Source organism: Tursiops truncatus, chromosome X (assembly GCF_011762595.2).
Source record: "Tursiops truncatus isolate mTurTru1 chromosome X, mTurTru1.mat.Y, whole genome shotgun sequence".
In the NCBI taxonomy this organism is placed as follows: Eukaryota; Metazoa; Chordata; class Mammalia; order Artiodactyla; family Delphinidae; genus Tursiops; species Tursiops truncatus.
In genome coordinates this window covers 86,853,949-86,994,757 of record NC_047055.1, presented here as the reverse complement: position 1 = coordinate 86,994,757, position 140,809 = coordinate 86,853,949, and the positions used below count along the sequence as shown (strand labels likewise).

The following is a 140,809-nucleotide window of genomic DNA, read 5'->3' as shown; positions in this document are numbered from 1 at the left end:
TGTACACGCAAAGTGGAGAGAGACACACATTCTGGAATACTCACCCACAAAGAGATTAGAGACCTCAAACACTGGGACATTCGCCCACAAGCAGATCAGAGACCACACAACCTGGGACACATACCAACAAACAGTTTGGGATTTCACATCCTGGAATAAACAGCAAGAAACAAATCAGAGACCTCAAAAGCTTGACAATACACATGAAGATATCAGGGCTATCACATACTGGGACATATAGCGACAAAATGTTCACAGACCTCACATACTGGGAAATACACACAGAAACAGATCAGAGGGAATCCCCTGATGGTCCAGTGGTTAGGACTTGGCACTTTCACTGCCGGGGCCCAGGTTCAATCCCCGGTTGGGGAACTAAGATCCTGCAAGCTGCGTAGCGTGGCCAAAAAAAATAAAAATGAAACAAAGAAAGAAAGAAAGAAACAGATCAGAAACCTTGCATCCTAGGACACACACCCTCAAATAGATCACAGACATGAAATCCTGCAAAACACCCACAAACCATTTACAAACCTTGCATCCTGGAACATACAACAAATCAGAGACCTCACATCTGGCGACTACACCCAAAGAGAATACAGATAACACATCCTCAGACAGACACCCAGAAGCATATCAGTGACCTGAGGTTCTGGGAAGACAACAGCAAACAGATCAGAGACCTCGCATCAGCAAAATAAACACGCAAAGTGGAGAGAGACACACATTCTGGAATACTCATCCACAAACAGCTCCCCCAAAAATCACATATTGGGAAATACACCCACAAACACCTCAGAGACTTCACATCCTTGGACATTCACCAACAGACCAGACACATCAAAACCTACAAATCAGGCTTCCCTGGTGGTGCAGTGGTTGAGAGTCCGCCTGCCAATGCAGGGGACACGGGTTCGTGCCCCGGTCCGGGAAGATCCCACATGCCACGGAGCGGCTGGGCCCGTGAGCCATGGCCGCTGAGCCTGCGCGTCCGGAGCCCGTGCTCCGCAACGGGAGAGGCCACAACAGTGAGAGGCCCGCGTACCGCAAAAAAAAAAAAAAAAAAAAAAAAACCCTACAAATCACACATGGAAATCAGTCCTCATATATAGGGGGATACACCCACAAATAGATCAGAGGGCTCAAGTCCTGGGATGTACATTGACAAAAAGATTAGAGACATCACAACCTGGATACAAAACAAACAAACAAAGACTTCAAAGCCTGCAACATCCATCCACAATCAAGTTAGATACTCCATGAGCTGCAAAATACACCCAGAAAATACACCGGATGGCAGACGGGACATCTTGTGGTATAGCCCACAAACAGGTCAGAGGATCCAAGCACTGTAACTTCAAATCTTTCTCTCTGACCTCACAACATCTGCCATCACATCACCTTTTGTGACTTTACTTATGTCACCACATAGTCCTCCCTGTCTTGACACACACAGTCACTTGGTCTTCTCTGATCCTGAAGGTTCTGCCTCTGTCATATAAAGATTATACTGTGACCATACTGGACCCTCCTAAGTACTCCAGGATAACTGCCCCAATCTCAGGATGCTTACTAATACATATCTGCTAAGTCCCCTTTTCCAGGTAAGACAACACATTAACAAGTTCCAGGAATGGGGTGAGGACATATTTGATGATCCATTATTTGAGCAAACAGAATATACATGCACAAACAAAAAGAAACCTCACATCCTGGGACATACATCCATGAAGTGCTCAAAAAATTCACATCTGGAACCACTCACCTCCAAAGAAATCAGAGACCTTCCACCCAGGGACATACATGCAAAAGATGAGAGAGCCGCACATTCTTGGTGCTGTAACAAATCACCATAATCTTATTGTCATAAAACAACACAAATATGTTATCTTACATTTCTGCAGATCAGAAGACTGGCAAGGAGTCTTACAAAGTAAAAGTCAAGGTGTCGGCAGAGCTGGCCTCCTTCTAGAGTTCCTAAGCGAGAATCCAGTTCCTATAGGCCGCCTGCATTCCCGAGCTCATGGCCCCTTCCTCCATCTTCAAAGTCAGCAGTGTTTCATCTTCAAATGTCTCTCTCTTTGTATTCATCTATCTCTATCTCCATCTCTCTTTGATCTCTGCTTATGTCATCACGTCACCTTTTCTGACTCCACTTCTGTCACGACATTGTGTTCTCTGACTCTTGCCTTCATGCTTCCCTCATATAAGGACACTTGTGATTACACTGGGCCTACCCAGGTAATCTGGGATAACCTCCTCATCTCAGGATGTCTAAATTAATCATACCTGCAAAGTCCCCTTTTCCATGTAAATTAACATAATCATAGTTTCCAGGGATTAGGAAGTGGACCTCTTGGCGGGGGGCTGTTATTCAGACACCAAAGACATACATGCACAAACAGCTCACAGAGCTCACGCTCTGAGTCATACACTTCCAAATAGATGAGACACCTCCCACCCTGTCATATTCCTCCAAAAAGAACAGAGAGACATACGTTTTGGAACACATACCCCAAAAGTGCTCAGAGTCCTCAATCACTTGGAATTAAACTCACCATCTGGGACATACACACACAAATTGCAGAGAGAAACACATTCTTAGACATAAACCCACAAAGAGCAGCAAACTGAACAGACCTCACACCTTGGATAAACCCACACAAAGAGATCAGGCACTCACATACTGTGATAAACACTCACAAACAGATCAGGGACCTCACAACCTGAGATAGATACCAACAACCAAATCAGAGATCTCAAATCCTGCAATATACACCCACCATCAAGTCAGAGACCTCATATGCTAGGAAAAAAAGGACTAGAAACCAATCATAGACCTGAGATCTTACAACATATGCCCATTAAAAGGTCAGAGAGCTTGTATTTTGGGACATCCTCCCAAACAGGTCAGAGGTTTCAAAACAAGGGAAATGACCCACCGGGAGCTCAGTAACCTCACAGCCTGGACATACACACCTTCAGATCAGGTAAGTATATAGATATAGACATAGATATAGATATATAGACACAGACTCACACATATATCAGCAAACAAACCAGAAATCTCATAAGCTTGGAAGTATCCTCCCCAAATATCAGAGATCTGACAACCTGGAACGTGCACACCCCAAGAGCTCAGAGAACTCACATCCTTGGGATGAACATTCATAAAGAGTTCAGAGACCGAACACTTCCTAGGACAAGCCAAAAGCAAATGGACTAGAGAACTCAGGTCCTGGGAGAACACCCTCCTACAGGTTGGAGACTTCACACTCTGGTTCACTGGCCAGTGAACACATCAGACATTTCACACCATCAGATGCTACCCACAAACAGATCAGGGCATTCACATCCTGGGACACAGACCAACAAAGGGATTACAGACCTCACCACCCGGACATGTAGCCACAAACAGATCAGAGACCTCAAACAAATAGTTCAGAGGCCTCACACCATGTGATATACACCATCAAACAGATCAGGGAGCTGAAATCCTGGGATATGCATCCACACACAGATTAGAGACCTCACAACCTGCACATGAAGTCACAAAAAGACCACAGACTTCAAACTCTGCAACGCATACCCACAAATAGATCAGAAACCTCAAGCCTTGGGTCATATATAACAAACAAATCAGAAAGTTCACATCCTGGGATATATTCCACAATGTTGAGGTCATAGATACCTGAGACCCACAAATGGATCAGAGACCTCAAGTCCTGCAACCCACAATCACAATCAAGTCAGAGATCTTTCAGGGTAAGAAAACACCAGAAACAGATCAGAGACCTCACATACTGGAATGTGCTCCCCAGATCAGCTCAGACACCTCACATCCTAGGACACGCACACACAAAGAATGTGTGGAGACCTCACATTCTGAGACATATCCCCACAAACAGCTACAAGACCACAAGTTCTGGGACACACATCCTCAAACATTCAAAGACCTTTCAATATGGTTCACACACCCGCACACAGATCAGAGACCTCCCACCATCAGACACACACTCACAAACAGATCATGGAGTTCACATCCTGGCATGTGCACCGACAACCAGATAGAGACATCACAACCCGGCACACTGTTTATTTCCTATCGCTGTTGTAACAAGTCACAATCTTAGTATCATAAAACAACACCAGTTCATTACCTTACGTTTCCACAGGTCAGAAGCCAAAAAATGGGTTTCAATGGGCTAAACTCAAGTTGTGGGCAGAGCTTCATTTCTCCTGGAGGCTCTCTGGGAGAAGCTGTTTCCTTGCCTTTTCCAGTACCTGAAGCTGCCTGCGTTTGTTAGCTCGTGGCCCCTTCCTCCAACTTTAAAGCCAGCAGCGTTTTCATCTTCAAATCTCTCTCTCTGATTTCTATTTGTGTCATCACATCTGCTTCTCTGACTGACCGCTCTGTCTCTCTCCTATAAGCACCCTTGTGATGACACTGTGCTCACCTGGAAAATTCAGGATAATCTCCTCCATCTCAAGATGATTACTTAATCACACCTACAAAGGACTTTTTAACTTGTTCCAGAGATTAGGACATGGACAGCTTTCAGGGACCTTTATTCCACCAACCCCAGATATACTTCCACAAGCAATTAAAAACACCCCATCCTGAGATGTATGCGCATAAGTAGCTCAAAGACCTCACATTCCATGCCATACAATTCCAAGTAGGTCAGACACCTCCCAACCTTGGCCATACATCCAAAAAAGAAGTGAGGCACACGTTCTGTGTCATCTACCCACAAACAGGGTAGGGACCTCACAAACTGGTACATATAACCACAAATAGAAGACATCTCACATCCTTGACAAACACACACAAAGAGATCAGAAACAAATACTGAGATAGAAAGGCAAAAACAGAACAGAGACCTCATCTGAGAAATGCGCCCACACACAGAAGAGAGACCTTGTATCCCAAGGCATACACCCACGAACAGATCAGAGATCTCAAGTCCTGCAACACACACCCACAATCAAAGAAGAAACCTCACATTCTAGGAAAAACACCTCGAGGCTGACTGTATACCTGACATCTTCACAGAACACCCACAAAGAGTTCCGAGGGTTCATGTCTTGGGACACAGACCCACAGAAAGATCAGAGACCTCAAGCCCTATGAAATACAGCCATAATGAGCTTCAAACCTCACACCTGGATATACACAGCGAAACAGATCAGAGACCGCTCATCCTGGTATGTATATATGCATATACATATGTATTTTTATATATGTATATGTATATATGTGTATCTATATATGTATATACATACATCACCAAATGAATCAGAAATCTCCTATTTCAGAAATACCTGTGAAACATCCAAGACCTACCAACCTAGACATAACTCACAGACATCTCAGAGACCTCATATACGTACACACAAAAACAGTGCAGACAGACTTAGAGAGCAAACTTATGGTTACCAGGGGGGAAGGGTGGGGGGGGTGGGATAGTTAGTGAGTGTGGGATTGACATGTACACACTACTGTGTTTAAAATGGATAAACAACAAAGACCTACTGTGTAGCACAGGGAACTCTGCTCAATATTATGGAACAACCTAAATGGGAAAAGAATTTGGAAAATAATAGGTACATATATATGTATAATTGAATCACTTTGCTGTACATCTGAAACTAACACAACACTGTTCATCAACTATACTCCAATATAAAAGAAAAAGTTAAAAAATAATCAGTGCAGAGACCTCATATCCTGGGACATGCACTCACAAACAGACCAGAGCCCGCATGTCCTGGGATGTACACCCACAGAAATCTCAGAGCCCACAATTTTAGGGGGACACACACTCTCAAACAGGTCAGAGATCTCTCGCCCTGGTTCACACAGCCACACACAGTTCAGAGACCTCCACCATCAGACACACACTCACAAACACTGTGGAGTTCACATCCTCAGACAGCCAGATAGAGACACTGCAACCCGGGACACCGTATTCGTTTCTTATTGCTGTTCTAACAAATCACCACAATCTTAGTATCATGAAAAAACACAAATTTACTTATTATATTACATTTGTGTAGGTCAGAAACCCCAAAATGGGTCTTACAGTCCTAAAGTAAGGTGCAAACACAGCTGTTTTCCTTCTGGAGACTCTAGGGAGAATCCATTTTCTTGCCTTTTCCAGTTTCCAGAACTGCCTGCATTCTTGGTCCCTGGCCCCTTCCTACACCTGCAAAGCCATAATCACTTCATCTTCAAATCTCACTGATCTCTGACTCTGCTTCCATCATCATATCTCCTCCCCGATTAGGGCTCCCTGGTCACATGCCCTTTGCTGGGACCTATTATTTGCCCAACTACAGACATATGTGCACAAACAATTAGAAATGTCACATCCTAGAATATACTCCCAACAACAGCTCAAGGACTTCACAAGCTGGGACACATACCCACAAACATCTCCATCATGAGATCACTGTATCTGACCTGGCCCATGTCATTACTTTGTGTTCCTGACAATAACCATCCTGTCGCCCTCATTTCATTGGATTACATTGGACCCACCTAGAAAACCTAAGAAAATCTCCCCATCTCAATATGCTTAATTTAATCACATCTGCAAAGTACCTTTTAACACATAAGGTCACATCTTCACAGTTTCCAAGGATGAGAACATGAGACAAGGATTACGACATCTTTAGGAGGCCTTAAGTCAGCAGAGCAGAGACATACACACACAATTAGAGACCTCACATCACAAAACACACACCTCCAAAAAGCTCAAAAAGCTAAAATCCTGGGGCATGCACCAGAAATAGCTCACATCCCTCATCCGGAGTCACACATCTAGAAAGTAATCAGAGACCTTCTACCCTCAGACATATATCTGAAGAGAGCAGAGAGATGTACATTGTGGGACACATACCCACAAACAGACAGACCTCACACCCTTGACTAACACGCCAAAGAGACCAGAAAAAAAAACTTTACATACTGTGATACACACACAAATGGATCAAAGACCTCATCTGAGAAATACAACCAAAAATGGCTCAGAGACCTCAAATCCAGCAATAAGAACCTACAACATGTTAGAGAGCTCATATAAAGTAATGAGCTCATATAAGTAATTAAAGATACTTGACATCTTGGAGAATATACCGACAAGGAGATGAGAGAGATCAAATCCTAGGGCACATACCTGCAAACAGATCAGAGACCTCAACCCTGAGATATACATCCAAAAAGAGCTTGGAAACCTCATACCTTGGATATACACACTTTAACACATAATAAACCTCTCATCCTGTTATATGTTTGAGCATATAAATCAGAAATCTCATACGCTTGCAAATAACACCAAAAGCATCAGAGATCTAACACCCTGCGGTATACAACCTCCAACAGCTCAGGGAACTCACGCCTGGGATGTACATCCACAAAGGGCTCCGAGACCTCACATCCTAGGACCTGTATTCAGAAACAGATCAGAGAACTCACATCCTGGGAAAACATCCTCAAACACATCAGAGTCGTTCTAACCTGGTTCATTTACCAGAAAACAGATCTGAATCTTCACACCATTAGACATATACCACCCCGCCCCCTCCTGACACACACACAAAGATCAGAGAGTTCACATCCTGGGATACACCTCAACAAACAGATTAGAAACCTCACAACCTGGACATGTAACACAAAGAGACCACAGACCTCAAACCCTGCAACCTATGCCTTCAAAAAGATCAGAGAGCGGCTTCCCTGGTGGCACAGTGGTTGCCGATGCAGGGGACACGGGTTCGTGCCCCGGTCCAGGAAGATCCCACGTGCCGCGGAGCGGCTGGGCCCGTGAGCCATGGCCGCTGAGCCTGCGCGTCCGGAGCCTGTGCTCCGCAGCGGGAGAGGCCACAACAGTGGGAGGCCCACGTACCGCAAAAAAAAAAAAAAAAAAAATGAGAGATCTCAAACTCTGAGAAATATACCAACAAAGAGAACAGGGGACATCACGGGATATACTCCAGAACACATCAGAGACCATATACAACCAGACACCCACAACTAGATCAGAGATCTCAAATCCTGCAACGTACACTCACACAAGTACGTCAGAGACCAGACATGCTATGAAAAAGAGCCAGAAATAGATCACAGAACGAATATCTTGTGACATATACCTGCAAAGAGATCAGAGAGCTCATAGACAAGGACAAGTATTCACAAGAGATCAGAGGATTCGGGCCAAGGGACATACACTCACAGCGAGCTCTTTGAAACCTCACAACTTGGATATTCATAACTAAACAGATTAGAGACCTCATATTCTGGTAGATGTACCACCAAGGAAAGCAGAAAGTTCACTATCATCAGAAATACCTCCAAAACACACCAGAAACCTAATAACCTGGAATGCAAACCACAGACATCTTAAAGACCTCATATACTATGGGAGTTCCCCAGCAGTCCAGTGGTTAGGTCTCAGTGCTTTCACTGCCATGGACCTGGGTTCAATCCCTGATCTGGGGAACTAAGATCCCACAAGCCACAAGGCCAAAAAAAGACCTCATATACTGGACATACACCCTGAATCAGCTCAGAGACCTAGCATCCTAGGACACATACAGATTAGAGACCTCACATTCTGAGACGTAAACCAACAAACAGCTCAGAGACCACAAATTTGGGGACACACACCCTCACACCATCAGACGCACATTCACAGATGATGGAGTTATCATCCTGGGATGTGCACTTACAACCAGATAGAGACATCACAACCCGGGACACTGTGCTCATTTCCTATCACTGCTGTAACAAATTACTACAATCTTAGTGTTGTAAAACAACACTAATTTATTATCTTACATTTCTATAGGTCAGAGACCCAAAACTGAGTCTTACAGAGGTAAAATCAAGTTGTTGGCAGAGCTACCTTCCTCCAGGAGGCTCCAAGAGAGAATGCACTTCCTTGCATTTTCCAGTTTTAGAGGCTGTCTGCAGTCTTTGGCTCATGGCCCCTTCCTCCATCTTCAAAGCCAGCAGTGTTTCATCTTCAAATGTCTCTCTTATCTCTTTGCTCTCTGCTTCAGGTGTCATATCTCCTTCTCTGACTCTGCTTCCATCATGACATCACCTTCTTTGACAGCTCGCATTGTCACAGTGTTATTTCTGACTCTCACCATCCTGCCTCCCACACGTAAGGACCTTAGTGATTACACTGGGCCCACCTGGATAATCCAGGATAAACTCCCAGCATTAAAGTGATTAACGTAACTGCATCTGCAAAGTCCCTTCTGCCAGAAAGTTAACACAGTCACAGGCTCCAGGGATTGAGACATGGATATCGCTGAGGGCCAGTCTTCAACTGAACAGAGACATACGTGCATAGACACATATCTTGGGATACACACATCCACAAACTAATCAGGGAGCTCACACCTGAAATACACACCCACAAACAGATCAGGGACCTAAAAACCTGGAAAATATAGGCATAAAGAAATTACAGGGACTTCCCTGGTGGCGCAGTGGTTAAGAATCTGCCTGCCAATGCAGGGGACACGGGTTCGAGCCCTGGTCCGGGAAGATCCCACGTGCCGTGGAACAAGTAAGCCTGTGCACCGCAACTACTGAGCCTGCGCTCTAGAGCCCATGCGCCGCAACTACTGAGCCCACGTGCTGCAACTACTGAAGCCCATGCACTACAGCCCGTGCTCTGCAACAAGAGAAGCCACCGCAATGAGAAACCCACACACCACAACGAAGAGTAGCCCCTGCTCACTGCAACTAGAGAAAGCCCACGTGCAGCAACGAAGACCCAATGCAGCCAAAAATAATAAATAAATAAGAAATCACAGACCTCAAATCCTGCAACATAAGCCTAAAAACAGTTCAGAGACCTCACGTGCGGGGTAGTACACCCAGAAATAGATTAGCATTCTCACACCAGCACATATACTAACAAACATGTGAGAGTCCTCAAAGCCTGGTACATACACTCATAAAGAGTTCAGATATATCACTTGCTGGAATTCACTTCTAAACAGATCAGAAACCTCACAATATATACCCACAAACCCATCACGGCCCTCCCTCCCTGGGACATACACACACAAAGAGCTCAGACACCTCACTCTGGGACATTCACCACCAAGCAGATGAGAGACTTCAAGTCCTGGAATATAAAACAAACAGATCAGAACACCCACAACCCCGAAAAAATTCGTGAGCAGACATCACATACTGGAACATAGGAATGAACAGAGAAGGAACTTCATACCATGAAACACAACCACAGAGAGGTCACAAACCTTACACTCTCTGGACATACACACCCTAAGAGATCTAAGACTTCATATGCTATGGTATGTACCCAAAAACAGATCAGAAATCTCAAATCTTGGGAAATAATCCTCCTAGCAGATCAGAGAACTCACAGCGTGAGATGTACACCCATTAAAAAACAGAGAGGGCTTCCCTGGTGGCGCAGTGGTTGAGAGTCCGCCTGCCAATGCAGGGGACACGGGTTCGTGCCCCGGTCCGGGAAGATCCCACATGCCGCGGAGCGGCTGGGCCCGTGAGCCATGGCCGCTGAGCCTGCGCGTCCGGAGCCTGTGCTCCGCAACAGGAGAGGCCACAACAGTGAGAGGCCTGCGTACCGCAAAAAAAAAAAAAAAAAAAAGTAGAGAAACACACAAATGATCAGAGACCTTAAATCCTGGGAATTAGGCCCACAATGAGATCTGAGACCTTACATCCTGGGATATGTACCCTAAAACAGATTAGAAATCTCACCCCTGGACAAACATACCCAAACAGATCAGAGACCTCACATCCTGGGACAAATGCCTACAAACAGCTGGGGTTCTTACATCCTGGGACATAAATGCACAATCAGATCAGGCCTTACACCCTTGATAAACACACACAAACAATCAGAGACCCCCATTCTGTGATGTACACCCACAAAGAGATTAGGAACCTCACAACCTGGGACATACATACATAATATACCAGAGAACTCAAATCCTGCAGTATCCACCAAAAACAGATCAGAGACCCCACATACTGGGAAAAACATTCAGAAACGAAGCAGAGTCCTCTCAAATTGGAATATATCACTCAAAAGAGAGGAGACAGCTCATATCCTGGAAATACACCTACAAATAAATTAGGGGCCTCACATCACAGGACATACACCCTTACACAGGTAAGAGACCTTACCTCTCTCATTGGGGAAATACATTGAGGAATAGATGACAGCCTCACGTCAAGGGATATACACCCCTGAAAAGATAAGAGACATCACATGATGGGACATATGCTTGCGAACAAGTTGGCAATGTCAAACTCTAGGAATTAAACCCATAAATCAGCATCCTTACACCCAAGGACTCACAACCACAGATAGGTCAAAGACAACATTTTTTTACACACACCCATGTAAGAGACCTCACATATAGGAACATACAATGACAAACAGTCACAGACCTCACATCCTGGAACATACAATGACAAAAAAGGTCATAACCCTCAAAAGGTCATAAACTAGTAAATAATCCCCCAAACTGATCAGAGACCTCACACCATGGGACCTATACCCAAAAAGACCTCATAAGCCTCACACACTGAGACATAACCCACAAGAAAAAGAAACCTTACAACCAGGTTCATTCAACCCACAAACATATCAGAGGACTTACATTTTTGACATACACCCATGAACAATACCTCACATACTGGTAATTATAGTGACAAGAAGATCACAGATCTCAGATCCCAGGGCCTATATGCACAAACAAATCAGTGACCTCTCACTCTGCGACAGACATCCACAAACATATCAGAGCTCTCCCATTCTGATGAATATACCCACAAATAGATCAGGACCTCACAACTGAGACCTATACACACAAAGAGATTGGAGACCTCACATCCTGGGATATTGCAGAAACAACCCAGATACCTAAAATTCCAAGACATAAAGCCACAAACACAACACAGACATCACACCTCGGAATTATAACCATAAGAGATGAAAGACTTCAAACTCTTGATACGGCTATGAAAAGATCAGAGACCTTACATACAGAGACTTATATGGACAAACAGATCAGGGACTTCTTACTGTGGGACATACACCCAGAAACAGATCAGAGTCCTCATGCTCTGGGAAATACACCCACCAACAGACCTTGACATACACCAAGGAAGACAGACTTACACAGTAGTGTACAGCAACAAAACAGATCAGAGACCTTACATTCTAGGAAATATACCACCCAACAGACCAGAGAACTCACACCTTGGGATATATACCAACAAGGAGCTCAGAGACTTTTCACCATGGGACACACATGCCCAAAGAGGTCAGACACCTACATCATAGGTCATACAGCCACAAACATACTTGAGAACTCACATTATGCAACCCTCCCAAAAAAAAACACAGGTCAGAGACCTCATTCCCTGGGACATATGAACACAAAAGTATCAGAGAGCTCATATCCTTGACATATACCCATGAAGAGGGACCTCACATACTGAGACATATACAGGGACAGAGAGATCTGAGACCTCATTCTGGGACATATACCCAGAAATAGATGACAGATTTCACATTGTGGGACATACACCCACAAAGAGTTCAAGGAACTTACATACGGGGAACTATACCCACAAACACTTTAGAGACCTCACACCCACACCCACAAACACAGCAGAGACCTCACACTCTGGGACATACACCCTCAGATAGAATAGTCCTCATATCCTGCAACACACACTTAACCAACAGATCAGAGTACTTATACCCCCAGAAAACCACAACCAAAAAAGCTCAGAAATATAACAACCAGGGAAATATATCCACAAAGAGCTCAGAGACCTCATATCTTGGGACATATACCACAAACAGATCAGAGAGCTCACACACAGGCACATATACCCACAAAGAGATCAGAGCTCTAACATCCAAGGGCATAAACCCCAAAAACAGATCAGAGACTTTATACATTTGACATACACCCAAGAAGAGAGATCTCACATCCTGTGACATACAATGACAAACAGATCAGAGGTCTCATACCCTGAGATATATACCCTCAAGCAGATCAGAAACCTTATACCATTGGACATATACCCACAACAGAGCAAAAACCTCATGCCCTGGACATATACATCCAAATAGATCAGAGAACTCACATCCTGGAATATACACCCACAACCAAATCAGAAATCTCTCATCCTGGGAAACAAACACCCAAACAGATCAGAGAGACATCATAACCTGAGACACACACTCAAAGAGCTCAGATACCTCACACCCCGGTATATATACCCATGAACAGAGACGTCATATACTGCAACATTCAGTCACAGTCATGTCCGGGATCCCACACATTTGGGACGTACATCCACAAACAGCATAGGAACCTTATAACACCCATAAACCGTTTAGAGAGCTGAAGCCCTAGGACACAGATTCCCCCTGCCCTCAAAATCAGTAATATCAATTCTGGACACAGACCCTCAAACACCACAGAAACTTCATATCCAGGAACTCAGTGGCCCAAACAGCTCTGACACCCAGTGCCCTGGATGCAGCCTCTAGTCACCTTGGTGATATCGCTTTCTAGGACATAAAAATCCATATAACTCAAAGAAGAAACAAAACCTGTACACAGTCCTTCAAAGAGTTCAAGGCTGTGAAACCTGAGACACAGACTCCCAAACACCTCAGTGCCCTCATATCCAGAACAGACTGCTAGAGGGCTCAGAGACTTCAAATCCTGGACCCAAGTACAAAGTATTTTAGAGATGTCATACCCTGGGATTAAGGATCCCAAATAGTTATGATCACATTCTAGACATGAACAGAAAAACAGCCCAGAACTCCCTTAATTTTGGACCTAGATCCTCAAATAGTTCAGAGATCTAAAACACAGAGAGAGAACCCAAAGAGATCAGAGACCTAAAAATGTGAAACACAGAATGCTTAAAACATGCAGATATGGATACAGGTTACAAAAAACTCAGGAAACTGGAACCCTGAACAGAGACTCTCAAAGAGCTCAGAAACACCACAAATTACCCCAAAATTTAGCAACTTAAAACAATGGTAAGCATTAATTATCTCACACAGTTCTGGGGAGTCAGGAACTCAGAGCAGCTTAGCTGCATCATTCTGGCTTTGGTCTCTTGGGCTACAGTCATCTGAAGGCTGGAGTGGGGCCAGAAGCTCCACTTCCATGTTGGATCACTCACATGGCTGGTGAGTTAGTGCTGGCTTTTGGCTGAGGTACTTCAGTTTTGTGGTACAGGTGTCTCCCCAAGGGGCTGCTTGAGTGTCCTCACAACATGGTGGCTGGCTTCCACTAGAGCAAGAGATCCAAGAAAGAGCCAGGCAGAAGCCAAAATGCCTTTTAAACTTCCCTCTAAGTAAACACTGCTCTGCTGCATCCACAAATTGGTAAATTTTATTATCATTTTCATTTCATTCAAACTATTTTTAAAATTTCTCTTCAGGCTTCTTTGACTCACTGAGCCTCTGCACCCTCCCCCTCAGCCCCTGCCTCTTGAATAAATGCACAAACCTGTCTCTCTTATAATCAGACTTACAGTTTTCACAAAAGGAACAATGTTTTTTCCTCACTGTGTACCCTTGCCTCATGGTATACAGCCTATTATGTCTGTTCTCAAGAGAACAGCTGAAGTAAAATTGTGGATTTCGTAGAGATGGAGACACAATTCTGGAGAGTGTCTACTCTTTCTTGAACCCAACATACATTTATAGTAAATGATATGTGCACGTTACTCCTACATTCCAACTGAGACAATCTCAGACCCACACTGACCCCTGGCCAGAGAGGGCACTTACCTGGATTGCATCCCTCCCCTGACCCCTGAATTCTGCTTTCAGAAGTCAGGGGACTGTAGGTGCGTGGATTGTACATTGTCCTATTGACTCAGAGAAGTCTTGTAAAACCTCAGCAAATTAAGGTTTAGAAAGATGATCCAAAAAATTAGACTCTCCTACCATCCAACCAGGACTTGGGGGTTCCAGACTCTGAAATAAGGTCTACCAGGCTCCAAAACCTATGTGTACTGGGTGTGAACTGGTAGTACTAGGTGTGAACAAGGCCTGAGGGGAGATGGACCCCAACATCCATATGAGCAATGCCCATCCTGAGAGACAGGGGTCTCCACTCTGGAGCTGATGTCAGGAGACACAACAAATACCTCCCTATAATACGATCTCCACAAAGAGTGTCAAAGGAGACCCTGTGACCTCCAGAACAAAGGGCAAGACAGGTTCTGAAGGAAGCCGACCACCTATACTTCATGATCCAGACGAGGAAGCTGGGCTTGCTATGAATCCATGTGAAGGAGTTCACAACCAATCACGTGACCCCCACCTCTCACTGCCTTCATGAAATGGCCAGGGATGGTGGGGGTGCCACAAACACCTCATGTCTGGATTTTGGTACATGATGAGGTCACTCATTCCTGACACAGCACCCCAAAAAGCTCAGAGCTTTCAAACATTGGGGCAGAGACCCTGAGACAGACCAGAGACTTCCCATCCTGAGACACAGATCCAAACATCTCTCAGAGAACACAAACCTCAGAAAAAGACCCCTAACTGCTCAAACACGTCACACCCTAGCCCCCAGGGAATATGTGGCAATATCTAGGCACAGTTTTGGTTGTCAAGGCTGGGAGGGCAGAGGTGCTATTGGCATCTAGTGAGTGGAGATCAGGGGTGATGCTTGTCGGTGCTCTTTAGCCAAAGACCCCCACCCCCAGGAACATACCTGTAGTTAAACAAGTTGGGCTTATTACTCATTGCAGTGAAGAAGAACGTGGGGAACCATGGGACATCTTGGTAAGAGGGTGTTCGAAAGAACGGATCACAGAATCTGGGCTTCAGTTGAGTGGTTTGGGGGAGGGTCTAAGGAAGTGGGGGCTCACTCTAGATTGGAGGCTGTCAGAAAGTGAGGGAAATTTTGATTGGGTATCTCAGTAAACCTTTAAATCTATGGGGAGGGAAAACTAGAGTAAGGATAAAGCTGAAATTGATAGAGGAGTAGCAGTCACTCATTTTAACCAAAAGAGGGAAATATTTGGTATCTTGTGGGTGGCAGAGTGAACTTGTTTTTGTCTGTGCTTAGATAACATTATAAAGTGGCTTTGCTTTGTCTCATTTTAGCATGGTCTCAGAATAACCTTGTCTGAGGTTAGTATTCTGTGAGATTGTTTATGTCTAATAAGAGAATAACATAGCCTAGCTGTGAGTGCCAGGATAGCTTCTGAATGTTGGGGGCTGCTCCCTCTACCTCTCCCTCCTTTCCTTTCTTTCTCATGCTAAACATCTGTTACGGGTTGAATTGTGTCCCCTCAAAATTCACATGTCGAAGTCCTAATCCCTAGGACCTCAGAACGTGATCTTATTTGGAAATAGGGTCATTGCAGATGTAAGACGACGTCATACCGGAGTGGGGTGAGCCCCTAATGCAGTATGACTGGTGTCTTTATAAAAAGGGAAATTTGGGCACAGAGACACACACAGGGAGAACGCCATGTGAAGATTAAGGCAGAGATCAGAGTGATGCAGCAAAAGCCAAGGAATATCAGACTGCCAGCAAACCACCAGAAGCTAGGAGAAAGGCATGGAACAGATTCTCAGCCCTCAGAAGGAACCAACGCGACTGACGCCTTGATCTCGGACTTCCAGCCTTCAGACTGTGAGAAAATAAATTTCTGTTGTTTGAGATACCTAGTTTGCGGTACTATTTTTTACAGCAGCCCTAGCAAATGAATACAACATCCTACAATGCCCTCCGTAAAGAATTTTCCAATTCAAAATGTCAGTAGTGCGTGGTGATCATTTTGTAATGTATAGAAATATCAAATCATTATGCTGTACACCTGGAACTAACATAGTGTTGTAGGTCAATTATACTTCAATTTAAAAATGTATTACTTAACCGCTTATTCTTTTTTTTTAGTGTATTCGTCTTTTTTTTGTTGTTTTTAAGTTTAACGGTTGTTTTAATTCTGCTTTTAATAACAGAAATCTATTCACACTGGCTTAAAACACAGAGGTTTTTTCTTATTCTTTCACACATCTTAGTTTTTTAATTTAATTTTTTATTTTATATTGGAGTACAGTTGATTTACAATGTTGTGTTAGTTTCAGGTGTACAGCAAAGTGATTCAGTTATACATATACATATATCCATTCTTTTTCAGATTCTTTTCCCATATAGGTTATTACAGAATACTGAGAAGAGTTCCCTGTGCTATACATATCCACTTATTCTTGATTTGGGGAAAATTCATCTAGAATACCATAATCCAAACATTCAAGGTCTGAGTTTTCACTTACATAATAAATTTCAGCAATATCCAAAAAAGAAAAACACAAAATTGTCAATAGTGCGGAGGTTGAGAAACCCTGCCTTAGATACAGAACCCGAAAGTACTTACTAACCTCAGAATCTCTGATAAAGACCAATAAAAAGTAACTGAGAGTACACACAGCTTTGGACATAGACCCCCAAAGTGCTCAAAGACCTCACATCCTGAATACAGAAGCCTAAACAGCTCAGAGAAGACATGCCCTCAAGAGACCCCTAACAAGTCAAAGACAACATTCTCTGGGGCAGAAACCACCAAGAAGATGAAAAACCTAGCATCTAGAAACAGACACCAAATGCTCAGAGATATCACAGCATGGGACACAGATCCCAAGAGAGCTCTGGGTCTAAAGAGCTCAGATATTTCACACCTTGGACACACAGCAAATAGGTGAACAACACCTCATGAACAATAGTATCATTCATTTCCTGCTTTTAAAATTGTATTATGGTTATGTAAGTTCTTTACATTAGGGGAAGCTGGGCAAAGGGTATACAAGAACTCTGCACTATTTTTGCAATTTTTCTCTAAGTCTAAAATGATTTTAAAATAAATTTTTAAAGAAAAAAAAGATCAAAGAACATAAAAGGGAATTTATAAAACTTAAATACATCGTTCCACAAGCTCAGAAAACAATATTAAGCCCCTTTAGTAGTCAGAGAAATGCCAAAAACAAAAATGAAATTCAACTTTAAGGAAAAAAAAAAACCCGGCATACCCAAGGACAAAGACCCTCAAAGAGCTTAGAGACTTCACACCCTGGGACAGAGATCCACAAACGTCTGGAAGACCTAAACCCCTGTGATGCAGACCCCCAAAACAGCTGAGAGAAATTTCGCAGTCTGCTCATAGATGTCATGCCCTGAACTGAGATTCCAAAAAATGAGATTTCACATTCTGGACACGGTCCTCCAAACTGCACACAGCATATAATAACCACCTTATGAGTTGACTGAATTGAGAACCACTCTCCTCCTACTCACACTCAGCCAAACACCTCCCCTGCCTGATGCTTAAAATCCCATCATTAAAAAGTTTACTCCTTTGACTTAAGACTTGCCTCCCTTCAAAATTCTCCTTTAACTGCCACACACCCCTCTATCCTAGAGCATGAAATCACGCATTGCTCTCTAGTCATTTATGGCCCAACCCCTCACCCTACTACACACACACCACCATCACACACCCCAGTCAGGCCTGGTCCAGAGGGGGCAGGAAACCTCCAAGTCATCCTCTCTGCGGGGAGGAGGGGATGGCTTGAAGAAGGATCATGAGATCGCCTTGAACCTTCGCTGCAGGGCTCAGACCTACAGAGGCAGCCTGATACAACGATGTCATGAACCCTGGAGAAGAATTTTTCTCAGTGCTGTTGTGAATGGTGAATGGATCCTCTAATCAATATAATGGGACGTAATAAGCATTGTTTTAAAAAGAGAAAGAACAGGTAGAAGAGAATAGAAAAGATTACCCGACACATTCTGTGCCAGCCAATAATGCCAGCTTCTTTTACAGGTGCGCAAACTGAAGTTCCTAGATAGGATTCGAACCTATAGTCTCCAGTAGCCAAAGCCCTGCCTCAGCAACCCCGAACTCCAACCCGGGAACCATAGCGCCTGCGCCGAACCAGCAGCCAATGGCAGCCCGGAGCCGGAGGACCCAGCTCGCAGCCTATACGTGATTCCGGAAAACCTCGGTACCCTGGAAGAGCTTGGGTAAACAATCTAGCGGCGGCCAGTCAGAGCCTCAGAGCAGGACTTGATCCCGTCCTACTCATTCAGGAGCCAATCACCGCTCCGCACCCTTCCACCCACTCCACACCCCCGCTGTTGATTAGAATCGGTAGAGCCAACGCAGGCGGGACCAGACGGCGGCTTCCAGATAGGTGGGGGCTCTATGCTGAGGGTGGGGTTATCCCCACCCTGGCCCCCGGGGCCAAGGCCAGTCAGGGCATCGCCATTCTCTCCGTCTGGGGTAGGGGCCGATCCACGCGTGGGATCTTTCGTGTCCCCAAACATACAGTGGTTTCTTCCAAAATACACGACCCCTCACCCCCGTGGTACCTCCCAGAGCAGACTGTTCCATCTTCGCATCACGCAATAGTGTGTCCCGGAGCTGCAAAGTCTCATCCTTAACTCTTCATTCCCAACCCTCATGCCCTTCGTGTATGCGATCTAAGAAGGGCTGTTTCATGTCAATGTCCTGAGGGTCATTCAAACTTCGGTTCATGCCAAAACAACTAGACTCTCTCTCTTTTTCATATCTTCCTCCCCCGGCCCATGTTCCATCCCCGTCTCCCTCTTACACATCCCTCGATAGACTGTTCCAGCCCCATAATCTGATGATCTTGTTGAGAGCCATGCCAAGGGATCCGACCCCTTGCTGCAGAGCAGTGGCCTGTAAGAAGGCATTCGTTCCCCTGATGCCACTGATGGAAGTGTGAATTTGTGTGCCAGTATCTATCAAAATAAAAAAATGACACCCCCTTCCCACTAGAATGACAGTACCAGCAGGGTGTATATGGATTTCTAGTTCCCCTGTGTCTCTGCAGCACCTAAAACTGTGCCCTGTACACAGTAGTTGCTCAAAGGGGGGGGGGGGGTTGTTGAATAAGTGACTCCTTTGACCCGGCAGTTCCACTTCTAAATATGTGTTCTAAGGAAATACACATGCACAGGTCTGTGTGCACAAGAATGGGAGGAGCACACAACTGGCGGGGAAGGGTGATTCATCTTATGCCATGGAGTACGGGCTGGCTGTGAGACAGAATAAGACCCCAACACTGGAAACATACCCCAAATCGCTCAGGGTTGTCACATCTTTGAACACAGAGCACAGAAGAGCTTGGAGAACTCACACGATGAGGCATAGATAACCAGTTAGTTCATAGATCTTATCCTCCAGTCACAGACTCCTACAAACATCTCAGAGACTTCACTCCCTGGGACACCAAAACACCTCAGGGACCCTCCACACCGGGACGTGAACCCCAAATAGTTCACATACCTCATACCACGGACACAGGCCCCAAAACAGCTCAGACACCTTGCCACCTGAGATTTACATTAAAAATCTGGACAGGACTTCCCTGGTGGCGCAGTGGTTTAAGAATCCGTCTGCCAATGCAGGGGACACGGGTTCGATCCCTGGTCTGCGAAGATCCCACGTGCTGCGGAGCAACTAAGCCCACAAGCCACAACTACTGAGCCTGCGTGCCACAACTACTGAAGCCCGCGTGCCTGAGCCCGTGCTCCACAACAATAGAAGCCACTGCAGTAAGAAGTCTGTGCACTGCAACGAAGAGTAGCCCCACTCGCTGCAACTAGAGAAAGCCCACGTGCAGCAGTAAAGACCCAACACAGCCAAAAATAAATAAATAATAAATAAATAATTTTTTTTTAAGAATCTGGACAAAGACCTCACGCTCTTGCCATACACCACAAAACAATGCAGAGGCCTGGACACAAACAGAATGAGGGTGCCACACATGTACCTGCAGGAAGGACTGTCTAAAGGACATAATGTTAATGGGCGAGCAAGTGGGAAAAAAACGCTCAAAGATATAAGATGAGCACGGCCCTGCAAAGTGCTCTGAGACCTCACACCCAAACAGCTCAGAGAGCCGTGACACAAACTTTGTGCCCCAAATCATAATCACTTCAGTGATCCCACTTGCTGTGATATTGACCCCAAACATCTCAGAAAGGTGACATCCTGCACATAAGTTCCTAAGCAACTCAGGAGCCTCACACCCTGGGACAAGACACAGAACCAAAAATAGTACAGCGACCTGAGACTCTGGAAACAGAGCTCTGAACAGCTAATGAGACTTTATACTCAGGAACACAGACATCCAAACACTCAGAGACCCCACACCCTGGAAGAAAGTTTCCAAAACAGTGCAGAGACTTAATACCCTCTAACAAAGGCCCCTAAACATCTCAGATACCCCAAAACCCTGAGACACAAAGTTTACAACAATGTAAAGACCTCATACCTTGGACGCAGACCTGGAAACATTTCAGAGACCTTACAACTTGGCACACAAGTTAGATAAATAAATAGATCAAAGATTTCAGACCCTAGAAACAAACCCCAAATAGCCTATGAGACTTTATACTTAAGCACTCAGACACTCAAAAAACACAGACACCTCACACCTGGGAAAAGGGACACTGATACAACTCAGTGACCTCACTGCCTGGACACAGACCCTAATAGATCAGACATATCACTCTCTGCAACCGAGACCACCAAAAAGTTCAGAAACCTCATGCCTGGAAACAAAACCCAAATTACTCAAAAACGCTACATCATGGAACTCAGGATGCACATGAGCTTGGAAAACTTGCACACGAAGACCAAGAATCCCAAACCACTCACAGATCTCCAGACACAGGTGCCCAGAACCTGATAGACTTTATACACTAGACACAGGCCTCTAAAACATTTCCCAGATCACACATTCTGGGAAAAAGACCTGCTGAGAGAATAGAGATGCCCTACCTAGCATGACACATCCCCATAAATAATTTTGGAAACTAACCCCAAATAGGGCAGGGATATCACAATCAAGAAAGTAATCCCTACCCTCCTACACTGTTGGTGGGAATGCAAATTGGTGCAGCCACCATGGAAAACAGTATGGAGGTTCCTCCAAAAACTAAAAGTAGAGTTGCCATATGATCCAGCAATCCCATTCCTGGGCATATATCTGGAGAAAACTCTAATTCGAAAAGATACATGCACCCTGTGTTCATAGCAGCACTATTTACAATAGCCAAGACATAGAAACAACCTAAATGTCCACTGACACGTGAATGGATAAAGAAGATGTGGAGGGAGACGCAAGAGGGAGGAGATATGAGGATATATGTATATGTATAGCTGATTCACTTTGTTATAAAGCAGAAACTAACACACCATTGTAAAGCAATTATACTCCAATAAAGATGTTAAAAAAAAGATGTGGTATATATATACAATGGAATATTACTCAGCCATAAAAAAGAATGAAATAATGCCATTTGCAGCAACATAGATGGACCTAGAGATTATCATACTAAGTGAAGTAAGTCAGAAAGAGAAAGACAAATACCATATGATATCACTTATATGTGGAACCTAAAACTTATCTACGAAACAGAAACAGACTCACAGACACAGAGAAGAGATTTGTGGTTGCCAATGTGGGGGTGGGGGAGGGGTGGATTGGGAGTTTGGGATTAGCAGATGCAAACTATTATATAGAGAATGGATAAACAAGGTCCTACTGTATAGCACAGAGAAATATATTCAATATCCTTAATAAACCATAATGGAAAAGAATATGAAAAAGAATATATATATATATATATATATATATAAAACTGAAACTGAATCATTTTGTTGTGAAGCAGAAATTAACACTGAGAATAAACTATACTTTAATAAAATAAATTATTTTTTTAAAAAAGGAAGTAATCCCTAATAGGACAGAGAAACCACGCCCTGAGACTGACATCTCTGAAAGGAAAAGAAATTTCACATCCCAAACGAGCTCAGAATCCAAAGACCTTGGACACCTCACACCCTGGAACACAAAGGCTGAAACAGCTCTGGGGACTCACACCTTGAACACAGACCCCAAACAGCTCAGAGACCTCACACGTCAGGACACAGACCCTGAAACACCTTAAAGGCATCACACCATGGCATGACACACTCAACAAAAATACCTCAGAAACCCCAGGCTCTGGAAATATACCAGAAATAAATACAAGACCTCATTCTTGTAATTGAGACCCACACAAACATCAAAGACCTCACACGTGGAAACATCTGCCAAAAGGCTCAAAGATTTCACATGATGGGATTTAGATCCATAAGAGTTATGAGGTCTCATATCCTTGACAGAGACTTCCACAAAGTTCAGAAACCTTAAACTCTGAACCCACATCCCCCCAAAACCCAAATCCTCACATGCATGGGGAAAAATACATCCCAACAGCTCATAAAACTTACACTGAGACAAAAAGAAATATAAACACCTCAGCAATCTCATTCTGTGGTACTAGGCTCCCAGACCACAAAGAACTCACACACTTGGACACAGAACATAAAACAATTCCAAGTCCTTGTACACTGATTCCCAAGAAGCTCAGAGATTTCATAGGCTGGGACAATGACTCAGAAACACTGCAGGGAACTCACACCCTGAGACACAGCGTCCCAAAGAGCGCAGAGATCTCACACTCAGGGCATAGCAGAAAACATTTCTGAGGCCTTAAGCTTTGGACCTGGACTCTCTCCACCCCCTACTCCCACCCAACCTCACAGACCTCGCGAGTTCACAGAAAATCCAGAACAGAGATCTCACATCTTGTCACACAGAATACTAATACCTCAGAGACCTTCAGACCTGAACACATACCCCAAAAAGGTTTGACAACTCTTACCCTAGGATACACAACCCCCCAAGGGCTCAAACAATTCACTCTGGGGCATAGATGGAAAGTACCTCAGTGATCTCATCTCCTTGAGATTCAGCTAACCCAAACAGCTCAGAGGACATGACACAAAACCCCAAACAGCTCAGAGATCTCATGCTCTGGAACCCCAATCCATGAACAGACAGTGATCCCACACAGTCACACAGATGGCTAAATAGACCCCATCCCTTGGAAACAGAATAGAGGTCAGAGACATCACACCCTTGACAGTGACTGTCAATAGGAACAGACTCTTCACACCTGGAAACATCCCAAATGGCTCAGAATTCCCATCATGTGACACAGAACCCCAAAGAACACAGAGACTTCATAGCCTGAACTCAGATCCCCAAATATTAGAAAGTTCACATCCTGGGACCCAGACCCCAAACAGCTCAGAGAACTCACACCCTTGGACACAGGCCACAAAACAATTCAGAGACCTCAGGCCATGAACACAGATGCCCATGAGTTCACAGACCTCATGTGTTGGGACCAGGATCCAAAATTTCCCAGAGATTTCACACTATGGGGTACATGCCCCCTAGAGAGTCTTTGCAGCCTAGACATAGTCACCAGTCACCCAAAGTGTTCAGACATCTCACACCTTGGACACAGACCACAAAAAAACCCACAACAAACAAACCTATTCAGAAACCTCCTACCTTTGTAACAGATTTCAAACAGGCTCCTAAATAACTCGCAAACTTCATGGAAACCAATTGGCAAAGAAATCTCCAACTTGAGACATAAACCTGATCAAATTCTAACAGACCACTTAGTAGTCAGAGGCATCACACCCTTACACAGAAACCACCAAAAATGTGAGAGACCTCACACTTTGGAACATACACCAAGTGACACAGGGATTTCATGGCATGGTACACAGACCCAAAGGAACTCAGACACCTCATGCCCTTCAGACAGTTCAGATCCCCAAACAGCTAAAAGACCTCATTTCTTGGACCCTGACTAAAAAATAATTCATAATCATCATAACATTAACAAACAACCCAGAGAAACTCAGAGACCTCATGTGTTGGGACACAGATATGCAACCACTTCCAAGACAGCACACTGTGGAACACACCCAGGGACACAGTAATTCAAACAGCTCAGAGAGCTCATATCTTGGGACAGAGTCCTCCACCCCAACGACTCAGTGGCCTCATGCTATTGGACAAAATCCTACACATGCTGTAGTTCAGAGACCTCAAACTCTTAAGAAAAAATGCACAAAATTTCATATATCTCATACTCTGGACACACATTCCAAAAGAGTTCAGATACAACATACCATAAGGCACAGAGCATCAGCCTTGGAATTAAGATTTTCCAAAAGGAACAGAAACATCATGCCTAAAAGCATACCCCAAATGGTTCAGGAAACTCACACTATGCAAGACAGATGCCAAAGGAGTTCTGAGAATTTACATTCTAAGATCTGGACACCAAAATAGCTCAAAGACCTCACACCCAAGTATACAAATTACAAACACCTTAGAGCTGTCATTCCTTGGGATTCTGGCTCATAAATGGCTTAGAGACTTCAGTCACTAGAAACAGTACTTTAGTAACATCACACCCTGGGACTGATACCCCGAAATGGAAAAGAAACTTAACACCTGGAAATATACCCCAAACAACTTAGGGAACTCACGTCATGGGATACAGAAACCAAAGGTTCTCAGAGACCTCACCCACTGGACAGACACACACACATAGTTCAGAGTTCTCAAATTCTTTGCCACAGGTGCCCAAATAGTTGAAATAAATCCTAATTCAGATAGAAACCCCAAAAGAGTTGAGAGATCACATATTCTGGAAAATGATCTTCAAACAGTATAAGGATCTTCCACCTAGAACCATGATACCCAGAACCACAATACCCAACTGTAATCTGAAGAGTGTGGGGAGGAGTTGGGGTGGGAATCTCTGGGGACTTGTTTTTCTTTTTTCTCTCCTGGCTTTCCCCCAGTGGTGGCCCCAGTCCAGAACCATATGGCAGTAGTGTAGGCAGCTAAATCTCCAAGAGAAATGACATCATTCTGGCCAGAGGACCAGGAAAACAGGCCCCTGAAAGCTGGAGAATGTGGAGGGCAATGCCATAGAAGAGAGAGCTGGAGAAAGGAATCCCCTAATTCTGTGCATAAACTTACACAAGTCTCCAGCTTGCTCCTGAGCTGTACATGCATGAGCAGACCCAAACAGGATAGCAAAGCTTTGAAAATGGAACTGACATCAGAACTACTGTCCACAAAAGGCGAGACAAAACTTGTGGTTTGAACCCAAACAAGGGGATTGTCTGGTAAAAGAAATAAATCATTACTTTAAGGAACTTAAGAAGACCTAGGGACTACCCTCATGGTCCAGTGGTTAAGAATCCACCTTCCAATGCAGGGGACATGGGTTCGATCCCTGGTCTGGGAACGAAGATCCCACATGCAGCGGGGCAACTAAGCCCACGCGCCGCCACTACTAAGACAGCGCGCCACGACTAAGACCCAATGCAGCCAAATAAATAAAAAAAATTTTTTTAAAGTGACTTCCCTAGTGGCACAGTGGTTAAGAATCTGCCTGCCAAGGTAGGGGTCATGGGTTCGATCCCTGGCCTGGGAAGATGCCACGGAGCAACTAAGCCCGTGTACCACAACTACTGAGCCTGCACTCTAGAGCCCGCGAGCCACAGCTACTGAGTCCGCGCACCTAGAGCCCGTGCTCCACAACAAGAGAAACCACCGCAATGAGAAGATAGAAGAGTAGCCCCCACTCGCCGCAACTAGAGAAATCCCGCGCACAGCAACAAAGACCCAGTGCAGGCAAAAATAAATAATATAATAATAATAAAATAATTAAATTTTTGAAAAAGATTATGAAAAACCTTTATCAGATAAGATGTTTTTATCTGCAAGTAACAGAAACCAACTTGAACCAGCTTGACCAATAAGAGTCAATAAGATCAGCTCACAAAAGAGCAAGTGGGCTTTGGGCTCACTTAATGCTGACCTAGAGGCCCCAGATTCCTCCTACCTCTCTCCCCTGAAATATCCCGAGGCTAACAAGACTTCTTGGCGTCCATAATTACTAACATTAGCAAAGTACCTACTACCTTGAGTGCAGGAAAGGGAGGAGGGGACTCCAGAGTGGCTAAGCAAATTGCCCGAGGTCATCCTGCCAGGGTGTGGCAGAGCTGCGATCCCAGCCCAGGCCATCCAACGTTAGAAGCCAGGCTCTTAACCACTGTCAGTCCACACTGACCTGTGCTGGTGGGGGCACCCCGGTCCAGAGACCTGCCTTCCTGAGTGAGTGAGTGGGGGCTGGCGGACCAAGTTTCCCGGTCTGGTGAGGGGCTGCGTCTCTCAGGCACAAGCCAGCCCTCAGCCTGTCCATCACACACGACTTTGGAGCTGCACTGGGATATTGTCAGGCTGCCCATTTCCTTATCTTGCCTCTGCCTGGCTGGGCTAATCTGAGCCTCTGCAACCCGCCTATTGCTCTACGGTCCAGTCTGCTACCCTCAACTCCTTGGTTTTCCCACGTTAAAATTTTTCATTCTCATCTCCAAGAGCTTTACACATGCCACTGGCACATTCTGTCTCCCGGTCTTCTGTTCGGTTAACTCCTTATCCTTCAGATTTCAACTGAGATGTTACCTACCCAAGGACTCCTTCCTGGCGTCCCCAACTGTAGGAGGTTAACTAATAGCCCTACAAAGTTATCCACCTCCTAATCCCTGGAACCTGTGAATGTTCACTTATACGGCAAAAAAAAAAAGACTTTGCAGATGTGATTATGTGAGGGATCTGGACACAGGGAGATTATCTTGATTATCTGGTGGGCTCTAAATGTAACCACAAGTGTCCTTATAAGAGGGAGGCTGAGGGAGATTTGACATAGACAGAAGAGGAGAAGATGCACACACAGAGGAGGCGGCAGTGTGACCATGGAGGCAGAGATTGGAGTGATGGGGCCACAAGCCAAGGAATGCCAGCAGCCACCGAAAGCTAAAAGAAGCAACAAATAGATTCTCCCCTAGAGCCTCTGGAGGGAGTGCAGCCCTGCCCATACCTTGACTTAGGACTTCTGGCCTCCAGAGCTATGAGTGAATAAATTTTTATGTTTAAGCCACCATGTTTGTGGTACCTTGTTACAACATCCCTTGGACACCAGTATACCCTCTTTGGCTCTGTTGGTTGCCCCCCTTTAGAACATTCCTGATGAGGAATATTTTTTTTTTTTTTTTCTGATGAGGAATATTAATGCTTAGCTGCAGACTCATCCAGCAGATTCTGAGCTCCAGGAGAACAGAAGCGGGTCTGCCAAGTTCCCTGTTGTATCCCCAGCACCCAGCACCAGTGCACCCAATAAATAATAAAAAGGGAAGAAAGGAAGGAAGGGGGGCAGGCCATCCACAAAAGTTCTGGTTTTACTGAGAGGGAAGCTGTGGGGACAAAACCTCAAGACGAGAAGAACAGCTTTGACTGAGCCCTGCTTTCAGGTGGCAGTGAAATAGTGGACAGAGGGAGGCTGGAAGGGGCACCAGAGAATCTGCCCTTCCCGCAAGAACTCTGAGGCATGAGTAGGGACACTGAGTGGGCATCAGCTTCAAAGCTTCAGCTGCAATCACTGGAGGTTCCTAACTCCCCCATCCCTGCCTCCAAGGGCCTCCCAAGGTCCCAGGAATGCAGACCTCATCTTTCTCTTCTGTCTTTCTTGAGCCCACTTAGCCTCAGCAGTTTAGGGCTGTAAAGTCCAGCAGAGGCCATCCTATCTAAACTCCTCACTGAACAACTGGGGAAAATGAGGGACAGAGAGGGCCAGGGACCTTTCAAGGTCACCTAGTGTGACATCAGTAACAGAACTGAAGCTGGAAGCTGAAAACTGGACCCAGATGTGAGCCCCTGCTCTGCCCCAGGAGTCCCTTGTACACACTCAGAATGACCTCTTCAAGGACAACCAAAATGACCTTGATCCCAGAAGGATGAGAGATCCTTGCCCCTGCCAGGTGGAAGGAGACAAGAGCCAAGTAGCTTCTGGACCTTCCCCAATGAAGGAGTCAGTGGACCTTCGCTGTCATGTAGTGAATTCCAGAGCCCAGCCCCCATGTCCAGGTCAAGTCTACAGGGCGATCAACCCATGGTGTGCCCTTTGAAACCTTTGACCTCAACTCCCTCTGGTACAGAAGAGAAACCAAGGCCCAGAGATTGCAAGGGACAAAACAAGCCACACAGCAACTCCAATGCAGAACTAGGGCTAGAACTCGACTCACCTTGCCTCCCACTCTGTGGTTCTATGGTAGATGCTTCCCACCGCGTCCCCTACTGTCCTTACCCCATTCCCTCCCTCTCTACTACCTCGTTCCCACTCTTTTCAGATGGTAGATGGAGATCCCCAGTCCTTAAAGAGGATAAGTTCCTCCCCCAGACCAAGTGAATAGATTATGATTGATCTAAATCAGTCATAGTTATTTTGCCTCCTTTGGAGAGTTATAAATTGGGGGAGGGGGACATTTGATGCTGCTTTGGCCAATGAGATATGAAGGATAATCTATAGGGAGGGTTGTCCATCTCAAATAAAAAGACAATGCGTCATTAAGAGAAAGCCTTTGTCCAGATCCCTTTTTCCTGCATTGGATACAGATGTCAGGGCTGGAAGTGCAGCGGCCATCTTGTGACCACAAGGCAATAAGCATGAAGACAAAAGTCAGCATGCTTAAAGACGGTCAAGATGAAAGAGGGAAGGAAAAATTTGACGCTGCTTACAATATCATTGAGCCTGGGACTGCCCACCTCAAATTTTCTGGTAATGGGAGGACATAAACCCCTCTCACTTGAAGGCAATCTAATAGGGCTTTCTGTTACTTGCAGGGAGAATAATGCTTTACTGAGAAAGACACTTTTCACATAATCTCTTTTTTTTTTTTAACATCTTTATTGGAGTATAATTGCTTTACAATGGTGTGTTAGTTTCTGCTTTATAACAAAGTGAATCAGTTATACATATACATATGTTCCCATATCTCTTCCCTCTTGTGTCTCCCTCCCTCCCACCCTCCCTATCCCACCCCTCTAGGTGGTCACAAAGCACCGAGCTGATCTCCCTGTGCTCTGTGGCTGCTTCCCACTAGCTAGCTATTTTACGTTTGGTAGTGTATATATGTCCATGCTACTCTCTCACCTTGTCACAGCTTACCCTTCCCCCTCCCCATATCCTCAAGTCCATGCTCTAGTAGGTCTGTGTCTTTATTCCCGTCTTACCCCTAGGTTCTTCATGACTTTTTTCTTAGATTCCATATATATGTATTAGCATACAGTATTTGTTTTTCTCCTGACTTACTTCACTCTGTATGACAGACTCTAGGTCCATCCACCTCACTACAAATAACTCAATTTCGTTTCTTTTTATGGCTGAGTAATATTCCATTGCATATATGTGCCACATCTTCTTTATCCATTCTTCTGTTGATGGACACTTAGGCTGCTTCCATGTCCTGGCTATTGTAAATAGAGCTGCAATGAACATTTTGGTACATGACTCCTTCTGAATTATGGTTTTCTCAGGGTATATGCCCAGTAGTGGGATTGCTGGGTCATATGGTAGTTCTATTTGTAGTTTTTTAAGGAACCTCCATACTGTTCTCCATAGTGGCTGTATCAGTTCACATTCCCACAAGCAGTGCAAGAGTGTTCCCTTTTCTCCACACCCTCTCCAGCATTTATTGTTTCTAGATTTTTTGATGATGGCCATTCTGACTGGTGTGAGATGATATCTCATTGTAGTTTTGATTTGCATTTCTCTAATGATTAATGATGTTGAGCATTCTTTCATGTGTTTGTTGGCAATCTGTATATCTTCTTTGGAGAAATGTCTATTTACGTCTTCTGCCCATTTTTGGATTGGGTTGTTTGTTTTTTTGTTAGTGAGCTGCACGAGCTGCTTGTAAATTTTGGAGACTAATCCTTTGTCAGTTGCTTCATTTGAAAATATTTTCTCCCATTCTGAGGGTCATTTTTTGGTCTTGCTTATGGTTTCCTATGCTGTGCAAAAGCTTATAAGTTTAATTAGGTCCCATTTGTTTATTTTTGTTTTTATTTCCATTTCTCTAGGAGGTGGGTCAAAGAGGATCTTGCTGTGATTTATGTCATAGAGCGTTCTGCCTATGTTTTCCTCTAAGAGTTTGATAGTGTCTGGCCTTACATTTAGGTCTTTAATGCATTTTGAGTTTATTTTTGTGTATGGTGCTAGGAAGTGTTCTAATTTCATACTGTTACACATACCTGTCCAGTTTTCTAAGCACCACTTATTGAAGAGGCTGTCTTTTCTCCATTGTGTATTCTTGCCTCCTTTATCAAAGATAAGGTGACCATATGTGCATGGGTTTATCTCTGGTCTTCCTATCCTGTTCCATTGATCTATATTTCTGTTTCTGTGCCAGGACCATACTGTCTTGATTACTGTAGCTTTGTAGTATAGTCTGAAGTCAGGGAGCCTGCTTCCTCCAGCTCCATTTTTCGTTCTCAAGATTGATTTGGGGCTTCCCTGGTGGTGCAGTGGTTGAGAGTCCGCCTGCCAATGCAGGGGACACGGGTTCGTGCCCCGGTCCAGGAAGATCCCACATGGTGCAGAGCGGCTGGGCCCGTGAGCCATGGCCGCTGAGCCTGCGTGTCTGGAGCCTGTGCTCCGCAAAGGGAGAGGCCACAACAGTGAGAGGCCCGCGTACCGCAAAAAAATTTTTTTAAAAATTAAAAAAAAAAGATTGCTTTGGCTATTCGGGGTCTTTTGTGTTTCCATGCAAATTGTGAAATTTTTTGTTCTAGTTCTGTGAAAAATGCCAGTGGTAGTTTGACAGTGATTGCATTGAATCTGTAGATTGCTTTGGGTAGTAGAGTCATTTTCTCAATGTCGATTCTTCCAATCCAAGAACATGGTATATCTCTCCATCTATTTGTATCATCTTTAATTTCTTTCATCAGTGTCTTATAATTTTCTGCATACAGGTCTTTTGTCTCCTTAGGTAGGTTTATTCCTAGATATTTTATTCTTTTTGTTGCAATGGTAAATGGGAGTGTTTTCTTAATTTCACTTTCAGATTTTTCATCATTAGTGTATAAGAATGCCAGGGATTTCTGTGCATTAATTTGGTATCTTGCTACTTTACCAAATTAATTGATTAGCTCTAGTAGTTTTCTGGTAGCATCTTTAGGATTCTCTATGTATAGTATCATGTCATCTGCAAACACCCCACTTTCACCAATGGACAGATCATCCAAAAAAAAATAAATAAGGAAACACAAGCTTTAAATAATACATTAAACAAGATGGACCTAATTGATATTTACAGGACATTCCATCCAAAAACAACAGAATACATATTTTTCTCAAGTGCTCATGGAACACTCTCCAGGATAAATCATATCTTGGGTCACAAATCTAGTCTTGGTAAATTTAAAAAAATTGAAATCGTATCAAGTATCTTTTCCGACCACAACGCTATGAGACTAGATATCAATTACAGGAAAAGATCTGTAAAAAATACAAACACATGGAGGCTAAACAATACACTACTTAATAACGAAGTGATAACTGAAGAAATCAAAGAGGAAATAAAAAATACCTATAAACAAATGACAATGGAGACACGATGACCCAAAACCTATTTTGGGTTCTAAAAAGCAGTTCTAAGAGGGAAGTTTATAGCAATACAATCCTACCTTAAGAAACAGGAAGTATCTCAAATAAACAACTTAACCTTGCACCTAAAGCAATTAGAGAAAGAAGAACAAAAACCCCCAAATTTAGCAGAAGGAAAGAAATCATAAAGATCAGATCAGAAATAAATGAAAAAGAAATGAAGGAAACGATAGCAAAGATCAATAAAACTAAAAGCTGGTTCTTTGAGAAGATAAACAAAATTGATAAACCATTAGCCGGACTCATCAAGAAAAAAAGGGAGAAGACTCAAATCAATAGCATTAGAAATGAAAAAGGAGAAGTAACAACTGACACTGCAGAAATAAAAAAGATCATGAGAGATTACTACAAGCAACTCTATGCCAATAAAATGGACAACCTAGAAGAAATGGACGAATTCTTAGAAATGCACAACCTGCCGAGACTGAACCAGGAAGAAATAGAAAATATGAACAGACCAATCACAAGCACTGAAATTGAAACTGTGATTAAAAATCTTCCAACAAACAAAAGCCCAGGACCAGATGGCTTCACAGGCAAATTCTATCAAACATTTAGAGAAGAGCTAAGACCTATCCTTCTCAAACTCTTCCAAAATATAGCAGAGGGAGGAACACTCCCAAACTCATTCTACGAGGCCACCATCACGCTGATACCAAAACCAGACAAAGATGTCACAAAGAAAGAAAACCAGAGGCCAAGATCACTGATGAACATAGATGCAAAAATCCTCAACAAAATACTAGGAAACAGAATCCAACAGCACATTAAAAGGATCATACACCATGATCAAGTGCGGTTTATCCCAGGAATGCAAGGATCCTTCAATATACGCAAATCTATCAACGTGATACACCATATCAACAAATTGAAGGAGAAAAACCATATGATCATCTCAATAGATGCAGAGAAAGCTTTCGACAAAATTCAACACCCATTTATGATAAAAACCCTGCAGAAAGTAGGCATAGAGGGAACTTTCCTCAACATAATAAAGGCCATATATGACAAACCCACAGCCAACATCGTCCTCAATGGTGAAAAACTGAAACCATTTCCACTAAGATCAGGAACAAGACAAGGTTGCCCACTCTCACCACTCTTATTCAACATAGTTTTGGAAGTTCTAGCCATAGCAGTCAGAGGAAAAAGAAATAAAAGGAATCCAAATCACATAATCTCTTAACTACCCTTTGAGATGGCCAGGCTAGGTTCTAGCATGTCCTTTTTATGGACAAGGAAACTGAGCTACAGAGTGTATGTGGTTTAAATGTCTGGATCTGGTGGAAAGGCAGGCATTTTCTTTTCTTTTTTTTTTTTTGTCCGTGCCACACTGCTTGCAGGGTCTTATTTCCCCAACCAGGGACTGAACCCGTGCCCTTGGCAGTGAAAGCGCAGAGCCCTAACCACTGGACAGCTGGGGAATTCAGGCAGGCATTTTCTTTGGGGTAGAAATAACATTCCTTAAACAAGCACTGTCCCAGCACACTGTGTGGGCCTGTGTCATAGGAACATCAAATGGCCCTGAAAGTTGCATGGTTTGGAAAACCCTGGCTGCTGCCCCACTAGCCCCGGAGGCTTTGTCCAAGAAGAAGCACTGGGGCCAGCACTGGGGGGGAAGAGCATGGTAGGTCTCGGTTACAACAGCAGAAAGTGCCTTCATTCTAAGGAGAAGAAGAAATCCACTGTTGGAGACATTTAGTGAAATCAAAAAGCTGTCTTTAATCCATCTATAGAAGGTTGTGGCTGAATTCTACCAACTCTAGATGTACCCCGAAGCCCATTATTAAAGCCAAACCAAGCTTCGGAGCACCAGCACTTCATTCACCTCTGGGCCTCTGAAGAACAGGGTCCCATGTCCAGGGTCCCCCCAACCCCGGCAGGGGAGCCAGTGTCCAGCTTGGAGGTTCAAATGCCCTCCCAGCCCCTCACCCTGGCCAGAGTTCTGCCTGCTGTAAAGGAAGGACAAGCAGCTCCTAGAAGCCAGTAGGACCTCCCAGAAGAAGCCTCTCCTGTCCATGGACTCCTCAGCTTGCAGAGCCCATTTCCACAGAGGATTCGATCCACACAACACTGTGTATGTGTTCAGGAATTAATTCTCTTGCAGTAACAAACCAACATCACAATGTCAATGGTTTCACACAATAATAAACATCACAGACTACTGTGAGTGTTCCTGGTTGATAGGTGGACTTCCATGTGGTGGCTGAGAACCCCGGGGTCCTTGTACACTGTGGCTTCACTCTCTGCTGGGGCTCTAGACCTCCAAAAGATGGACAAATGCAAATGGAGAAAACACCACTGTTTGTTAAGGACACATGTCATTTTAGCTCAAGTTCCATTCAGCAGGACTGGTCATATGACCCCATCCAGGTGCAAGTCGGGGTGGGAAATGTAATTTCTGGCTGGGCAGCTGCTTTGCAACAGCTCAACATTAGGGAAGATGAAGTATGACTTTGGGGGACAGCCAACTGTCACTGTGATACCCTGTCAGATGGGTATTATCCCCAGGAATCTCAGGCTGGTGCAAGCAAGTGACTTGTTCAAGGTCACACAGTTAGATCCGTGATTACAAACTTGGTGTCCACTCTCCCAGCTCCTTGCCCCATGCCACTGGACCAGCCAGTTCACTGCTTTGAATTTTAGGAAAAGTCTTAGGCCTGGTGCTTTATTTTACAAAGCAGTTTTAACTTGAGAACTTCACTTCACCCTCAAAATGTCTTGGCAAAGGAGGTGGGAAATAAGTGATCCCCATTTCACAGATAAAGAAACAGTAAGATAGGGGACTTCCCTAGTGGCACAGTGGTTAAGAATCTGCCTGCTAATGCAGGGGACATGGGTTCGAGCCCTGGTCCGGGAAGATCTCACATGCTGCAGAGCAACTAAGCCCATGCGCCACAACTACTGAGGCTGCGCTCTAGACCCCGTGAGCCACAACTACTGAAGCCCATGTGCCACAACTACTGAAGCCCACATGCTCTATAGCCCGTGCTCCGCAACGAGAGAAGCCACCGCAATGAGAAGCCCACGCACCACAACGAAGAGTAGTCCCAGCTCGCTGCAACTAGAGAAAGCCCGCGCGCAGCAACGAAGACCCAACACAGCACCCCCCCTGCAAAAGAAGTATATGTTACATTCAAAAGTCCTAAATACAGTAGATTTCAGTGTCCTTGCTCTCCTAATCTCAGTGGTGGTGTAAGACTGTACAATGAAATAAAAACATAAAAAAAAAGAAACAGTAAGATAAACTCTGAAGATAAGTGAGAAGCCCCAGGTCACAGGCACTACAGACCTTCCAAGCCATAGATTATAGATGTTTCCTTTCCTCAGGCATCACCAATATGGACCAAAAGAGGCAGTCTGTGGGTCTTACGTGGTGATTAAAAGTGAAGCACACATTCTAGAGCCTGTCATGTGTGTGGCTTACGTGTGTTAAAAGATAAACTGAGGCACATTTAAATTTTCAGGAGTTTATTTGAGCAAACATTGGAACTGGGCAGTGCTTGGAAGTGGTTAGGAGTGCTCCACGACAGGAGCTCCAGGCAAGGCTTTTTTTTTTTTTTTTTTTGGTACACGGGCCTCTCACTGTTGTGGCCTCTCCCGTTGCAGAGCACAGGCTCTGGACGCACAGGCTCAGCGGCCGTGGCTCACGGGCCCAGCCGCTCCGCACCATGTGGGATCTTCCCGGACCGGGGCACGAACCCGTGTCCCCTGCATTGGCAGGCGGACTCTCAACCACTGCACCACCAGGGAAGCCCCAGGCAAGGCTTTTATGGGGCAGATGTAGAAGCAAAGTGAGATTATTCGATTGGCTAGAGCTGAAGAGGGTGTTTATTTGGGAAAACCCAGTTGGCTGTTTGTGATTGGTTTTTCTTAAATTTCAATTTCTCGGATACAAGTGCATTGACTCTGGCTCATGTTGGCTGCAAGGCATCAGAGCCGCCTCAATCTAACGGGCTCCTTGTTTAACTACTTGAGCAGGTGGTATTTGAACTTTCCCTTCTTCATCAGTGGTCCCCGAATGCACACCTTCAGCATCATTCTCTCCCCAGCCTGGACCCCAGGAGAGTCCTCTCCCTATTCTGTGACACCATGAGTGTGCACACTACTGTGTGTGAGGCCAGAGGTGTCCCCACCCCAGTGTGTGACCCCAGGGTTATCCAAATGCCAATCTGTGTGACCACACTTGTGTCCAAATATCATTATGTGTGACCCCAGGAGTGCCCACCCCCCAAGCTGTGTCACACTAGCAGTATCCACACCCCAGTCCCAGTGATCATGAGTGTTCAAACCCCCTTATGAGTGACCCCGGGAGTGTTGACTCCCCAATGTGTGTAACTCCACGAATGTCCATTCTCCAATATGTGTGACCCCCATGACAGTCCAAATACCCATGTGTGTGACCCCAGAGCCACCCACACCACAGCCTGTCACCTCAGCAGTGTCTGCTCCCCAGTCTATACCGAGGAGTGTCCATCAACTACTCTGTGTGACCGCAGGAGTGTCCACACCTCAGTCTCTAGCCCCAGGGGTGCCGACTCATCATTTCTTTGACCACAAGAATGTCCACATCCCTTTCACTGAGATTATAGTGGTGTCTACAACACAGCCTATATGACTGTAGGACTGTCCCCGCGTCAGTCACTATGACCCCAGGAGTGTCCCGTCCTCTGTGGAACACCATGGATATTCATACCCCAGTCTGTGCAACACAAGGAGTGTCCAGTCCACAACATGTGTGATTTCAGGAGTGTCCACTTCCCAGTGTGTTTAACTTCCAGAGTGTCCCAAACTCCCTCTGTGTGACCCTGGGAATGTTTACTCTCCAGCACGTGTGACCCTTGGAGTGTTCACGCCTCTGAGTGACCTCACATCTGTCTACACTCCAACCTGAGTGACTCCAGGAGTGTCCAAACCCCCATCTTTGTAGCCCCACATCTGTCCACACCCACTCTATGTGACCTCACTGCTGCCCACACCTCAGGCTGTCTGACCCCAGAAGCACACATCCCAGTCTGAGTGACCCAAGAGGTTCTATTCTACAATCTGTGTCCATGCCCCAGGCTAACTGAGCCCTGGGGTGTCCACACCCCAGTATGTGTGACCCTACGAATATCCACTAACCACTCTGGGTGACTCAGAAGTATCCACCCCCTAGTGTGTGTGAGCCCAGAAGTGTCCACATACAGATCTGTTTGACCCCAGGACCATCCACACCCTAGTTTGTTTGATTGTAACAGTGTTGACAACACTAACCAATCTGACCCCGGAAGCATCTACACTCCACTCTGTGTGATCCCAAGAGTGTGCCGTGTCCAGTGTGTGTGACTCCAGGAGTGTCCACGCCCCAATGTGTGTGACTTCTGGAAAGCCCGACCCCCATTGTCCACTGTGTATTCTGCCTCATGTGGACGTCACACTCCTGTCTATGTGGCCCCAGGAGTGTTCACACCCCACCCTGTGTGACTCCAGGATTATCCACACCCCTGTCTCTGTGACCCCAAGGGTGTCCACAAACCAGTCTGTGTGGCCCTAGGATTGTCCACACAGCAACCACCCAATGGTATGTTCTGAGACGGTACTAGATTCCTCAGCGCTGCCATTCCTGCACACCCTGTGGGTGTGACCTGGGGGATTGCTGCTCAGGCCTGATTCAGGGGATCGCTCTGTCCCTAGCTCCCTCCAACACCATAAAGTGGTCTCTTCTATCCCTATTTCCCCTCACGCTCTCCAGGGGACCATTCGGTTTCCATATCCCCCTCCCCAGCCACACGCACACGTGCACACCCACATCCCCAAATAGAGAGTCCCAGCCTCAGCCCCTGCAGGTCTTGTAGAGAGCAAAGGCCAAAGCAGCCAGCCTCCTGCTGCAGACCCTGCCCCACAGAAAGCAGTGGAGAAAAAGCCAGTAAAGGCACCACTGATGAGAGCGAAACCTTCCAGGACCTTGTGAAACATCTAAAATTGGACACCCTCCTCTGCAACTAGAATGTCAGCTCCACGTGGGCAGGGACATTTGTCTTTCTTGTTCTCTGATGTCTCCCCAGCACCTAGAACAGTGCTTGGTACACAGACCTCGCTCACTAGGTGTCTGTTGAACGAATGAACCCTTTGACCCAGCAACCCCACTTCTAACTTGAAAATGTACACACATGCACAGAACTGTGTGGGCAAGGCTGGTAGGAGCAAACAACTGGGAGAACCTTGTAAATGTCCATTTCTAGCCAATGACTGTTGCAGAGTGAAATGAATGGTGGGGGTTTACGATGTACCACAGAGCCCCGCCCGATGTGCCGCAGAATGAGTGGGCATTCTCTCACCCTGTGTGTGCCTCTGGGGTGGGGGTGCCTTCCACAGGACATGCTGTTGACAAGGAAAAGTAGTGGGTGGGAGATGGTTATGGTGACACTGCATGCGCGTGTGTGTCTGTGTGTGTGTGCATGTGTGCGGGCCTGTGTTTGGAAAGGAAACACCAGAAACTGACAGCAGTGGTCATTTTTGGAGAGTGGAGTGGGGATCACCTGTGTAGTCCATATACTTGATGTGTTGTTGGAACCTTTTATACAAACCTCTATTCACATATTATTTGTGTAACTCTTCATAAAGGAAAATCTTATGCAAAAAACAATATGCATAGCACAGAGCATTTGTGTGTCTGTCTGAGTGAGTATCTGGGGTGTGTCTAGGTACAAGAATCTGAAACTCACATGCCCCAGGGGCTGGACAGGTCATCCTCAAAAGAGAGGGCGCTCAGCTCAAGGTAAGGCGAACAGCAATGGGGCTGATGAATGTTCCCTCTTAGCAGTGAAGGCTGAGGGTGGGGTTGAGAGAGAGGTGGGGACGGGGAGGACTCCAGGGCTCACACCCCAAAAGGATTCAGAAACACTGCACCCTGGGACAGAGAACACTTAATAGCTTCGCAATCCTGGCTTGGAAACAGACCCATTATAAGTTAGAGTGGTTATACTCTAACTTGGACTGTTCCTAACTTCATACCCTGGACACAGACTCCCAAACAGATCAAAGATCTCACATTCTGCAGACACAATCTAAATAGATCAGAGGCCTCACACCCTAGAATAAAGGTCCCCCACAAAACTTTGGGATGGGTGGGTTTTCTATGTTATTACAAAGTAATCCCTTATTATGGATTGAATGTTTGCGCCCTGCCCCCCAAATCCATGCCTTGACGACCTAACCCCCAATGTGACGATACTAGGGGTCTTTGGGAGGTAATTAGGGTTAGATGAGGTCATTAGGGTTAGATGAGTCATTAGTGCTCTTATAAGAAGACACCAGAAAGTTTCTTCTTTTTCTCTGCCATGTGAGGACATGGCAAGAAGGTGGCCATCTGCAAGCCAGGAAGAGAGATGTCACCAGAACCCAACCATGCTGGCACTCTGATCTTGGACTTCTGGCCTCCAGAATGGTAAGAAAATAAATTTCTGTTGTTTTGGCCACCCTGTCTATAGTGCTACATTATGGTGGCCTGAGCTGGCTAAAACACACCTTAAGCTTTTACTTTCGAGGCGCTGAGTTTTATGTCAGAGTCCTTATACTTGCCCCATCTACCTCGGTCAACACCAGCAGTCCCCGGTCCGTGGCCCTCCCATTCCTGCCCCTTGATCTCCAGGCACTGAGCCAGAGGGTTGTCCAGAGGCCGGGGGCAAGGAAGCCTACCATGCTGCGCCATCTGCCCTGCAGGCTGCCAGCCAGGATGTGGAGCAGGATTTCGGAGAAGCAGGTGAACAGCGTGGCCCATGGGGGTCTGGGGCACTGGTATTGGCACCAAGGCTGGGCGTTCCCAGCCGGGCCTGGTAACCTGCTTCCCTTTCATGCGGGCTATCCCGGTGTGCTTTCATCCATTTTCCCGTCCTCTCTTCCTTCCTCTTTCTAAGACAAGCAGAGGGCAGCAGAGGGACACGGAAAGTCCCTGTTCTAACACACAGTCTGCCATCAGCACGTCTGCCAGGAGTGGGCTGCTGCTTCACTCGGCTCCCGGCTCCCTCGGGGCGGTTCCGGGGAGCCAGTTCAGCCAGGGCCATCTGGATGGGGTGAGTTGAGGCGGGGAGGGGCCAGGAAACAGCGCTGACCTTGAGGTTTGCTAGAAGAATTCCAGGGGTCCCTGGCACCCTGAAGGAGACTTTGAAGAGGACTTTGTTGAAAGATAGAAGCCTTCCCTGTGGAGGAGGCAGGAGGGAGAGAATCATATTTTGGATACTCTAGCTTATATATATTTACATATATAATATACGTATATACACATACAGTTGTTGTGAGGAATAAAGTGGATTATATTTTGTGTAGTGCTTAGAACAAGGTTTGGCACACTGTAAGCTTAAGTGATTACTATGTCTTGCTGTGGAAAGGGAAGCTGCCTGCCATTCCAGTAAACAATGAATGTTGCCTGCCCTCAAGCCATCAGCCACTGTACCCGCAGCAGTGCGCCCTGGAGGAACTTAGGACAGAGAAAAACAGGATACTGGCCCTAGATAGTTAACATGCATATCTGAGAAATGATTTCAATGAGCCCAGACTCTTGCATCTTCTCATACATAAAGCACTAAAATCATTAACTTGGAATGTCTGCTTTTTGTGATTAGCAGCAATCTTTTGATGTTTGACTACATGGTTGTTTTGGGGTTTTTTTCCAGCAAAAATTCTTACATATCCAGGCTCCTCTCTTACCTCTTTGGGGCAGTTCCTGAGAGCTATCTGCGAGGCTGTCTCCTGGGCTACAGTCCTGAGTCCTCAGTAAGGTCCTGAGATAAAGCATAACCCGCAACTTTTAGGCTGTGCATTTTTCTTCAGTCATCTTTTTCAAAACCAGCCTCCCTAACCTCGCCTTGAAAACCTTGCATGATCTGGCCCTGTCTTCCCCTTCTCCTCCTGTCTCACTCTTGGATTCTAAGCCACATGGGCCTTCTTCCAGTTCCTTAAGAGAGCCAGCTTTGCTTACCCTTGAACTTGCAAGGATGGAGCTCTGCATCTGCAAACCAGAATCCGGGGAGTGAATGAGCTAGCAGGGCATTGAATAATGGGAGGAGTAGGTTGAGCTGATTTCCAAAAATTGATCAAAGTTGGGGGATGTGGCTAAAGCAGTGCTTAGGGGAAATCTGTAGCTCTAAATGCCTATAGATCAGAAAAGTTGAAAATCAAGTACCTAAGATTTCATATCAGAGTCTGGAAAATAACAGCAAATTGAACCTGAGAAAGTGGAAGGAAGGAAATTATAAAGATAAGAGCAGAAACTGGTAAATTGGAAAACAAACATACAACAGAGAAAATCAATAAAGTCAAAAATTGGTTCCTTGAACAGATTAATAACCTATTAGTAATTTCTGTTTTTTCCTCTTAATAAATTAAGAGAAAAAGTATAGAATACCAATATCAGGACTGAAAAGGGAGTGCTATTACGAATCCTACAGACATTAAAAGGTTAATAAGACTTTTTTAAACATACGACTTTATTTTCAATGAAGCCCAAACATCAGTCATTTTCTCATTCTACTGCTTCTGTGTTCATATGTATCCTCTATATCCATGAGGACAGCAGAACTCAGGAATTTTGCTAATGCCTCCTTCACTCATGAAAATAGAAAAGCACAGTACTTTTTTAAAGCTGGGGCTCAAGTGAAATCAACTATTTAAAATGTAATGGTTTGAAATGGAATTGAACACAGTAGAATAGAACAGGATAAAATAGCATAGGGTGGAATGGTATAGCATGGTGGAATGGAATAGAATAGAATAGAATAGAAGTCAGATTTGTGCCAGGCACGGGGCCTAATTATTGTAGTAGATATTCATTAACTGAACAAATATTATTGAACATCTGCTAGTTGTCTGGGATTCAGTGGGGAACAAAACAGAAATCTCTGCTCTTACGAAGCTGATATTCTAATCAGGGAGACAGATATTAGCATGCGCAAAAGGCTTTGAGGCCCACACTGGTCAGAATGGCCATCATCAAAAAATCCACAAACAATAAATGACGGAGAGGATGTGGAGAAAAGGGAACCCTCCTACACTGTTGGTGGGAATGTAAATTGGTACAGCTACTATGGAGAACAGTATGAAGGTTCCTTAAAAAACTAAAAATAGAGTTACCATATGACCTAGCAATCCCACTCTTGGACATATTCCTGGAGAAAACCATAATTCAAAAAGATACATGCACCCCAATGTTCATTGCAGCACTATTTACAACAGCCAGGACACGGAAGCAACCTAAATGTCCATCAACAGATGAATGGATAAAGAAGTGTGGTACAGGTATACAATGGAATATTACTCAGCCATAAAATGGAACGAAATTGTGCCATTTGCAGAGACATGGATGGACCTAGAGACTGTTATACAGAGTGAAGTAAGTCACAAAGAGAAAAACAAATATCATATAATATTGTTTATATGTGGGGTCTAGGAAAATGGTACAGATGAACTTACTTGCAAAGCAGAAATAGAGACACAGATGTAGAGAACAAACGTATGGATACCAAGGGGGAAAGGGAGGGTGGAATGAACTGGGAGATTGGGATTGACATATATACACTACTATGTATAAAATAGATAACTAATGGGAACCTACTGTATAGCACAGGGAACTCTATTCAGTGTTCTGTGGTGACCTAAATGGGAAGGAAATCCAAAAAAGAAGGGATATATGTGTACATATAGCTGATTAACTTTGCTGTACAGCAGAAACTAACACAACATTGTAAAGCAACTATACTCCAATAAAAATTAATTTAAAAATAAGGGCCTGGGGGCTTCCCTCGTGGCGCAGTGGTTGAGAGTCTGCCTACCGATGCAGGGGACATGGGTTCGTGTCCCGGTCCGGGAAGATCCCACATGCCGCGGAGCGTCTGGGCCCATGAGCCATGGCCGCTGAGCCTGCGCGTCCAGAGCCTGTGCTCCACAACAGGAGAGGCCACAACAGTGAGAGGCCCACGTACCGCAAAAAAATAAAAATAAAATAAGGGCCTGGGACTTCCCTGGTGGCGCAGTGGTTAAGAATCCGCTTGCCAATGCAGGGGACATGGGTTCGAGGCCTGGTCCGGGAAGATCCCACATGCCGCGGAGCAACTAAGCCCATGCACCACAACTACTGAGCCTGCGCTCTAGAGCCCGCGTGCCACAACTACTGAAGCCCGCGTGCCTAGAGCCTGTGCTCTGCAACAAGAGAAGCCACCACAATGAGAAGGCTGCGCACCGCAACGAAGAGTAGCCCCCGCTCACCGCAACTAGAGAAAGCCCGCGCACAGCAACGAAGACCCAGTGCAGCCAAAAATAAATAAATAAAATAAATAAAAAATAAGGGCCTGAGGGCTAAAGGTACAAGGATGGCCTTTATGAGGAACAGGCAAAAGAACAATGTGGCTTGGAGTTCAAGAGCAATGGATGAGGCCGTAGAGATTGGGGGTCATGGTAGAGAGTCTGGAAATTTAACAAGATGACCATGACATCATCATCGTCATTGTTAACTCTTACAGCACTTGCTATGTCAGGCATTGTCCTAAGCCCCCCCTTTTTTTTGGTCACCCCCCTCACACACACACACACACACACACACACACACACACACACACACACACCAGCCTGTGGGATCTTAGTTCCCCGACCAGGGATCGAACCTGGGTCCCTGGCAGTGAGAGCTGAATCCTAACCACTGGACCACCAGGGAATTCCCCCCAACTCGTTTTTTTAAAATTGTTCACAGCAGTCCTATAAAACACATATAAAATCATGCCCACTTTCCAGAAGGGGAAACCAAGGCACAGAGAGTAAAATGTCAGTCTGGCTCCAGAATCTGTTATTTTAACCACTATACTCTGCAACTTATAGTGCACAGGCATCTTATAATCCTGTAGCAGATGAAATGTAAATATACAAATTACTAAAGAATGCGAATCAAGAGAAAGATCTGGTGGGAGGTGTGCTGAAGGCAGGAAGTGAGGGGTGGGGCGGTGTGCCCTCCCACTGGGTGTCAAGGTTGATCTGTAGGCACACATGCCCAGAAACATTTATTGCATCTGAGATGCTCCCTTCTTGTCCTGTCCTCTGTTATCGTAACTGTAGAGTGAGAAAGGAGGGGACTGGGTTAAATTGGCCAATAAAGGGCTTGTACTCATGGGGTTGGGCCTCCTCTGTGTCTTATCATTTCTTACAAAAGAGATCAATTCCAGCTCAGGGAAAACAAGGGAGAGTTTGGTTTCGGTCTCCACTCCCCTATCTTCACCTCTATCCCTCTGGAAGGAGGAAAAGAACAAGAAAACAGTGGAGAGTGGTCATGGCAGACACATGGACTCTTATGAATCTACACATGAGCAATAAGTACTGAAGATTCCTCCCAGGACTTTCCCCTTGAAATGGGGGTAGAAGGAAGTATAGTCACCGAGGAGGTGAGAGGAGGTGGGGAGAAGGAAACACAGGAAACATGGGTGTGACTAGTGGCAGTGTGGTCTCTTCTCTTTTTTCTCTTTTTTTAGTCATGGAGGGACAACAGTCAGACCCCTTCCCTGTGTCTTATCCATAAACTTGACCACATTGTGATGACAGTAAAGAGCATCAAAGACACCTCTATGTTTTATTCTAAGATCCTGGGCATGGAGGTCATGATTTTCAAGGTAATCACTTCCCCAAATGCCAAATTGCAGGTGGGGTAAAACTTGATTATACTATTTTAAAAAGTAACTTAAAACTCCAAAGCGCACACACACACACACACGTGCGCACACACACACACGCGTGTGCACACACACACATGCGCGCGCGCGCGCACACACACACACACACACACACACACACAAGAATCTGTGAGAAAAATTTAAAGGATCAATGGAGGAGATTCCAAACTCTGAATAGTAGGACTTCCAGAGAGAGAATGGAGAAAAAAGGAAGGGAAGAAATTACCATAGAATAATGCAAGAGAACTTTCCAGTCTTTATATGGAAAGGGTTAACTGAGTATCTGGCACACTGACACCTAGATATGTTCCTATGAAATTACAGAACATCAAAATAAAAACAAATCTCCTAGAAGCTTTCAGAGAGGTTAAAAAGTAGTTCAACTACAAAGGAAAAGGAAATATGCAGATTTCAGATTTCCCAAGAGTCAGAGACCAGAAGACAATTGAAGAACAACTTCAAGATTCTGAGGGAAAACATTTCAACCTAGAATTCTGTGACGAAGCTATTAATCAAGGTGAGTATAGAATGAAACATTCTTAGACATAAAAAGATGCAGAAACTTTGTCTACTTGCTTTGAAAATTACTTGAGAATATGCTATATCAAAATGAGTGCTTAATCCAGGAAAAAGAAAGACATAAAAGTCAGGACACCGTGGATCCCAAGAGGAAGATCCAGAAAGATACCTAGAAAACAATCAGTCCAGTCTGGATCAGAAGGAAAGGTCTCAAGAAAAAGAGCTTCAAGGTAAAAAGGAGGTTTCCAAAGATTGACTACAATCCTTGAGAATTTGGAACATCAAAAGTGGGAGGTGCACAGACACTGAATGTGTCTTAAACTGAAGGGGCCCATGGAATGGCAAACAGGGTAAAAAATGTAAAACTAACACAGAATGCTATGCATAAAAATAGAATTATGCAATATCAGACTGGATATATACATAGCAAGACAGACAGCTCTTAAAAGATCATGCTGAATGAAAAATGAAGAAGCCAAATCAGGTCTATAGCATGGTACCATTTATAACATACACACATAAAAAAATACACTTTTTACAATAACTTATGAAAAACCAAAGGATGAACATCAAACACATTAAAATCATTGCCCAGGGTGGGGACAGGAATGAAGAATGGAGATAAAAAGATTAAACATACAAATAAAACTAGAGAAGGGTCTTGCGTGGCCCAACAATGATAGTGAGGCATATGAAGCCTCAACCCCCGTTATTTGGACACACTTGAGTGAAATTTCAGTATATCTAGGATCAAGAAAAGTCCTAAGAGCTGCAGTAGTGGAGGGTGGGTGCATCATCTATAAAAAGAATGAAAAACAGATTAACATCAGACTTCTTATCAGCAATACCAGATTCAGGAAGACAACGAAGCCACATATTTAAAAGGCTGTGAGGGGACTTCCCTGGTGGTCCAGCAGTTAAGACTCTGCACTCCCAATGCAGAGGGCCCGGGTTTGATCCCTGGTCAGGGAACTAGATCTCACATGCATGCCGCAACTAAGAGCCTGTATGCCACAACTGAAAAAAAAGATCCTGCACACTGCAGCTAAGACCTGGCACAGCCAAATAAATAAATATTTTTTTAAAAAATAAAAAAATAGGGACTTCCCTGGTGGCGCAGTGGTTAAGAATCCATCTGCCAATGAAGGCAACATGGGTTCGATCCCTGGTCCAGGAAGATCCCACGTGCCGCGGAGCAACTAAGCCCGTGCACCACAACTACTGAGCTTGCGCTCTAGAGCCCGTGAGCCACAACTACTGAGCCCGAGTGCTGCAACTACTGAAGCCTGCGTGCTGCAACTACTGCGCGTGCCTAGAGCCTGCGCACTGCATAGAAGAGTTGACCCCACTCACCACAACTAGAGAAAGCCCCAACACAGCAATGAAGACCCAAAATAAATAAATAAAATACATTTATTTTAAAAAGTAAAATATTAAAATTTTTAAATAGAAAATAAAAGGCTGCAGGAAAATAACCTACAACCTCAAATTCTATACTCAGCCGAACTATCATTCAAGTGAAATAAAGTCATTTTCTGATAGAATGGATGTAGTATCCATCATGGTGAGATGAAAGGGACATAAAATGATTTTTTAAAAAATGGCAGAAGTTGAGAGGCACAGGAGAGGGAGGCAGGATGAAGAGGATAGTCGGGCCAATGAGATACTATGTTCGTCCATCAAAACATAAAGACGAAAGTGGGTTATTTTAAAATTGTAAAGGAACCAAAAGACGAGCTAAAACCGATGACAGAATTTCGTTGGGAGGGGTAGTAATGTGGATGAGCTAAATTCTCATTTATCTTAACAGGGAAAGGATAGAAAATGTCTGAAGTTGCTAAATCAAGACATAGTGGCACATCAGTTAGGGATTGTTTGGAGGCATGTGGGAGAAAATTTAACTACCAGCGGGTTAAATAAAATAGAGTTTTCTTTTTCTCTCATTCAACAATCAGTCCAGAGGTAGACAGGAAGGGCTCGGGCAGTGGCTGGAAGGAGGAAGTGAGTGGGCAAAAAGCATCAGCTTAGTGGGGTGGGGAGGTTCCCAGACGCATTGCTCACAGCCTCTGCGGACATCTCATCGTCTCGTCTTACATGGTCACCCAGCAAGGAATGCTGGGAAATGCAGGTTTTTAAAGCTGGGTGTACAATAAACCCCACTGAAACTTGGGTTGTGTTTAAAAGAAAAGGGGAGAAATGTATATTAAGTAGACAGATTGCAGTCTCTGCCATGGGTAGTATAAACATATTATTTGGAGGTATGGAAATAATTTCCAAAAGAAACATATACACACGTTGAAAGCAGTTTGCCTCTAGGGAATGAGACAAGTGTGGGACAACGGGCTGCTGTTTTTCATCAAAAACCTTGTTCTACTTTTTATTTTTTAACCTTGTTGGGGTAGGTAGGGGGCTTTGCCTCACACTCATCTTGGAGGTTTAGTTCCAGGTTGTTTTCTCTCCCCAAATAGGGAGACCGGAAAGCATTGTGTTTTGGAGACCAGAAATTTAACCTCCATGAGGCGGGAAAGGAATTTGAACCCAAAGCCGCTCACCCAGTCCCTGGCTCCCTGGATATATGCTTGATCACAGCCTTTGAAGGAAATGGTCCAGCACCTCGCGGTGAGTCAGACTTCCATCCTCTTTTGAGAAAGCTGCTGCAGATGCAGTGAAAACAGAAGCATGACTCAAACTTCAGACATAACAGGTTTCATCACATCCAGATAAGATCTATGCACAATTGTTTATTCACTATTTTTATTGACATCATTTTTCCCTGTAAGCAAATGTATTCTTTTTTAAATAAACTTATTTATTTTTGGCTGTGTTGGGTCTTCGTTGCAGCGTGCGGGCTTCTCATTGTGGTGGCTTCTCTTGTTGCGGAGCACGGGCTCTAGGCATGCAGGCTTCAGTAGTTGCAGCATGCGGGCTCAGTCGTTGTGGCTCGTGGACTCTAGAGCACAGCCTCAGTAGTTGTGGAGCACAGGCTTAGGAGGATCTTCCCAGACCAGAGGTCGAACCCATGTCCCCTGCATTGGCAGGCGGATTCTCAACCACTGCGACACCAGGGAAGCCCACAAATGTATTTTAAAAGAAAACTTTACATCACCCTTGTGAAAAAAATTATACCTAAACTCTATTTATATAAATACATTTATGTAAAAAGAAAATGTTCAACCAAGTCAATGAAAACCCATTATATCTTGGCATAAAGGGGAGGTAACTGTAAAAACAAACAGCTATAAAAGCATCACAATGCCATTAGATTATAGCCACTTCCATTGCCCCACTCTCTGGGCCTGACAAATTTAGATGTGGCAAGTGGTTAAGGACTTCGCATCCACCAGAGACTTTCCTCTTTGTATAATCAGAGGACTGAAAGAGGATTGAAGAGGGAATAATTTCTGACTCACTGTTATTTAATTTAGTGTCCTTGTAATACTTAAAATGATTTCATTTGAAGGGGTCATTTGTTCTCCTTTTGGGGAACACAGATTGAGGTATTAAATACACTTCATGCAAATTGACCTGGACTGCTTTGGAAAATATCAGTGAAAAAGTCTGGTTTGGAAGGAAAGTGGGTAAAGCATTGGGATTAAGGGTATGGACTTTGGCCCAGACTTGCCTGGGTTTGAATTCTGACTCTGCCACTTACTAGATAACACTAGGTACATTATCATCCCCATTTGACAGATGAGGAAACTGAGGTACAGAGCAGTTAGGTACTCTTCTTGAGGTCATAAAGCTAGTAAGTAGCTGGAGCAGGGTGAGGGAGGGAAGAATGGTAGGAGATGAAGTGAGAAAGATACAGGGGTCTTCTAGGCCACTGTAAAGAATGAAATTTTGGTCCCACACATGGACTGTGATGAATGACTTTTGTTCTCTCCTCCCATTTCAGGCTTGTGATGTCCCCATTGAGGAGGGTCCAGTCCCCAGCATGGGGGAAAAAGGGGGCAAAAGTATGTCCATCTACTTCCAAGACCCTGACAGAAACCTCACTGAGGTGTCCAACTACATCTCCTTGTGATGGAGGCTAGCTCTCTGCCATCTTGTCCCCTGCTATGTCGCCCTTTCCCTTCCTTCCTGCAAACCCTCGCCCAGGCCCAGAAACCTCTAAGAACTGAGGACTTAGGCACTTCACACATCCTGCTGGAAGATCTGAGGCAGGTTTGGGACCAACATGTCTGAGTGTCCTCCATCCAAGCTGCCCCAATAAATTAATAACTTTCAATTAATATGAACTCTTCATTAATTACTGTTTCAGCTTTATGTATGGGTGTTTGTCTAGGACGTGAGGTCTCTGAGCTGTTTGGGGGTCAGTGACCAGGGTATGACATCGTTGAGGACCAAATTTAGGGTCATCGCCTTCGGATTCAAGGCCCCTGACAGATTTCTCCTTGTCAGTGAGCCCATCCTTTTTCACCCTTTTTGATTCATCTCACTCCTTCCAAGTGCTGCCTGCTGTTTCCTCCACCACATTGGCTTGACTGAACCCCAAGATCTCTGTGATTCCCATGGGGCCTTCACAGCCCAGATGATACTACCTTGTCCTGGAGCGCCTTAGCTGGTCTCATCCCCGGGGAATGTGGCACTTTCTACCTTTGGATCTGGTACATTCAGACTCATCTCAACTGAGGCTCAGCTCCTGACAGAGTAGACAGATGGGACAAGAAAAAATTTCCTCTGTTTCTGTTCCCTTCCCCCACCATTTACTCAGTCAACCAACCAATAAACATACATTGAGCACCTACTGCGTGCTTGGCCCTGTTCCAGGCATTGGAGACACAGTGTTGAACAGAAGAGATAAGCACATCTATGTTTGTGGAGCTGCCATTCTAGTGGGAGAGACAGAAAAGAAATAATATTAAGTAAGGAAAATATCAAGGGTGTTAGAGGATAAGTGCTTTGGAGAAAAAGAAAATATGGAAAAGTGGTGACACAGATAAAAATCACTGGGGCAGTTTCCAATGTGTAATGGGATGGTCAGGGGAAACCTCACTAAGGAGACATTTGAGCACAGACCTGAAGAGATGAGGGAGGGAGCCGCGCCAATAGCTGGAGGAAGAGCATACCAGGCAGAGAGTACAGCCAGTACAAAGGCCCTGAGGCATGAAGGGGCCGTGGCTAATATGTGTGAGGAACAGAGAGGAGGAGGCTGTGCAGCGGGGCAGAGTGAGTGAGGGGGAGCGGCAGGAGGTGAGGTGGGAGAAGTGGAGGCACAGATCACGTGGGGCCTCACGGGCCATGGAGAGGACTCTGGGTTTTACTCTGAATGACAGGGGAGCCGCAGGAGGGTCTTGAGCAGAGGAGGTCCATGATCTGACTTAGGATTTAACAGGCTTCCTCTGGCTGCTGTGAGGAAAATAGACTGCAGGGTTGAGGGTGGAAGCTGGGGGACCCTGAGGAGGAGGCCACTGCAGTTGTCCAGGTGAGTGATCCTGGTGCTGGCAGGGGAGGTGATAAAAAAAATGGTTAGATTCTGGAGATACTCTGAAGACGGAGACTGGATGAGTTCACCAAGAGAGAAAATGTCAACTAGAGAAGAGGCCCAGGGACATTTAGAGTTCTGGAACAAGAGGAGGAAACAGCAAATGAGGCCGGAAAAGAGGAAAGGGGAGAGTACGGTCCCTGAGCAAATAAGAGATGGATGAAGGAGTACATATGAGGATCTCCTGGAGGTGAGGGAGCCCCTAGTCCTGTGGACTCTGGTCTCTAAACAGTCTCCAGGTGGTAGTTCAGCCATGCCCTCTGAGTAAACTCCCCCCAGGGAGCCCCCAAAATGTTGGGAATAGAGGATGGTTAAGGATGTGAGTTTCAGCACACGAAAGGCTTTGCCAAAGGCTGTAGCAGGTTTCCTGCCTATTTTTACAAAACAGCTTGTCTTGGACCCAGATGTTATATGCCTAGAGATAGATGATTTATGGAAGGAAGGAAGGAAAGAATGGAAGGGAGGAAAGAAGGAAGGAAGGACAGCAAATGGGTGGATAAATGAATGGGTAGGTGGATGGGTGGATGGATAAATGGTTGGGTAGGTGGATGGATGGATAGACTGGTATCCCCTGCCCCAGGAAAAAACTCTTCCACGTGTGTGTACACAGAGAAAGACATATGAGTTTGTAAGTTACAGGTTTGCTGTAATAAGAAAAAGACTGAAAACAACCCAGATGTCCATCAGCAGATGAATGGTTAACCAGACTATAGTATATCGATTCCATGGACTATTACTTGGCAATAAAAGGGAATGAACTTATGAGGCCATCATTACTTCATACCAAAACCAAAGACATAATTAGAAAAGACAACTATAGACCAGTATCTCTTTTGAATATAGATACAAAAATCTTCAACAAAATACTAGTAAATAGAATTCAGTAACATATAAAAGGATTATACACCATGACCAAGTAGGATTTAGACAAGAATAATCCAAATGCCATGGGCTTGGACCAAGCTCTGGAGCCCCAGAAGATGCCAGGAGGGAGGGAACAAGTCAGGGAAGGCTTCCGGGAAGAGAGGGGAAGAAAGGCCGTTGGGGCTGAGTCTCAAATGGAGGCCTGATGGAAAGGATGCTTGGCCCAAACACCCACCCCCACCCCTGCCCCCACCCTCGTCGGTCTCCCCCAAAGCCTGGCCTGGCCCTGCCGATTCCCTTATCTGCCCACTCCCAGCTGCCTCCCTGCTGGCTGAACTGCCGCCACAGGCTTCTGGGCCTATGCCCCCTCCACAGGGATGGGGGAGGGAATGGGGTGAGGCCTGGCCTCAGAGCCACAGGGTTTTGGCCCTTGATGGAGGCAGAGCCCTGAGGCCCCCACTCCCCACCCTTTACTTCCCTTCCTGAGCCCTTTCTCTGCTCCAGTTATGAAGAAATGGACTGTAGGTCCAGCAGCCAAACCCTTGTCTGAGACATGCCTCCAGCCTGCCCTTCCCAAGGGGGGGCAGCTTTCCCTACCTCATCCCAACATTGCAACCGCTATTTCTAGTAATAGTAACAATGAGGAGAGTTACCACTACAGAGCTCACCATTTATGGCGTGCAGGCAGGCCCTGTGTTGAGTGGCCTTTCAACAACATTTGAGGTGGATTCTATGATTATACCCATTTTCCAGGCAAAGAAACTAAGGCTCAGAGGGTGGCCTCCCCAGGAATCATGCAACAAATCAGTCAGAGCTGAGACAAGAACCCAGGGCCTTAGACGAACATCATTTCTCTGCATCTACTCCCAGTCTAGAAGATGGGGGCAATTATATGCACTTATACCACAAGGACCTGGTGAGAATAGGATAAAATTATGCATGAAGAACATTTAGCACAGTGCCTAGGGTGGCAGGGCAAAATAATGCTGCTGTTGTTATTATATTAATGCTAGGAAAAGTATTAGTATCAGAATTATTATTATTATTACCATTAGCGTTGTTGATAGAATTAAAATGAATATTAGTTCTAGAATTAGTATTAATATTCATAAAGTACTCGTGTTAGATTACAGTTAGTATTATTATTACTGTCACTATGAAAACTAGCATTAGTGCTCATATCAATATTAGAATAGTAGTAATTAGAATTAGTACTGGTATTGGTGTCAGCATATTATTAGCATTAGTACTAGAATTAGTAGTAGTGCTGATAAAAAAGGGCCAAATACTATCCTTCGTATACAGTAGGTACTCAATGAATAAATAAGAATACTTAATATTTATTGAGATTTCAGAATCAAATGAGTTAAAATCACTTAATGGATTAAATCTCATTTAGTCACCCTAATCACCCTATGGAGTAGCCGCTATTATTACCCCATCTCTTCAGATGAGGAACTGAGGTCCAGAGGGGACAGTAACTCACCCAAGGCCACACGCCAGTCGGTGATAAGGGCAGCCTATAAATGAGGGTGGACTGGCTCCAGAGTGGATGTCCTGAAACCATCGCCACTTGAGTCAGAGGAGTCTTTGTCCTTGTTCTTACTGACAAGGGCTTGGCACAGAGTGGGGCACAGAGCAGGAGCTCAATAAATGGCCTTGCTCTCTTTCCTCCTCAAATCTCCCATTTTGCATATGAGGACACTGAGGCCCAGAGAGGTAAGATGAGGATGGTAAACTCCCTCTGGGGTGGGCCAGTGACTGAGCAGACCCTACTGACCCAGGGCTCCATCCTTGCCCTCTGCCCTTGGTGGGTCTCAGTCTCCTCATCTACAGAATGGGTGGTCAGGGGAGCTCCCTGTCCCATGGAGTCCCAGGGCCATTGACTGGTTAGTCTTACCCACTACAGGGACCCAAGTTGGACACCTACTACATACATGTGTGTTCAATGATTTTACATGGGGAAAGTGCCCAGAACAGGCCAGGCACAGGTCTGTGTCAGCAATGAGACACTGGTCCTTGTCACCATTGTTACTATTTGGGGGAGGCAGGACAGGGCAACAAGGTGGGGACTGAGGCGCAGGGGTCCAGTGACTCTCTGGAGGTCCCTCTCAGCAAGTTGAGGGCAGAGCCACAGGCCACATGGGTCCACATCAATCCACACCCCCTCCCACCCCACCCTGGCACCACTTGCCCAGGGCATACCCCAGGCTGCTACCTGGGGTCTCATGGACTTCCTCTCAGACTCTCTGTTTCTGAATCTCTGTCTCTGTCCCCCTCTCTACATCATCTTTTTCTCCCTTCTCAGTTTCTCCATCTGTATCCTTGGCCTCTGTCACTTTCAGGCTTTACCTTTCCCCTTCTGTCCATCTCTACCTGCCTCCCGCTCTCTTTGCCCCTCTTTCTATCTGTCCGTAACTGTCTCCGGCTCTCTCTGTGCATCTCTCACCCTTCTGTCTCTCATTCCTTTCTGTGCCCTCTGTCTCCTCCCAGCTCTAGGTCTCTTTCTCTCTGTTTATCTGCATCTCCCCATTCCCATCTCTCTGTCTCTCTGCCTCTCTCCCTTCTCTATCCCTTCAATCCTCCTTCCCTTCCCCCACCCTATCCTACTCAAGGGTCCACAGAGGAACCAGCCCCAAGTCCCACCTGTTTCCCGCCTCCAACGCCGCATGGCGGGCAAGAAGTTGAGGCCGCTGTCCCTGGGTGTCCCCCACCGAGCCCCGCCCCCCATCCCAAGACAGCCTGTTACCACCACGGAGCCAACAGCCACACTGGCCTCCATCTGATAAGACTTATCTGCTGCCCCAGGGCAGGCCGGAGCTGGCGTAAGCCCCAAGTGGGGCGCTGAGTGAATGTGCCTCTGTCTCCCGCCAGTCCTGGCCTGGTCCCCAGGGTGGGCCTGGGTCCTGAAGATGTCCCATGGACATCTTGATTCAAATTCCCACCAAACCTCTTTGAGCCTCATTCTTGTCACCTGCAAAATGGGTACAGTCACATACCTCCTCTCCCTTTGGCCAGGAAGACACATACATAAGGGCCCAGCCCACACTTGGCTAAGCACACAGTAGGGGCTTTACAAACACTCACTGAAAAGCCGAGAGGTCATGAAACCACATCTGCTATTTTCATTTTATCTTGGCTTCAGCCCATTTTGTTTGGCTGGACACTGAAATCCACAGAAGCCCAAGTCAAACAGGGTCCAAGAATCCATGAGGTGGGCAGGTGGGGTGGAGGAAGGCCCCCACTGCCCAAGAGGTGCCCCACCAGGAGGGGGGCCCGCCCCCTCCCCTGGCCCGCCCCACCCACTGGGGCACCAGCCACTCCCTGGGGAGGAGGGAGGAGGGAGAGGGGAGGGAGGGAGGGAAGGAAGAAGGGAGCCTCAAAGGCCAAGGCCAGCCAGGACACCCCCTGGGATCACACTGAGCTCGCCACATCCCCAAAGCAGCTGAACCCTCCGCACCAACCAGCCCAGGTCAGTCTCAGCCCTTCAAGAGCCCCCAGCAAGGCAAAGCCTGGGCCTGCTGCCCCTTACTTCAAGGCTATTCCCCCAGCTTGCTCTAGGCTCCCCAACCCACCACTGGTCCCCAAAGTGTCTACCACCCCTGAATCCCCTGACAGCTCCTCCAGACCACCTCTGTCTTTCCAATCCCCATCTCTACCCCAAATCTACTCCCCAAACCCCACCTCTCTCTGCCCTGCCTCCCATCCACTCCTTCCAAGGTATCTATGCTCCCCCGATCCCTTAAGTCTGCCCACCATACCCCACCTCTGACCCCTGAAACATGCTTTCATCCTGCCAAATCCTACCTCTGCCCCAAATCTGACTTTCACTCGCCCAAACTTGTCTCTGTCTCTGAATTCTCCACAAAGGCTCACTCTTGTCCCCCCATACCTATTTCTGCTCCCCAAGCCCTTGTCTACTCCACAACATCCTTGTCTCTGCCCCCAATCCTCTCTCTGACGCCCCAAACCTGTCTCTGGCCTGCCAAACCCTAGCTCCACGCTCTTACCCCCATCTCCACCTCTCAAACCCCATATTTCTTCCCTGTGACTTCTCTCTGATCCCCTAAAACCATCTCTGCCCCAACCCTTTGTCACTCCAAACACCAAGTCTACCCCCCCAAAATCTGTTCTGTCACATGAATCCTCATGTCTGCCTTCCCTAAACCCCATCCTAGCCCCCAAATATTTTTGTGTCCCCCCAGGTGTCCTCTCTGGCCCCAACTCTTTCTGTACTCCAATTTTATCTCTGTTCTCAAACTCCTCCTGTGCTCCCATAAGCCATCTCTAATCATCAGACACATTTCTGCCTGCCTGTCCAAATTCCACCTCCGCTCCCCTCAGACTTGGACCCTCAGACTTTTCCATGACTCTTGGAATCCACCCCGACCCCTAAACTACATCTCCAGCTTCTCAACTTTCTCTCAAACTTTGGCTCTGATCCCCAACCCTGTCTCTGCTTTCCCAACTTATTTCTGATCCCCAAATGGGACCTTTCAAGCAGATCCTTCTCTGCTCCTCAAACCCATATCTGCTTACCCCAAACTCCACAGCTGTTCTCCAAACTCTGACTCCTCACCCCCATACCTAATCCTCAAACTCCACCTCAAACTCTCCCAAGAGTTATCTGCCCCCATATCCCAGCTCTGCTCCCTTCAGTCCCGAGGGACCCTCCCTTGAGGGCTGGGATAGGGACGTTACCTGGGGTGAGGGGCCGGGCGGAAGGAGAGTTGAGGGTGCCGGCCTGCTGCCTGCTGCCCGTTGGGGCAGCACTTACTCTAGTGGGGCAGCTGATAAGGAGCTTTCATATCCCCCAGCCTCGAGATAAACTTTATCTCTGTCTGGAGAGTGATAACTGGGGGTGGCGGGGCTGGGCCCCTGCCATGGGAGGGGTGGGCAGTCCTGGACCCACCAAGGTACAAGGTGCAGGGACGGGGGGCAGTGGGGCTGGAGGGAGATTGGGGGTGGTGGTGAGGTGAGAATGAGGGTATAAAGGAAGAGTGGTGATAGAGACAAAAAGAGTAAGAGACAAACAGAGACAGAGAGAAGGGAGGAAAGAACAAAGAGAGATGGAGAGAGAGAAAAGAAGCAAAAGACAGAGACATGAAGAGAAAGAAGAAAAACAGAGACTCAAAGAAAGAGTAAGAGAGACAGAGAGACAAGAAAGAGGGGGAGACCCAGGAACAGAAAAGGAGAGCGAGACAGGAACTCAGAGAGAGATACAGATAGAATCATGGCGAGACAGAGAGGAAAGAGATGGATGAGGAGATGAGGAGGCAAGACACTCTCCCTAGGGAGAGACAGCAGGTGCCCTGGACCCTAGAGGAGGTTGGTGGTGGGCACACTGACAGATCCATCTCTAGCCCAGCACAACCCCTAACCCTGGGCCCAACTCTTAGCCTGTCTATACAATGGGTCACATAAGCGGAGGAAGATGGTCTTCTCTATATTTGTTACTCCACCCTACAGACAGGGAGACCAAGGCCTTCAGATTCACTGGGCAAGTCAGGGGCAGGGGTAGGTTTCTTGCCTCTTCATATGGGGCTGTGTGCAGGAGGGTGTGTTCATGGGTACGTGAGTAGTCAGACAGACATGGAAATAAGGCCAGAGGAGCCAGAGAGAGAGACTAAGGAAGAGACAAACAAGCAGAAAGAAACAGAGTGGGAGAGATGTACAGACACTCAGAGAGATGAATGGAGAGGGAAAAAGAGAAACAGAAAAAGATACAGAGAGCAAAGAAAGAGATAGAGAAACAAAGAGATAAAAAGAGAGATAAAGAAGGAGAGAGACAATCAGACAGAGACATGGGAGGACAGAGAAAGGGAGGAGGAAAAACATTAAACATTTATAAAAGCACAGAAAGAGAGAGCAAGATGTATCATGGTAGCATAGAAAAAATGGGAGGGAAATACAGAGAGCCAGACTTGAGAAGAAACAGGGTCAGGAAAAAAGAGACACAGGGAGACAGAGATACACACAGGGAAGGACAGAGGCAAATGGGCAGAGAGACGAAGCTGCCTTCTCCTAAGTCTTAGCTCGAGCGCTGTCACCACCTCCTATCCGGCAGATAGGGAAACTGAGGCCTGAGGATGGTGGGGACTGAAGGAACTTGAAAGCAGAACTATGGCAGACCTCCCCAGGGGACAGGGTATGGGTAGAGGGAACACCTCCCACCTGTCCCCCTCCTCAGAGGAAGCCAGTGGCCTTGGGGTGATTTCAAAAGTTGGGCGGGGATGGCAGAGATAAGCAGTGGGGGTACTGACCCCCCCATGGAGCAGGGAGGAACTGAGGGGCCCTCCGTCTGCAGACCCAACGGAGGTGGGGGAGGGGAGAGTCAAGCCGGAAACCATGGGGTTTCTGAGAAAGTCAGAAGGCAAGATGCAACAGATAGGGATGAAGTTGGGGAGCACAGGAGGGTGAACCCCAAGGTCCGGGGGGTGACCAAGGAGTTCAAGGGACTCTGGCTCCACACCCCAGCCTACCCCACCTCGATTCTTTTAGAGGCGCAGGGGAGAAAGTGTGGGGGCAGAGGGGAGAAGAGGAAGCGGAGGAGGAGGAGGAGAGGAGAAAATGAGGAGAGGGAGAAAGAGATGAGCAGAAGGGGAGGGAGAGGAGAAGGATGAAGACAAAAGATGGGAGGGGAGGGAAAGGGAGGAGAAGGAGAGAGGAGTGGAGCAGATATAGAAAGGGGAAGGGGGGAGGTGGCTGAGCAAAGGGGAGGTGGAGGAGGAAGAGATGGAGGGAGAGAAGGGGGACCAGGGAGAAGAGGAGGAGGGGGAGAGGAAGAGGGGAAGAAGAGAGAAGAGGGAGGGAGGCAGGAGTAGAAAGAGAAGGAAGAAGGGGAAGAGGAGGAGAAAGAAGGGCAGCTGAGAGGAGGGAGGAGGGAGAGACGGGGGAGGGAGGAGGGCGAGGAGAAGAAAGGGAAGAGGAGGAAGAGGAGGGTACAGAAGAGGGAGAGGAGGAGAGGAAAGATAAATGAGGAAGAAGGGGAAAGGAGCAGGATGGGAGTGAGAGGATGGAGTGGAAGATAAGGGAGAGATGAGGGAGGGGAGAGAGGAAGAGGAGGGGGAGAGGAGGCAAGAGGAGGGTACTAGGGAGATGGAAAGGGGGGATAAGAGGATTGAGGAGATGGAGTGGGAAGAGGGAGAAAGGAGGGAAGAAGGGGTGGAGAGGGGAGAGGAGGGCTTCTGTGTTGAGGACCCCTCCTGTTCTCACAGGTCAAACCCCAGAGGCCCCATGGAGTTCCCTGGCCTCGGGGCCCTGGGGACCTCCGAGCCCCTGCCCCAGTTTATGGACCCTGCCTTGGTGTCCTCACCACCAGAATCGGGGGTCTTCTTCCCCTCTGGGCCTGAGGGCTTGGATACAGCAGCCTCCTCCACCACCCCCAGCACCGCCACGGCTGCAGCTGCTGCACTGGCCTACTACAGGGATGCTGAGGCCTACAGACACTCCCCAGGTAACTTCTTTGGGTAGCTGTCTTGGCACTGGCTCTGTGTTATTGGGGTTGCCATGGAGACCCTTAGCTAAGGCAGAATCCTACTAAGAAGTCATCCTGAAAATGGCCGGAAGCCTTCACGTGGCTGTGCTGACCCCTAGTTAAGTCCAGACCTGGGAATGCCAATGCTCCCCAGCCTGCCATCTTGGGATAGCTATACTGGGAAGCAATGATGGAAGTAGGTGGTGGCCCGAGTTGCCAACTGATCTATGGGCTCCAAATCCCAACAAGTCATCCTCAAAGCCCACTTGGAAATGGCTGGAGGTTATTTCAGTTGCCAGAGTGACCAGTGGGGCTCAGGACCCAGGAGTCACCCAATGGCCAGTAGCTATTCTGGTCACCTGCAGAAAGGTTGGAAACTTGGCCACCATGTTGGGGCTCTTGGGCATCATTAGACCCTGAAAGCAAGATGACTTTAGACTGATTGCTCTTCTTCTTTCCTCCTCCTTTTCCATACCCCCCAATAGTCTTTCAGGTGTACCCACTGCTCAACTGTATGGAAGGCATCCCAGGGAGCTCACCATATGCTGGCTGGGCCTATGGCAAGACCGGGCTCTACCCTGCCTCGACTGCATGCCCCACCCGCGAGGACTCCCCTCCCCAGGCCCCAGAAGATCTGGATGGGAAAGGCGGCGGCAGTTTCCTGGAGACCTTAAAGACAGAGCGGCTGAGTCCAGACCTCTTGACACTGGGGCCTGCACTGCCTTCATCAATTCCGGTCCCCAGCAGTGCCTATGGGGGCCCTGACTTTTCCAGTACCTTCTTTTCTCCCACTGGGAGCCCCCTCAATCCAGCAGCCTATTCCTCCCCCAAGCTTCGTGGAACTCTGCCCCTAACCCCCTGTGGTGAGGTTCTCTAAAAGGGACTGGGAGGTGGAGGTTGGTGGGGGGGTGGTGGTCTAGGGCGAAGCTGGACTGAGCCTGGCTCCCTCTTCCCCTCTGTCCACCCCACCAGAGGCCAGAGAGTGTGTGAACTGCGGAGCAACGGCCACCCCACTGTGGCGGCGGGACAGGACGGGCCATTACCTGTGCAACGCCTGTGGCCTCTATCACAAGATGAACGGGCAGAACAGGCCCCTCATCCGGCCCAAGAAGCGCCTGGTAAGACCCAGGCCTGCCTCCACCGCTGTGCTCACCCTGTGCAGGGATTCCAGTCCTCATGCTCTACAAGAACCCACATCCCCCACCCCTTCCCCATCCACAAAGGAAGCCAGCTTTGTATGGGACCGCCTATCCTCAACCTATCCTCACAGTCTGCAAGCAGGAACCCCATCCTCTCCCTGCACTGCAGTTTTCATCCTCGGCTTCACACTGGGATCACCTTGGGGCACTTCGAAACCACTAGGGCCTGGGGCCCTCCCCACATGTATTGGTTTAATTGGTCTGGGATGCCGTCTGGGCAACAGGACTGTTTCTAACTCCCCAAGTGATTCCAGTGGATGGCCAAAATTGGGTACTACTGGTGTATTCCCCCATATAATACCCAAAATCCCTATCCCGGCCAGGAAGTCCTGTCCTCACCCACACAGAACCCCCAGCCTTCGCCCTGTCAGAAACCCTGCCTTAACCTGACCCTCACCTCTTTTAGTCCTCCACCCACCAGTGTGCTCATCCTCACATTCTCTCTCCCCCAGATTGTCAGCAAACGGGCAGGTACCCAGTGCACCAACTGCCAGACAACCACCACCACACTGTGGCGGAGAAACGCCAGTGGCGACCCTGTGTGCAATGCCTGCGGCCTCTACTACAAGCTACACCAGGTGCCCCGGGGCCCCTCGGAGCCTCCCTCCTCTCCTCCCGCTTCCCTTCCTTCTGCTCCTCCCTTCTCCCTTCCCTTCTCCGTTTGTTATTCTCCTCCCTCTTCCTCCATGCCCCCTCCACCTTCCCCACCCCTCTCTCCTCCACTCCTTCATCTCCTTTCTTCCTCCTGCTCCCTCCTCCCTCCTCCTCCCTTGGCCATCAGCTAACTTCCACTCCCCCGTCCTAGACCAGGGGCAGCTCCCATTAGCCTGAAAGGCTTTGCCAAGCTCAGGGCCTCACAACCTCGGGATTCTTGAGGACGATACCTGTGCCACACCAGGGGCGCACTCCCTAGTCCTTGAACCAATTCCCTATTCTTAAGAAGTGGGGTGGAGAGAGCATCCCTGGAGGAGACGTAGAGGCAAGATGTGGAGTTGGGAAACACCCATGGCCTCCCTCTTGGCAGGTGAACCGACCACTGACCATGCGGAAGGATGGTATCCAGACTCGAAACCGCAAGGCATCTGGAAAAGGAAAAAAGAAACGGGGATCGAGTCTAGGAGGTACAGGAGCAGCTGAAGGGCCAGCTGGCAGCTTCATGGTGGTGGCTGGGGGCAGCAGTAGTGGGAATTGTGGGGAGGTGGCCTCAGGCTTGACATTGGGCCCACCTGGCACTGCCCACCTCTACCAAGGCCTGGGCCCCGTGGTGCTGTCAGGGCCTGTTAGCCACCTCATGCCTTTCCCAGGGCCCCTGTTGGGCTCACCCACAGGCTCCTTCCCCACAGGCCCCATGCCTCCCACCACCACCACTGTGGTGGCCCCACTCAGCTCATGAGGGCACAGAGCATGGCCTCAGGGCAGGGGTTGGTGTCCCTCCCCTCTTGTAGCCAGATGTCTGTCCAACCCAACCCTCTGGGCCCCAGACAAGCCTTGGCGTGGACATTCAAAGCTTTTGTAAAATAAAACCACCAGAGTCCTGAAACTGAATGTGTGAGTCTGTGTGGGACTAAATAAAGAACAGTGGTGGGGGGTTGTGTATCAGTGTCCGTGATTCTTTGATGACAGTGTGTGGCTGCCGCGTATGACCATGTGAGATGGCACGCAACGCTTCACGATTGTGACAGAATATGTGACACCGCGTGTGACGGCGTCCAGGTTGTATGAGACAGCACATGCAGCCACACGTCGTGGTGAGAGCTGGTGTGCAGCGGGCAGTAGGGATGAGGCTGTATGAAACGATGTGCGTGACTCCAGATGCCTGCAAGAGGCCAGGCACGGGTGACTGTGTGAGCAGACGTGGAGGTGTGCCCGTGACAGCGTGTGCTGAGGAAACACATGGGGTTGTGCACCACTCGGGGTGACCTTTGAGACAGCACGACAGCATATGCACTGGGCACAGAAGTGGATCCATACACATTTTGGAAAGTTGAACAAGAACTACTGTGTGACAGTGTGTGAGGCATAACAGTGTGACCGTGAGGGTCTGCGTGTCAGGATGTCTCTGTGGGTCTGGTGATGAAAGTATTTCTGTGCAAGTCTGTGTGTGTATGTGAGCGTATTTTGTGGTGTGGGCCATGTCAGTGTCTCTAAGTGGCTGACAATGGGAGCAGCCCTGTGTACACATATTTATTGAAGTGTTAACATGTATAGTTTCAGTTGGTGTAAGCTAGGGACCCTCTTCCAAGGGACATTAGACATGCTGAGGACAGGAAAGGGAGGAAGGGGTGGGGCAGGAATGGTAGCTGTCAAGAAGGTCAGAAGGCCAGTATGGGACCATGAGGTTGTCCATGGGCCTTCCTGTCACTCATCTCTTATCTCTTTCAGCCCAGCTCAGCCTGCAGCCCTGTGGGAAATGGTAGAGAACGAGAGGGGTAGATTAGGAGGACAAAATAGCCTCTGGGGGTGATATTTAGACCCTGGAGGTCGGGGAGCTCCCCACAGTACCATCTCCCTCCCCAACGCACCTACTCACCTGGGTAAACTGCTCCCCCCAGAGTGGCATCTGTACTTCCATTTAACAAACGCTTCCACAGAAACAGTCACCCAGTCAGGTGACATCCTAAGCCAGACAGGTTAAGTGGTTCACCCGAGGCCACACAGCTGATGGCACAGGGTTAGCCAGGCTCCATGGCTCAGGCTTCCCAACGGCTCCTAACAGCAAGCAGCGCCTTTAACTGAGTGCTCACTGTGGGTCGGCAATGCTGAGAGGCTTCAGTTGCTTTAGTTCATGAATACCTGAAAAAAAAAAAGACTAAGGAAAGTACACTCATGCTCCTTTTACTAATGAAAAACTGAGGCTCAGAACTTGCCCTGACCACGCTGAGTTTAAGAAGTGGATTTTAGATGGGCGACCCTCCCCTACCAAAGTGAGCCTTGCTCACACTTAACTGGGCTGCTTCTCTTTACAGCTTCTCCCCCTGAAGCCCCAGAGGTGGGGACTGTGGGCCCGCACATCCTGAACACAGTATGCGTGAGCAGCTGTCCTCAACAGAACAGCACCCCTTCAGCAAGTCACCACACTAGCCCACTCGAGAATCACAGTAGTCCACACTCCTTACAGGAGCGCGCCCTGGCCCTGTAAAAGCCTCCTGCCTGGCTGCCCCATGGAATCCCAGCCCTCTTACCCTGGAGGAGCCCCTGTCTTCGTCTTGAACAGAAACCCCTCTCAGGGCACTTCCCTGGTGGTCCAGTGGCTAAGACTTCACGCTATCAATGCAGGGGGCCCGGGTTCGATCCCTGGTCAGGGAACTAGATCCCACATGCATGCTGCAACTAAGAGTTCGCATGCCACAACTAAAGAGCCTGCATGCCGCAACTAAGGAGCCCACCTGCTGCAACTAAGACCCGGTGCAACCAAATATAATAAATAAATATTTTTAAAAAAGAAACCCCTCTCAGAACCTGTGTGGAAATGTGCCTGGCCCCACCTTGTTCAGGAACCCCAGTCCTCACTCCCTATAAGAACGGGTGCCCTAGCCTGGTACAGGAATCTGGTTCTGGAACTCTAAGGGAAACCTTTCTCTAATTATCAACAGGAAACCCATCCTGAGTCTGGACAGGAACACCAGCCCTCACCTTGCACAGGAGTAACCCCAGTCCTCCCATATGGCACAGGAACCTATGCCTTACTCTGGTTAGGAATCTCTGAGCTCACACTGTAAGGAAGTCCCTGTACCACCCCTAACAGAAATGCCTGTCTTGACCCTTTCCCCAAGCCTCAATCTCTTTATAGGAATCCTGTCTTGACCTTGGACAGGACACCTCGTCCTCACACTGTACTGGAGCTGTGCCCTCCAGGTAGCATTTTTAAAATACTTTGCTCACAAGAAAATCTAGTGAGTGTAGAAAATCTAGACTGAGTGTAGAAGCCCTTGCCTCCACGGTTGACGACTCCTGACGATGTCACTCTGCACAACAATCCTGATCTCGTGACCCACCCCGTAGAGTACGAAGGAACCCATGGACTAACTCTCAACATGAACCTCAGTCTTGAACTTACACAGAAAACCCTTTCCTGACCCTGTGTCAGGGACGCCTGTCCTGACCCTCTACTTTAAGCCCATATCTCATCCGATACAGGCACCTATGGCCTGACCTGGCACAGGACTTCCTTCCCAGACACTGTACAGGGCTTCTCATCCTCATCCTGTGTTAGCTCCATGGCCCTGACCCTCTACAAGAAGCCTTGAATACAACTGTACTGGAACTTCTGACCAGACTCTCTGCAGAAAACCTCTTCCTGACTCTCAACAGAAATCCTTAACTTGACTCATTTATAGGAAACTCTTACCTGATCCTTTACAGGAACTCCTAACCTTCCCCTCTGGAAATACTCTCCTGACCCTGCACAGGAAGCCCTGTGACTCTCTATGACAGCCCCTGCCCTGGGCTTGTCCCAGAAGCCCCACACTCACCCTGCATAGGAGCTACTGTCCTGAGCCAACAGTAGAAACACTAACTTGAATCTCTGAAGGTGACAGTGTCCTACCTCTGCACAGGATCTCTGTCCTGACCCTGCGTGGGACCGCCCTCTGAGTCCCAGCAGGAACTTGTGTCCTGAGCTGGTACAGAAAACCCCGCTCTCACCCTCCACAGGAACCTCTGACTTGAGAGACATCCAAGAAATGAACCAGTATAAAAACACCTGGAGCTTCCCTGTGTGTGGGAGTGACATATCACACTTCCAGGCCTGGCCCCTAGAAGTCTCTCACACAGTCCCCCACTTTCTCTTTCCCCATCTACCTGCTGAATAGTGAGAACTCCAAGGGCTCAGAGGAGAGCAGAACTGCAAAATGGAAGTTGCCTGGGTCCATGAATGACCAGTAATAAATATTCACAGTGGATTCTGTATGAGTAAGAAACATGTATTGGGGCTTCCCTGGTGGCGCAGTGGTTAAGAATCCGCCTGCCAATGCAGGGGACATGGGTTCGAGCCCTGGTCCGAGAAGATCCCACATGCCGCGGAGCAACTAAGCCCATGTGCCACAACTACTGAGCCTGCGCTCTAGAGCCTGTGAGCCACAACTACTGAGCCTGAGTGTCACAACTACTGAAGCCTGCGCGCCTAGAGCCCGTGCTCCACAACAAGAGAAACCACTGCAATGAGAAGCCCGTGCACCACAATGAAGAGTAGCCCCCACTCGACACAACTAGAGAAAGCCTGTGCACAGCAATGAAAACCCAACACAGCCAAAAATAAAATAAATAAATTTATATAAAAAAAAAGAAACATGTATTTGTGAAGCCCAAGATTCTGGGTTTTACAGCAGCTAACATAATTCAGCCCAATTAATAACAACCTCTTGACTGAACTGGACATGAACACCTAATCCTAATATCTATATGAACACAGATCCGAACCTGTACAGAAACACCTGTGCTCACCCTGAATTGGGCTGCCTAATTCTTCATAGGAATCTGTCATGATGCAGTCTAAGGAGCCCCATCCTGAATTTGTATGGGAACCCCTAGTCTGGAGCTCCCTAGAAACAACTGGTCTGCCCTGTATAGAAACCCCTGCTTAGTTCAGTAGAGGAACAACACTATAGAAACTATAGGAATCCCTATCCTCACTCTGTCCCGGAACATTTGCTTGACCCAGTACAAGAACACCAGAAATGACCTGACCCTGTCCATGAACCCCTGTCCTCACACCTCACACAAAAGGAATACCTCTCCTCAGGAAACATGTAACCTCTGCACTCAACCTGTAAAAGAATCCCAGCCAGAAAAAGGAAACCAAAGACTGACACCCTACAGCAGGGATCATCAAACTATGGCCTTCAGGCCAAAGCTAGACTACAGCCTGTTTTTACATTTTTTAAGGGAAAGAAAGAAAATAAAGGAGACAAAGGGGAAGGAAAGGGAGGGGAGGGAAGGGGAGGGAGAGAAGAAGGAAAAGAAAGAAAGGAAAGCAAAGAAAGAAAGGGAGGGAGGAGGGGAGGGGAGGAAGAAAGAAAATGTCACAGCAGCAGTACGTGGCTTGCAAAGCCTAAAATATTTACTATCTGGCCCTTTATAGAAAAAGTTTGCCAACCTCGGCTCTACAGGAACCTTTCTTCTGACTATACAGAAAAAATAGGCCTTGGCCTTTACAAGACTTCCTACTCTTTTACTTTGCAGGCATCACACCTCAGAATGTTCCTCAGTGTGTATCATTGTATATATGTTTTCTTTGGTGTATCTGGAGGTTTAAAAGTCTTAGGGCTGTGACCCTCTTCCACTGGGACAAAAAGACACGTTCAGGTAGAAAAAGAGTGGAAGGGAAGAGAAGGCTGGAACTGGGGTTTGCAAGAGGGTAAGAGGGCCCGGCTACTGGGCGGCGGGGCTGTCAATCTGTTAGTTAGTCAGCGATGCTGAACCCCAGACCGCTTATCTCTCCCTCCCCAGCCTACAGCCCGGTAGGAAATGGTGAAGAATGAGAGAGGGAGATTAGGAGGACAAACCGGCCTCCTACGGGTCTGACATTTAGGCATTTAGACACAGTGTGGGGGGGAGTTCGGGGGTGGTGCACAGTGGCAACTCCCCCTACCCCCTAGGCACATACTTTCTATTACAGCTTGGGGGCAGAGGTGACCCAGTGGAGGGAGCCGACAGGGAGAGCCGCCGCCTAAAGAAAAACTCCCCTCCTGAGGTCCATTCTGGCTCCGGCACTATAATTACCACAATTTTCCAGATGAGGAAACTGCAGCCTAGAGATGCTCAGTAACTTGCTCAAGGTCACATGGCTAAGTCGCATAACCTCAGTTTCCTTATCTTCAAAACAGCTTTAAGGAACTACCTCATAGAATTGTGGCCTGCGACAATGCCTGTCACATATTACTTGCTATCATCACAGTTATTTGCCTCTACTAAGACTCCTTCCGCTCCACCATTCATTTTCCCGGCAGAATATTAATAGCTAACATTTGGTGAGTGCTTCCTGTGTACCACCTTAGCGAATATGAACTCAGAAAATCCTCACATTTATTAACATCACCACTCCCATTTTGGCCGCCACCAGCCTTGTCCACTTCCCACCGCGCTCCAGGCCCACCAGCCCGCCCTCACTACGTCATCACGGCGCGTCCCGCGGGAAGCCACTGGGAGGAGAGAAGACGCCCCTTTCTAACGGCCTTGCTTGCTTGCACTCTTGAGTTAATCGCACGGTACAGTTGGCGCCGGTCCGGAGGGCTCCTAAGGTAACACTTGACAGGGACGGAGGGACGGCGGCCATGGCCGCCAGGACGACAGCGGCGGTGGCTGGGGGAGGGGCGAGGTTGACCCCGAGCGCATCGTCCAGCCGCTGGCGCGCGCTTCATACAGACGCAGCACGGCCTGCGACGCCAGCTCCCGCGCAGACCCGCAGTTTGTGAGTTCGCGGGAGGTGTGGCCCGCACGAGGGGCGCGGCCTTGCGGCAAGACCCCCAGTGTGGGAGGGATTGGGGCGGGCTGTAGAGAGCCCCGGCCCAACGGAAAAGAGGGTGCTCAGGGAATTTTGAGGCGTAAGCCAAAGGCGGAGTTTGAAAAAGGGGCTGCGCCCGCGTCGACGGCGGGGGCGGGAAGGGGGAGGGGCTAGCGGGAGGTGGCTCGGAACTGGCTGAAGGAGCTTGGTGAGGCGTTAGGGATTGGGCCTGGGTAGGGGGTGGGGCCTGGTGGAAGGAAAGGGGCAGTCCCCTGAGGAGCTGGGCTTGTTGAAACGTTAGGGGCGGGATCTAGCCAAGTGGAAGGTGCCGGTCGGGCCGAAAAGGGGTGGAGTTAAGTGGATCGTTAAGGGTGGAGTCGGGGCCCTGGCTGGGTCTGGCTGAGTGAAAGAGTGGGTGATTATCCCGGGAGATTGGCTGGAATGGGCAGGTTTGAGAAGGGGTGGGGTCTGGGCGAGGCTTTGAGGAATGAAAGGGTCTGGGAATGGGGCTTGATAGAGCGGAAGGGGCGGTGATTAGCTGGAAAGGGAAGGCTCTAGAACGGACTGAGCCAGGGGGTTAATTGCTCTGTGAAAGGGCAAGACTTTGAAAGGAGAAAGAATAGTGTTAAAGGGGTGGAGCCTAGTGGAATGGGCGGGACCAGGTAGAATGGACACCCTGCTGGAGGGAGAGAGCCTTCAGAGGCAGAGTTTAGAAGGTGGTGTGGAATAGATAGCAAAAGGGATAGAGACTAGCGTAGGGGGCGGGGCCTGGGAAGGGCTGGGATGTAGGGTTTTCAGGGCGTTGGGCCCTTTCAGAGTCACCTCCACCCCACCCCCAAGAAACGCGTGAGGGGTGAAGTCTCCCCAGCCATGACCTCCACCGGCCAGGATTCCACCACAACCAGACAGCGAAGGAGTAGGCACAATCCCCATCCCCCCGCCCACGACTCCAGCGTCACCTCGGTGAGACCCCAGACCTCGGTGAGGCCCCACACCTGCCCTGATGAGGGGGAGGGGGAGCAGCGGACCGTGCGTTGGACTCTGACCCTTCTCTCTGTTTGGCAGAAGCGAGGTGTTAAAAAGGGTGCCATACTCCGCTCCAGCCCCAATCTAGCGGAGGTAAAGAAGAAAGGCAGAATGAAGAAGCTTAGTCAAGCAGCCGAGCAAGACCTAGTCGTGGGGCTGCAAGGGCTGGTGAGAGGGGCCTGGCCGCAATTTAACCTCCTGTGACAATCAAAACCCTGAGCTTCTCCATCCTGGACAGTGTGGGATGCTCCCTCTGACTCAGGCCCTCAGTGCATCAGTCTCTCCCATTTTTTTTCCTTGCAGGATCTGAACCGGGAGGCCAGGACACTGTCTGGCACTGGCTTGGTGTTCGATGAGCAGCTAAATGAATTCCACTGCCTCTGGGATGACAGGTGAGGCTGGCTCCTCCAGGCCATACCCAAGCCATACAAAGACAAACACTTAGAGCCCATTAGAAGAACGAATCCTGTCTTAATCTAGCCTAGAGAATGGAAGCAGATGATTTAGGGAGATGGGGCTCAGGCTTGAATGGGTTGTTTTCATTTAGTCAACAAACATTTATTGAGTGCCTTCTGTGTGCCGGAGATGGTGATACAAATGTGTCAGACAAGACCGACAGGGAGCTGACAGATGAGTAGGAGAGCAGGTCACTAAACCGCCATCAGCAGTGTGAGGTGTTTAATGAAGGAGGACCTAAGACCAGAGCTTTCAAGAGTGTTTAATAGAGGACCCTAGACTAGCATCCAGGGTTCCCAGAAGGATTCCTTGAAGAAGGGATGTTTGTGCTGAAATGGAAGAATTACACTTCCCATTCAGTCACACATTACAATCCATCAGCAAATTCTTTTGGCTCTGTGTTTGAAATGTATTCAGTATCTGACCTTTCCTCACCGCCTCCACTGCCACCACCATCATCACTCACCTAGACTTGCAGAGGCCTCCCTGTTTCCACCCTCACCCCTGCTGCCTGTTCTTCACACAACAGCCTAAAAAAATATGTACGAGATGATATTCTCTCTCTTAAAGTCCTTCAAGGGCAGGGCGTTACCCTGAAGGTAAAGTTCAAATTCTTCATCCTGGCCTCTAAGGTTCCATGTGATCTGGCTCCATATCACCACGGTGACCTCGTCAGCCAATCCTCCCCCTCATTCGCTTTGCTTCACTTCACACACACTGATCCCCTTGCTGTTCTTCCAACATGCGAGGCACTCTCTCATCTCAGGCCTTTACCCTGGCCAATCCCTTTTCCAGAGATTCATTTCCACCTACTTGTCTCCTAGTTAACATTCACATCTCAAGGAGACCCTCCGAGAGGACTTTGCCTAGCCACTCCCCTTCCGCCACACCTGAGCATCAAGATATTCCTAGCCCATGCCGTTGTTTGTCCATTATTATACTTATGTGTTTACTAGTTTAGTATCTATCTCCCCTATCCCAGTGGAAGACTCAGGATGGCAAAAGACTTCATTATTGAATACATATCTACCGTCTCCTGAGGCGCTAGGGACAGGCAGTACACAAAACAAACAAAACTCCTGCCTTTGTGGAGATTACATTTTAGAGGAGGGAGACAGATAGTAAACAAGGAAAAAGCAAGTGATAAAGTGTGTTAGAAAGAGAAGTGCTGTGGAGAAACACTGAAGCGGGAGGGAGAGTAGCAGAAAGTGCAGTGGAGGGGACTCTTCAGTTTTAAATACGATGATCAAGGAAGGCCTTACTATCTGAGCAGGGATCTGAAGGAGGTGAGGGAGTGAGCTATGGAGGCATCTGGGAGAAGATTGTCCTGGGCAGGAAGAAGAGCTAGTGGAAACGTACTTGGTTTGACTGAGGAACAGGGAGGAGCCCAGTGTAGGAGAAGCAGTGAGTGATGGAGAGAGCAGTAGGAGATAGGGGTCAAAGAGGGGATGGGGCAGGTCGTCAAGGGCCTTCTGGGGCATGGGGAGGACATTGGCTTTTACCCTGAGTGAGCTGGGAGCCAGGAGAATTTTTTTTTTTTTTTTGCGATACGCGGGCCTCTCACTGTTGTGGCCTCTCCCACTGCGGAGCACAGGCTCTGGACGCGCAGGCTCAGCGACCATGGCTCAGGGGCCCAGCCACTCCGCGGCATGTGGGATCTTCCCGGACTGGGGCACGAACCCCTGTCCCCTGCATCGGCAGGCAGACTCTCAACCACTGTGCCAGCAGGGAAGCCCCAGGAGAAGTTTTTGAGTAGAGGAGGGACGTGACCTGATTTGAGTTTTAACCAGTGTCTGGGCTGCTGTGCAGAGAAAGGACTGTTGGGGGAGCAAGGGCAGAAGCTGGGAGGCCAGCTGTGTGCAATAGCCCAGGCGAGAGATTATGGTAGCAGCAGTGGGGGTGATAGGAGAGGGCCAGGCTCTGCATATATCATGAGAACAGAGACCAACAGACGCCAGGGATGACTCCAAAGTTTCATGCGTCAGCAGCTGTGGAAGGGCAGATGGGGAAGATGTGCAGAAACAGATGTGGTGCTCACCAGTGTCATATATATCTGTATCTATATCTGTATTTGTATCTCTGTCAACCCAGCTTCCCTGAAGGCCCTGAGCGGCTCCATGCCATCAAGGAGCATCTGATCCAGGAGGGCCTCCTGGATCGCTGTGTGTCCTTTCAGGTGAGTCCCCCAGCCGACATCCTGGGCAGAGGGCAGCAGCTGGTGGGACAGCCTGAGCCTTAGCACTTTATTCCTCATGTCTCCCCAGGCCCGATTTGCCGAAAAGGAGGAGCTGATGTTGGTTCACAGGTGAAGGCTTAGGGGCCTTGTAGGGATGGGGAGGAGGCTGCCCTGGGCCAACCAGGGCAGGCCAGATGCTTTGGGAAGGAATGTCATGGGCTCTGTGGTCTTGGGCAAGTCACTGAGCCTTTCTGAATCTCAGTGTCATCACCTGTAACTTGGGGGCTAGTAAACATGAGCTCCTCAGGAGGGCTTGATATGTGTCGGGTGCTTAGAATGGTGCCTGACATATCATCAGTCCCTGATGAGCTCTTTTTGTTATTATAATCTGATGTGTAAACAGATGATGGATATGTGGACAGATCAGGGGGTTCCCCCAGGGGGCTGAAGGAACCCAGAGTAAGAGTCCTGATGTGGTATGGCTCAAGGAAAGTTAGTGTGGCAGAGGGGGTATCTTAGCTGAGCTTTAAGAGGAGAAAAAGAATGAGTCCCATGAAACAGAAGGCTGAGGAAAGGGAGATGCAGACAGCTGGAACTGTCTGGTCAAAGACCTGGAGGTACTGGGCTTCCCTGGTGGCGCAGTGGTTGAGAGTCCGCCTGCCGATGCAGGGGACACGGGTTCGTGCCCCAATCCGGGAAGACCCCACATGCCGCGGAGCGGCTGGGCCCGTGAGCCATGGCCGCTGAGCCTGCGCGTCCGGAGCCTGTGCTCCGCAACGGGAGAGGCCACAACAGTGAGAGGCCCGCGTACCGCAAAAAAAAAAAAAAAAAAAAAAAAAAAAAAAGACCTGGAGGTAGGATTTGATGTGGCCAGAGTAGAGGGCAAGGGTTGTTACTGGAAATGAGGCAGGCTGGGGAAGAAGCAGGGAAGGTATCCTACATCCCAGCTATTCCCTGGATTGACAGTTGAGGAGGCCTGACTTGTCCAGGGGTTTGGTGCATGGAGGACTCAGCTGGGAAGGGGATAGGGCCCTGGTTCAGGGCCAGGGAGGGAGGCGGGCCCCTGAATCCCATCCCCCATCTATGTACCCAGTCTAGAATACATTGATCTGATGGAGACGACCCAGTACATGAATGAGGGGGAACTCCGTGTCCTAGCAGATACCTATGACTCAGTTTATCTGCATCCGGTATGGATGAGAACTGTGAGGGCAGAGGGTGGTGGCAATCCCGGGGTCCCCCATCCCTACATCCACCCCACCTTGGAGCGGGGCAGCTGAGTGGACAGGGCTGCTATCTCCCTCACTCCCTCTCTGGCTCCCCACTGTCTCTCCAGAACTCATACACCTGCGCCTGCCTGGCCTCAGGCTCCGTCCTCAGGCTGGTGGATGCAGTCCTGAGGGCTGAGATCCGGAATGGCATGGCGATCATCAGGTAGGACCCACTAGCATAAGGCTTTTTTACTTTACAAAAAATTCCTCTCTCAAATGTAAAAGGTAATGGTATGGGAAGTATATTCACATGGTTCAAGAATCAAATGTTAAAAAAGGTTGGGGGTCCGGTACAAGTAAAAGTCCTCCCCACCCCCGTCTCCAGACACCTGCTTCCTCTCCTGGAGGCAGTCGCTGTCACCAACGACTCTTGTGTCCTCCCAGAAATAGTCTGTGCCATTCATGGAATAAATACCATATTTTGTTGATTCTAAGATGTATATTTTTTTTCATATTTGAAACATCTTGAAATCCAGATGCATCTTATAAACAACGGTGTCTCAGAATTCCTTTGGCAGCATTTTCTGCTTTGTTATTGGCATGTAAAATCACAGTACATCTTCTCATCATTGGCATCTCAGAAGTGATGAAATGCAGAAGACGTAGCTTTTCTCCTACCTCCCCTTTTTTAGCCACAAATTATGGTAGCACTCGACACACTCCCTGTATCATGCGTTTTTCACTTATATATCTTGGAAAGCTTTTCTCTTAACAGTGTATAGCCTAGACCCATGTAGAACGCCATTATACAAATGCACAGTAAGTTAACCTGCCTGCTACCACTGGGCATTTTGGTTCTCTCCAATCATTTGCTGTTTCCAAAAAATGCTGCACCAAATATCATCCATTTATAAACATGTTATTTCACCCTTTTTGTTATATAGGTTGTGGACTAAGTCCCCAGGAGCAGAAGGACTTGGTATGAGGGTGTATGCATTGATAATTTTAATGAGCATTATCAAATTTCCTTCAGAGAGAGAAGAGTAGACTGGGGGTGAGGATCTGAGGGACCCAATTACTCAGTTCCTGGCAGATGTGCAGGCATCGGCACTGGGGGAGTTGGTGGTCCAGGATTAGAGAGCAGGGAAGAGTCCATCTCTGAAGAGGAGGACCCCTCACCACCATCAATCTGTGGCCTTCCCTGCCCTTCCCAGGCCTCCTGGACACCATGCCCAGCACAGTCTCATGGACGGGTATTGCATGTTCAACCACGTGGCTGTGGCTGCCCGCTATGCTCAACAGAAGCATGACATTCAGAGGTCAGCAGCAAGCAGCAGGGCGGGTGTAATGAGGGTGGCACAGGGTTGGGTATCTTGGTCTAGGCACTTCCCCCAGATGCTCCTTGATCTTCTTACATAGTGCCCCCCTCTCTCTCACTCACAGGGTCCTTATCGTGGATTGGGATGTGCACCACGGTCAAGGAACACAGTTCACCTTTGACCAAGACCCCAGGTATGCCCGGAGTACCACCCTAGATGCTAGACTCCCAGCCACCCGCCACCTTTACAGGCGCAGCCAGAAGGGGCCCAGGAGGGAAGGGGAAGCATTCACATTTGTTGGGCCTGCCCTGGCAACAGGCTTGGTACTGCCCTCTGTGTGTCTGCTGTCTCTTAATTTCACTCTGAGGCAGGGACTGTTGGGTTCCCCATTTTACAGATCAGGGAACTGAGGCTTACAGGTTAAGAGGTCATAGAGAGAAGAAGTTGAAGAGACGAGATTTGAGCCTACAAATGCTTGGAGATCTCGTTCACCAATTTATCCTGGAGCTGGAGTGAACCTCAAATTACTACTTTATGTTTTCCGATTATGACAATACTGCAAATTTTATTTCTTTAAAAAATTAAAGGGAGTTAGTTCCCTGGTGTCCTAGTGGTTAGGATTCCGGGCTTTAACTGCCTCTGCTGGGGTTCAACCCCTGGTCGGGGAACTGCGATCCTATAAGCCACATGGCATGGCCATAAATCAAACAAAAAAATTAAATATCGAAACGTCTAAAGCAGTGAGTCTCCTGTAATTCTTATCACGTCAAAAGTAACTGTTGATAGTTACAGAATTTTTCCTGTAGATGTACGAATATTCATCATTATCATTATTATTATTAACATACTACCACTACATTTTCTTCAACAACTTGCTTTTTGCATTTAACAGCATGGTTTGGACACCTCTCCATGTTAGTTCCTCTGAAAAGCATCTTGTTCTTTGTAAGAGCTGTACAGTGTTCCATTGTATGGCTATACCTTTGGCCATTTAACCCCAGGACGTTTATAGGTCTTCCTAGTCTTTGCTCCACAGATAATTCTACAGTGAATAGTCTGGTAAATATATAATTTTATACTCCTCTGAGTATATCTGTAGGATGAATTTCCAATTCGTCAGAGGGTCACTGTGCTTGAAAGTCTAGAATCTAGTGCCAGACTTCCCTCCAGAAAGAGAACCACCTTACCCTTCCTGCAGAAAGTGATTGAGCCCATCCTTGTCAGTAGGGGACACTACTAAATAGTTGCTGTTTTATCCAGCCTTTTATTGAATTGACTGCATAAATTCCACTTATTCTCATGGTTCCTGAGCTCCTGTGGCCCATTATCTAATCTAGGTTGGTTGTTCTCCAGACATTGCTTTATTATTTTCCACCATTCAGTGTTGCTGACAGATGTCTAGATGTCAGTCTGATTTTCATTCCTTTCCGATATATTTTCCTCTCTGGGAGGTTTTAGGTTCTATTATCCCTGGTGTTGTGAATTTTCACCCTGCCCCTCATTCTGCTTACCAGTGGTAGATATTTTGCATCTGAAGACTCATGCCTTTCTTAAATCCTCAGAAGTTTTCTTCTATTAGATTGTTGATGATTTCTTCTACTGTGTCCTCTCTGGTCTCTCTGTTAGTCAGATGTTAGACTTCCTGGGTTGATCCTCTGTGTCTCTTATTTTTTATCTCATGTCTTCTGTCTCTTTTTTCCTTTTGCTCAGTGTCCTGGGAGATTTCCTCAACTTTACCTTCCATTCCTTCTTTTAAGCTTCAAGAGCACTTTCTTCCTCTCTGTGTTTATGCTCTACTAAGCTTTAGTTTAGTTGTTTTCCTTGTCTTCATAATAGTATTTTTTTTTTTTTTTTTTTTTTTTTTTTTTTTTTTTTTTTTTTTTTTTTTTTTTTTTTTGCGTTACGCGGGCCTCTCACTGTTGTGGCCTCTCCCGTTGCCGAGCACAGGCTCCGGACGCGCAGGCTCAGCGGCCATGGCTCACGGGCCCAGCTGCTCCGCGGCATGTGGGATCCTCGCGGACCGGGGCGCGAACCCGTGTCCCCTGCATCGGCAGGCGGACTCTCAACCACTGCGCCACCAGGGAAGCCCCATAATAGTATTTTAAGGGCTATCCAATTTGTCTCCAGCCAGGACCCTCCTGATGGAGTTAAGAGATTGAGAGATGGGGACCTGGGAGATTGAAGGTCATGGATAGATTTTTTTCATTTATACATTCTTATTCATAAAGAAGAATGCATTGAATATATTCACAATTCTTCATATCTATGCATATAGTCATATATCCACAAAATAACACAGCTATTGCCTCCAGTGCACTTTTAAAACGAAAAAGAATGATTAATGACATTAAGGAATTCTTGTTATTATGCCTAAGAAAATTAACAAGAATTCATTTAGTAAACTAAAGCTTAGTAGTTAAAAGAAACAAGTAAATTTAGTGAATTGGTTATTCAGTGAATTGGCTATTCAGAATTGATTTTGTGAGCATTGACCTGGATCTGTGCTTGACTTCTCCAGAAGGGAAACCTCAGATTGTCTTGGGTGACTTCCCAACCTGTTCAGCATGGGAGAGGGCCTGCTGTGGCCCCTGGAGCCTCAGACTACTTTCCAGAGATGTGTTGAAGTCTCTAATTGTCTGACATCCTTTCTCCCACTTTCTGTCTTCCTGGGTTGATATTTGTTTAAAATTCCTTTGCTATCTTTTGACTAGGATTGTAGGATAATGAGGAGGTATACCTGTGCTATCAGTCCACCATTCTTTTACTGGAAGTCAGTTGAACTTATTTTAAAATCTCCTTCTATTTGCTTTATAAACTTAATTTCCTGGGTGTTAGTTCTTCTGTTTGTTGACTTTGGTGGCTCTCTTGTGGGGTGGACTTTCTTCAAATCTTTTCTTTATTCCTATCTTTCCTGATGATAACATTTATGTTCTACTGTATGTTTATCTGTTAGAGTCAAAAGTAAAACAGTCAAAAAAAAAAAAAAAAAGTAAAACAGTCATCTCCCATCTCCTCAAGACCAGAGCTTTCACATGGTCTTTATCCCCCAATTCCAAAAATCCTTGTATACCAATTGCATTTAATTTCACAACTGTATTATCAACATTTATTAAAATGTGACTGTTAAGTTTGTCTAGATTTATTGCTTACCACTATTTCTTGCATTTCCCTAAAAAAGGAAAAAAATGCTGCCTTAAGTCCTTTCTGGAACAAGGCAGGGGGTGGATGAACAGATGGATGGAAGGATGGATGAGAGATACTCATTTTGATCGCCTCAGTCAGAATCAAGCCCTCCTACTTGGCTTACTATCAGAACATATACCATTGTGTCTTTTCAGTATCTGTTCTGTGTCAGCCCCCCTCACTGCTCTGAGTGCTCAGTTTCTCACCTAGAAAATAGAAGAAATAGTAGAGGTAGCCTGTAAGGTATTGGAGACAAGGAATTGCCCCCTCACTGGCCTCATGGAGCCCCAGCCAGCATCCCCACTCCAGCTCCACGTACAGAACCAAGTCCCACCCCTCCTAACCCCTAGGCCCTGAGTCTCCCCACTTCCTTCAGGGAAAATACTAAGCTCCCTAGCCTTGCCTGGCGTTCTTTTCAGCCTTAGCCGGCTCCCGCCAACTAAGAGTCTCATGCCTCTGTGGGCCTCCAGTGTCACAGGGTTTGTCCTGCTGGTGGCTGGGCAAGCATGATCTAGAGTCCCCCACAGGGTCAGGAGCCCTAGGGGGTGGGATAGACTTGATAGCTCTCAGGGTGTCAGAGCTAGAACTGGGTGGGCACTGAGAGGGGCAGCAGTGTTTGCTGAGGGAGCAATTTCAGTAAGAGAGCAAATGAATGAGTGAGTGAGGTAATGGATAAATAAATGGAAGAATTAATGCATGAGAGGATGAATAAGCTGGCAACTGAATGGAAGAATGAATGAATGTATGAATTAAAGAATTCATGGGGAAATTAATGAGAGAATGAATGAATGGTTGAGTCAACTGTGGTAGCTGTGGGTTGGGGGTTTCTGGGGGGACCGATTCCTCAACCCGCACCTCTTTTTTTTCTCTGCCTCTAGTGTCCTCTATTTCTCCATCCACCGCTACGAGCAGGGTCGGTTCTGGCCCCACCTTACAGCCTCCAACTGGTCCACCACAGGTTTTGGCCAAGGCCAGGGATACACCATCAATGTGCCTTGGAACCAGGTCAGTATCTGCCCACCCTTTGCCCCCAAAATGAGGCCCACCCCTGCCCTTCAAGGCAGATGGCAGGACGTCCCCATCATGCCTCCCTGTCTGCAGGTGGGGATGCGAGATGCCGACTACATCGCCGCTTTCCTGCACGTCCTGCTGCCAGTTTCCCTTGAGGTCCTGGGGGTCTGGGGTGTGTTGGGGCAGAGGCGATGTTGAGGGAAGGGCCGTGAGGGCAGGTGGCCTCATGTAGTTCCTTCCCTCTCAGTTCCAGCCCCAGCTGGTCCTGGTAGCTGCTGGATTTGATGCCCTCCAAGGGGACCCCAAGGTAAGGCAGGTGCACTGGGATGGCAGGAGGGCAGAAGGGGGCCGCACAGAGCAGGGCTGACCCTCCTCGTCCCTCCAGGGCGAGATGGCCGCCACTCCGGCAGGGTTCGCCCAGCTAACCCACCTGCTCATGGGTCTGGCAGGAGGCAAGCTGATCCTCTCACTGGAGGTGAGTGACTCACTTCGTCTCTCAGCCCGTGGATCCTGGAAGACATAAGAACAACTTTCAGTCCTGTCCCAGCAATTCCACTTACTAGCTGAACAACCTCTCCTAAGTCACTCAGCTTCCCTGTGCCTCTGCTTTCCTTATGTAAAATGGTCGTTAGAATAGTAGTAATCATCCCATAATACTGTCCAGCACATGAAATGAAGTCAGCCTTCAAATGCCCTGTTGCTTGGGCTTCCCTGGTGGCGCAGTGGTTGAGAGTCCGCCTGCCAGTGCAGGAGACGTGGCTTCGTGCCCTGGTCCGGGAGGATCCCACATGCCACGGAGCGGCTGGGCCTGTGAGCCATGGCCGCTGGGCCTGCACGTCCGGAGCCTGTGCTCCGCGGCGGGAGAGGCCACAGCAGTGAGAGGCCCGTGTACCGCAAAAAAAAAAAAAAAAAATGCCCTGTTGCTTGACAACACCCTACTCTTCTCTGGTAACATCTGGTTCTTTCCTGCCCTCCCTCATGTGAACTCCTTCTCCCAGGGTGGCTACAACCTCCGCTCCCTGGCTGAGGGCGTCAGCGCCTCGCTCCACACCCTTCTGGGAGACCCTTGCCCCGTGCTGGAGTTCCCTGGCGCCCCTTGCCCGAGGTGAGCCCAGGTGGAGGAGGGGAGAAGTAGGCCCCTCATTACCCACTCAGGGGCCAGTTGGTCACATTTTCCTCTCCCTTGCCCTCCAGTGCCCAGGCGTCTATATCCTGTGCTCTGGAAGCCCTTGAGCCCTTCTGGGAGGTCTTCGTGAGATCAGGTAGTTGTCAGGGAGTGCGCTGGGTGGGGGGTTGGGCAGGGAAGGAGCTGTGGGAGGAGACTCCTCCAGACCCCACTCTGACTTTCCTCGATGCCTTGGTGGGGGAGGGTCAGGCCCTCTCTCACTGGGCCCTGGTTTCAGGCCTCCCACCCCTTTTTAGGTTTGGGTAAACTGAGTTCCAGAGTATTAAGGGGATCCAGGGTGGGGGAGTAGGAGTAGGGTGAATGTGGCCTCCCCATGCAGCTGAGACCCTGGAGGAGGAGGACACTGTGGAGGGGGACGATGTGGAGGAGAAGGAGGCGGAGGGACCATGGCAGCCCCCTGAGCTCCCAATCCTGACGTGGCCGGTGCTGCAGGCTCGCACAGGGCTGGTCTATGACCCACAGATGATGGATCACTACAACTTGTGGGACAAGTATGCAGTCAGAGAGCCGGGCTAAGTGGGAGGAGGGGAGGGAGCCCCCACTTCAAGCGCACTAAGCCCTGCCTCCGACTCCCCCACTCCTAGCCACCATCCCGAGACGCCTCAGCGCATCAAGCGTATCATGCACCACCTGGAGGAGTTGGGTCTTGCCGGGCGCTGTCTCGCCCTGCCCGCACGTCCAGCCACGGACGCTGAGCTGCTCACCTGCCACAGGTCAGACCCCTGTGGCCCGGTTGGGGTGGGGCCTCAGAGCACGCAAGCCACCCTGGGGGCTGGAGCCTGGGCTTAACTCTGTTACGTGGAGCTGCTGCGAGACACAGGAGAGGACGTGGAGGGGGCAGAGTTACCTGGCTGTCCCCTTGAGTGCCCCCTCTGTGCCTCCAGTGCTGAGCACGTGGATCGTCTGCGGGCCACGGAGAAGATGAAGACCCGGGAGCTGCACCGCGAGGGCGCCAGCTATGACTCCATCTACATCTGCCCCAGCACCTTCACCTGTGCGCAGCTGGCTGCTGGCGCCGCCTGCCGCCTGGTGGAGGCTGTGCTGGCAGGAGAGGTGCCTGCACTTTGGGGAGGGGACCTTGGGCTCCAGGAGAGGAAGTCCTGGGGGTGGAGGGTGGGGAAAGAGGCGGCTCTGAGAGGTGGGCCAGGCCTGAAGAAAGGGGGCATGTAATGGGAGGAGATCCCAGCTCACCAGAGGCCTGGCTCCTGGGGAAGTGCACCCAGTGGAATGGGGGCTACAGGCTTGGGGGCCCCTAGCAGCTGGTGGAATAGTAGAGGGACAGGAGAGATGGAAGAGGAGAGGAAAGGGAAGGGAAAGCGGGGAAGGTGGGTGGTCTAATCTTTGTTCCCTGCCCCTCCCCCAGGTTTTGAATGGCATTGCTGTGGTGCGTCCCCCCGGCCACCATGCAGAGCGGGATGCCGCTTGCGGTTTCTGCTTCTTCAACTCTGTGGCTGTGGCTGCTCGCCATGCCCAGGCCGTCAGTGGGCGTGCGCTGCGGTAAGTGCTCCCTGCCCCCACCGCCTGGTGCTTACGCAGCAGGCCCTGTAGTACAGCCCCCAAAGTTACCCTGAACCACCCAAGGGTCCAATTGCCCAGCACTTCCAGAAAAGGACCAAGGATCTAGCCTTTCAGTGCTTACCCAGATAGGATCCCCAGATTGCGGCAACCAGGTGCTTATAAAACAGCATCTAGGGTCCCCTTCCCAGAATTTCTGGCCCTGATGACTATCCCAACAGAAGCCAGGGTCCGGCCTCTGGTGCTTCCTTCAAAAGACCCACAGTCTAGCCCCTGGCACTTACCCATACAAGGCCCGGGATCTGGCCCTGAGCACTTGCTCGGGCCCACAGTGAAGCCCTTAGGACTCTGATAGGACCCACAAGCCTGCTACCCAGTGCTTTCCCCAGGGACCCAGGGTCCTCCCATCCACAATAAATGCCCCTGCATACAGACTCCAGGGGTCTAGTCCCTGCCCTCCCCCAGGGGGCAAGTGTCCTGGGGTAACTGAGAAGCTGTCCCCTCCCTCCTCAGGATCCTGATCGTGGACTGGGACGTCCATCATGGTAATGGAACTCAGCACATATTTGAGGAGGACCCCAGGTGAGGGGCTGCGGCAGGGGGTGGGGTGTGGTCAGGGAGGTGGGCGGGCCATGCCTCATGGGTGCCTCGCTAACCAGGCACATCCCTCCTTCCCACCGTGTTCCTGCAGCGTGCTGTACATTTCTCTGCACCGCTATGATCATGGCGCCTTCTTTCCTATGGGGGACGAGGGCGCCAGCAGCCAGATAGGTCAGGCTGCAGGCACGGGCTACACCGTCAACGTGGCCTGGAATGGGCCCCGCTTGGGTGACGCCGACTACCTGGTTGCCTGGCATCGTCTGGTGCTTCCCATTGCCTATGAGGTACGATTTAGGACGCACGTGACAAGACTGTGTGGGTGGCAGCAGGCGTGCATGTGTCCGATGTCTCAGTGACTGATCCTGTGAGAGGACCTGCAGGTGGCTGCTGTGATGGCTTTGGGGGAGGGTATGTGACTCTGATGGCCTTTGGGTATGTTTGTGCAGTGGCTGTATGTGACTGCCTTCTGTGTGTAACTGTGAGGACTTGGGAGTGTGCGGGGGTGGTCTTGCCTGGGGGCGTGCCTGGCTGTGTACCTGTCCTGTGTGTACACCATCACTAGTGCCTATCTGTGTGTGATGGTGGCCCCATGTGACTGCCATCTCTGTGGAACTGCACATGCCAGGTGGAGAGGGGTTCGAGCACGTGTGAAACTCTGCACGGGGAGCTATTTGTCACTACCGCTGCTCTGTGTGGTGGGTGTGATATTGTACGTCATTGACATTGCTCTCTCTGACAGCCAGTGTGTGACTTTCTGCATGTGGAAGGCTGTGTGTGACAGTCATCTCTCTCTCCTATGGCCTATATACATTTCCCTGACTCTGTGTGAGTGGCTGTAGGTAACTGCCTCCTCCGTGTGTAAACTGTGTGTATGTGTGGCAAATCATGTGTACATGACTAACTCTGAGGGTAGATGAACGTGAGCGCCATCTCTGTGACCTCTGTGCAGACATGCGTGTTCAGATGTGTATGTGTGTCTGTGCACAGTTGGCTGTGACTATCTCTGTGTGTGTGTAACTCTATGAAATAGTATGTGTGACCATGTGCAAGCGACCACCTCCTGTGGGTGCAACAGCACATGTGACTATTGTGACTGTGGTGGTGGCATGTGTATGACTGTGTTTGTGCAGGGGTAGCTGTGGATTACTGTTCCCTCTGAGAAACTGTGTGTGCGTGTGTGACTAGTACTATGTATAGTCTGGTCTGTGTGAGACTGTCTGATTGTGTGTGGGTGTATGTGACTGTATGTGACCATCTTCTGTGTGTGGCACCTGTGTTGTCATCTTCTGTGATGGAAACGTGTGCACCTTTCTTTGGTACCATGTGTGTAAAACCCTGTGTTGTGCCCATGTGTCCCATGTTTGACCCAGGGAGGGGAGTGTGTGCCTCTTGGTCTCACCCTTGGGTGTGTATGTGAGGACATATCTCTCCGTCTCATGTCACTATCTCTTGACATGAGTCTCCACATCTCACAACTCTGCTTCATGACCCTGTCCGTCTGTTTCTCACATCTCCATATCTCTGTATCTCGGGTCTCTAAATCTGTGTCTGATGTGTCCACGTCTCTGAATCTCTCTTGTGTCTCCATGTCCTCCCCTCCCTATTTTCAGGGCTCTGGTCTTGTGTCTCCCGGGCTCCAGGTCCCATGTCTCCATCTCTCTGACTTGCATTGCCATGTCTTCGTTTGTCCTTGTCTGTGTCTCTAGGTCTCCCTGAACTGCTGCCTCCCCACGCCCCCACCCTCATGCTCATGTGTCTCTTCTCTCCCTGCCTCAGTTTAACCCAGAACTGGTGCTGGTCTCAGCTGGCTTCGATGCTGCCCGGGGGGACCCACTGGGCAGCTGCCAGGTGTCGCCTGAGGGCTATGCCCACCTCACCCACCTGCTGATGGGCCTGGCCAATGGCCGCATTATCCTTATCCTAGAGGTAGCTGTCTCGGTCCCTCTTCCTGCGGTGGGAGGGTGGTCGGGAAGACTTGGATGTCCCCACCTGGGGTTGTGGGCACACAGTGGGCATTAGTAATAACACCAGCATTAGCAACTTTAATTGAGCACTCACTATGTACAAGACACTCTTCTTGGCACTTTACGTGCATTATTAATGCATTTACTTAACAAAGCAGCCTTGTGATGTAAGGTCTACTGACCTCATCATTTTCCTCTCTCAAGATCAGGGAAACTGAGGTACAGAGAGCTGCGGTGACTAGCTGGAGGTCACACATTTAATAATGACGGAGCCAGGCCTTGAACCCAGGCAGCCTGGCTCCAGCGTCTTTACTTTTTACCTCTACTTGAACTACCTCCAACAAAATCCTGAGACAAAGGAAATTCACTGACCTTTTGTAAAGTACTCAGTGCCCCCACCCCCTGTGCCTCAGTTTCCTTGTCTGTAAGGTGTGGATGGGCCAATCGTGGAGGGGTGCCTGGCACATGGTAAGCCCTGTGCAAGAGCTGTGGCTTCTTATGGTTATGCGTTGTTCGTACATTAGTTTAACCCACTCAGCAACCTTCTGTGCTGTCATTTGTACTCCTTCACAGATGAGGACAATAAGTCACAGAGAGATTAATTGGCTGGTAAGATGTCCCACTGTGTGCCCAGGCCTGCATGTGGCAGGGCAGGGTGGTGGACCCTTTCCTCAGGTAGCCCAGGTTCCAACCTCAGTGCTGCCTCTTACCAGCTGTTAAGACCTCAGACAAGTCATCTAACCACTGTGAGCCGCAGTTACTTTATCTGGAAAAAGAGCAGAGACTGGGGTTCCTGTAGAGTGTGAGAAAAGAGGGTTCCCATACCAGGTCAGGATACAGATTCACATAGAGAGAAAGACCAGTTGTTCCTGTACCAGGGCAGGGCAGCGCCTTCTGTGGGTAGAGCCAGGGGTTCCCATACTGTGAAGGCAGGTTCCTGCACGGATTCAGCACATGCGGTTGTGAGGATTCAGTGCTTAGAATAGGGTCTAGCACACAGCAAGCACTTAATGAACGTCAGCGCTTACTAATGTTGCCATCAGTACTGTCATTCTTGTGGTTATTATTATCTTGCACTTTATGTCACAATTCTGTCCCCCTCAACAACCACCTCACATAGTGGGCGCTGTCCATCTGACAGATGTGGGTTCTACTTACTTGTCCCCAGTACCTACCCTCCAGACTTGCAGGACCCCAAGGGGAGACTGGGAGGCAGGACATCTCATCTCCCAAATTCCCTGAGGACCCCCCTCATCATACCTTTCCCTCCTCTTTTCCTTAACAAAGGGTGGTTATAACCTGACATCCATCTCGGAGTCCATGGCCGCCTGCACCCACTCCCTCCTTGGGGACCCGCCACCCCTGCTGACCCTGCTGCGGCCCCCACTGTCAGGGGCCCTGGCCTCGATCTCCGAGACCATCCAAGTCCATCGCAGATACTGGTGCAGTTTGCGGGTCACAAGTGAGTGGGTGAGGGGAACTGCGGGCAGTGGGGGCTCAGGGGAGGGCAGGGATTAGAGGTGGGAGAAGGGATAGCACCCACACTCAAGGATCTCCCTTCCATGGTTCCAGAGGTCAAAGATAAAGAGGGACCCTCCAGTTCTAAGTTGATCACCAAGAAGGCACCCCAGGCAGCCAATCCTTTGTCAGCCAAGGGGATGACCATGCCAGAAGGGAACATTCTGGAGGCAGGCACAGGGAAGGCCACCTCAGCAACATCTGTGAAAGAGTCCACTCCAGGCCAGACTACGTCAGAGACAGCTGTGATGGAGTTCACTCAGGACCAGTCATCAGAGACAGCCATGGGAGGAGCTGCTGCGCTGAACCAGGCCACCTCAGAGGCAGCCACGGGGGATGCCACGCTGGACCAGACCACCTCGGAGGAGGGTGTGGGGGGAGCTGAGCTGATCCAAAGCCCTCCAGCCTCATGCACTGACAATCAGACTCCTCCAGCGTCACCCATGCAAGGAGCCACAACCCAGATATCCCCCAGTAAACTGACTGGAAATCTCAGGACCTTGGAACTAGACAAGGCACAGGTAAGGCCCACCACACCCAGGTAGGGGGAAGAAGGGACAAGAATCAGGCCTCCCGGATTCATCTCTTATCTCTGTGTGTATAGGAACCCCCAGAAGAGGAGGAGCTACTAGGAGAGGCAGCTGGAGGTCAGGACATGAATGAGTCAGTACTGATGCATGTCACTGGAGACCATGCTGACACTGACCAAGTGAGCTCTGGGAGAGGCTAGAACAGTGGCTTCCTTCTCATGCCCATTTGTGCCTCCACGTAGGAGCATGGGCTATAGGGACATATAATGGGGAGGTGGAGTCCCTACCTTACTCAGTTTCACCCACCCCCAGGCCATGTTTTACGCTGTAACACCACTGCCCTGGTGTCCCCATTTGGTGGCAGTATGCCCTGTACCTGAAGCAGGCCTGGATGTGACCCAACCTTGTCAGGACTGTGGAGCCCTCCAGGAGAACTGGGTGTGTCTGTCTTGCTACCAGGTATGCAGCCGAGGAAAGGGATAGGGTGGAGGTTGGCGCAGGAGCAAACCACAGGTGGGTGCTGATTCCCCACCCAATGCTCGCTCCCCAACCTCAGGTCTACTGCAGTCGTTACATCAATGCCCATATGCTCCAACACCATGAAGGCTCGGGACACCCGCTGGTACTCAGCTACGCCGACCTGTCTACCTGGTGTTACCACTGTCAGGCCTACGTTCACCACAAGGTGGGCCCTGGGCAGACCCTCTAATGTGTGCACACTCACTCACACTCCCCCCTGCCCCCCCACACCTTTTGTGATTGCATAAGGGGCGAATGGAGACCCTTCTGCATGTGGGATAGGCCAAGAGACAGGGCGGTTGAGGGCTGGAGTGGGGGTAGCCTCCTGGCTGAGGTAGAGGGGTGCTCACTCTTACCTCCCCTCTCTTGCCTCCTCCTCAGGCTCTCCTAGCTGTGAAGAACATCGCCCACCAGAACAAGTTTGGGGAGAACATGCTCCACTCACACTAAATCCCAGAGTGTGCTCCTCTTCTTCACCTTCTGAGACCCAAGATAGACCAGCCTTAGTTCATTCCAAGCTATACCTTTGATGAGGGGTAGCCTCACTCCATCCCATCCTGAAGACCCTTTACAACTCCCCCAGGGTGCTGATTTAAGTGTATATATTTGTAAGAGGACTGTGATCAATTATAGATCTCCCACTGCCTGCTCAAGGGACTCCATCTACTCTGCTCCAGAAGGCAAGAGGAGCAGCTCAGTGACCCCAAGAGGGGGCTGATATAAAGATGATACTTTGGAGGGGAGGGGGATCAACTGGCAGGTATGGCGGGGTTGCATATGTAATAAAGTACAAGCTATTACAAAACTTGGAGAAAGCTTTTAATCTTGAGTGGGTAAAGAAGCTCACCCTCCTGGCCAACAGGGCTGATGAGTAATGAAGGAATGAGGGTGTGGGTCTTTATCAGGTCAACCCCCTGCTCATCCAAAAACTAACTGGAAATAGAGCAAGCAGCTTGGCTGGCTCCATAAGAGATTAAATGGTGGGAATCTGTGAGAAAATGAGCTCCTGCCTTAGAAATAGGAGCCTCACAGCCAGTCCCAGCTACACCCTGGGCTGGGAAGGCAAGAAAACTATCATGAAGTGTCTTCATTAGGCCTCAGTGTCTTCATCTGTCTTTGTCTTGATTGGGGGGTGGGGGGTCCAGGTTTAACATACTTGGATTTGGTCGTCATGGGTAGCTTCCTGGGGGAAGGAGTGTCTACCACTGACCAAGGGTGGGGAATTGTGGGATAATTTTAGGGTTTTATTTCTCCCACATAATGAGAATTGCTTTGGCAGCTCAAAGGAGTCTGGGCTGAGGTTTCCTGGACTTTTCTTCATGGCCACCCTCTGACCCCAAGATGACCACCAGAGCCCCACCCAATCAAGAAGAGGAGAATGGGACGGGGAAGGGTCAGCTCAGTCATCCATTTTGAAGGAGCATTGTGGTTGCCCCTGCCCTCACAACTCCTGCTTACATTTTATTGGTCAGAATTGTGTCACATGACTGCCATAGCTGCAAGGGAGTCTACAAAATGGTGTAGCTTGGAACACGTCCATCTCAAATCAGGTTCTTTCTGCCTTTACAAAATAACCCCTCCTCTGCAACTCTCTCCCTCCAGGACCGGACGCAACTCTCTCCCACGCTACCAAAAAGCCCACTTGAGGCAGCACAAGCTCCAGGGCCTTAGGCCCTCACAAAACATTTGGCAAAGTCTGGACATTCAGGTCAAAAATCTGACACACCCCCCACGCAGTAAAAACACAAAATCACGTCCCAGGTGGGGATAAGGTAAGGAAGAGGTGCAGCAGGATGCACGGGGCACACAGCGGGGGTCAGCGCTCACAGCGCACCCCAAGAAGACCTCCTTTGCGCACACTTGCCTGGCGGGCAGTGACCCAGCACTCGCCCCGGGGCGGGGGACAGGGGTGAGCCGGCGGAGGGGTCCAAGGGCGGCTGGCTGCGCATGCGCACTCCCTCCCCGCCCATCCCCACCTCGCCCCATACCCCCAGCTGGGACCAACGTCTCATTCCCTGTCAGTCCTGTCAGAGCAGCAGAGGGTTCGGGTCCCAGCGCCACCGGCCTTCCCGGGACACAGGTGAGCCGGGCCGCCCAGGCCCCCCAGCACCGACCTGAGAGGTCCTTCCACATAGGGCTGTGGGGGTATGGCCGAGGTCGGGTGTTGGGGACCCTCCCCTGTCTCCTCCCATCCTCAGGGGCCAGCAACCCTGGACCGCCTTTGTAAGGACGGGCCTGGGTGAGGGTGTGGGCGCCGAGCGGGGAGCCGGGAGCTGAGCGGGGAGGTCCAGGCCGAGCACGGGGTCACGGCTTTGGGGTGAAACTGGGGGTCCCCTCTCCCAGCCCCACGCTGGCCAGCCACCCGGGCTTAGGGGATACGTGTATGGGGCCCGGGCCAGCCTGGAAGGAGGTGGGACTGCGCTTGGGGGGGCGCCCCCTGCTCCCCTCAGGTCAGGGAGGTGACACAAAGGAAGGGGTACGGGTGTGGGGGAGAGGCCCCCGACAGTACTCCACTGGCACTTGGCACTGCGCTGCTTCCGTATTCCCGTGTCGCCCTGCCATGGGCTGTGTGACCTCGGGCCAGTCACCGCGGCTCACTTCCCCGAGCCTCACGGCTCCTTGTTGACGAAGCGGCCATGGCACCGTCGGCCTAGCGCCCCGCCAGGTGTCGGGAGGTCGGCCGGCGCTCCGCTGCCAGTGTCCGGTGCTCTCGGTGTCAGCCCCAGCGACCCCCCGCCCAGAGCGAGGGCCCCCTCACCAGGCCCTGCCTCGGGTGACGGCACCCACCTCTCCAGTCGCCTGGACTCCCTCCCCTTCTTCCCAGTCCCTCAGCAAATCTTGTCAGGCCTGCCTTCGGAACATCTCTGAATCCCGCCCGGCTTGTCCAGATCCCCCACTGCTGGCCCGCACTACTGCCCTGGCCTCCTTGCTGCCCCCCTCCCCTCAGCTCTGTCCTCTGCTTACGTCTCCTCATCATGGCCCCCTTCTTCCTGGGCGAGCACATTCCACAACTCTTTTCAGGGATCCTCTCTGGGCTGAGGGCCCCACAGCTAGATCCCCACCTGGGACCTAGCCCCCCAGCCCTGACCCCCGGATCCCAAACTCCACAGAACTCCCCCTCCACCCCTACCCCCTGTGGATCCCTCAAACCTACCACCTGCCCCCCAGCTGCCACTGTCCCAGGGCTTCCTGGGATACTTGGGGCCGCAGCCATTATGATGCATTTCCTGAGGCCACACACCGAACCAAGACCAGGATGTGTATTGAATGGGTTAATGGTGACTTAGTATTAATAGTGAACGCTAATTGAGTACCTGCTGTGTGCCCATCCTCTTCTAACTACATGGTAATTTACTTGCTTATCTTGTTTATTGTCTCTTTCTCGCTTTCAGAATCTAACCCTCCCAAGGGCAGGGACTTTATTTTGTTCTCAGCCATATCCCCGCCCCCCACCCCACCCCCCATCCCCGCACCCATCACAATGCCTGGCACGCAGGAATGTCCTCGAATTAATGAATGAAAATTAAATTATAATAGAAATACCTAACATTAACCAAGCACCTTCTGCCTGCTTATCACCTATTGCTGAAACATTTTTTACTGATTTATCTTTGTTGTTGTCTGTCTTCCTGACTAGAATGTCACGTTCATGAGGGCCAGGGGTTTCTTAATCTGTTTTTTCCCCCACCTCTTTGTCCTTGCCCCACAGTAGGTTCTCAACAGCTGTATGTTGAATGAGTAATAAAGACTAAATTCCAATGACAATGGCTAACAGACCTCATCATTTGCTTACCTATTTGGTTTATTGTCTCCATCTTTTAAAACGTAAACTCCTGGGGGCAGGAATGTTGCTCGGCACAAACTATGACTAGCAGTGTGCCAGGTTGGGGTCCAATGGTGACACAATCCGAAACCAAAACCGACGAAATCCCTGCCCTCCCTCCGGAATGGGGAGGGACTGCTAATGGGCAGGGGGTGTCTTTTCCGGGTGACTGGAAATGTTCTAAAATTAGACTATGGCGATGGTCACACAACTCTGTGAATGTACTAAAAAACATTGAATTGTACACTTTAGCTAGGTTAACTTTACGGTATATAAATAAGCTGTTTTTAAAATCTCACAGCGTTTATGTTGTAAAAGGGAGTGAGAGAGAATAAACAACATAAATAATGTATTATAGTATATTAGGTGATTAGCACACACTAGGCACTCAATAAATGTTGATTCGATGACACCCACCTGTCCCCTTGCCCCTAAATGGTCTCACCTAACCTCCAAACCCCCCACCCCCATTGTCTTTCTTCTCTTTCCACCTGCAGGGCCTGCTGTCCACATCTCTTCCCTGAGCTGCCCACTTGGGGCCATGGCGCTGCCAACAAAGCCTAGCATGATTGATCTGGGCCTGGGCACCTGGAGCCCTAGCTCCCAGGAGCAGAGCCACAGGGCTCGGGCACCCTCCAGGGGTGTTGGCAAGCAGCTGCCTGAGTACAAGGCCGTGGTAGTGGGCGCGAGTGGCGTGGGAAAGAGCGCGCTGACCATCCAGCTGAACCACCAGTGCTTCGTGGAAGACCACGACCCTACCATCCAGGATTCCTACTGGAAGGAGATGGCCCTGGACCACGGAGGCTGCATTCTGAATGTGCTGGACACGGCGGGGCAGGCCACTCATCGGGCCCTGCGTGACCAGTGTGTGGCGATTGGGGATGGTGTGCTGGGTGTCTTCGCCCTCGATGACCCCTCGTCTCTAGCCCAGCTGCAGCAGATGCGGGCCACCTGGGGCCCGCACCACACCCAGCCCCTCGTCCTTGTGGGCAACAAGTGTGACCTTGTGACCACCACCGGAGATGCTCGTGCTGCTGCTGCAGCCCTCGCAAAGAGCTGGGGGGCCCCTTTTGTGGAGACCTCAGCCAAGACACGCCAAGGTGTGGAGGAGGCCTTTTCCCTGCTCATCCATGAGATCCAAAGAGTCCGGGAGGCCATGGCAAAGGAGGCCATGGCAGGGCCAGGTGGGGATAAAGGCCGGCACCAGAAGGCCATGTGCCGCTGTGGCTGCTCCGTGGCCTGAAGTTCTTGGTCTAGAAGAGTGGACCCTCCCCCAGACCAGGGTGGTGGTTCCTTCACTTGAGACCCGCCCCCCCGCCCGCCCCCCCCACCCCGCTCCCCGACCCCAGCAACTAGCTGTGTGGGACACTGTCGGTGTACTGGGGATAGATGGACCCTTCTCCTGGGGAGGTTTTCTTTTGGTGATGGGCTTTTTGGCAATGTGGGGCCGTAGCGTTGGTTATATATTATGTCAAGTTGATTTTGTGCAAAATTAAATAGTGTTCTTAGGTTTCAAACCTGCCTCCATGCCAAGTGTTATGTGGGTGGGAATGAGACTGGGGAGAATGCTACTTGAATTGTGAGAATTATTTCATTCAAGAAATGTGGGGGAGACCCCTGTGTACCAGGCCCTGCTTTGGGTACAAAAGATATAGAGGCAAGCAAGACACTAAAAATCCCTGCACTTGTAGATATAACATAAGGCTATGTATTAAAGGCGGGCAAAGGAATAGAGTGACAGGGAGGTCAAGGAAAGCCTTACTGAGTAGGTGACATTTGGGCAAAAACTTGTGGATAACTAGGGACAGAGGGAATAGCCAGTGCACAGGCCATGACCACAAACCAGTTACCACACCAACTCCCAATACCTTCAGGGCTGGGGTAAGAGTACAGATAGAGTGGCTTCTATACTATATAACTAAACATTACATATCAAACTAACAAAATACATCCTATCCTCCTACCTTGACTAATACACTTTCTCAAGGCCCAGAGAGTTCCATGCCAGGAGGTGATGGTGTTGGGAGGGCTGACCCCTGGCCGGGAGTGGCAGCCCACTCTGGTTCTCTTCCTGCTGGTAGCCCCTCCCCATATCAGGAGGCAGGGGCTCATGTGTGCAAGTGGCCGTGCCAGCACCGCCCAAGCTCTACTCACATGCCGCACAAACAGCCACCCCTTGACCACCACTTGGTCCCCAGGAGGATGGACCCCCAGAAGATGCCGCTGAAAGTGGCTTCAAAGCCTTCTGGGCTCCCCATTCCCAAGCGAGGCCTAGAAACGGCACAGAATCTGGGTGGGCACTGCCATTGTCCATATGGATATCTCCCCAGTGAGGAGAAGCGAAGACTGAGGCAGGGGTTGTCTCAAAAGTGCAGGATGGAGGGCAGGGGCCCCTTTTCCCTCGTCTGAGGGCAGCAATCTCCACCCAGTCCACCGTCCCCCTAGACACTGCCACTCAAACAAGCACATAGTTGCTTCAGATCATATTTATTGTGGGGTCAGGGGTGGGGATCTTGGGGTTCCAGGGCAGCAACAGTGGCTGTCGGGGTGTCAGGGGCGGGGCGGTCCTGGGCCGCCGGAGTACGCGCAGGATCCAGGCGGTGCTCAGGGCAGGAGGCGGCGCGCTGGGGCCTGGGGTGCGGGGGTCTCCAGACGCTTTACGCGCAGCAGGGCCCCCAGTACGCCCTCAGGGGGGACCTCAGGGCCCAGGTCCTGGTCAGCGGCTCGGCGGAGGCGACGCGGGGCAGCCACAGCTTCAGGGTCTGCGCTTCCCGCGAGGATCCGCCCCAACAAATACCTGCAGGGGAGCAGAGCGGAATGCAGTGAGGACGTGTCCGTGCGTCAACGCCCCGGCCCTAGGACCTGGACAGCGCCGCTACCCCGGACCGCCTGGGGACCTGGCAGCCTCCTCCCACCCAGGCATCCCACTGCTTCCTGGAGACAGATGTCTCCGCCTTCCATCCCTGAAACTATAGTTTCCCCCCCTCCCATTCGGACGAAGGAAGCCGGCCAGGCATCTCTGCCTCCACACCCTAGGTCCAGGACTAGAAAATTCCCTCCCAGGCTTCCAGGACCTAGGTGTTCGCACCTCCAGCCCGTGAAGCAGGCCCCCGCCGCTCCTCGCCCTCCTCCTCCCGGGATATAGGCGCCCTCCCCCGCCCCGACCACCCCTTGTGGGGGGGACCTCAGCAGCTCCGGATCCAGGTCCGGCGTCTCGTCGCCGGCGTCCTCGGCATCTGGGCCCGTGGGGCCGTCGTCGTAGACTGGGGGCCGGGGTCTGAGTGCCGGGGCGGGGGCAGGGGCGGGAACAAGCTGGGCTGCGAGGGCGGCGGGGTCCAGGCGGGCGCGGAGCAGGGCTCGGGCGAGCTGCGCGGCTGGCGCGTCGGGGTCGTCCTCCAGGCCCAGCGCCGGGTCGTTGGTGCGGGGTGCGCCCCAGACGCGCAGCAGCTGCGCCAGGGCGCGCGCTTGCTGATCCTCAGCCTCTTGCGCCTCAGCCCGCGCCCGCTCCTGCCGTTCGGCCTCCAGCAGGTGCGCCAGCGCCCGCGCCAGCTCCTGCACAGCCCCCGCCGCCTCTCCTCGAGTCGCTGCCCGCCGGAAGCGGCGGGGAGCGCTGGCCTCAGCCTTGGGGGGAGAGGCTGCGCCCAGGCTGCGGGGCTCCTGCGGGAAGACAGGTGGGGAGCGAGAGGTCGTCAGCGCCCGTCAGGCCAGGGACCCCCAACCCGGGGGACTTCGTGGATCTCAAATATCCCTAGATGCCAACATGCCAACAAAGGCGCTGTGGCCCCTCAAATATGAGTAGACACCCCTAAGGTCAATGGAGACCCCCAAATATCTCTGGACACTCTTAGGACGACCAAAGACCCCTAGATTCACCACCCCTAACGATTTCCTAGTGACTCAGAACTTGCCCCAGGGCTGTTGAAGACCAGGGTTGTTTTTTTTCTTTTCCGGTACGCGGGCCTCTCGCTGTTGTGGCCTCTCCCGTTGCGGAGCACAGGCTCCGGACGCGCAGGCTCAGCTGCCATGGCTCACGGGCCCAGCCGCTCCGAGGCATGTGGGATCTTCCCGGACTGGGGCACGAACCCGTGTCCCCTGCATCGGCAGGCGGACGCTCAACCGCTGCGCCACCAGGGAAGCCCAAGACCAGGGTTTTTTTGTTTGTTTGTTTGTTTCATAGGAGTAGCGATGGTAGATACGACAGCTATGGATTTTTCTATATCAATGCTGTGGACAACAGGAACCTGTATTTGCATTTTATAGATTGCTATTGTCCACTTGTTTTACCCAAAAGATAGCAGACTGTTCTGCACCTTGCTTTTTGGAATCTATATTTAGATCAGTACCTTAAGAGCATCCTTTCTCTCTTCCTTCCTTTCTTCTGTATTGATTCTCTTTTGTATGGATGTATAATAGTTTATTTAACCACCCCAATTGATGAACATTTAGGGTGTTTCCAATCTTTTGCTATTCTCATAAATAATGTTGGGATGAATAACCGTGTCCATATATCATTTGGCATGTGTGCAAGTCTATCTGTAAAATAAATTACCCAGTGACTAATTTTCAGTTCAGGCAGTTTTGAAACAATTTCAATAAGTTTAAAGAAATAAAAGACTATCAAAAGTATGAGAGAGAGGGCTTCCCTGGTGGTGCAGTGGTTGAGAGTCCGCCTGCCAATGCAGGGGACACGGGTTCGTGCCCTGGTCCGGGAAGATCCCACATGCGGCGGAGCGGCTGGGCCCGTGAGCCATGGCCGCTGAGCATGCGCGTCCGGAGCCTGTGCTCCACAACGGGAGAGGCCACAACAGTGAGAGGCCCGCGTACCGCAAAAAAAAAAAAAAAAAAAAAAAAAAAAAAGTATGAGAGAGGAACTAATGACCATTAAAATAACCATGAAGATTTGAAAAAGAAACATCTAGAACATCTAGAAAAACACTTTTAATGAAATCAAAAATTAAATGGGCAAGTTAAACCGCAGATTCGATTGCAGCGGAAGGAATAGGATTGAACAGAGCTTGGAAACAGATCCACACACACTGACACTTGCTACGACAGAGGAGACACTGCAGAGCAGTGGGTACAGGACCAACTCCTTCAATAAACTGTGCAGGAAGAACAAGTGATCTAAATTTGGGAACAATGGAAAGGAAAAGACAAATAAACTTAACTACATTCAAATTAAGGATTTCTTTTTATCCCAAGACATCCTAAAAAGAACGAAAAGTAAAACCAGAGTGGGAGAAGATGCTTGTAGCACAGTCAATAAAGGATTAATGTCCAATAAACAGAGAATGCCTAAAAAGCAGTAGGAGAAAAGCAAACTAATATAAAAATAGGCAAAATTGATGATCAAGTATTTCACAAAAGAGGAACCAAAAACAGTTACTAGGGCTTCCCTGGTGACGCAGTGGTTGAGAATCTGCCTGCCAATGCAGGGGACACGGGTTCGAGCCTTGGTCTGGGAGGATCCCACATGCCGCGGAGCAACTGGGCCTGTGAGCCACAACTACTGAGTCTGCGTGTCTGGAGCCTGTGCTCCGCAACAAGAGAGGCCGCGATAGTGAGAGGCCCACGCACCGCGATGAAGAGTGGCCCCTGCTCACCGCAAATAGCGAAAGCCCTCGCACAGAAACGAAGACCCAACACAGGCAAAAATAAATAAATAAATAAATAAATAAATTTTAAAGAAAAAAAAAACAAAAAAGTTACTAAACAAATGAAAAATAGTGAACCTCATTAGTAATCAGGAAAAATGCAAATTAAAACACCAGTGAGATACACTATGCAGAATACGTCCAAAAGATTGCCAAAATTAAAGTCTGATAATGTCAAATGTTGACATGGATATAGAAAAAATGGAAGCTCTTATACATTGCTGCTGGGAACTCAATGGTTAAGATAACTTTGAGGAACAATTTGGCAATGTCTTAAAAGATGCACATATCCTACGCCCCACTCCTGGGTGTTACACCTCAGACTAGCTTTTGCACATATACTGCTGGACACAAGTGTATGAAGAACTATAGCAGCACTGTTTGTAATAACATAAAAGTGAAGGGAGGGAAAAAAAGAAAGAAAAGCTGGAAACAACCCAAATGTTGTTGCTGACGTATTGAGAATGTATCTATAAACCATGATATACTCATGGGATAAAATATTATGCAGCATGGGCTTCCCTGGTGGCGCAGCGGTTGAGAGTCCGCCTGCCGATGCAGGGGACACTGGTTCGTGCCCTGGTCCGGGAAGATCCCACATGCAGCGGAGCGGCTGGGCCCATGAGCCATGGCCGCTGAGCCTGCGCGTCCGGAGCCTGTGCTCCGCAATGGGAGAGGCCACAACAGTGAGAGGCCTGCGTACCGCAAAAAAAAAAAAAATTATGCAGCAATAAAAATAAATGAATTATAGCCACATACTTCAATGCGATGAATCTCACAACCAATGTAGAGGAAAAAAAAAAAAGCAAGTTACAGAATTCCACTGCAGACTGCCTGCGACTACTAGACACCCTGATGACTTCCTAGTGACCTCTAGTGACTACCAGGAGCCACACACCCAGTATGATTCCATTTCTGTGAGGAAAAACTAGACAAGATATTGTTTAGCGATACATACATATGTGATAAGCTGCAAACAAAAGTAAGGGATCAATTAACAGAAAATACAGGATAATTATGGAGGAGAGGGGCTGCCTTAGGGAGAGGCACCCAGGGGCTTCTAACAATTGGTCATGCTCGATTTCTTAAGCTGAGTAATGGGTACACAAGAGGGTTATCATTATTTCTTACATTGTATATACATATGTTTAAATGTATTATGTCATATATAAAAAATATTTAATTAAGAAAAACACCATCCTTGACACAGACAGCCTTGAACTCTTCATGAAGAGGATGTACTCCAAGTGCCCTTGATGCCCACCACCCCTCAGACACCCCGGGGAATCACACACAGTCATGGCCTCACACACACTCATTTGGACTGACAGGCCTTGAGATGTCACACATGCAACTCAACACTGCCACATCCACACGCAAGGAACTGCACATGTTCATGCACACTGATGCTCACGCGGTTACAATCGCCAAGCCATCCAGATGCAAGAACAAGCACCACCCTTAAAGACATAACGCAGCACTGAAAGAGACATCATGGCTCCTCTCCCCACAATGACACAGCTCCACAAAGAAGCAGGGAGGAACAGCCTCGTGAACACACATACAAAATCCTAGTCACTCAGTTCAACAGAACCAAAATGGGATATGCACTCAGGGGTGCAAAGACCACTCTCTCCCAAACAAAAACAAGATCACACAGACACACAGAAAGACACGCCCATAAGTCACGCCATTACCATAGAATTCACAAGCACAGTGTCACTGAGAAAAGTCACACGCAGAAGCATCACACACTGCACACCCAGACCCACACTGGCACCTTTGTATGGACGCTCGGAAGCCCTTACATGAAAAGACGCACACAGGGAGAGCACACCCTCACGTCCCTATCATCACATCATGCGCACACAAACCATGCGCACACAAACCGATGCCCCTGCCTTAAATCGCGCTAGTCCCATGGACAGCGCCACAGGCGGCGGGCGGGCCGAGCCCGGGCGGACCAGCAGAGTGCGGTGGCCCGACTAGCCCCGCACACTGCCACCCGCACACCCAAGAGACCAACCCCGGCATGGCCTGGGTACAGACTGGCGTCTGGACCCCCGGCCACCCGGGCCGATCTCTCCGCACGTCCCGGGAGCAGGACCAGCGAGAAGAGGAGCCAGAGGCCGGGCACCGACCCTCGCTGGTAGCATCCTCCACCCCACCGCCACCCCGCGCCCGACCCGCGTCGCACCTTTACCGGCCTTGCGCAGAGCGCGGGGGGCGGCTCGAGTAAGCCCAAAAGCAGCAGCACCAAAAGGCCGACGCCCCCGGCCCGCGGCCCGCGGAGCAGCGGCGACCCCGCCATGCTGCCCCAGCGAGCCGGGCTCCGGACGGGCGGACTAGCTGGCAAGTGCGCAGCGCCTGGGCTAGCGGGACACGGATGCGGTGCTCTGCGGCTGCGCACGCCGGGGAACCCTGCCCACCCACTCCCGCCACCCTACGCAGGCGCAGCCTAGGAGCTCCCGCAGCCCCTCCATCCCGCCCGTTGCCATGGAGATGCCCAAGGGGCAAGGTGGCGAGCTGGAGACTGCGATGGCGGTTACCATGGCGGTCGGAGGGCAGTTGCCAGGGCAACAGACCTTGCTGTCGCCTCAGCAGACAGGCAGGAAAAAATGACGCAGTGGAGGGGAATGAGGGTCTGGTGTTCGCCTCTCCCTCCTTGGGGAGAAGATATATGACTTTGTTCATTGGATAAACAGTTACGGATGCCCTATGGACCAGGGCCTTTACAGGGTGATGAGTTCATTCCAGGTGATGTGACCATACATAGGTCAGTTCACCATTCTAATGTGCAGCCCCTTACCTGCATAAAGGGGTTACTGGTAGCTGCTTCCCAGAGTGGCTTTGAAGGTTTAATGACATTCAGCAGGAGCTCAATAAAAGTTCCTTTCTATCCTCTCCTTGTCTGTTTGCCAGTATCTTCATCTCTCTATGGCTTTGTGTTTCTCTTTCTGACCCTATGTGTCCATAGCTCTCTCTGTCTTCCCCTCCCATCTGTCTCTCCCTGCCTCTTATTCTTTCTCTCCCTTCATCTCCACAACACTCCTCCCGTCTGTCTTTATTTTGTTGTATCTACTTGCTTTTCCGTAGATATATAGATAGATACATTGATAGATTTTACTCATATATTGTTCCAAAAGGATTTCAAGCATCAAAAGGATTCGAAGTATTTCTTTGCATTCCTTCATCAAAGGAAACAAAACTTTGGTAAAATTTGTGTATCCATAGGGGGAAAAATGTTAGGAAGGGCATGTCAGTGGTATGGAAGGGCATGTCACTGGGGGCAGGGAGAGATAACTGATGGTTTGTCACGTTCTCCTTTACACTTTTCTCAGTTGTCTGGGAAAAAAAGATTCAATGAATAGGTATTACTATTATAATCAGATAAAAATAAAGATATTTTCATTTTGGTTGGAATTAAAACAAAGTATGGTAACATGACATAAATCAAAAGTGAGGAAAAGAAAGATCCATTTATGTTGTGAATATATCTAATCCATTTATTCTAACTGCCTCTATCTCCTCAGTATTACAAACAACTTTACAGTGAAAATCCTTATACACATCCCCTTTGGACCTGAAGAGTATATACCCAGGGATGATGTATTGGACATGCAATTAAGATGACTCCCATGATCCTTGCCTTCTGATGTTCACATCCTTGGGTAATCCCCTCCCTTTGAGTGTGTGTGTGTGTGTGTGTGTGTGTCCAAAGGTGACCAGATGTACATGATTACATGTAGATAATTATGTTAAAAATGAGGTTGAAATGATCAACTTGTGAGGCAACTCCCACTCCCTTGCTGGCTTTAATGAAACAAGTGGCCACTTTGGGGAACCTCATATAGCAAGAAACAGAGGGTGGCCTTTAGGAGCCTAGGGTGGCCTCCAGCTGACTGCCAGCAAGAAATTGAAGCCTTCAGTCCTATGACTTCAAGGAATTGAATTCTGCCAACAACCTGAGTGAGCTTGGAAACAGATCCTTCCCCAGTCGAGCATCAGATGAGATTGCAGCCCTGGTAAACACCTTCATTTCAATCTTGTGAGACCCTAAGCAGAGAAACAAGTTAAGCCACACCCTGACTCCTGACCCACAGAAACTGTGAGTTAATGTTTTTTCAAGTTAAGAAGCTTATGGTAATATTGGTACACAGCAATAGAAAACTAGTATAAATGGGATAATAAGACTTCTATAGAGGGACTTCCCTGGCGGTCCAGTGGTTAAGACTCCATGCTTCCAATGCAGGGGGCACGGGTTCGATCCCTGGTTGGGGAACTAAGATCCCACATGCTGCACAATGTGGCCAAAAAAAAAAAAAGACTTCTATAGAGAAAATGTTAAACTTCACTAATAGTTATAAAAGATGATCTGAATAAATGAAGACACATGAAGACACATTTCATGCTCTTGGATGAGACTATTTCATATTATAAATATTTCAATTATATCCAAATTAATATATAATTTCAATATAATCTTAATTTAAATCCCAGCTGAATATTTTAAAGAAAATCAAGAAAACATTTCAAAATGTATATAAAGAGTCCACACAAAGCTTATACATGAATGTTCAAAGCAGCATTTTTCACAATAGCCCCCAAATAGAAACAACTCAAATGTCTACCAACTGATGAATGGACAGACAAAATGAGGTACATCCATACAATGGAATATTACTTGTCCATAAAAAGAAATGAAGTACTGATACGTGCTACAATATGGATGAAACTTGAAAATATGCCAAGTGAAAAAAGCCAGACACAAAAAGCCACATATTGCATGATTCCGTTTATGTGAAATGCCCAGAATAGGCAAATCCATGGAGATAGAAAGTTAATTCGTGGTTGCCAGGGGTTGAGGGGAGAAGAGAACGGAATGGCAGTGGGTGCAGGGGGCAGTTACTGCAAATAAGTACAGCGTGTCTTTTTGAGGTGATGAAAATGTTTTGGTGTTAAATAGTGGTGATGGCTGAATATACTAAAAACCATGGAATTGTACACTTTTATTTTTTTTAGGGCAATATATGACTTATCTTCATTTCAAGTAAAGATATCTTTATCTAACAATTAACAATGTCCTTTTATTCAAAAGTACCTTTAAAATACCATTTAGTCCCAACGACAATTTCTTGAGATGGAATTGTTCTCTTTACAGATGACGACATTAATGCTCTGAGAGAATATATTGAATTGTACACTTTAAAATGATGAACTTTATGGTATGTGAATTATATGTCAATAAATAAGTATCTATATAAAAGAATAAAGGTCTGTGAAGAGCTAAATTAATTCTGAAAAAGAGAAGTAAAGAAGGTAGACTTTACTCACCAGGTATTAGGATGTGTTCTAAGGCCAGAAAGGTAGATGGTGCTTGGAAAACTGGAAGAAAATAAGCTGGAGCCCTACCTCACACCATATACAAACAGTAACTCCAGACGGGTTAAAGACCTTCATGTAAAAGGAAACACTATAAATTAATAGAAAAAATAGCCTATGTGACCTTGATATGGGGAGGGACTTCCTGAACAAAACTTCAAAAGCACAAACCACAAGGAAGAATGTTAATGACAGTATACACATCAAAATTTACAATTTCTGGGGAATTTCCTGGTGGTCCAGTGGTTAGGACTCCCTGCTTCCACTGCAGGGGGCATGAGTTCAATCCCTGGTCGGTGAACTAAGATCCCACAAGCCACACGGCACGGCCAAAAAAAATTTACAATTTCTGTTTAATGAAAGATCCTATACACAAAGTTAACAGACATAACAGCAAATATCTACTTGCTATGGCTGAAATTACCAGAGGTTAAACATCTGGAATATAAAGGTGCTTTGGGAAATCATCAAGAAAAAGACAGGAACCCCAAAGAAAAATGGACAAAGGATAGGAACAGACAGATCACAAAAGAGGAAACCCATGGGGTTATCAGGCATATGAAGACATGCTCAATTTTACTAATGATTAGAGAAGTGCAAATTTTAGAAAAAACAGTGAAATATTACTTTACACGCATCATATTTGCAAAAATTAGAAAACCGAGTCACACGAAGTGCTGGCAGTCATGTGGGGATACAAGAACCTTCACGTACTGTTGGTGAGAGTCTGGGCTTGAGCAGCCATTCTGGACAGTTGTCTGGAGCACTCAACCAAATTTAGCCTCTACACCAGAGCTGTCAAGTACCCAAGAGGGTCTACCACCCATAGTGAAGGGGGGCTGGGAAAATTCCCCCTGAGAAAGGGTATCTATGCTGAGAACTAAAGGTCCAGGAGGAGTTACCCAGGAAGTTGGGTATAAGGGAAAAGCATTTCAGGCAGAGGGAACTGCGCAAGAAAAGGATCTAAGGTGAGAAGCAGCATGGCACATTCATGGCACATAAAGTAAGGCCAGTGAGCCTGAAGCACAGCAGGGACATGTTCTGATTTGCTGTATTTTGAAGCCTTCTGGGAGAGTGTAGCAAATTGGTCTAATGAGCACACACATCTGTTGATACCTCCCTTCCTTCCCCAAATTCTCCCAAAGCAACCCCAAAAATACCCTGAAAAGAAAATCTTCAGTGGTGCCTTTCTTTCTTTCCTTCTTTCTCTGTTTCATTCATTCTTTCTTTAATTTTTAGTTTATATTGAACTATAGTTGATTTACAATGCTGTTTTAGTTTCTGGTGTACAGCAAAGTGATTCAGTCATATATGTATATATATATATATATATATATGTATGTATGTGTGTATATATATATATATATATATATATATATATATATTCTTTTTCCAATTCTTTTCCCATTTAGGTTATTACAGAATATTGAGCAGAGTTCCCTGTGCTATACAGTAGGTTCTTGTCGATTACCTATTTAAAATATAGTAGTGTGTATATGTCAATCCCAAACTCCCAATTTATCCCTCCTCCCCCTAACCTTTCCCCTTTGGTAACCATAAGTTTGTTTTCTAAGTCTGTGAGTCTATTTCTGTTTTGTAAATAAGTTCATTTGTATCATTTTTTTTAGATTCCACATATAAGAGATATCATATGATATTTGTCTTTCTCTGTCTAACTTACTTCACTTGTATAATAATCTCCAGGTCCATCCATGTTGCCAGTGGTGCTTTTCAAGGGAGCCATCAGGGGACCGAATATTCTCTAGGAGACTACAGATGGAGTCAAGCCATATGGAAAAGAGAGCTAAGGGAACCACAATCTAAATACAAGGGGCAAGGATGGACTTTTGCAGAAGTCCACCCTGAGTGGAAGCAGACTGTGTGGCTTCACGCTGGAGCACTTAATTGCCAGTATGAGCTCCTCCAGAGCTCTGTCATTCTAATTCCTTCATTTAAAAAATATGTATATTTATTTATTTAGGCTGTGCCGGGTCTTAGTTGCAGCATGCATGCAGGACGTAGTTCTCTGACCAGGGATCAAACCCAGGGCCCCTGCATTGGAAGCATGGAGTCTTACCCACTGGACCACCAGGGAAGTCCCTCTAATTCCTTTAAATAGCCTGTATTCACTGTAAGTCCCAAATTCACATCTCTAGCCTGGGCCTCTCCAGATTCAAAATCCAACTGCCTCCTCAACATTTCCACTTTGGTGTTTCATAGGCATCTCAATGCTAACTTCCCCAAAATCGAACTATTGAGTCACTGCCTCCAAGGCCTGCCCTTCCACGACAAAGACAAAAACAAAACAAACAAAAACTCTATTCCTCTCTCAGTCTCCCCTATCTCTGTAAATGGTCCCTCATTCACCCAGCTTCTCAGGTCAAAAACCATAAAGCATCCTTTTTTACACTTTTATTGGAGTATAGTTGATTTACAGTGTTGTGTTAGTTTCAAGTGTACAGTAAAGTGAATCAGTATATATATATATATTTTATATATAGTAATGTGTATATGTTAATCCCAATCTCCTAATTTATCACCTCTCCCCATGTTTCCCCTTTGGTAACCGTAAGTTTGATTTTGAGATCTGTGAGTCGGTTTCTGTTTTGTAAAACGTTCATTTGTATAATTTTTAAATTAGATTCCACATAAAAGTGATATCAGGGGCTTCCCTGGTGGTGCAGTGGTTAAGAATCCACCTGCCAATGCAGGGAACATGGGTTCGAGCCCTGGTCTGGGAAGATCCCACATGCCACGGAGCAACTAAGCCCGTGCGCCACAACTACTGAGCCTGTGAGCCACAACTACTGAAGCCCACGTGCCTAGAGCCCATGCTCCGCAACAAGAGAAGCCACCGCAATGAGAAGCCCGCGCACCGCAATGAAGAGTAGCCCCCGCTCGCCGCAACTAGAGAAAGCCCGTGCGCAGCAATGAAGACCCAACGCAGCCAAAAATAAATAAATAAATAAATATTTTTAAAAAAGTGATATCATATGATATTTGTCTTTGACTTACTTCACTTAGTATGATAATCTCTAGGTCCATCCATGTCGCTGCAAATGGCATTATTTCATTCTTTTAAAAACCATAAAGCATCCTTGATGCCTCTTTTTCTCACCCCCACATCTAGTCTCTGAGGAAGTCCTTTTGGCTCCACCTTCAAAATAGATCCATAATCCAATCCCTTCTCATTCCCTCCACTGCCAGCACTGTCATCAGTCATTGGACCCTTGCAGTAGCTCCCTCACTAGTCTCCCTGCTTCTTTCCTTGCCTCCTTACAGTTTCTTTTCCTCATAGCAGCCAGAGGTATCCTACTCTAACTCAAGTAATTTCTCTTATGTACTCAGAATTCCCTCCTGGCTCCCATCAGAATAAAAGCTAAAGTCCACGGTCCCACATAAAGCCTATGGTCCACAAGACCCTGTGAGATCTAGTCCTTGTTACCTCTCTGACCTCCCATCCTACCACTGTCCCCCTCACTCTCTCTGCACCTGCACTGGTCTCCTTTCTGCTCTTCATACATGCTGAGTGTGCTCACAACTTCAGGCTCTTTGCTATTTGCTATTCTCTTTGCATGTGCCTTGTTCCCTCATTTCATCCTGGTCTGTTTAGATATCGCCCCTTCAGAGAGGCCTTCCTTGATATTTCTACCTCAAGTTTTCTGTCTCTAGAGTCTGCTTTATTTTACACTGTAGCACTTAACACTTCCCTTCATCATATTACCTCTATAATGCTTTATATATACCGTCTCCCCAACTACAGTGCAAGTTTCATGGGGATAGAGTCTTCAATCTCTTCACCATTGCATCCCCACACCTGGAATATAGTAAGAATTCAATAAGTATGTTTAAAGCATTGAGTTAATTTAAGAATAACCAATAATACAAAACGTAAGGACTAAGAACAAATGGAACAGGAAAAGAATGAGAGGAAACAAAAGTAATCAAAGGAGTATGGAATCTTCTTAAATATTGATGATACTACACTCGCAAAATAAGAATGGGCCATGTGAGGGGGCAAGGAGCATTGGAAAATCTTTGTATCTTTCTCTCAATTTTTCTGTGAACCTAAAGCTGCTCTAAAAAAGTATAGTCTTGGACTTCCCTGGTGGCATAGTGGTTAAGAATCCTCCTGCCAGGACACGGGTTCGAGCCCTGGTCTGGGAAGATCCCACATGAAGCGGAGCAACTAGGCCCGTGAGCCACAACTACTGACCCTGTGCGTCTGGAGCCTGTGCTCCACAACAAGAGAGGCCGCGACAGTGAGAGGCCCGCGCACTGCGATGAAGAGTGGCCACCACTCGCCGCAACTAGAGAAAGCCCTTGCACAGAAGCGAAGACCCAACACAGCCAAAAATAAATAAATAAATAAATAAATTTATTTTTTAAAAAAGAATCCTCCTGACAACGCAGGGGACACGGGTTCCAGCCCTGGTCCAGGAAGATCCCACATGCTGCGGAGCAACTAAGCCCGTGCACCACAACTACGGAGCCTGCGCTCTACAGCCCGCGAGCCACAACTACTGAGCCTGCGTGCCACAACTACTGAAGCCCGTGCGCCTAGAGCCCGTGCTCCGCGACAAGAGAAGCCACTGCAATGAGAAGCCCACGCACCGCAACGAAGAGTGGCCCCCACTCGCCGCAACTACAGCAAAGCCCGCGTGCAGCAACAAAGACCCAACGCAGCAAAAAAAAAAAAAAAGTATAGTCTTGGGACTTCCCTGGTGGTCCAGTGGCTAAGACTTTGCGCTCCCAATGTAGGGGGCCTAGGTTCAATCTCTGGTCAGGGAACTAGATCCCACATGCCGCAACTAGGAGTTTGCATGCTGCAAGGAAGATCCCGCACACAGCAACCAAGATCCGTGCCACAACTAAGACCTGGCACAGCCAAATAAATATTAAACATTTTAAAAGTATAGCCTTTTTTTTTCTTTGCTGCACCACAGGGCTTGCGGGATTTTAATTTCCCGACCAGGGTTTGAACCTGGGCCCTGGCAGTGAAAGAGCCGAGTCCCAATCACTGGACCACCAGGGAATTCCCAAAAGTATAGTCTTTAAAAAGAAAAAAAGAGGCTGCTATGAAAAGAGCAATCGGCAGACACAGGGCTGAATAAATAGAATGGCCATAACTGAAAACAGAATTAGTAATTCGAAAAATAATTTTGAAAAAGTCTTTCAAGTATGAGGATCCAAAAAGACCAAGAGATAGACAATGGAAAAGGGAAGTTAAGGGCTATGAAATATTGATGCTGAAAATTCAACATGCATCCTCCTTTCCTCAGTGCATTTGCAAATGCTATACTTATTTAGAATCAGCTGCTCCCTTGAGCACCTTGTATAAATATCAGCCTTGTCCTCCAGACATTACTCTCTAACATTACACCCTGTTCATTCCCTTTATTGCATTTAGTGCAACCTGTATTTATATATTTGTGGGTTGTCTACCTCCTTCCCCCATTAGAATGTAAGTTCTATAAATAAGAGCAGGGGGAATTCCCTGGTAGTCCAGTGGTTAGGACTCAGCTCTCTCACTGCTGTGGCCCGGGTTCAACCCCTGGTTAGGGAAATAAGATCCCAAAAGCCATGCAGCTCAGCCATAAATAATAAATAAATAAATAGCAGGTATGCCATCTGTAATGGTCATGGCTGCATCCCCCTGTCACTATGTCCAACATAAAGTATGCATGTTGTATTTGATTAATTAATTGATTGATTGATCCTGGAGAAATTTAGAACTCCAAAGGTAAAGAAGAAGCTTCAAAAGATGTAAAATAGGCCACATAAAATATTACAGGAGTATCGGAGTTTTCTCAGTCAGCATAGTACTCTAACACAATGGTGCAATATCTTAAAAGCTATGAGAGGCAATTTTTAAGCTAAAACTCTTTACTCAGTCAACCTAGTATTCAAGTATGAGGGCAAAATAAAGATCTTTTAGGGTATCTACAATTTTGATTATTATGTACAAACCATCTCTGAAAGAATTGCAAAAGCGTGAACTGAAAGAAAAAAAACAAACAATGACAAGAAACTTCCCAATTTGGTGAAAAACAGGAATCTATACATCTAAGAGCTCAACAAACACCAAGTAGGATAAACTAAAGGAGATCCATATCTATACGCATAGTAGTCAAACTGTTGAAAGCTAAAGACAGAGAAAATCTTGAAAGCAACATGAGAAAAATGACTCATCATGTACAAGTGTATCACAAGAAGATTAACATCTGACTTCTCAACAGAAACCATAGAGACCAGGAGGCAGGGAGGTGACATATTCAAAGTGCTTAAAGAGGGAATTCCCTGGTGATCCAGTGGTTAGGACTCTGTGCTTTCACTGGCAAGGCCCCGGGTCCAATCCCTGGAATGACTGTCAACCACGAATTCTATATCCAGAAAAGATACCTTTTAAAAATAAAGGAGTAGATTTATGTTATATGTATTTTACCACACGTTAAAAATTTTTTAAATAAATTTATTTATTTATTTATTTTGGCTGCGTTGGGTTTTCATTGCTGGGCGCGGGCTTTCTCTAGTTGTGGCGAGCGGGGGCTACTCTTCGTTGCGGTGCACAGGCTTCTTATTGCGGTGGCTTCTTTTGTTGCAGAGCGCGGGCTCTAGGCACACGGGCTTCAGGAGTTGTGGCACGCAGGCTCAGTAGTTGTGGCTTTTGGGCTCTAGAGCACAGGTTCAGTAGTTGTGACGCATGGGCTTAGTTGCTCCGCGGCATGTTGCATCTTCCCGGACCAGGGCTCGAACCCATGTTCCCTGCATTGGCAGGCAGATTCTTAACCACTGCGCCACCAGGGAAGTCCCAATTTTTAAAAAAATTTTTAAATGAGGGAGAAAGTGACAACATTTTGTTTAGTAAACAAAAACATCACTAAACAGACCCACAAGAAATACTAAAAAGAGTCCTTCAAGCTGAATTGAAAGGACACCAGGGGACTTCCCTGGTGGTCCAGTGGTTAGGACTCTGCCCTTCCACTGCAGGGGACACGGTTCAATCCCTGGTTGGGGAACTAAGATCCTGCAGGCACTGGCGCGGCAAAAAAAAAAGAAAGGACACCAGGTAGTCACTCGAATCTGCATGAAGAAAAAACAAAGAACACTGCTAAAGGTAACTACAGAGGTAAATATAAAAGACAGTATACATATGTATTTTTTAACTCTTTTCTTCTGTTATCTGATTTAGATGACAAATACATAAAGCAATAATTATAAAACTGTTGATGGACTTATAATGTATAAAGATGTAATTTACCTAATGATAATAGGGCAAAGGAGGAGAAAAGGAACAGAGCTATATTGGAGCAAAGTCTCTGTATGTTATTGAAATTAATGAATAATAATTTAAATTAATTATTAATTACTCAATAATTTGAAAACTTCCCACAGAGATGCCCAGATCAAGATGACTTCACTGGCGAATTCTACCAAGCATTTAAAGAAGAATTAATAGCAAATTTTCACAAACTCTTCCCCAAAATTGAAGAGCAGAGAACATTTTTCAAGTCATTCTATGAGGCCAAAAGCAAAACCAGACAAAGGCAACCCTACAAAAGTACAGACCAATATCTCTTATGAATGTAAACTCAAAACTCCTCTTCAAAATTCTAGCAAACTAGGGGTGGTGGTGTGATGAATTGCGAGATTGGGATTGACATGTATACACTGATGTGTATAAAATGGATGACTAATAAGAACCTGCTGTATAAAAAAATAAATAAAATTAAATTCAAGAAAAACATTCTAGCAAACTAAAGCCAACAACATATAAAAAGGATTATACACCATGACCAAGTGGGATTTATCCTGGGAATGTAAGGTTGCTTAATATCTGAAATCAATTAATGTAGTAGGCCATAACAATAGAATAAAGTACAAGAACCACACGATCAACTCAACAGAAGCAGGAAAAGCATCTGACAAAATTCAACACCCCTTCATATGTTTTTATCGTGAATCAACATATCATCAACAACCTAGGAGTAGAAGAAAACTTCCTCGACATGATAAAGGACAAAAATCCCACAGCTAATATCACACTTCTTTTTTTTTGTCACAAGAAACTGATCTTTACTCAACAAAGTTCTACACAAGTGGAATCTCATGCCACCTCGGTGCCAATCCCCAGCACAACACAGTGACAAGTGGACAGACCCTGGAGGAAGTGGGGGGAGGGACGTGGGAATGAGAAGGACTGCAGATCCAGGCCAGTCTGGGTCCGCAGCCCTGGGCAGGGGAAAAGGTTGAGAAGCTGAAACTTCATTGTGCAAAAATCAACCAAAAATATTTTTAAAATTAAATAGTTTCTTAAAAAAAGAAAGAAGAAAAGGAAAGATAACTAGAACGCCTTTCCTGAAGGTGGTTGGAGCCACCCATCCTGGATGGAAAAGTGGTTACCAATCCCATCAGACAGCCAATCCATCCACATACCCCAAGACCCAGCAGAGAATGCTCCAAAGAACCTAACGTCCTACTTAATGGTGAAAGACTGAAAGCTTTTCCCCCAAGGATCAGGATTAAGACAAAGATGTTCGCTTTACCACTTCTATTTAACATTGTGCTGAAGGTGGTAGCCAGGGCAATTAGGCAAGAAAGGGAGATAAAAGGGATTCATATTGGAAAGGCAGAAGTGAAATCACTTCTATTCGCAAATGACATGATCTTGTACATGGATAATCTTAAAGAATCCACAAGAGGGCTTCCCTGGTGGCGCAGTTGTTGAGAGTCCGCCTACTGATGCAGGGGACATGGGTTCGTGTCCTGGTCCGGGAAGATCCCACATGCCGCGGAGCGGCTGGGCCCATGAGCCATGGCCACTGAGCCTGCGCGTCTGGAGCCTGTGCTCCGCAATGGGAGAGGCCACAGCAGTGAGAGGCCTGCGAACCGCAAAAAAAAAAAAAAAAAAAAAAGGGTTGAGGTAAACTTAACGTTATGTGTACCTCAGTCTGGTCTTTGTGTCCCTGAGAATTGCTTTGTTTAGTTTCATCTGCCCAGAATCAGGAGGGTTTTTATTCCTGGCCCAATAGCAGTGATGACTGGCCTTTGGCCAAAATCTGGAGACACCAAGTCACACAAGCACCACCCTTCTGAAACACTGCAGTTCTCAGGAGGACTTCTCAGTCTAAAACCGTGCCCCTTGCAGGCCAAGCACTTGCTTCCTTCATGTTTTCTCACTGTAATGTCAACACATTATCTCTCTAAGTGGCAATTTTCACCAGGGAAATTTTGGAATTGAAATAACCACTTTGAGAAACTTTTGCCATGAACAAGATTGTCCATTTGAGAGATTCCTTACAACAAAAAGGGCAGAAAAACCACACGAAGAGCTTGTTTTATTTTTTTTTTAATATTTATTTATTTATTTACTTGGCTGCACCAGGTCTTAGTTGCGGTACTCAGGATCTTTGTTGAGGCCTGCAGGATCTTTAGTTGCGGCATGTGGGATCTAGTTCCCTGACCAGGGATGGAACCCCGGCCCCCTGCATTGAGAGCCCTGAGTCTTAACCGCTGGTCCACCAGAGGAGTCCCGAGCTTGCTTGTTTTATCTGTCTCAAGGAGAGAGATCATTTTGTTTAACATAGGAGACACCCTCCTCTTCATTTCTGTATTTGGGGATTAAGAAGTGCTGATTTTTTAATAGTATGCCTTGATAAAACTGTCAAGGGCCTGAATTATTGTTTAAATCAGCTGTAATAACTCTCTTTTGAGTATGTTTATGTCAAATCGCATTTTCCTGCAGCCAAAATTCTTCCCTTCTCCTTTCATAGGGAAATGTAACTAGCCTTTTACAGTGATAATTTCATATTCATCTGAAGCCACTACAAAACCCTTATCAAAATGGACAACAAATGAAGGAATTTCTATATAGCTTTCCATTACTTGTGTAAACAAAGAATGCTGCCTACCATTCCAGTTCTATAAGGATTAAGTCATTAGCCGTTGCAATCACTCACCTACGAGTATACCCTGAAAGGAATTCAGGGGGAAACATTCTATGTTTTGGATATATGGGCCCCTAGGTAGTTAAGATGCATATCTAAAGAAGAATTTCAATGACCCCAGATTCTTGCATCTTCCCATATATAGATAAGCACTAAAATCCTTAACTGAGATATGGTGTGTGTGTGTGTGTGTGTGTGTGTGTGTGTGTGTGTGTGTGTGTGAGTGAGAAAGAGAGAGAGAGAGATATGGGGTGTGTGTGTGTGTGTGTGTGTGTGTGTGAGAGAGAGATATGGGGTGTGTGTGTGTGTGTGTGTGTGTGTGTGTGAGAGAGAGAGAGAGAGATATGGGGTGTGTGTGTGTGTGTGTGTGTGTGTGTGTGTGTGTGTGATTAGCAGTAATCTTTTGCCAAGATGCATGCTTGAGTACATGTATTTCCCAGCCAAAAAAATTATACATTTACTAGTTCCTCCCCTACCTCTTTGAAGCAGTTCCCATTTCTCGGAAACACTGAATAAAACTCAACTGACAGCTCTTATGTTGTGTGTTTTTTCTCCAATTGACACTTGAGATCACTATAAGAAGAGTGGAGGTTAACAAAAATGCTTCATGATAATAGCCACAATAGCAGAGAAAAATTGGCCTTGACACTGAACCAACATTGATGGGGTAACTTTAAGGGTCTTGCTGAGATGGTTCCCTTGCATGTCACACCTCATAACAATCATGACAAAGACTGAAAAGGTAGGGTGTGGATAGAAACCAATAGCTCGAGGCCCTTTTGAACACCTCCAAAGGGCTATGAGCAAGTTCTGGCTGTGGTTTATTTTCCAGGTGAACTGAGTTTTTCCTACTGGTCAGAGAGTTATCACTGTAAAGGTAGGGAAACTGCTTGCCTTTGTATTCCCGACTCAACTTACCTCTCCAGTAGCAGGGACAGGCATTGCACTTATTTAAAGAACTCTGTTATTTAAAAACTCTGTAAAGTTTTAACTTCTCAGAAACTCTACAGCCATTATCACCTATAATCTTCAGAAAAAGTGGAGAGACCTAATGGAATTTGGAAAGTAAAATCAACAAACTTCTAACCCTAACCCTCAAACTTCCAGGGACTAAAGTATTGCCATTAGCCTTGATGGCAATAAGCTCTAACCCCTCTGGGGACCACCTATAGTTAGCTACTTCTGAGGTAATAACAGACTACCCTAAGTGTTTTGTAATTGCACCTCAAATCCTAGATTCTACCCTCTTACAGGCCAATATGACTTCATACTACTAGAGACTCGTGTGATGCCTCCAGATGTCCCCATAACAGGTTCAAGCTGCATTTCCAAAAAAGTCTGCATGATCAAAGGGAAAGCTGCCCTTGAGCCTCAGCGGAAAAGACCTTATTAATAGGCTTCAAACTGAGGATTCTTAGGAATTCTCCAGAAGCTGATGACTGCAGATTTGGATGGCTTCTGCTCAAGGTGACAGAACAAGATTAATTTTCTGATTCTTCAGCACCTTTTTTTCTTTTTACTTCACTATTAATCTTGACTATTACTGTACCTTGACACCTTCTAGTAACCAAGTAAAATATCTCTCACCCTGTTACTTTTGACCCGCTATGGATTCCCTCTGTCACTTAGGGGAAAAACGAAACTATCTTGTGTGTTTTCTCAGACTACAGCTACTATGAATTTGATTGCTGGATCTCGATCTCTCTCTCTCACTCTCTCTCTCATGCAGACTCACACGCCTACCTCAAACTGACAAAAATGCAATAGCTCTTCTTTTAAATACCTCAGAAGGTAGCTTTCTTTCTATAGGTCCTCTCACATTTCCCTTAAAAAAAAAATCCCAAACCTCGATCTTGTAAAAATTGGCTGTTGGCCTCAGAGAATGCTTCTGCTGAAGTCGCTGCAACCCTATCAGCAAGACCCAGCCCATCAGGAATGGGAGCTAACAGTTGGGGCAGTTTGTTCTCTTCAAACACACTTTAGCCTGTTTTGCTGCTACTGTTTAACTCCACTCAAGAAATCCACTCTAGAGGACTTCCTTGGTGGTGCAATGGTTAAGAATCCGCCTTCCAATGCAGGGGACACAGGTTCGAGCCCTGGTCCGGGAAGATCTCACATGTCGAGGAGCAACTAAGCCTGTGCGCCACAACTACTGAGCCTGCACTCCAGAGCCTGCAAGCCACAACTACTGAAGCCTGCGTGCCACAACTACTGAAGCCCGTGCACCTAGAGCCCATGCTCCACAACAAGAGAAGCCACCGCAATGAGAAGCCCACACACTGCAATAAAAAGTAGACCCCGCTCGCCGCAAATAGAGAAAGCCTGCACACAGCAACAAAGACCCAACACAGCCAAAAATAAATAAATAAAAATAAATAAATTTATAAAAAAAATAGTTCACACCATCCATGAAAACCTTCAAGTAACACCCATAATTAGGATGGATAATGTGTTGTCCCGGAAATCATGTTGCAAGTGACCTCTGAAACTCTATACACCGTAAATAAGACTATAAATCCCAGCTTTGCCATTTTCAGGCAGTATAACCATGGGCAAGTTGCTTTACCTTTTTGTGCTTTCAGTTTCCTCATATGTATAATGAGCGTAAGGAAAGGAAGGTTCCTCTGTCACCTCCGAAGTGATCACTGGCATATCTGAAGTGATCACAGGCTTGCAGGTAATCTGATGACACTGCAGATCCCCTGGAGATGGCCCCGATCGGTCAGTTCCAGAGGTTGGCCCTAAATGGGCTCCTTGAGATGGTTGCCAGGTCCCAACATCAGAGCGTAGATCTCTAAAGGTGTATCCCTGGGGAAGGCAGCCCTCCCACCCCCCTGGAGGACCTGGGATGGTAGGGGTGGAGCTATGAGGGCTGTCCTGCCCAGCCAGGTCCTGTTATCCAACTGCCACTAAGAGAACAGGGGAAATGAGAACACTCAGACCAGCAACTCAGAGTAAGGTATGCACCCAACTCTTCTGTCTTACTTTCTCTCCCACTTCTCTTTTTCTTTCTCTGCCCCTCAGCTTCTCTCTTTTTTCTTTGCTATCTCTGTCTCTCCCAATATGTCTCTATCTCCTCACTTTCATTCCCTCTTTTCCCTGTCTTTTTTTTAATGTGTACTGCTTTTTCTCTTGGTATCTGTTTCTCTGCATCTCCATTTCTCCTTTGATGTCTCTGTAAACTGGCTATCTGTCTCTTTCCCTATCTTTTCTCTCTGTCTTTGATTTCCCCTCGTCTCTCTCCCCAGCCTCTCAGGGTCTCTGCCTGAGGAAGTGGACAAAGGGATTTCCCCACTCCACTGTCAGGGCTGGAACCTCTTGCTCTTCTCTGATTCTGTCCACCTCTCTAACCCTCCTCATCCACCAAATATCTTCCCTTCCCCACCGCGTGCAGACAGGTGGATGGCAAACTCCAGGACTCAGGGAGGGTGAGAGTCACCAGCCAGAGAAATCAAAGCAGAGAGATGAGGAAGAAGAGCTGAGAGACAGATCAAGACATAGAGGCAGAGTAGGGGCTCAGGCGAGGAGGGAGACCGGAAGGAAGAACCTGAGGGAGAGCCACTGAAATCCTTATGAGAGAGAAAGAGAGAGAATGCAGTTTGGGCATCTCTCTGCCTCTCTGAGGCCAGTGAGCTGGAGGGTAAGTGGGCAGGCAGCCTGAGGAGGCCTGGCCTGACAACCCTTGTCGGTTCAGCCCCTCAAACCAGCTCAGAACTCTACACCGCCACCTCGCCTTCTCTCCCGCCTTGGCCTCCACTTTGACGCTGAGGGTCTTCCCACCTGCATTTCTGACCCTCAAACAGCTCCTTCTTGCTCCTCTTCCTGTCTCTGTCCTTTCTCCTCATCTCTGTCTCTTTTCCTTTATTTCTTGTATGTCTCTCTGCCTCTCTTTCTATGTGTCCATTAGTGTCTCTATGTCCCTGTGTATGTCCCTCAATTCCTATTTCTCTCGCCATCTGTTTCACTCTTGCCTTCTCCGTCTCCTGCCTTTTCTGGGTCTCTGCAATCCCCCCCACCCCCGGTGGAAACCATCCGGGGTCTGACCCCACATTCCCTTCTTCTGGGAAGAGCAGCAGGCCCGCGGTCAGGTCAGGGGGCGGGGCCTGAGGACTCGCCCTGGACCCAACTCCCCCCGCAACTCCGGAGACCTGCACGACACCGGACGCCCCAGCCCCACCTAGGAGCCGGGTGACGCCGCGGCAGCTAGGCTCCCACGAAGCCCCACCACCACTCGATGCCGCTCTACAACTCTCAGCCGAAGCCCAGTCCTCCGCTACTAAACCCAGTACTGGTCCCGCCCGGCCCAGCCAGCAGCCCCAGGAGCCAGAGCACAAGGCCCTGAACTTCACCATGAACCGTTCCACGGCCCCACGGCTCCAGCAGCCTTCCAGACCCGGAGACCTTGAGCGGGGTCCCAAAAGTGGGAGGGCGGGGCGCCCGAGCATTTGAGGTTCCCGAAGCGGCGGGACCTTAAGGAGCAGGAGAGGGCGGGGTCTGAAGACGGGAAGAGGTAGGGTCTAGAGGCTTCTGAGGGCGGGAAACCTGGGCCTGCAGGAGGCTTAGAGGGCAGGGCTGAAAGATAGGGAGGGGGTGACCTGGGGGCGGGGCCTGGAGACAAAGGGTCTGTGAACAGCACAGCAGCCTGAGGTGGGCAGAACCTGAGGGCTCAAGGAAGGAAAAGGCTCAGGAGAGCTAGCGGGCCTATGTTTGATAGGAGCAGGGTGGGGCCTGGAAACGCAGCGGGGTTGGGGCCTGGAGGTGAGGAAGGGCGCGGCCTAGGTGTACCGAATGGGCGGGACCAAAGGAAGTGGCCTGGAAATACAAGGGTTGCAGCCTGGGATACCCAGGGTCTGACTGGCATCCCGGTCCTACACAGGCAAGTGTGTTGCTGCTGCTGGCGTGGCCATGGAGTCGGCAAGTTCGAGGCCAGGGCCCTGCTGGGGCACTGAGAGAGCTGTGTGCACGGGGCCTGCTACGTGCGCCTGGCACTGAGTCCATCAAGCAGCGTTGCAGTTCTACTACCTCCGAGGACCACTAGGACCTCGTTGGGGCCTTCGGAGGCCTGAGAACTCCGCATTTGCACCCCCAGGGAGCGAGTTTGTATGAGAGGGCATTTCCACCTCTTTGCAATGGCTTGCATAAAAGGGACAGTTGGTGTGTCTCCCATGAGGCCACCTGCACCCCCGTGGAGGCGTCTGCCCCACACATGTAGGTGTTTGCATGCAAGAGACAGTGTTTGGAGCCGATGTCCATCCGAGAAAATCTCTCTCCCATAACCCCCACTCCACCCCCAAAACGAAACCTCATCCAGTACCCTTAAATACTGACAACCCTGAGCATCGCAGAGCAGAAATCTCTCTGTAGTGCAGAAGAGAAGATTAAGGGTACCGTCTTCAAGGAAGCTGGGTCTCCCCGACCCCTACTTCCATCCCAGGTCCCTGGTGAGGCCACATGGAAGGGGAATTAACTTCACAAACGGGGTGACTGGTATTCAGAAAGACAGAGTTCACTGTGAGGTCAGATTTCCCAGTCTTTGCAATGGGGACATGGGGGAGAGGGGTCAGAGGTGCCGCATGCTGAACCACCCCTCTACCCCAGCAATCCTGTGTTCACTCATTTCTTTCCCAAGCCTGTTCCTCTTCTGTCTGCTTGTGATTCAACACTTGGCCCCCTTATTCATGTACTATTCACATCTGGATTCATTCCCCCTCCTACACATTCATCCCACAAACCTTTACTAGAGCCCACTCTCTGTGGGACTCCAAATCCTAGGGCTCCCAAGTCCCTGAAGAGGGCTCTACCCCTTGTCCTAGTGAGCAGCTCCAATGGGTGGCTCAAGGAGTACATACATAGGCATTTCAAAACTGGCTTTAAATACTGATCAGGGTGCCATGCAAAGGGACTGGGGTGAGAGCTTGTTACATATGAGTGGGGGCTGGGGTGCCTGAGAGAGAAGGGACCCACCCATCAGGGCAGCTGGGGTGCCCCACCCCCAACCTGGGATAAGGGAACAGAGTAGAGGCCCTCTCTGGAGGGTCCCAGGGCCAACCGGGAGCCAGCCCTCCCTTCGAGGTAGATCATCGCGGAGGGAACCAAGGAGGAGCTCCCACGGTGGCGATGACAGGCGGTCACTTCCTCAGTGGTATTGCTGATAGCTGGGGTAGCCTGGGGCTGGGGTACCCTCCTTAGGGGGCAGCTGGCTGGGGTCCTCCAGGAATGGGGGTGCTGGAGCAGGGAGAATTGGATAAAGATGAGTGGAGGAGGCAAGGCAGAGCATTTCCCACCTCTCCCTGGCCAGCTTCACCAGGAACTCACCATTGCGGAACTGCTGGGCAGTGTAGCGAGTGAGGAGGATGCCAACACCCTCGATGAGGGCCAACAGAATGCCTCCCATCATTGCTGAGCCCACCATGGCCAATGGGCCACCTGGAGGAATGAGGAGGCACAGGGAGACAGGTGAGAGCAGGCAGAACAGGGTGGAAGGGGCTGGGGCCTGGGGATGGGGCACTCACTGCGGGCAGCCAGCACAGCCCCAGTCAATGCTCCACTGGTGATGGAGTTCCAGGGATCTTCCTTGCCCCGCAGCCGCACCAGACCGCAGTCGATGGTGGAGAACAGGCCCCCCCACACTGCGAAGCTACCTGTTGAGGGACCACAGCCTAATTAGTGTTTGTGGGGAATCCCCAGAATATACGGCTCAGGGTCCAGGGACTCCCAAGGCTTGAATGCTCTGGCAAAGAACGGGGGGAAAAACCCAGAGGCAAAGGCAGATGGCAAACTCCTAGGGGAGAGCCCCCATCTGTCTCTGTGGTAGCTCCTTCAATCTGTCTGTAATTGCCATCGGCACTCCTTTCACCTTCACAGGGGGCTGACAAGTATTTTACGGGCAGATTTATCTGCTTCTATATGGCTTTTTTCTTGGCCCCGCCATGCACTCATTCCTCTCAGTTCTCTGACCAGGGATTGAACCTGGGTGATGGCAATGAAAGCCCGGAATCCTAACCACCAGGCCACCAGGGAACTCCCTTCTATATGGCTTTTAACAGAGCAACTTTGATCTTTGTAACTACCACACAGAACTGGAATTCTGACCTTGGTTTCAGGGAGAAGGAAAGGGGTTAGCAAAGCCAGTTAACAATACAATAGTTAAAATGTTTACTCAAGTCTTACTGTGTGCCAGGACCTGATCTACACACTGCATGTTACTTGACTTCTGAAAATTTATATTAGTTAATACTATCAAAGCGCTTAACAGAGCAACCAGCACTTAGTAAGTACTACCTAAGTTACATAAATTACAGAACTTATTGTTTTGTCATCCCCATGTTGCAGATGAGGTTCAGAGAGGTTAAGCCACTAGCCCAAGATCACACAGCAGGGAAGAGCCAGGGCCTGGATTTAAACTCCAGAACTCACCCATATGAAATTGCTGGGAAACGTCACTCCCCCAGGAAGTCCCAGGCAGAGGTGGGACTAGAATCTGGACCCCCAACTTGCAGTCTAGACTCAAAGGAGCAACCAGCTCAACTCTGTTATCACATCTGTCTCCCCAAACCTCTCACCTCCAATCTGAGGGGCTCGGATCCTCACAGCGTTGACACTGCCTCTCATTCGGTGCCGAATTCCCTGGAGGAAAGTGAGGAGGAAGGGAATCAGAGCCCGGTTGAGGCCACTGGCAGACAAGGTTTCTAGCTTTTAAGAGAGGGATGGGGGCAGGAAACCTGGAGGGGTATCAGGGGTAGAGATGTGGGGAAGGGGCCAAGAACTAGGGGGCTGGGGAGCACCCCAATATAGGTGCTCTAAGAGCTGGGATGAGAAATCATTCATTCATTCATTACTTAGCACCTATGTGCCAGGCACCATGCTGTGTGCAGGGATACAGCAGTAAACAAGGTAGACCTGGCCCCTACGCTCTCAGAGCTCACATTATAGTGGGGGAGACAGATCCTAAATAAGGGTACAGATAAGACAGCTTCAGACAGCAATAAGAACGCTAGAGGAAATAGGAAAAAGAGCTATGACAGTGGCTGAAGGGTCAGGAAAGACCTCTTTAAGGAGGGGGGCATTTATGCTGAGACCTTGAGGATAAGAGGGAGAAACCTGGACAAAGATCCAGGAAAGAGAGCTCCAGGAGATGAGGGGAGGGACAGGGCTAGACAGAGAAATTACAGAGACCTTGACAAATGCATGGCATTTAAAGTCATGACATTTGATGAGGTCTCCCAGGAAGGGGAGGGGGGTTGTCAGAGATAGAGAGTGAGAGAGAGAGGGAATAGATTACGTTAAATTAAAAGCATTTTCTCAGCTTTAAGGCTGTCCTCCTCCTGCCAATTAAACTCCTGTCACTTCCCTCTATCCAGGCTTCCAACCCAGAATCTGCCTCTAGGTAAAATCTGACTGGCTTTGCACACACACATTTAGGTTTTGGTGATGACCCTTTTGACATCACAGCATTTCCACAGAGGAGCTCCAGTTGGGTGGGGGGTGAGGGGCAGAGGTCATGTTTGCAGTTCCTCCAAACTTCCAGATCCTGGAGCCAGGCCTGGCATATAGTAGGTGAGCAGGCACCAGAATGAATAAGTGCATGTGACTGGCAGCTCCAAGCAGTTTTCAGAACAGTATCCCATGTGGGCAGGGCAGGACCCCCGCGCCACCCAGGGAAGGCCAGGACTCACGACAGGGGCATTGCGGAAGCCCTTAATGGCCTGGAAGACTCCACCGCCGATAACACCCATAGTGAAGGCGCCACCGCAATCATCCACAATTCGCCATGGGCTGCAAGCGGGAAGGGGAGGATGGGGTTAATGTGAGCCCTCCCTCTTGCCATGTCACAATGACTCTTTCCAACTGGGAGAGACTAAGTCACCCAAATGGGAAGCAGAATTTCAGATAATAGATTATTCTCCCCCTCATTTAAGCAAGAAATAGTGCGAAGGAGGGAAAATATTAGTCTTTGCCCTGTCCGCCCCTCCCCTTCGCAGCCAACCAAGAAATCAACCGCTTTACTACTATCAATGATTAAATGAATTGATAACAAGCAAAGAGTTGGCAAGTTTAAATAAGCGCTACAGAAGTGTTAAGCTAGCACTGTTACTAAAGCAGAACGGGCTCGCACCCCCCTTTCCCACAATGAGCACGTCCAACCAAGCCACGCCCTCTTTTTTTTTTTAAACCCGTACAACTGGGAAAAACCAATCGCAGACCGGGGGGATGATCCAGCACCGCTCAATACCGCACCACCCCCTCGGCTGGAATGGATTCGACCAGCGTGTCTTTTCGTTAACAAAGAGAGACTGGGAGGTACGAAGGCAAGGGAAACGTGGAGTGGTTCGTCCTTGCACCGCACCTTCTCCTTTAGGCACACAGTTGTGGCCCCTCTTAACGGAGCCCGAGTAGGAGGAAGGGGAGGGGAGCAGAAGGAGACAACAAACGTCTAAGAGTCTCCGGAGTCTGGGACGTGGCGCTGTGTGGCCGATGCCTCCCCCGCCCGCCTCCCACCGCTGGCCGTGGCGCCCCAGCAACAGTCCCGAGGCCTGCGCCCCTCGCCGTACCAAGGCTCCCGAGCGTACTCCTCCATGGCGCCGGCGTCCGGCCGCGCAGTCTGACTAAACCGCGGGCGGGCCACGCCCCCACCGTAAATGCACACAGGCGTTCGAGCTTTCCACCTATTCCAGGGCAATGATTGGGTCGTTTCACCAGAAGAAGTCAGACCAAGGGGCACTCTCATTGGCCAGCCAAGTTTGTGTCATCCTTTCGCCGCAGCCTGAGCTTAGCCCAGTTTCCTCCAGGCTCGGAGGGAGAGGACCTCGTTCTGGGGTTTGGGAGAAGAGAGTCGTGTAGTCCTGGCACTCATAGAAGCGACGAGAGAGAGACGGCCAGTCTGTCAGCTTTCCACTACCCGCGTGACTGTATTGGTAATGTCGGGGTGGGCGCATTTTTTGGAGCTGGAGGTGTTGCACTCTGCTCCCCCATCCCAGCGCCTTGGTTCCTTCCACCCGGTAGTCTTCGGGGGAAGTTGGGTGAGCCCATTTCTGGGGCGAGGGGCAGCCGCGTTTGGCCCCTGTGGCAGTGGGCGGAGCCTGGGCCTGGGAGAGGAACCCGGTCCTGGAGCACCCGGCCCGGGAGAGGAGGGTTGGTGAGAGTTTTGGTGATATTGCCATTTATCCCTTCCACCTTTTAGCGTAGGGTCTGTCGCCCAGCTCCTAGTGTAGGTGGGGGTCCAGATGAGTACTTGCTGAGGGGAGGCGCTTGGTTACAAGATCAGATTCAGTCCTCATCTGAGCTGTTTTTTGGTCTGTCTGTTCTTCCCTAGGTCTGTCTGCTATCCGCTATGCCGCTGCCCGTTGCGCTGCAGACCCGCTTGGCCAAGAGAGGCATTCTCAAACATCTGGAGCCCGGTGAGAGAGCTAAGAGCAGATAGGCCTACCAATGTGGCAGGCTTGACAGGCACTTTGTTGTTGATACTGCCACTTGATACCTAGCATGGACCTACTTCGCACCAAGCAGTGGGGTGGCAGGCATTTCATTGTTAACAATGCGTATTCCTGACACCCATTCCTACCGTATGAGGAGGCGGGTGGGGACGGGGAATAGACATTTCATCCTTAATAATACTGACAGTTGACGTGTATTTTTGGGTCTTCTATATCCCAAGTTTAATCCATCCATCAATCCCTGGAAGTGGTTACAAATTATCTAATAGTAAGGATAGTAACAGTTGACAGAAGCTGACATCTACCGCAGCCTCCTGTGGGCCAAGCACAGTGGCAGGATGCTAATACTTTGCTCTTTACCATACTAATAGATAACATTATTTTAGACCTACTGTGGAGCCAGGCACTGTGCTGGTGATATATACCTTATTGTTCACCGTATCAATAGCTGACATGTATTTTGGGTCTACTTGAAGTGTCATACACATTATGGTGAACAGTATATAAAATAATGATAGGATCTATCATTTCAGCCTACTGTGCTGCTGTTGCTAGTATTTCTACCTTATTGTAAGTAATAGCAAAAGCTGGCATCTAGTTTGGGCTAGGGTGTTCCAGGTACTGGAAAACTCATCTTATTTTCACTTTATTGATAAGTGACATCTATTACAAGCCTGTTGTGTGCCAAGCATAGATCTTTGGTTAATAATACTGATAATGATCATTGATATGACATTTACTTTAAGGCTGTTGGTACCAGGCCCTGTGCTGATTGTATATATCTTACTAACAATACCGATGATTATAGCTGACATCTATTTTGGGCCTGTTGTGTGACAGGCACTCTGCTGTTGCTGACATATACATTTCATTGTTAGCTATAGGTGAAATCTATGATAGACCTATGGAGGTCCAGGTACTCATACACCTTTTTCATTCTGTTGATAGTAACTGACAACAGTTGTAGGCCTCAGGAACTGAATAGATTCAGAGAAGCGTTTGGATAAATCCCTTGCTATCCAAACTTGCTAGTCAATATACCGGAGTCAGAAACCTCATATTCGCCAAGCCAGATAAGTTCAGGTAACATTATGTCATATCTGAACCCAGAAACAGAACAGATTTGGGTAAATTTTTTGGTAAATCCTAATATTCAGATACTTGGATTTGGAATGTGAGCAATATTTTTTAGGGCACTTGAGACCTGGCACACACACGTGGTCCATGTGAATGTGAGTGTGTCTCCCCAGGCCCTGACTGCAGGATGGGGATCCCTCTGGTCCTTACTGCTGTCCTCCTTTCCTCCTTGTCCTGCCAGAACCGGAGGAAGAGATCATTGCCGAGGACTATGATGATGATCCTGTGGACTATGAGGCTACCCGGTTGGAGGGCCTGCCACCAAGCTGGTACAAGGTGTTTGACCCTTCCTGGTGAGTCTGGGGATGCAGCGGGGTGGGCTGGGGGCAAATGGGGGCCACAAAGGAAGACATCTGGGGGTCCCTCCCTGTAGGGTCCTGGCATGGGGCAGGTACAGGCAGAGATCGGGGAGACGAGAGTTGAGGCTACAAGGAGAGGATATCTGTGCTGACATTCCTTCTCTCCCTCCCTCCCTCCACTGCCCTGCAGCGGGCTCCCTTACTACTGGAATGTGGACACAGACCTTGTGTCCTGGCTGTCCCCACATGATCCCAACTCCGTTGTTTCCAAATCTGCCAAGAAGCTCAGGAGCAGTAATGCAGGTGAGTTGGCAGATACAAGGGTGCCTCGAGTGTTCTTGCAGTTCTCCAGGAGGGGTCAGGTAAAAGACCAGGGCGGGTAAGACCAGGCAGACCCAGCCCCAGGCAAAGGAGGCTGTTGAAGGCAGAGGCTGCTGGGTCCTGAGGTGGGAGGCGGAAGGTCACAAGGCTTTCGTGTCCCCAGATGCTGAGGAGAAGTTGGATCGGAGCCATGAGAAATCGGACCGGGGCCACGAGAAATCGGACCGAGGTCACGAGAAGTCGGAACGCGGCCATGAGAAGTCAGAACGGAGCCATGAGAAGTCTGACAGAGACCGGGAGCGTGGTTATGACAAGGTGGACAGAGAGAGAGAGCGGGACAGGGATCGGGACCGGGACCGCGGGTATGACAAGGTGGACCGGGAAGAGGGCAAAGAACGGCGCCACCATCGCCGGGAGGAGCTGGCTCCCTACCCCAAGAGCAAGAAGGGTAAGCTGGGGTGAGGCAACGGGGGCACCAGGGGGGCACAGTGTAAGGAAGCCCTCGCTTGGCTTCACACGAGTGCCTGAGCCTGGGGCCTGGCAGCCTCAGGCTCCATTTCTTCTGGGGATGGGAGAGCTCGGTGATCGGGGACTCCTTGTGCCCCCGTTGAAGACCCCACTCTGCCACCTACTTCCGCAGTGGCAAGCCGGAAGGATGAAGAATTAGACCCCATGGACCCCAGTTCGTACTCAGATGCACCCCGGTAACTGACCACCCCTCGAGAGCCCTTCCTTTTTCCCCTTGACTCACTGCACCGCTGACTGTTCCTTTCTTCCTGTCTCCTTTCCCCCTTTGTCAGTTGTGGGTGGGTGGGAGGTGCCTGCCACAGTACACATATTATACATTCCCGCCCCCGCCCCTTGTCACCCCCAGGGGCACGTGGTCAACAGGACTCCCCAAGCGGAATGAGGCCAAGACGGGTGCAGACACGACAGCAGCCGGGCCCCTCTTCCAGCAGCGCCCTTACCCATCCCCGGGGGCTGTGCTCCGGGCCAATGCCGAGGCCTCCCGAACCAAGCAGCAGGACTGAACCTTCCCCAGCCCGGCCCACCCTGGGGTTCTTAATAAAAGCTTTTCGGTGGATCATGCCCACGAGACCTGAGTGCTTCCTTCTCTCACACTTTTGAGACTTCCCAACCCAAGCCAGCAAGATGCAAAACACATTTTATTTACAAAAACTCACCTAAGAAATAGTGTAGGGGTAGCAGGGGCATGGGGGTGGTTGGGTCCTGTCTGGGCCAGAGTTTAGTCATGTCAGCCCTGCGTGGGAGAGGGGGTGTGGGGACAGGGGGTTCGGCGTCTACCCCCCCCCCACCAGTACTGATCAGAGCGTTTGGTCCTGGCTGGACCAGGGCAAGAAGGGAGAGTGAGGCCAGGCCAGCGTCTTCAATCCCAGCGGCTAGGAACCCTTCACCTTGGTGAGCAACCTGTGGTGGGAACGGGGAGGAAAGAAAAACACAGAAAGCTGGGGTGGGCTGGCAGGTGGACGTCCTGAGCAAGCAAGGATGACTAGGGAGGCTGGTAGTCCCCAGGGTTAGTAACAGAGCCCATGTGGAGAGAGCGGGTACCCTGGGTCAGAAAGCTACACGTGGACTAAATAAATACAATATCTTTATTTGGCATTGGGTATCCTGACATTTGTTCATTACAGTTCCTTAAAAAAACAAACCAAAAAATCAGAACAAATTAATCAAAAATAAAGATCCAACGGCCCTATGTACATATAGCAAAGACAGCCCAGGCATTATGCGCGCACGCACGTGCGCGCGCACACACACACACACACACACACACACACACACACACACCCATATACACCCTGGGAGACAGTTAAGGGGTCAATAAGCTTTGGGGAGTGCAGGGGGCAGGTTCCACATTTCAGCAATTTAAAGACACCCCTCCCCATGAAGGGTGCCTCGTACAGCCAGTGGGGTATCATGAGTGTGGCTGGCAGCTTTATTTTTCCTCTCAGGGTATCTTAGAAAATAACCCTGCATCCAGCAACTGACAGTGTCTTAGATTCCATGAGATTAGGCCACTTCAAGGACCTCCCTTCTCCATTTTTCCCACACCCTGGATCATTCATCTGATTACACCACAAACCCCCAAATCGCAAACAAATGGCCCCTACTGCACCCTCCCCTTGAATGGGCTGATGCAAAAATCTCAGCTGTCGCCCCCCTTCCTCTCTCTCTGGGTGCTCACAAGAGGCCCATTTTCAAGTCCCTGTGTTAGGGAAGCTGCCCCAAGGCCACAAAAAGAGCTACTAATATGATCCAGTGTGGTTGTCAGGGAGGAGAGAAGGCCTCAAGCTATCAGAATCGGAACCCCACACATAGGCATCAGTCATTACTAAGGAGTTGTAGGATTTTTGTCCAATTTGTCCCTACAAAGGTGGAGGGATTGCTGGGAGGGACTCTCCCAGGCATGAGACACAGGACGCCTCTGGCTGAGGGGGGCAGACAAAAAAAGCCTTGAATAACAACACCCCCAACCCGGTCCCCAAAGAGGTTAGACTGAGACAGAGGAGGCAGCTCTAAAAACCCCTGGCTACAAGGAAGGGTTCACGTGATGCCCTGCCCTAGTCCCACAGGCTTCCAGAATTCTCGAGAACCTGGAAGAAAAGACCCTTCCAACCCCATGGGAGCCAGGCCCCGGTGGCAACTTGGGTCCTGCAGATGCCCAACACCCTCCACCCAGTGTCCCTCCCTGTCTCCCCCCACCGCCACCGCCAGCCCTCACTTCACCAGCACTGACTTTGGCAGAAAGGGCTCCGTGCTGACGTCTCCACGGTGGGAAGACAGCTGCGGTGGCGGTGGCTGCCCCGGAGGCTGCTGGTGAGTGCAGGGCCCAGAGGTGGAGGCAGACGCGGAAGCTATGGCTTTGGCTGCACCTCGGGGCAGGCTGTAGAGGTAGACGGCACCGATGACCAGCCCTGCACCAAGGGCAAACAAAGGGTCCACGTGGAAGCCAAAGAGGCGGATGGAGGCAACAGTGGACAGCACAATGGACAAGGAGGTGGCAAAGCCCTTGAGGATATTGTCGGCATACTTGACGACAACAGCCACCAGTAGCCCGCCGAAGGCCTGGTTGAGCACCACGCCCCAGACAGCAGGCGTGTACCCGAAAAAGAAGCCGCGGTGGGCTACAGCGGTGCCCTCGGCCCACCAGAGCCCCACCAGGCCCAGGGCTGTGCCGAAGAGGCCCAGCTGCAGGTTGCGCAGCCACACGGAGCCTGAGCTGCCTTTGAGGATCTTCTCAAAGTAGACACCTGCAAATCCCGAGGACAGACAGGACGCCACGACAGCTGCTAGGCCCGCCCCAGGGTTCTGATCCAGAGGCCGCGGGCTCCCACCGCCGGCTTGCTGTGCCTGGACAATGGCGACTCCGGTGAAGAGGAGCAGCAGGGAGGCCCACTGCAGCCGGGAAAGGCTGCGGTTCAGCATAAGCACGGAGAACAGTGCCGTGGTCAGGATCTTCAGCTGGTACGTGACCTGCGAGTGGCATGTGGAAGACACTGAGGGCTGCTTCCGACCCCCAACATGTACATGTGGGGGACGGCACCCACTGTGGGCCCCCAGGCACAATGGAGCGACAGGGTGGGGTAGATAACCATAAAAACAGCAAAAATATCCAGCCACTGGCCACTGACTGAGATGCCGCTAAATAGCTCTGAGGCGCCTCCCAGAAAGCACACAGGAGGATGGCTGTGCAAGGACGTCCTGGGCCACACCCAAGTCCACATCCCAACCCCATGTCCTAGCTGTGTGACGAGGGACAAAGCACTTGCCCTGTCTGAGCCCTGACATACCATCTGTAAATACGACTGATGTATGTGAAGCACCTCACACAGCAGGTAATGAATGAATGGTAAACATCCTGATGAGGGAGGTCTTGATAAGGATGTGTTGATACAAATGAATCAGCCATGAAATGACGTCAGTAAACATTTACATAGAGCTTACTATGTGCCAGGTGTGGGTCTAAGCACTTCACATGAATTCGTTTAATCCTCACATATGAAGTGTGTTATTGTAATGTCCAATTTAAAGATGAGATGGAGAGGTTACGTGACTTGCCCAATATCACACAGCTGGAAAGTAGCAGAGCTGGGATTTGAACCCAGGCAGCCTGGCCCCAGAATCCAGGCTCTTTAACCATCTTAAAGGTTGCTTGTAAATAGCCTAAAGCTTATCCATCACCAACCAAAGGCTCTTCCCAGATATTACTTCTTTTAGTCATCTCAGTGAGTAGCTACTATTACCATTTCCATTCCCAGTTCTCACAGATGAGGAAACCGAGGTTGAGGAAGATCCAAGGACATTCTGGAGGAAACACAGCCCCCGCTCTCTGCAGCCCTCCCTCCCCAACATCCTATATCCCCCACCCCAGCCAGTTCCTGGGCTTGGGGCTCACCTGGAAAGTGGCAGCTGGCAGGTTGGAGATGGCAACATACTGGAGGTTATTCTGCAAGGTGTAGATGAGAGAGGGCACTGCGAGCTTGAGTGTGTCCACATACTGCACCAGGACAGCCTCGTGGAGGAAAAGAACCAGGTGCTTCACGTTACCTAGGTGGAGGGAGGAGAGCCCTGTTTAGCGCTGACTTCTAAAGATGGGGATCCTCTAAAGGACAGGACTGGGCCTGGTCCTGTGTCTCCCCACCATACTCCAACTCCCTGAGGGCTAGAATGAGGTCTGCACTCTCGGTTTCTCTAGAGTACAAACATGTCTCCAGCAAGCCTTTCGGATACTCAGTCTGAGAATCACAGACCATATTTCACTCATCTTAGAGCCCACCTCCCTGGCACAAAGTCCCAGGGCAAGCACTCAGTACAGTTTGTGCAATGAAATAATCAGCACTAACTAGGAGCTTGTGAAGTAGAAGCTCTAGGAGTGTGGGTGGAAAGCTGTTTACCAAGCAGAGGGAAAGTTTTAGACTCAGCTTTTATTTTTTTTAAAGATTTTTTTGATGTGGACCATTTTTAAAGTCTTCATTGAATTTGTACAATATTGCTTCTGTTTTACATTTTGGTTTTTTGGCCGCGAGCCATGTGTGATCTTAGCTCCCTGACCAGGGATCGAACGAACCCACGCCCCCTGCATTGGAAGGCGAAGCCTTAACTACTGGACTGCCAGGGAAGTTCCTTAGACTCAACTTTTAGACTTTTCCTAGTTCCTTCCTAGCCTGAGAGCTGCCTGAGGGCAGGGGCCATCTTCCACTTGGCCGCCTCCTTCTGTCAGCCCCACACACACCAAGCATTTGCCCCTGTCACATGGAAGAATGCAGGCTTGACTCTAAAGCAGAAAGTCTGGTTGGGACCTGCTCCAATCAATAAATGAGAATAATTTCCTATATAATAAGACCTTTGCAAATCTCACCCCACTTTTTTGCAGTTCATCTTTTAAGACTCATCTGACTTCTTAAAAGAAGTCCCTCCTCAGGGAAAACCCCACAACCACTGCACAAGGTTACTGCAGGAACTCCTGCTGATGCTCATTCACAAAACCCTGCCCTTTCCCTTCATGGCATTAATCCCAGGAGTAACTATCAACCTCTAACCCTTTACCCAAATTCCCTGGGCCCAGGGGTTTGGGTGTTCAAGAATGTCCAGGTGTTAGAAAGGTAACACGGCATATATGCTATACATTTCACATAACACACACAACGTATATGGCGCTGCACACCATAATCAAGCACATTCATATTTCTGCAGTGACCCGTGGACACATTCACACCAAATGAGAAAACTAAAAAAATAAAACGGGGGGGGCGTTGCTGAAATTGTAGATAAGAGATGAAAGCTGTGATTAACCTGTAGCTATTTGTTTCTCCCCATCTAAAATATCAGCCCCCTGAGGGCAAGATGCACGTCTGCATCGCTAACATGTCCACCTCCACAGCCAGAACATGGCCTGCCACACAGTGTTCACTCAAACCGTCTCAGACTCAATCTAGAACAGAGCAGATGAGTTCCTAAACTGCTGCCTCCCAGGGCCCTGGAGCTAATGAGTGGGTGAGAATGCTTTCTTCAGTGTAAATACCTAGGGCAGAGCTGCATGCGAGGCCTTTATAGAGAAATGACTGGGCAACATTTTAAAGAAGGCCTTTGGGGAGGTGTTTAAGTTAGTAAATAAATTCAACTTATAGGAAATATAGAGGACAGAAGAACATGTTAAATGAGACCAGTGGGAGGCACTCAGCAAAATCCAGGCTACCTGAAGTCTACAAGACAAACAACCTTATGTCTTTGAGAAATTAACTGCAGAGAGAAAAAAAAACAGTTGGAGGGGAAACTAGAGGCTAGCCGACCTAGAAGACACCAACCAATTACAAAGCACTGACTTTATATAAACCTGATTCAAACAAAATTTTTAAAACTTTTATGACATTTGAGAAATCATTACGAATTTGAACACTGACTGGATATTTGATTATTTGATTAACTTAAAAAATTATTGTTAATTTTTTGATGTATGATTTCTAGCAGTCATGACTGATTGAAGTCATTAGTTTAAATGTACCGAAATATTTACTCAAGATAATAAGAGGGAATTTACTTCAAAATAATACTTCATGTGGGACATACTTCAATATAACAAGGTGGGGCTTCCCCGGTGGCGTAGTGGTTGAGAGTCCGCCTGCCGATGCAGGGGACACGGGTTCGTGCCCCGGTCCGGGAAGATCCCACATGCCGCGGAGCGGCTGGACCCGTGAGCAATGGCCGCTGAGCCTGCGCGTCCGGAGGCTGTGCTCCGCAACGGGAGAGGCCACAACAGTGAGAGGCCTGCGTACCGCAAAAAAAAAAAAATTAAAAAAAAATATATATCAAGGTGCAGGAGTAGGTAAACAGACACATAGATTGGTAGTGAGTGGATAATCACTGATGCTGTTTAATGGCAGAGTGGCCACGAGTTGATCATTGTTGAATCTCGGTGATGGGACATGGATATTTTACCATTTTATTATTTTCTCTGATTTTGTGTTTGAAATTCTCCATAATGAAAAGTTAGAGAGAAATCAATAAATCATCATGTAAGGGTCACCTGCTACCTTATGGGCACAGACTGTCTCATTCCTTCAGTGTTTACTGGCCAGCTCCTGGGGAGTTAGGGGTATAAACATGTGGATGCAGCTACTCATAGCTGGAGGTACAAGGCAGCCAAGCCACACTTACACAGTCCCCAGGCATTTTCATAGACACAGAGATAATCCCCCAACCAAACCCTCCACGTGGGAGCGGGTACACACACACACACACACACACACACACACTGCCACCCACCGACTCCAATGCAGCCCCCCTCCCTGCAGCCCCTCTCCCTGGCTCATACCCCTCTTCTGTGCGAAGAGCAGCAGCAGGCAAGTGAGACCTTTGAGCACTTCAGCCATGACCACAGCAGTGGTGGCAAAGAAGCGGTCCCCAGGCAATGTGCGGGCATAGCGGATGCTGAGGATGAGGGAGGCATTCTGGACCACCAGCACAGCTAGGGATATGTATTTGAGGCGCCGGTGAGCTGTGGGGAATGGAAGGAGTAAGGGGGAAGAAGGGGTCAAAAGCTGCTGTGGCATAACCACACTACCACCCTCCCCTCTCCTTTCTCAACCAGGATCCTCCTAGCCACCGCTACTTCCTCCTTCTGCCTGCCTATCCTGACCCAACGTGAGTCTCATCCCTGCCAGCTTGATGAGAGCCAGAAAGGAAAGGGCAGGAAGAGCCAGAAAGGGAGAAGTGGGCCTCTCCCTGTCCAGCCCATACCTGGAATCCTTGCTGATGTGTCAGGAAATGGGTGGGGCAGGTCCTGGACACCCACCTCAGCCCTCTCTCTCCCTCCCCTGAGTGAGAAGCAACCCTGCCCTGGGCAGAATACCAACTGCATCCTCGACATTTATTGAGTGCTTACTGCGTGCCTATCATTGGGATAAGGGATTTATATGGATCACCTCAACAGACCCCTACATGGCTCTGATCTCTGAATGAACTATCAGTGTTCCCATTTTATGGATGAACAACCAAATATTTATATGAAATGATGGTTCTATTTAGTGAATGATTGTCTCATGTGAAAAACGATACCCTAATACAAGGAATGAGACCACTGTATATAAGGCATGTCCATCCCTTAAGGAACGTTCTCTCATCTAAATTATTCCATTCCCTTACACTCAGAATGGTCTCTCCAACCCTTCCCGCCTATGATGACTGATTCCTCCCTGCCCCAGAATGGTCTAACAAATATAAGAAATGATTCCCTCACTGTCCAAAGGATTGAATCCCATGTAGTAAATGGTTACTCCACTAAGAATGGTCTGGGTCCCTTAACGATATAAGGAAATATTTCCCTATACACCAATCATCCTCCCACCACCGCATACCCCCACCCAAGGAATTATCCCTTGTCCTGCTCACACTCACAATGAACTCTCCCCGTTATAAGGAATGGCCTGGCACCCTCAGAACGTCCTTTCTCCGCCATATAAGGAAGGCCCCTCCCACTGCAACATACAATGAACTATCTCCATCAGGAAGGGACCCCTAGAATGGTCTTCTCCCCATATAATGGACATCCCTATCCTCAAAACATTCTAAGTCATATAAGGAAGAACCTGCCCCACCCTAACTCACAATACCCCTGTCCCTTTACAAGGAAGAAACCACCTCCCTCAGAACAGCTCCTCCCTTCTGTAAGGAAGAACTCTCCCGCTCTCAGAATGGTCTCTCCCTTGTATAAGGACGGACCCCCACACACACTCAGAATGGTCTTAGTGGTCTTAGCCTCCCCAAAAGGAAACACCCGCCTCCAACTCAGAATGGTCTCTACTCCCCATTTGCAGAAGGGACCTCCCCATCACCCTCAGAATGGTCTCTTCCGCGCCCCCAAAACACACGTCCTCCTCTCACCCTCCCACTCCCCACACATAGGTTGGTCCGTACGGGATGCTCCCTCTCGCCTCAGTGAGGAACCTTTCTGACCCCCCCGCGATCCCACCCCCCGGCCCGCCGCCGACTGCTCAGCCACAGCCTGTCTCACCCGCAGTCGTGGTCCCAGGCTCCAACATCCCTGCAGAGACCACCCCCGGCCCGGCCGCCGCGGGGGAACCGCCGGACCCCACCGCTGCCATGTTGGCATCTGCCTGGCCCGTCCCCTCGGCAACAGTAAGCCACTTCCGTGTCCGTTACTTCCGCTTCCGGGACCCTGGGGTGGGGATGGGGCGAGCGAGAAGCTTCCCAGAGCGGTAGCTCTCCTCGTTCGCTCCTGAACGCTAGTTTAAGAGAGGTCTCAGGATTTCCAAATTCCGTTGAGATCCGGAGGCAGGGCACGCAGCCGGCTCAGTCTCCCACCGTCTTTACAGAGCCTCTTTAGCCCACTCCCGTTACTAAACCCGCCCTCATCTTCTTTGACCCCGCTTTCCATATCGCCCGCCCATTCTGTCTCCTCGTCTCTTTGGTTCCGGTGTCTGTCTCCTGTCTCGGCTCTTTATTGCCACCGTCTGATGGCACCGCCCTTTCTGCATCAAAACTCCTGGGTCCTTCCGGGTTGGACTGAAGTTCTTTTCCCTTCTGCCGGCGAGGCCAACCCCCGCCCCCTGGAGAGACAGCGGGCATCTGGGAGGGAAGTGAGACTTTGAGGGAACAGGGCAGGTGAGGGTCAGGCAGGTAAGCGAGCAGATAAAGGCAGGGCAGTTAAGGATATACTAGTGAAATGGCACAGGAGAGTTCAGACTGAGAAGAGAGGACAAGTGAGTCACCATTAAGAATGGAAAAGTGAGAAGTGGGTAGGTAAGCCAGTAGGTGAGAGGTTTACAGGTTAGTTGTTTTTTGTTGTTTTTTGCCACGCTGCCTGGCTTGCATGATCTTAGTTCCTCGACCAGGGATTGAACCTGGGCCACCGCAGTTAGGACTAGCACCTAGTCCTAACCACTGGACCGCCAGGAAATTCCCTAGGTTAGCTGTTGAAAGCAGGGCAAGAGAAGGTACAACTGAGGTCCGGACAAGTGCAACTATGATAAAATAGGGCAGGGCAGGTAAGTCAAGAGTTGAGGAAGTTGAAGTGAGCGGGATGAACAGGTAAGAAGACAAGGAAGAGGTGAAAAAGGTAGAGGCAAAACAGGTGACTCCACCTTGGACGTTATTAGAAAACAAGGAAGGGCTAGGAAGATTCCCGTCAGGGCTCAACCCCCACCCTGCCCTCACCAAGCCCCAGAAAGGGCTTTTCTTCTCCCATGGGGAAGGTATTTCCTCCCCTGGGGTTGGGGGAAAGGAGTTTTTTCTGCCTCTGAGCTGACCATCTTTGATTTGGGAGTGTGTCCCAGACATCTTCAATGTCTATGGTATCTCCAAAGCAGCCCTTCTGCACATACGGGGTGCTACATAAGAGCTGAGGGGAAAATCAAGTTTTTCTTTCACCTTAAATGAACCCATAAAAGATCTTCAGGATGGCACCACAAGACTGAGGCTTCCCGTGGGCAGAGAGGTCCAATCCATCTCCCTCTTGGCTCAGCATTCAGTAGATGCTCCACGAATGCCTCACCACATCTACAAATGGCCAGTCGCTTCTGATTCTATTACATTTATTAAATAGTGGGTTTCCACACATGGCTTTTTAAATAATCCAGGCGGGGGAGAAGGAAGAGGAAGATACAGTTGGAGCTCTCCTTCCCCAATACATTAAGTATTTACATTTCAGCAACTGGACAACCCTGGCTCAGAAGGAGGCAGCAAGAATCAAAAAAAGGTGGAGGGTGGGGCCCTAGGAGAACAAACAACAAGACATTTCCCTCACCCCATCCCCCCAAAAACCATCCACCCCATCCTAGTGGACTCTAGTAGTGTCCATCTCCCATCCCCTCCCAAATCATGAAAGTGGGGTTTCTCCTCACCAGAATAAGAGCACTTGGGATAACAGAGTAGGGTCCCCTCACACACACACACAAAAGCCCTGGGACAACAATAGGGCTTACCTCCCCCAGAATAAACAACCCTGGGCTGAGGTAGGCAAGCAGCTTGACTGAATATGGGACCCTAGGCTAGGGGAAAGTGTCCCTTTGCTAAAATAAGAGCCGCTGGGGTATTGGAAGGAAAGCACCCTTGCCCAAGTCAGAGCATTTAAACTAAGTTTGTGTGGTGGTAGCAGGAGGTGCCAGTGTAGGGGTTACTGCTCATCAGAATAAGAGCCCTGCAGGCTCAGAATGTAATTTCAACCAAATAAACACCCTTAGCAAAACAAGAAGCAAAGAAGGACCCCCTCCAGAATAACAGAGCATACGTTCTGGGAGGAAGGCTCCTTAGCAGGATTGGGATAGGGACTAGGTAAACTTGGCTTATGTCTTCTGACACCTGATCCCCAATCTCTGACCCTAGTAACACTGGATTTTTAATGACCTGTAAAACCAGATCAACAGATGTCCATCTATCCCTGTGGCGTGGCCATGGGATGGCTATTCCAACTAATGGGGGCCCTGGCCAGGACTAGGGCAGTAGGGACCAGGCCAAAGGGGTGGAACTCCCTTTGGGAGTGTTGAGGGATGCATCCTCAGCTGGTGTCTGCATCCAGGGGTCCAGCAGGATCTCCTCCAGTGTGGGTCGGGCAGAGGGTTTGGGGGCCAGGCACCGGCGGATTAGGGCACAACAGTCTGCAGATCAGAAGCACACAGGAGATTAGCAGTGAGTTGGGGGCACCAATCCCTGGGAGGGATGAAGTCTGGTGGGCTAGGGTGGGTGGGGCCTCACCTGGGGAGACGTGGGCAGGGAAGTGGAGCTCAGCCTCCAGAATCTCCTGGTCTCTCTCAAAGGGAATGTCCCCACATACCATGTCATAGAGGAGGATACCCAGTGACCAGACAGTGGCTGGGAGTGCGTGGTACTGATGACGAGAGATCCACTCCGGGGGGCTGTACACCCTTGTCCCTGCACATAAGCCACAGGTTAGACCATTCTCTGATAATGCCCTTCTCCCATCCCACCCTCCCCAGGAAGTATGGTTGCTTCACTAGAATTAAGAGAACTCACTGTATAAGCAGGGTCCCCTCACCAGAATAGAAGCTCAATGGAATAAAAGCACTTAAAAGGTACAGTAGGACCTCCTTACCAGAAAAAGAAGACTCAGGATAATAGCAGGATCCCATCATCAGAATAAGAGCCCAGAACAAGATCAGGGCACTGTCAGAAGATGGACTTATTAGAGAGCAAGGCTTGAAAGCCCCTAAAATTAAAACTCAAGAACCTTATAAAGGTGTACTATAGATCAAGGGTTACAGGATACCCCAGCACTGGAGGTCAAATGTCAAGAGGCCAAAAAGATAAAAGGTGAAAACTCCCCCCACAGAGATTTAGGGAAGCCTTACCATCAAAGTCAGTGTAGGGTTCATCATGAAGCAGGGCGCCAGAACCAAAATCAATGAGTTTGGCACAGCCCCGGCGGAGGTCCATCAGGATGTTCTCATCCTTGATGTCACGATGGACAACTCCACGGGCATGGCAGTGCCGAACAGCTGCCACTACCTGGGCAAAGAGACAGCGGCTTCGGCCTTCACCCAACGGGCCCTGCTCTGTGATGTAGTCAAAGAGATCCTGGGCAGGCAGAGGCCGCTCAAGGACCAGCATGAAGCCCTCTGGTGTCTCGAACCAGTCAAGCAGGCGGATCACACCAGGGTGTCCACCACCTGCACCCACCTTCCATAGCAGTGCCACTTCCAGTGGGCATGTGACTGAGTCTGACTGGTGGGGGGGAAGCAGGGAGAGAAAAGAGAATACAGACATCAGGCTAGCAGCTTTGAGGCTGACTTCTCGCCTGAACTTAAATCATAGCTCCTCAGCCTCCTGACTGTGTGGCCTTGAGCAACCTGCTTCCTTCCCTGGGCCTCAGTTCTCTCATCTTAAGGGCTTAAACTCACATAGCCATTGGGAAGGTGATTCAAGCTTAAGGCTATGGGGTGGGGAGGGATAAATTGGGAGATTGGGATTGACATGTTAGCACTACTATATGTAAAATAGGTAACTAATACGGACCTACTGTGTAGCACAGGGAACTCTACTCAATACTCTGTAATGACCTATATTGGGAAAGAATCTAAAAAAAGTAAAAGTGGATATATGTATATTTATAACTGATTCACTTTGCTGTACAGCAGAAACTAACACAATATTGTGAATCAACTATATTCCAATAAAATTTAATTTTAAAAAAGCCAAAGCCTTTGCACATCTGGCATGTAATAGGAGCTCAGTTCATTTTTGTTTTTGTTTTTGGCTGTGCCACTTGCAGGATCCTAGTTCCCCAACCAGGGACTGAACCTGGGCCACAGCAGTGAAAATGCCAAATCTCAACCAGTGGACCACCAGGGAATTCCCTCAGGAAATGTTTGAGGAATAAATGAAGGTGGTTCTTAACAAAAGGCCTTCAGCAGAAGCAAGTGATAAACACTATTATGTAGTAATTTATCTGTTTTGTCCACTGACATCTGTAAAGAGACTAGAATAGTACCTTACACACAGTGTTGCTTGATAAATGTTAAAAATGTTTTAAATAGATAAAAGCACTTTATAGCATAGAATCTGACGCAGTTAGCACTCAATAAATACTATTATTGTGTGATGGTTTGTCTGCTTTGTTCATTGCCATAGCTCAAACACTAGAACAATGCTTGGTAACAGGGCAGAGCTCAATACATAGTTGTTAAATAGGTGAAAGCAATTAGTAGAAAAGGACTAGCACAAAAAGAGCTCTCAATAAATGTAATATTTTGCCAAGTGCCTAGAATTGTACCTGGCACGTTCTAGGTGCTAATATACAGTTGTTAAATAGCTAAAAGTGATTAACTGCAAAGGAACTGGCACAAAGTAAGAACTCAATAGTGTCATTATGTGGTATTTTGTCACTGTCACCAAGCATCTAGAACCGTGTTGAATGAAAATACTTAGTGGAAATTGGAACACAGTAAGCTTTTATGATGAAGCAAAGTCTGAGGCATACAGTCGGTACTCAATAAAAGGCATACATGTTACTGGTCACAAAACCCGCCCCACTCTCGAAGCCCTGCGCGGGCACACGGACTGCCAGAAGCAGCCTTCCTGCCTGAGCTGGGGCCCTCTGCCGGCCAGTGCACTGACTTGCACAGCCGCAGACAGGTTTTCTCACGGTGATGAAAATTCCGCTACTGCGCAGGGGCACCTTCTCCCTCTGGGTCCCACAGCCTGCTCAGGCGCAGTTTCCCCAGAGCCCGCCAGGGGGCGCTCCCGCCCCTACAACTTGCCCAGACCCGCCCTGTTGTCCATTAGCGCTCTAAAGGCAGAAGAGAAGCAGCCACCGTCACCATGGCAACCAATGACCTCTGCCCCTCTTTCCTCACCAGCATGCCCTGCGGGCAGCCCCTGAGGCAATGTTTAGAGGCTGAGAAAGGAGGGTGGGAGGGGAGAATCCAGGGCTCTAGGGGAACTGGGGTGAGTCAGAACTGTATGGAGGTGTGGATATCACCACAGGGGAGTAAACATGGGCTGGTAGGAGTATTCTCACCGTTACAGGGCCCAAGGAGTTATACAAACCATAGAAAGGCGAAATCCATCGTCAGAGATGGCGTCGCCAGGTCAAAAAGGACTGCAAAGATACTCACCCAGGGGGACCAGCCCAGCACGCGATTCCGGGGGATCACTTTGATGGCCACCTGAAGAAGCGGGCTGAGGTGAGGGAGCCAGCACATGACCCTCAGACCTCTCCCGGTCTGGACCCTCACCCTAGTCTTTCTGGTCCCAACCAACCACTCCACACCACAACCCCAAATGAGCTGGTGCTTCTCCCCTGCCCTCCAAGTCTCCAAAACCAAGTACACCTCTCCCACCATCTTTGGCCCTGGGCTCTTCCTTCTCAAGGCTTCAGGACCCCTCACTCCACGTGACGAGTTCTGAATTTCCTAACACCCCAAGCCCTCGATCTTCCCATCCAGCCCCAGGACACCCCAACCCTGTAGGGGGGGTCCTGGTCCTCACGGCTCCACCCTGGACACCTGCCTCCAAAATCCCAAAAATCTCAACTCTAGGTCCCCACCTTCCCACATATATACACCTCTCCTGGATCGCAAGGTCTAGAGTCCTCACGACCCGCCACTCTCCAGTCTCACTCCCTGGACTTCCAGAATCCTTGCCCTGAAACACCCCCTTCCCACACATACCCACCTGGACCGCCACACACACACACACACAGGCGCGCGCGCGCACGCACACACACACACACACACACACACACAGGCGCGCACTCAAGACACCCTCAGCAACCCGGATCCCGGCCCTCATGACCCTACCACTCGCACACTGTAGGCTCACTCCCTGCTCAATTAGCATCCCAGCCCCGGGGCTCCCGCCGCTGCCACACACACCTGGCCCTCCCAAGACCCTCGTGGTGGATACCTGGAGTCGGTCTGTGACGCGATGTCCTGCGAAGACGGTGCCAAAGCCCCCCTTACCCAGGAGGGGGCCGAGTCGGTACTCGGCCTCGAACGCTTCCCGATCCTTGCCTCCTACGCAGGCGGAGGCGAGGAAGTCAGGGTGGCGGCGTGCTGAGGCCGGCCGCGACCCTCTCCCCCTCCCCCCGCGCCGCCCTCAACCACTTCAGCCCGCCCGGCCTGGTCGCGCGGTAGGGGAGCCTCTCTCACCTGGCGGCGGCGTGGGGGTCATGGGGGCCCCCGGGAGCCCCTGCAGAGGCTTAGTCAACATGGAGGAGGAGCTGCGCAGATTGAGCCCGCTGAGCCCGCAAGGCGTGGACGCCCGGGGCAGCGAGGCCGGGGAACCAGGACTGGGGGGCGCCAGGATGGAAGGTAAGGAAACTGGTGGCCCAGAAGAGCCGGCAAACAGCGCAACCTTAAGATTCGCCGCGCGCGCCAGCCCCGACGCTACTGAGACAGGGCACTAGCTTCCCGAGAGAGTCGCCCCGGGCGACGGCCCCGCCCACTTGGCTTTGATCAATCCGGACGCAGCACCTGCTGTACCCCAGCCAATCGGAGCCAGCCCTTATTTGCATGCCACCCTAACGTTTCAAGTACTCCCTTATGCAAATACATGCCCGGATCTTCCGCGGGGGCGGGGTCTGCATGCAAATGAGGGGGCGCGTGCGAAGAGGAAACTGGTTTTGGGAATCCCTTTTGCAGCAAGCGCGTTTGTTTTGGTTGTTGCGCGGAGTTGTTTTTATATATGTGTCTGTATGTGTATATATAAACTTAAAAAAAAACCTGCACCGCCTCCTTTCCTAGGAAGTTGGTTGGCCGCCGCTGCCTCGAGATTAGCGCGGAGATAACGCCAGGCCTTCTAAGGGTTCTAAGAATCCCGGCCTGTGGTTATCCAGGACCCTGTCTCCGGAAGGGTGCTCCTCAAACCAGGACCAGAGCCCTCTAGGCGCCCGGCGGCCTCCGCCCGGAAACTGAAGCCGGGGATCCTGGAAGAACCTGTTCAGCCGTCAGGGAGGGCTAACCTCCCTGACAACCACCTCAGGGGAAGCGCTGGTCCAAGGCACCGTTCCCATGCCTGGAGGCCACGGCCTGTGCGGTGTTTGTGGAACCCTTAACGTAGACAGACCTGGCTAGACCCAGCCATGAACCCAGTCAGCAGGTCTAGAATCTGGAATGGCGGGGGGGGGGGTTCTTGGGGTTGGGAGCAAGCCAGAGTAGTGGTGGCTTGGGGTGTGCTTCTGGATGAGAGAGACGGGGCTACGAGGGCTCGGGGAGGTAGTAAAATACCCTCAGTCACAAATTTGGGAAAAATAGGCCTCATGCTGCAAATGGACAGACATGCACTCCAAAGACACACACACAGAAGCAGCATGTGAGAAATACACAAACACATACGGCCAGACACATTCACATGAACTTGTCCTAGACACACATGTACATATGTACTGTCACACAGAGGCTGAAATCTACTGTCAGGCAGGCATGCTGCCAGAAAATTATGTCCCAGAATGACACCAGAGATGCACTGTTACAGAAAGGCACTCCAGATAGATTCACATAGACCTACACTGCCATGTGACAAAGACACAGAAATGTCCTGTCAGACATACCGCCAGAACTTGTCACAAAGATACTGGCACCATCAGACATACAGTGTCACAGAAAGACTTGTACTGTCCCAGAAATGAGACCCAGAGTCTGTCACAGGAAGACACACAGATGCTCAAGACACACATGCACTGCTCCAAAGGCAGACATATACTTATGTGATAGAGCCACAGATAGGCAGTGTCACAAAAACAGACATGGATTGACCCAGTCACAGTCACAGACACACACACACACACACACACACACCAGCAGACATGCAGTGTTGTCACTGAAACTGTCCAGAAATAGCTACCCAGAATCTGTCACAGGAATACAAACGGACAT

At 48.7% G+C, this 140,809-nt stretch overlaps 9 protein-coding genes, 1 long non-coding RNA gene and 1 other non-coding gene across 31 annotated transcripts; 6 read left to right on the top strand and 5 right to left on the bottom strand.

Annotated features, from left to right (window-relative positions):
• The first annotated feature begins 40,091 nt into the window (after positions 1-40,091).
• Positions 40,092-49,985, top strand: GLOD5 (glyoxalase domain containing 5). The gene is given in 5 exon segments (XM_033849066.1): positions 40,092-40,300; positions 45,048-45,185; positions 48,233-48,351; positions 48,353-48,383; positions 49,660-49,985. Coding segments are annotated over 5 exon segments (480 nt in total). The 5' UTR covers positions 40,092-40,237; the 3' UTR covers positions 49,789-49,985.
• LOC117310116 (uncharacterized) lies at positions 48,486-67,948 on the bottom strand. 3 transcript variants are annotated; one of them, XR_012329280.1, is made up of 7 exons: positions 67,811-67,948; positions 63,320-63,582; positions 61,674-63,190; positions 56,815-60,744; positions 50,500-50,596; positions 50,306-50,406; positions 48,486-48,817 (listed from the first exon to the last, which is right to left on the bottom strand). It is a non-coding gene; the product is annotated as an uncharacterized lncRNA (long non-coding RNA). The 3 variants fall into 3 exon arrangements; XR_004524364.2 differs by lacking the exon at positions 56,815-60,744; XR_004524365.2 differs by lacking the exons at positions 56,815-60,744; positions 61,674-63,190; positions 63,320-63,582; positions 67,811-67,948 and adding an exon at positions 55,201-55,219.
• GATA1 (GATA binding protein 1) lies at positions 55,488-62,182 on the top strand. The gene is made up of 6 exons (XM_033849065.2): positions 55,488-55,585; positions 59,331-59,569; positions 60,076-60,453; positions 60,563-60,708; positions 61,242-61,367; positions 61,814-62,182. The coding sequence occupies exons 2-6, from the start codon at positions 59,350-59,352 to the stop codon at positions 62,180-62,182; spliced, it is 1,239 nt and encodes a 412-aa protein (XP_033704956.1). The 5' UTR covers positions 55,488-55,585; positions 59,331-59,349.
• Positions 67,893-87,272, top strand: HDAC6 (histone deacetylase 6). Of its 13 annotated transcripts, none has more exons than XM_073799277.1 (29): positions 67,904-68,027; positions 69,071-69,193; positions 69,296-69,424; positions 69,560-69,648; positions 71,804-71,888; positions 71,977-72,017; positions 72,982-73,078; positions 73,225-73,322; positions 74,314-74,418; positions 74,543-74,611; positions 78,480-78,606; positions 78,703-78,768; positions 78,860-78,919; positions 78,998-79,087; positions 79,611-79,717; positions 79,807-79,874; positions 80,118-80,289; positions 80,383-80,511; positions 80,683-80,851; positions 81,162-81,295; positions 81,827-81,895; positions 82,005-82,197; positions 83,690-83,839; positions 85,165-85,339; positions 85,450-85,916; positions 86,000-86,104; positions 86,238-86,384; positions 86,482-86,610; positions 86,826-87,272. In XM_073799277.1, the coding sequence occupies exons 2-29, from the start codon at positions 69,101-69,103 to the stop codon at positions 86,892-86,894; spliced, it is 3,432 nt and encodes a 1,143-aa protein (XP_073655378.1). In that variant the 5' UTR covers positions 67,904-68,027; positions 69,071-69,100; the 3' UTR covers positions 86,895-87,272. The 13 variants fall into 13 exon arrangements, 11 of the variants coding, with proteins under 11 accessions (XP_033704954.1, XP_073655380.1, XP_073655378.1 ...); XM_033849060.2 differs by having other exon boundaries at positions 69,071-69,211; XM_033849058.2 differs by having other exon boundaries at positions 67,907-68,027; positions 69,047-69,211.
• A 3,229-nt stretch (positions 87,273-90,501) lies between these two features.
• ERAS (ES cell expressed Ras) lies at positions 90,502-91,654 on the top strand. The gene has a single exon (XM_033849813.2). It carries the CDS (start codon positions 90,674-90,676, stop codon positions 91,508-91,510), a length of 837 nt encoding a protein of 278 aa, XP_033705704.2. The 5' UTR covers positions 90,502-90,673; the 3' UTR covers positions 91,511-91,654.
• A 1,083-nt stretch (positions 91,655-92,737) lies between these two features.
• On the bottom strand, positions 92,738-98,322 carry PCSK1N (proprotein convertase subtilisin/kexin type 1 inhibitor). 2 transcript variants are annotated; one of them, XM_073799686.1, is made up of 3 exons: positions 98,125-98,322; positions 93,452-93,924; positions 92,738-93,064 (listed from the first exon to the last, which is right to left on the bottom strand). In XM_073799686.1, the coding sequence occupies exons 1-3, from the start codon at positions 98,230-98,232 to the stop codon at positions 92,872-92,874; spliced, it is 774 nt and encodes a 257-aa protein (XP_073655787.1). In that variant the 5' UTR covers positions 98,233-98,322; the 3' UTR covers positions 92,738-92,871. The 2 variants fall into 2 exon arrangements, with proteins under 2 accessions (XP_073655787.1, XP_033705581.1); XM_033849690.2 differs by having other exon boundaries at positions 98,119-98,321.
• Positions 98,323-106,797: 8,475 nt separating this feature from the next.
• Positions 106,798-106,869, top strand: TRNAE-CUC (transfer RNA glutamic acid (anticodon CUC)). Its single transcript has one exon. It is a non-coding gene; the product is annotated as a tRNA-Glu (tRNA).
• A 10,233-nt stretch (positions 106,870-117,102) lies between these two features.
• On the bottom strand, positions 117,103-120,951 carry TIMM17B (translocase of inner mitochondrial membrane 17B). Its single transcript, XM_033849597.2, has 6 exons — positions 120,802-120,951; positions 119,926-120,025; positions 118,813-118,876; positions 117,763-117,891; positions 117,566-117,676; positions 117,103-117,475 (listed from the first exon to the last, which is right to left on the bottom strand). The coding sequence occupies exons 1-6, from the start codon at positions 120,825-120,827 to the stop codon at positions 117,387-117,389; spliced, it is 519 nt and encodes a 172-aa protein (XP_033705488.1). The 5' UTR covers positions 120,828-120,951; the 3' UTR covers positions 117,103-117,386.
• Positions 120,952-121,014: 63 nt separating this feature from the next.
• On the top strand, positions 121,015-124,529 carry PQBP1 (polyglutamine binding protein 1). Its single transcript, XM_004321409.4, has 7 exons — positions 121,015-121,164; positions 121,563-121,647; positions 123,002-123,113; positions 123,310-123,422; positions 123,604-123,888; positions 124,081-124,144; positions 124,315-124,529. The coding sequence occupies exons 2-7, from the start codon at positions 121,581-121,583 to the stop codon at positions 124,469-124,471; spliced, it is 798 nt and encodes a 265-aa protein (XP_004321457.1). The 5' UTR covers positions 121,015-121,164; positions 121,563-121,580; the 3' UTR covers positions 124,472-124,529.
• Positions 124,530-124,588: 59 nt separating this feature from the next.
• Positions 124,589-133,853, bottom strand: SLC35A2 (solute carrier family 35 member A2). 6 transcript variants are annotated; one of them, XM_033849594.2, is made up of 6 exons: positions 132,472-133,853; positions 132,233-132,257; positions 131,199-131,266; positions 130,774-130,956; positions 127,858-128,009; positions 125,036-126,935 (listed from the first exon to the last, which is right to left on the bottom strand). In XM_033849594.2, exons 1-6 carry the CDS (start codon positions 132,560-132,562, stop codon positions 126,180-126,182), a joined length of 1,275 nt encoding a protein of 424 aa, XP_033705485.1. In that variant the 5' UTR covers positions 132,563-133,853; the 3' UTR covers positions 125,036-126,179. The 6 variants fall into 6 exon arrangements, with proteins under 6 accessions (XP_033705486.1, XP_033705483.1, XP_073655786.1 ...); XM_033849595.2 differs by lacking the exons at positions 131,199-131,266; positions 132,233-132,257 and adding an exon at positions 124,589-124,868 and having other exon boundaries at positions 126,199-126,345; XM_033849592.2 differs by lacking the exons at positions 131,199-131,266; positions 132,233-132,257 and adding an exon at positions 124,701-124,868 and having other exon boundaries at positions 126,199-126,935.
• A 141-nt stretch (positions 133,854-133,994) lies between these two features.
• PIM2 (Pim-2 proto-oncogene, serine/threonine kinase) lies at positions 133,995-139,564 on the bottom strand. Its single transcript, XM_033849596.2, has 6 exons — positions 139,085-139,564; positions 138,840-138,949; positions 138,050-138,100; positions 135,785-136,157; positions 135,171-135,347; positions 133,995-135,073 (listed from the first exon to the last, which is right to left on the bottom strand). The coding sequence occupies exons 1-6, from the start codon at positions 139,143-139,145 to the stop codon at positions 134,910-134,912; spliced, it is 936 nt and encodes a 311-aa protein (XP_033705487.1). The 5' UTR covers positions 139,146-139,564; the 3' UTR covers positions 133,995-134,909.
• Positions 139,565-140,809: the final 1,245 nt, after the last annotated feature.

Coding starts and splice junctions, on each gene's coding strand:
- SLC35A2 (XM_033849594.2), bottom strand. CDS start 132,562: ATGGCAGCGGTGGGGTCCGGCGGTTCCCCCGCGGCGGCCGGGCCGGGG. Junction 131,267..132,232: donor ATTCTGAGTTGGAGGCGGGT/GTTTCCTTTTGG, acceptor CAGGGGAGGGAG/AGAGAGGGCTGAGGTGGGTG. Junction 130,957..131,198: donor CACATCAGCAAGGATTCCAG/GTATGGGCTGGA, acceptor CATTCCCCACAG/CTCACCGGCGCCTCAAATAC.
- TIMM17B (XM_033849597.2), bottom strand. CDS start 120,827: ATGGAGGAGTACGCTCGGGAGCCTTG. Junction 120,026..120,801: donor GAGTACGCTCGGGAGCCTTG/GTACGGCGAGGG, acceptor TCCCGCTTGCAG/CCCATGGCGAATTGTGGATG. Junction 118,877..119,925: donor GCTTCCGCAATGCCCCTGTC/GTGAGTCCTGGC, acceptor ACTTTCCTCCAG/GGAATTCGGCACCGAATGAG.
- PCSK1N (XM_033849690.2), bottom strand. CDS start 98,232: ATGGCGGGGTCGCCGCTGCTCCGCGGGCCGCGGGCCGGGGGCGTCGGC. Junction 93,925..98,118: donor TCTGCGCAAGGCCGGTAAAG/GTGCGACGCGGG, acceptor GTCTTCCCGCAG/GAGCCCCGCAGCCTGGGCGC. Junction 93,065..93,451: donor CTGGATCCGGAGCTGCTGAG/GTCCCCCCCACA, acceptor GCTCCCCTGCAG/GTATTTGTTGGGGCGGATCC.
- GATA1 (XM_033849065.2), top strand. CDS start 59,350: ATGGAGTTCCCTGGCCTCGGGGCCCTGGGGACCTCCGAGCCCCTGCCC. Junction 59,570..60,075: donor GGCCTACAGACACTCCCCAG/GTAACTTCTTTG, acceptor ACCCCCCAATAG/TCTTTCAGGTGTACCCACTG. Junction 61,368..61,813: donor TCTACTACAAGCTACACCAG/GTGCCCCGGGGC, acceptor CCCTCTTGGCAG/GTGAACCGACCACTGACCAT.
- PQBP1 (XM_004321409.4), top strand. CDS start 121,581: ATGCCGCTGCCCGTTGCGCTGCAGACCCGCTTGGCCAAGAGAGGCATT. Junction 121,648..123,001: donor TCTCAAACATCTGGAGCCCG/GTGAGAGAGCTA, acceptor TTGTCCTGCCAG/AACCGGAGGAAGAGATCATT. Junction 124,145..124,314: donor TCGTACTCAGATGCACCCCG/GTAACTGACCAC, acceptor TGTCACCCCCAG/GGGCACGTGGTCAACAGGAC.
- ERAS (XM_033849813.2), top strand. CDS start 90,674: ATGACACCCACCTGTCCCCTTGCCCCTAAATGGTCTCACCTAACCTCC.
- PIM2 (XM_033849596.2), bottom strand. CDS start 139,145: ATGTTGACTAAGCCTCTGCAGGGGCTCCCGGGGGCCCCCATGACCCCC. Junction 138,950..139,084: donor GACCCCCACGCCGCCGCCAG/GTGAGAGAGGCT, acceptor CCGCCTGCGTAG/GAGGCAAGGATCGGGAAGCG. Junction 138,101..138,839: donor GCGTCACAGACCGACTCCAG/GTATCCACCACG, acceptor CCGCTTCTTCAG/GTGGCCATCAAAGTGATCCC.
- HDAC6 (XM_033849060.2), top strand. CDS start 69,101: ATGACCTCCACCGGCCAGGATTCCACCACAACCAGACAGCGAAGGAGT. Junction 79,718..79,806: donor CCTGGCGCCCCTTGCCCGAG/GTGAGCCCAGGT, acceptor CTTGCCCTCCAG/TGCCCAGGCGTCTATATCCT. Junction 82,198..83,689: donor TGCTTCCCATTGCCTATGAG/GTACGATTTAGG, acceptor TCCCTGCCTCAG/TTTAACCCAGAACTGGTGCT.